Source organism: Colossoma macropomum, unplaced genomic scaffold, assembly GCF_904425465.1.
Source record: "Colossoma macropomum unplaced genomic scaffold, Colossoma_macropomum, whole genome shotgun sequence".
Taxonomy (NCBI): Eukaryota; Metazoa; Chordata; class Actinopteri; order Characiformes; family Serrasalmidae; genus Colossoma; species Colossoma macropomum.
In genome coordinates, this window is record NW_023494807.1 from 28,017,302 (window position 1) to 28,139,197 (window position 121,896).

The 121,896-nt window shown below is 39.3% G+C and overlaps 3 protein-coding genes across 5 annotated transcripts; 2 read left to right on the plus strand and 1 right to left on the minus strand.

Annotated features, from left to right (window-relative positions):
* The first annotated feature begins 9,057 nt into the window (after nucleotides 1-9,057).
* On the plus strand, nucleotides 9,058-54,613 carry pex5lb (peroxisomal biogenesis factor 5-like b). Its single transcript, XM_036556198.1, has 13 exons — nucleotides 9,058-9,144; nucleotides 14,984-15,095; nucleotides 17,925-18,137; nucleotides 21,387-21,516; nucleotides 25,271-25,358; nucleotides 27,470-27,556; nucleotides 37,928-38,047; nucleotides 39,487-39,630; nucleotides 39,911-39,981; nucleotides 42,963-43,181; nucleotides 48,627-48,792; nucleotides 49,965-50,122; nucleotides 53,580-54,613. Exons 1-13 carry the CDS (start codon nucleotides 9,076-9,078, stop codon nucleotides 53,767-53,769), a joined length of 1,767 nt encoding a protein of 588 aa, XP_036412091.1. The 5' UTR covers nucleotides 9,058-9,075; the 3' UTR covers nucleotides 53,770-54,613.
* A 9,395-nt stretch (nucleotides 54,614-64,008) lies between these two features.
* On the plus strand, nucleotides 64,009-83,704 carry gnb4a (guanine nucleotide binding protein (G protein), beta polypeptide 4a). 3 transcript variants are annotated; one of them, XM_036555785.1, is made up of 10 exons: nucleotides 64,009-64,219; nucleotides 67,603-67,712; nucleotides 72,361-72,399; nucleotides 73,365-73,471; nucleotides 73,944-74,007; nucleotides 76,225-76,387; nucleotides 76,525-76,591; nucleotides 78,166-78,367; nucleotides 79,715-79,931; nucleotides 80,778-83,704. In XM_036555785.1, exons 2-10 carry the CDS (start codon nucleotides 67,656-67,658, stop codon nucleotides 80,882-80,884), a joined length of 1,023 nt encoding a protein of 340 aa, XP_036411678.1. In that variant the 5' UTR covers nucleotides 64,009-64,219; nucleotides 67,603-67,655; the 3' UTR covers nucleotides 80,885-83,704. The 3 variants fall into 3 exon arrangements, with proteins under 3 accessions (XP_036411678.1, XP_036411677.1, XP_036411679.1); XM_036555784.1 differs by having other exon boundaries at nucleotides 64,009-64,214; XM_036555786.1 differs by lacking the exon at nucleotides 64,009-64,219 and adding an exon at nucleotides 65,044-65,159.
* A 6,278-nt stretch (nucleotides 83,705-89,982) lies between these two features.
* mfn1a (mitofusin 1a) lies at nucleotides 89,983-121,268 on the minus strand. Its single transcript, XM_036556310.1, has 17 exons — nucleotides 121,154-121,268; nucleotides 118,071-118,206; nucleotides 116,620-116,782; nucleotides 115,259-115,383; nucleotides 113,126-113,234; nucleotides 112,834-112,941; nucleotides 111,001-111,154; nucleotides 109,168-109,235; nucleotides 106,454-106,575; nucleotides 100,798-100,924; nucleotides 100,552-100,656; nucleotides 98,292-98,394; nucleotides 97,740-97,966; nucleotides 96,478-96,600; nucleotides 93,811-94,007; nucleotides 90,452-90,586; nucleotides 89,983-90,052 (listed from the first exon to the last, which is right to left on the minus strand). Exons 1-17 carry the CDS (start codon nucleotides 121,266-121,268, stop codon nucleotides 89,983-89,985), a joined length of 2,187 nt encoding a protein of 728 aa, XP_036412203.1.
* Nucleotides 121,269-121,896: the final 628 nt, after the last annotated feature.

Sequence of the window (121,896 nt, forward strand, 5' to 3'; positions counted from 1 at the left end):
TCCTGCTCTAAAATGCAGGGGTGTGGCCAAAACAAGGCTCCGCCTACAGACTAAACTCTGTGTTTCGGTAGTGACATGAAAACGTAGGACAGCATTTTTTGATAATTTAATTTTTTTGTTAGTTTAAAAATTAAATTCATGATAAATCTAAAATTTTCAACTTTAAGAGAAAACACAAAGATCTTAAAAAAACATTGAAAAAATATTTAGAAATGTAAGTATTTTATTCACAAGTGTAAATTTAGGGGTTATGGTTTGGGACAGACAACTCCCAATAGAAAGTGCCCTATAAATGATGATTTTGTGCATATTTAGCTTATTACTATCTCAGTAAATGCCTTGGGTTTAAATACCATAGTAACATAATTCTTGTAGGTATCTAATGTCTGAATACTTACATTTTTTAAAATAGGTTTTTTTCTGAGGGACTGCAGTTTGACCTAATTCAAAGGGCCCATATAAGAACAGCCCATATTAGAATATAGCTCTCTTATATCTCTCTTACCTGCTGTAATTGTAGGCCTGATTGATTTTATAACAAAACAGACAGTATCTCATTTAAAAAAAACTGAGGAAACTGCTGGTACAGCAAAGCGTTCACCGTCTTCTCCACATCCGTCCACTTTATTTTTAGTGTCCGATGCGATGGCATCTCCGTGACCGCGACACTGCGGAGCAAGGCTTTCTGGGTGTACACGAAAGGTCAAACACGAAGTGTGCTCAGCGGAGGAGCCTCAAGGATTCGAAATGTCCCTCATGGCGGTGTTTGTGTGGAGTGCACGCAATTACACGGATGAATCGGTCAAATATATGAGGGACGACAGACTCCGAGTCCAAACAAACAGTGCGGAACATGAAAAACCATCATTTTCTCCCTTTTATTTAAAGTTCGGGATGTTTGCACTTGGCCTGGTTGCTTGTCCTTTGATGTCCGGTTCACTTTTAAACTAAACTGAACAGCTCTGAAGCTCTCGGGTGGTAAAACATCTGACCTCGCTGGTGTCATGCTCTTGAGGAGAATTAATGATTCAAGTCAAGGACAGTGTAGCTTCAAAATGTGCCGTAACGCCCTCTCACATTTGGGATCGCGCCTCAGACTGAAGCTCCTTTATGCAACTTGCGAGGTCCCTGATGTAAAAGGAACAGATATGAGGATCATAAAGTGCAACGGGCAGCGCAAAAACAGCTGCTGACGGACTTCGTTAAATATGCATGGACCGGTGCTATAAATGGGAGCTTGAAGCAAAACACCATTGCTGAAAAGTCCTGCTACTGACTCAACACTTCCCCGGCATTGTTGCGTAACCTCCAAAAAATCTCTTGTGTGTCAAAAAGTGCAGCTGGGTTTACTGCCATGAGTGCTAATTTTTTGACAAAGCATCATGGAAAAGAAAAAAGGATTCAGGAGGCTTCACTGATAACAAACGTTTTATTTTGCACTTCTCAGAGGCAGCAAATCCTTACGAGGGAACTTCCTAATTCTATTACTAATGTTCTAATTGGCCATACAGTGTATTCAGAGGGGAACCATTAGAGCTTTGTAGGCCGTCAGAAAAGGCCTAATGATTTCTAGGAACTAAAAAAATGCATGTCTATAGTTTTTAACTCATTTTTGTTCATAGAATCGTGCTTGTATTTCAAGTATTACAGTACTACTCTTGTTTCATTGTTAACTTTTGGATGGAAACAAAAGGGTTAAATTCTTGAAATATCCAATGGAAAATTAGCCAATCAGGAATTGTTTTTTCTCTGTGGTGTCTAGGTACATATAACTAAGTGAGCTCTCCCATTGGTTAGGACTTCAAGAGAATAAGGGACCAATTTTGGGACCAATTTTGTTATAACCCCATTTCCAAAAAAGTTGGGACGCTGTGCAAAATGTAAATAAAAACAAAATGCAATGATGTGCAAATCATTTAAACCGTATATTTAATTGAAAATAGTACAAAGACAACAAAGCAAATGTTGAAACTGAGAAATGTTATTGTTTTTGAAAAATATATGCCCATTTAGGATTTGATGCCCACAACATGTTTCAGCAAGACAATGTCAAACCAAATTCTGCATGTATTACAGCAGCATTGCTCCGTATTGAAAGAGTCTGGGTGCTAAATTGACCTGCCTGCAGTCCAGACCAGTCACCACTGAGAACATTTGCCACATTATGAAATGAAACATACGACAAAGAAGATCCAGAACTGTTGAGCAGCTGAAATCCTATGTTAAGCAAGAATGGGAAAATATATCACTTTCAAAACTACAGCAGTTTCCTCAGTTCCCAAATGCTTACAGAGTGTTGTTAAAGAAGAAGTGATGAAACACAGTGGTAAACATGACCCTGTCCTGACTTTTTTGAAACGTGTTGTTGGCATCAAATTCATAAATGGGCTAATATTTTCCTAAAAATGATAAAATTTCTCAATTTCGGCATTTGATATGTTGTCTGTACTATTTTCAATGAATTATATGGTTTAAATGATTTGCACATCATTTAATTTTGTTTTTATTTACATTTTGCACAGCATCTGGAAATGGTTGTAGAAAAAATATGAGCCGCAGCTTAATCAATGAGTTGTTAGAAATGAAAACAGTGCTAGCTGCTTCATTCCCGGAATTCTCTACTAAAAGAGTTACTGTGAAACTGCTACAAGGTAAACGATATGCTAATATGTCTGTCACCAAAGACATATATATATATATATATATATATATATATATATGTGTATATATATATATATATGTGGACATGGACACCGCGTTAGCCATTTTGGCCTGTTGCTGAGATGTGTCAATAACGCATCCTCCATACTGGTCCAGGCAAGACTGGCCTGTAACTGAATATAAGTAAACAAACAGAGAAGCTGTGTTTTTTATGGATAACGTTTACATTTTTCAGCTAGTTTCAGTTAGTTCTTTTTTATTTAAGTGTTTATGATCTAAAAAAAAGTGTTAGTGTTGGAAAGTAATTTACTGTCGTATTGTAAAAACATGGATTTGGCTTATTTTCCTTGGCTAACACTTGGGAAGACATCCCTATATAATATTATATACATGAAGTCTGTCGCTCAGCCTATACAAGTAGCTTGTTATAAAAATCTGTTATAGATAAACTTCAGTAAAAAAGAAAATCTTGATTACAGATAATTTAGTTTATATGACTTCTTATAGTCTCAGCTTTGATAGCCAGCTAGCATTATCGCTAATGATACACTGACTCTGATGGCCAAACTAGCTTTCAATGTAATGTTATACACAACCAAATGCAACCAGATACAACAGTCATGGTTCGCCACTTTGTGTATTTATATAAAAAGTCAGGAGACATGAATTGCAAATAAAAACAAAAAGCAGTGATTAGTAAATCTGCTTTGACTTATATTTAAACAAAACCGTGACAAAGACAAGCTATTTAATGTTTTACCTTATCAGCTTCAGTGTTTTTTGTAAATATATGCTCATTCTGAACTTGTTGCCTGCAAAATATTCCAAAAAAGTTGGAACAGCAATTTATTACTAGGAACACTGAAATGTTCAAAGAACATCTGAAACAGGTGATACAATCATACATGGTTATAAAGGGAGCCTCCAGGAAAGTCTTTGTGTTTTATGAACATGGATACAAAACATGTATCAGCAAATAATCCAACAGTTTAAAAATAATGATCCTCAATGAGTGGATTTGAAGTATTTCACCCTTTACAGTGCGTAATGCCGTCAAAAAATTCAGGGAATCTGGAGAAATTATTGTGCATAAAGGGCAAGACTGAAAACCACAACTGAGAGGCCGTGACCTACGACCTGCTCCAGTTTATTGGGCACATCTACACTCACTGTCCATTTTATTATTTTACCTAACTTACTGTAGTTTTGAGCTCTCTTGTCCAGGTGGTACTCAGGTTAAAGGGGAGTTCCACTGATTTATCAAAATTGAAATAAAAAAAACAGTGGTTGAGAAGTGACCAAAGTCATTCATGCTGGTTTCAGGTGAAATGGTTCATTGTAGAGAAACTTACTGACTCAGATTTCTTTACAGTGGTGGTGATAGGAACCAGGGGTCACAATTACTACAACACAAATATAGCCATTTTATTTACTATACAAAACCACCAGTGAACCTACACATGTCTTCTGAGTTTTTATATGTAGTAATTATGGCAAAAAAGAATATTAAATCTGAAAAAAATATGTTTTCTTCAGGGACTATTTTGCCTTAAAACAAGCTGCATGTACCACTCTGCCATAAACGGAGGCCCAGATCTTCTCAAAACCATCATAAAAACCAGTGTTTCAGGCAGTGTACTATGTTGCGTAATAACTTTCTGTCAGAAGCTTTTAGAAGCATTGAACTCTTCAGACGTCTGGTTCCTATCACCACCACTGTCAATTGTTCTGACCCAGTAAGTGTCTCTTAACCATTAAATTATGCAGAAATTATATATATATATATATATATATATATATATATATATATATATATATATATATATTCATTTTCTCATTTTTGCTGAATCCTGCACATTTTGTTCAGGAATTTCCTCCAAAGCTAAAGGAGATTGTTTCATATTAAGGTGGACTGCAGCGGTGAGGTCACCTCTCCGTACTGCAGCTAGCAGCTACAGTGGGGCTTAAATGGTACTCAGCAGTGTCAAACATGGCCGTCGAACGGCTTCCCTGCCCGCTCTCAGTGTCCCAGCGGTCCCTCTTAAGTGCTAAGCTCTGTCTGAGAGGGCCGGCGCTTTTAAAAGCTTCACTGTTCTGAAGCGCTGCAGTGATGGACAGTGTCTAGTTGGCGTGACACTGAATGGAACGGTGCCAGGCTGAAATCATTTAATGCTCGAATTGATGTTTCTACATCCTACACCAGCCATGATATGCTAGTGGCTTTACTGCTCCATTGGCGTACTGAGTCGGAAGTGTTTCATGCATGGTGATACACCAGAGATCATCAGTGGTTTGTGAAATTTGTTGTTTTTTTACAAGAACATTCCGGTATTTTTCCATCTGATATCTATCTGCCACATCTGTAGCGTGCAGTCGAGTACATGGGACAATAATAATGAGACTTTTACCTCAAAACAACAGACATTGCGCTTGAACAATACAGAATCTCATACCAAAGCGGTTCTTGTGAATTCTTACCAAATTTTTCGAACACTGAAGCAAAAGAATAAGAAAACTGTTCAGACTGCTTTTGCTTTCATTGTTTTTGCGATATCCATATCCACAAATTCTTCTGGAAAACTAGTCCCATCTCTGAATTAACAAATGATTGTATTCAGTAATTCATAGTTTAATCATTGTGATGTGAACAAAGTTATTCAGAGTGGTTTGGTGTGAAACGGTTCATTGTAGAGAAACTTACAGCCTCAGATTTCTTTACAGTGGCGGTGATGGGAACCAGGAATCACAATGACTACAACACAAATATAGCCATTTTATTAACTATCGAGAACCACCAGTGAACCTTCAGGTGTGTCCAGAGGTTTTACATGTAATGTAATGATGGTAAAATAGTGATAAATCTGAGAAAATAAGTTTTCTTTGGGGACTATTTTGCCTTATAACACCCAGCATTACTTAAAATGAATTTGCGTTTGGCCAAAACCTTCTCAAAACTATTTTAAAACAACGACTCAGGCATCATACAATGTATTTGTAACCATTTCACGTAATAACTTTCTGTGAGGGAGATTTTAGAAGCCAGATATCTGGTTCCTATCACCACTGTTGTGAATTATTCTGACTCAGTAAGCTTTATAAGAACGGTGCATTTCACATCAGAATGAATGACACTGAATGACTGAATGACCAAATGACTGACTTCACACTGAATGACTTTGTTTGTGCAGAAAACTTGAAAAGTCAGTGGAATTTCCCCTTAAGTTCTCAAAGAATTCATGAAAGCGTCCCATAAGTGTTTACTTATCCCAGCAAACATGCCCCCATTGGTCCACTGAGAGTTGACTGTGGGTGGTGTGGGCATTGACAAACCCACACAAAACCCACACCAGCCTTGCATAGGCTAGCACACACTGGACCTGCACCACCATAGGCCCTTTTCACAAGAGACAGAAGTGCATAAACTCTGGGTAAAACATTATAGCATTTGCCACCACAGAAGGTGTGTCACTTTAACTTTGTCATAGTTGCCAAGATTTGAACTCGAGGGTGTGTCCAGAATTGTTGGAGAAGGAAACACACAACAATGTGGGAGTTCAAACTAAATAAAAGACTTAAATTCTTCATGGAAAAATTTCTTCACAGCTATCAAGGTACAGTAACGTCAGCTACAGTAACATCTACAGAGTGATGAGTGATTTTACAGAGTGATTTTACAGGTGAAAATAGCTAATTAACCGTAACTAAAATGCTAGATGAGCCATGTTAGCTGGAGATGTTGAAGCAGCTTACTAACAATAAACTAGTTAGCGAAAAGCTAAAGACGCACATATTCCAGCAGGGGGACTGTGGAGTTGTGGTCCATAGTGCCACTGTAAATGTTTCACACAACCTTCGACTCCAGTGAATGAACATTTACTCCCCACTGAGGACTCGCTCTCTCAGATACCGACCGTTTTTGAGAGAAAATGAAAACTGTTCCTCTGAAAGCGGCTGTAGCAGCAACTTTAAAGCACGAACTGCACATTAACGTTAACATTATTTAGTAGCAGTGAAATGTTCTTTTCATCTGTATGTTTGTTCCTATGTTTATTGCACAAACCTATTTTACTCTTCTCATTGTCAGCTGACAAATCTGAAACTTTTGCTTCGAAATCGTCAGTAAGCCAAAGCTCTACTCGTCATTGTTGTTGCTTTAGCAGAAGCAGTGCTACCCCGTAACGACTACTTCCAGCAGAAAAAATGAAATGTGAAAAGAGCCTATTCCGGAATGTCTCCTACTGCAGGCTGATTGTGGGTAATGCAGTCCTGCAAAAACAGACACAAGCCCTGCGTGGAGTAGCTTATGGCCCACACCACCACCGAATGTGGCCCACTGAGCTGTGAACGTGGACAAACCCACATGAAACACTTGCTTAGTTGATCACTCTGGAGACCTAATGGTGATCCTCCTAAAATTCATTAGGAGAAATTGCATTAGACAAAAATTAGAGATGAGAGATTAGTTGCTGATGAAGATGAGTGTTAGTGTCTTGGCAAATCTGAGCACAATGTGTGACTTTTGAGATTAAGATTTATTTGATCTTTGGAGCTCCCTGTTAAAACTTAAGAGGAGACACGTGAGACTGGGCTCTTTTCCCAGGAGAAACATCTGAGCAGCAGGAAACTTAACTCTGTGTTTCCATCTGATCTCAACCATCATTAAGACGAAATTTCTTCTTAAAACTCATTTATGCAGTTTTTCATGAAGATTCTGACATTGACCAGTGTTTTCTTATTTAGGATTTGTTCTTAGGCAGGAACAGAATCTACTCACAATCAGGAGCACAAAGGTGTGAACAATTCTGCAGTTTAAGGACACGTCATGAATCTGACGTAGACTTTGTCTTAGAACCTTTCTCAAAAACAAATTTAAGAAAAACTTAGGAAGATATTGGTGAATGAGGCCCAGTGTTGTCTAGCAGAAACTACAGAGATATAAGAGAGATCTCTGTTTTGATTTCTCTTTCCTTTAGGCGATGCAGGCTTGCTTACTGGGATGGAATTCAGCAATTTCCCACTGGCTTCAGTGGGTTTTGAGTTATTTTCTAAGAGCAGGGAAATACGTCATGATTGTCCTTGGTAATCGACCGTGCTCTACAGATGGCAGATTAGGCTGAAAAACACTGTAGTATTTTTTTTCAATCTTCCTTGTCTTATTTGTATCCTAACTGGTCCAGTTGCTCAGAGGAGGATGGGTTCCTCTTTAGAGTCTTGGTTCCTCTCAGTGTTTTTGCTTCGTCTTAGGGAGTTTTTCCTTTTGAGAGTTGGTTCCTCAGTGGTTCTTCCTCATGCTCTTAGGGAGTTTTTTTGGTTCCTCAGTGGTTCTTCCTCATACTCTTAGGGAGTTTTTTTGGTTCCTCAGTGGTTCTTCCTCATGTTCTTAGGGAGTTTTTTGGTTCCTCAGTGGTTCTTCCTCATGCTCTTAGGGAGTTTTTTGGTTCCTCAGTGGTTCTTCCTCATGCTCTTAGGGAGTTTTTTTGGTTCCTCAGTGGTTCTTCCTCATGTTCTTAGGGAGTTTTTTTGGTTCCTCAGTGGTTCTTCCTCATGCTCTTAGGGAGTTTTTTGGTTCCTCAGTGGTTCTTCCTCATGCTCTTAGGGAGTTTTTTTGGTTCCTCAGTGGTTCTTCCTCATGCTCTTAGGGAGTTTTTTGGTTCCTCAGTGGTTCTTCCTCATGCTCTTAGGGAGTTTTTTTTGGTTCCTCAGTGGTTCTTCCTCATGCTCTTAGGGAGTTTTTTTGGTTCCTCAGTGGTTCTTCCTCATGCTCTTTGGAGTTTTTTGGTTCCTCAGTGGTTCTTCCTCATGCTCTTTGGAGTTTTTTGGTTCCTCAGTGGTTCTTCCTCATGCTCTTTGGAGTTTTTAGGTTCCTCAGTGGTTCTTCCTCATGTTCTTAGGGAGTTTTTTTGGCTCCTCAGTGGTTCTTCCTCATGTTCTTAGGGAGTTTTTTCATTTAGCATCTTGGTTCCTCTCAGTTGTCCTTCTTCATGCTCTTAGACAGTTTTCCCTTTTGAGTCTTGGTTCCTCTCAGCGGTTCTCTTGCTCTCATGGGTGTTTTTTCCTGATACTGTCTCCCTCTATGGTGCTCACCCTCTAGGGTCTGCACCTATATTTCTGCACAATTTGCAAAATTGTCTGTTAGAAAAAGCGCTATCCCAACAAAACTGGATTTAATTGAGCTGAATTGAATTGCATGCTGATGATACAAACTCTGTGTTGTGTCAGTTGGGTTCATGTGAACTGTGTTATTTATAATTTCTTTTGGCAAAATCTGGCCAAAAATGACCAACACGCAATGGTTTGATTGCGTATTTACAGAAGACCCGGTGGTTGCAACCTATTCAGAGAGAGTTTACCACAAACTGACACAATCCAATATTGATTTCGTTGTTGTAGGGGAAAGACTCGAGGGTGGTTGCCATGGTGCTGAAGGAGCTACCAAGTAAAGCATCCTCAGATGGAAACCCCCTCCGCAGCGTTACAACCAAGGTGGGCTGAACACATACACCCACCAACAGGAAGCACCTAGCACTTCCTTTAATGATTAAAGATGACCTAGTTCTCAAGGGCTAGGTGCTGCCTGCTTTGAATATAGATTAGTGTTTCCCTTCACACATAAACATGTGTGAAAGACACGCTAACGTCTTCATTGGCTTTTGTCATTGGCTAATATGAGCTGCTGTATGGGGTTCGGACAAATTTGGCGATGTTTTTAGTTATGTCCATTTTTATATCCCGCATCCGTGAAGATGGGATGGTCCAGGAAATTTGCCTTATCAGTCAATACTTTGAGGCACCAAACCTATAAGCTCATACTCTTCCAGTGAATGAAGGGAGATAATGTGAGCATCACTCCCCATAAGCAGCAATTTTCATGGTACATTTTTGTTCCTTGTTTGCATGCCAGTGTTTTTCTGTATGTTAGCCAAAGCTGAATGTTGATGTTGTTTGCTTTTGTGTATGTGGCATTTGTCTGGGATTCATGTAAGAAAACAAGTGTTGTTTTCTACACAGGATGTTGACTCAGTTGCGGATTTTCCTGCTCAAAGACCTAAATTTTTGGCCAAAACCTGAACGAACGGACAGACTGGGCCAAAAACTGCAACATGACAGCAAATGAAAACTATTTATGTAAAAGAGAGCGGTTGGTCATCCATGCCAGTGAATTCCTTTAGTTTACCTATACTTATTTTTTAAGTTCTTTTCCATTGGCCCACATTTCCACTGTTGCTCTACTGCTGCTCAAACGGTTTAAAAGTGTCTGTGCTGATTAAACAAACAGTGCTTTTAATCACTATTCCTAATTTTCATTACCATTAGAATTATTTTTAAAATCTTCGGCTGTCTTTACACAGTGAAACTTTCATTCAACTTTCATTGCTTGAAACCTACATGAAACTAAATTGCACTAGTGTTGCATAATATAAAGTGTTATGCAACTCACTTGAAACTGAGCCACAAGAGTTGCAAACATCTCAATTTCATGTTTCACTAAACAGCCAGTCAAAACAAAGGTAACACATCATGTGATCACATTTACCGACATACTTTAAACCAAATCAATGGACGAGAAAATAAGGCCCAATCCCATTTCACCCCTCACCCCTACCACTTAGCCCTCTGTTTTGCGTGTTCACATCTAGGGTTAGGGTGTCCCAATTTTTGCTGAGATAGAGGGGTAGGGCGAAATGTCAGGGCTACATGGCCCTCCAAACGGAGGTTTTTCAGAGACACATTCCAAACAGAGAGAAAAAAAAGAAAAGCCGGCAAGATGGCTGCGCGAGTGACCAAAGAAACCCACAAATGTGAGATTTTTCTCCTTTAAAAAATTACGATAACCACTGTATTATCTTAGTTTAATATTATTTCAATGTATTATGGTCGTTTTCTTCATATCAAGCATAAAAATCGCTAATAGCATGCTAATGTCTCGGTAGCTAGCTAGCTAAATTTCCTGTTCCATCTTAAATAGTCAGCAGTTCTGACACCTGAAGCACCAGAATGTAACTGCTGCACCATTTAAGGTGGAACGGGAAAATTCAAACAAGAAGCTGGTGAATATCTGACTTCAGTTTCGTATCACCAAAGAATTAAAGGTGGACGATGATAAATAATAGTCTTATAGCCCTTCTTTGAAGGCATATGATGCCCTAAATGTAACTGAAACCCAGCAGTGAGTTGGCAGAGCTTTTCCTTTCTCTTCTATCACTGAAGAGGGGCCAGGTTGTCTACAGAGCAGCGCTAGTAGCCTGTTAATGAAGTGATATTCTTTATTATTTGAGGGTCCCATTTCAACAAGATTTCAACCACTACCCCTTGTAACTCAGTTCCAAGGGGTTAGGATGACACTCAAAAACAAGGGGTAGGGGTAAAAATAAGAAATGGGATTGGGCCTAAAACATTATTGGGTGATTGAAAAGGAGCTCCGCCCAGTTGACTCAAAGTCGGTAATTTTTCATTTTGTCAGTTTTCTGAGCCGTGAAAACAGACTTGAACTTCTCAAAGCTCAACACAGCTGTGTTAACTAGCTGTATTAACTTGCTAGCTAACGCTCATAGCTGTTTGTTTTTAAACGCTTGTGCCAGCATTTATTGTTAGTGTGATCTACACAGCTAGATTCATTTTCTCTTCTTTTTATGTCCTCTAATTTTACACAGAGCTTAGATTCATTTCAAATGATGAAAATTACTACAGAAGATTAGACTGAGATGCTCTCCACAATGAACTTCTTGTGCTTTCAGGATGAGTCAGATATCAAGTAAACTATAACCATAATGGCTATTTAAACATTAATTTTCAAATACTTAACAAGCACACATCAGATAAATATGAAACTTACACACATAAAATAAATATGCAAATTACAGATAACTTTATAGCAAGAATGATATGGTGGATCGAAGAAAATGTGCTGCTAATTTGGCTAGCTAATGAAATAATTGAATGTGCAGTGCAATTTTGCTTTGCATATTTTATTTTGTTAAATTGCACAAAAATTGCATTGAAGGCAACTCACAACATGTAATTAGCTGAATGAAAATTTACCATGTAAAGCCAAGTAAAAAATTTGACAATTCATTGTAGGTCCTTTTAACTCTATATGGATTTTTTACTTTGAAACTGACATCATCAATTTTTTTTATTTTGAAATGATCACACTCTTATATTTGTGGACAAGAAGCAACACATGCACAGCCAAGATCGGCCATATGAATTATTGTATTGTAATTATTTCTTTTTTAACTGTTAATCTTCTTCACGTTTCATTTAATTTCAATTTTGGCAATATCAATTATTTGGATTTACAACATTGGTCAATTTTCAGACATGAAGCAACACATGCACAGCCAACATCAGACACATGAATTGTTTTTGTTTTACTTATTTATTTTTACCTTTAAAAGCTGAAGATGTCTGAATGTTTTATTTTGAAATTAACAATTGTTTGGATTTACAACATCAGTTAATTTTTGGACATCAAGCAGCACATGTAAAACCGACATCAGCCTCATGAACGATTTTTAGTTTATTCATTTATTTTTCAGTTTTGAAACTTCATAATAACTTTGTAAGAGAGTTTGCTTGAGTTCATATACAAGTCTTGTATTCTGTTACTATTTTTTTTCATAAAACAAAACCTGCATAATGTGATCAGGCGTTTCTCCCGAGCTAAAGGAGATTATTTTGTAGTGTGGAAAGTATGGAAATCATTTTTGATTAAGTGGAAAAGACTTAGCAGACTATTCTTAGTGGTAACCCAGAGACAGAAAGGGCTTTGAGATTTCTCGGTTTTGCTCCATTTGGGTCATGGCAGAGGGCCACGGCTTTCTCAATACATAATAATGAGCTCTACAGTGAAGAATTTGTGGGCCCTTTGTATGCTGTGAATTGGAAGTAGCACATACAAAAGGGAAAATGTGAAACGTTCAGGGTGTCTTTTAGCTACGCAAAGCCTGAGAAGGTGACATCTGAGCAGAAAGGGGCAAGAACCCTTTGGGAACATGTATCCTCCATGTGTTGGTATAAATCTCTCATTGAAAACCTTCTAAAACCTGCAGAAATGACTGATCTGTCAGAGTCTCTACGTTTATTGCCGATTTCTGTGTTGAATTATATTGAGGGGTCAGTGTCAACCCGTGTGAAGGGCATTTTTGTCCTGTTGTTTTATGCTTCTGGATGGTCAACATAAATATTACTGGCAGGTATCCAAAGGTGAAATGGATGGTATGGATTTACACAGTGTAGAGTTACGCAGCTTACGATTTACAGTGACGTATATGCAGCCCAGCACTTTTGAGCAAAAATATTGTCTGTTTTCAAAAACCCACCTAATATTATGTGTCATATTAACATTATATAAATGCTTACATTACCATTTTCAGTAATAGTGTAGAAAACCAGTATAGTGATAGATAAATGTATAAAATGATTATAATATACTAGTCCCATGTAACTTCACAAGTTTATGTAATTAATAATTAGTATGCTATAAATAATTAGTGAAAAATGAAAAGTTGGATATTTTATCTTATAAAGTGTTCATATATATTTTTATATATATAAACCATGTATCTGATTTTCAGTTTTTGACATAATTTAAAAATGCCTTTTGGCCTTTACATTTTGTGGAAATTTTATGATGAGTGGACCAAAAGAAATTGCTTAAAATGGCTCTGGTTCCACTGACTTACATTAAAAGTAAAGTATGTTTTTTACTTCTCCTGTACAGTTATCATTTTGGAGGTACATGGTTTTGTTCCGAGAGCATAGATAGATAGGTAGGTAGGTAGATAGATAGATAGATAGATAGATAGATAGATGTTGAGGCAGATAACTTGATTTAAAAAATCCTATAAATATATAATTACACTATATTATTTATCTTTGTAAAATTGTTGTCAAAATGCTTTAAATATTGAATAAAACATTTAAAAGCACCTTTGTTTGTCTAAGTTAGAGTATTTCAATTAGCATAAGTTCTTACTGCCTACAGTACTGTGCAGAAGTCTGAAACAACAGCCATTAAGTATAAGTTGTTCATTTTTCAGGAGATATTTCTGAGGAAATTAGATATAAGATAATCCACTTGCATAAGGAAGGAGAAATTCAGAGGAGAATACGTAAAAAAAAGGAGTTTTTAAAAGTTCAAAAATTGGTTAAATGGTACCAAGAAAATGGGTCTCCTAACAACTACCTGGAAGACACCAAAATTGCCCCCATCAGATAAACAGCACTGAAAGCTTTCATCTTTGAGAGAGAGGAGAAAATCAAGCTGCTTCAGATCTGAAAACATCCACAGGTGTTTCTGTCCATCCTTCCACTGTGAGAAGACGACTCAGCGCTATGGGTCTGAAAGGATGTGTAGCTGTCAAGAAGAACCTCACTGAGAAAAGGAGACAAACACAAAGGAAGATCATTTGCACTAGAACACCAAAACTGAAGATCTAAGATGTGGATGAAGGCCTCACAGACTGATAAGTCTAAATTTGTAAATTTGTAATTGGTATTATTTGGATTGTAAGAAGCAGAAAGTTCAAACAACTTCTAAGACTGAACTTCGGAGGTGTGTCTGCAGATTTCTTTGAAAAACTGAAAATGAGTCTCCTGAAAGAATGGAAGCTGTAATAAAGGTAAAGAGTGAAATACTAAACACTGAAAAATCTGATATTATGTTTAGTTGTTGAGGCTTCTGTGATTTTCTGTTAATTTTTTTTTTGCTTTTTTCTTGACACTGAAAAATGAATAACTTGTGCTTAATGGCCATTCTGGCTGGAAATTAAACAAATGAAGGGTCATCTCTGACGTTTGCACAGCACTGTATGAAACAACCAAAATTATTAAAATGAAATTGATTCCTGACTTTTGAATGTCAGTGTATAGCTTGAAAATACTGTAGTGATAGGTATGCAGAAATGTTTTGCATGACAGGTTAAATGTGTAGTTTGCATTATCACATGGTGAGATTCAGAAACGTCAACAACAGCGACGCTGGCAGAAATAGCCATGTGTTAAAGCTAGTCTTAGCTCAAGATCTAAAAATAACTGCAGTTTACCATCTCATATTAAACAGCACATGCTGAAGGCGCTGTTGGGCTTGAAAGTCAATAAACATCCTCAGGACAGTAAGAAATATCCACTCTACAAAGTCACATTGGAAAAAGGGGCCTGTTTATACTGTGTCTCAAAGGCTTTGGCTTATTTACTACAGGCCAAAATAATCCCATTTGGTCCAATAATGTTAAAATAAAAAGAGCCTTATGAGAACGAGTGTAAATATGATAAGAAAAGGCAGTCTGACAGTATTCTATCATTTTATTGTGTTTTGCAGCTGGGCAGTGAGCACCAAGAGAGCCGTCCGTTACTGAGCCCCTCCATCGATGACTTCCAGAGCGAGAGCAGGAGTGATGGAGCCACACGGCCGGTCACCTCCAACACAGCAGGTTCCTCCACTGTCATCTGTTCATCCTGCTATTCTCCATCATCTGTTTCTCCTCTCCTTTACTCCCCTCTGCTAATTAGGGCTCCACAATATATCGTTTTTTTAGTGCATCATTTTGATAAAATGTAATTTTGTGATTACATATTTAATTGTGTATTTAGTCAAAGAAATTAATTCCATTTACATTCTGTTTACATTCCATACTGATAGATTGAAAAACACATTTTTGTTGGAAAATGATAAAAACGTGGAAAAAATGAAAAACAGCACAAAACAAGACTCGACAATAACTTTCATCAAATTTAGATCATAATAAAATATCTTCTCTTCTGCTTACAGCACTAAAAAATTCCAGTGAGAAATAATTCAAGAACACTTTAGTATAGTGAACGTTATACTGGCCTTGTAATATGCTTATTAAGCCTTAACAAGCCAGTAGTTAGAAATGAACTGGCTGTTCATTACTACGTTATTGAGCAGTGACTTATCTCTTAATAAATACTCTTATTAAGCTTTATAAAGCCAGTAGTTGGTGATTACTAGTAAGCCACAGCCCTTTTATTTGTGTATTAGCTTGTTGTGTGATTACTGGGCTTAGCATATATAACAGCACAAATCAGACTGACGCTGGCTTGTTTTATACTCCGGTCCTGAGACCCTGTCTTAATACAACCAAGGCTTAAAGATTAATAAGCTCGTTACAAGGCCATTGTAGTGCCACCTATACTGAAGTGCTGTCCACGATTTTGTTATCGCCAGTGATAACTGTGACTTCTAAGGGCTAATTGTTATCGCGTTATTGGCCTTTGCAATACTGATACTGCAGCAGGCTATGATATGCAAATGAGCCCTTTAATAAATCACAACGTTTTGCTGTGTGCTGTGAGCATCTTGACCAATCACACTTCCAGTTTCCATCCTTTACAGGTCATATCACTCTGGTCAAGTCAACATATCTTTATGTAGAACTTTTTATGATGAGTTTGTCAAAAGCAGCTTTACAGAAAATCAGTTGTCCGAACCCTAAATGATGAAATGAAATGAAAAAAAAAAACAGTCAGTGGACAGACGTATTTTTAACCAATCATAACTGCTGACTACTGTTAGAGGCCAATCAGAGTAACAATGAGAAATAGATCTATCAAAACTAGTCACTGTTACTGACTAGTAACAGCGTTACAGTGTCACTGTTACAGTCACTGACTGCTGTTAGAGGCCTATCAAAAGAGAAATACACACACACACATTTTCTAAGTCGCTTATCCATTTGGGTCATCGGGGGGAGCTGGAGTCTATCCCAGCGGTCAATGGGCAGAAGGTAGGAAACACCCTGGACAGATCGCCAGTCAAATAAGAAATAGACCTATGAAAAATATAGACTTCTGTGAGAAGCTCATCATGATGATCTGTTAGTATGAATATGTGAAGAGCTCAGTGAAAAAGTGTCCATGGTTAAATTGTTTTAGTCTAAGCCCACCTTGTTCTTTGGGTTGCCCTTATACGAAGTTCAAATTGTGGTGTCCATGTCCATTAAAAGTTTGGGGGAAATTTTCTCTTTGATTTTCAGTTCACTTAAGCATGAAACAAGGACACACAGTGTGTGAAGTGGTTGCTCTTATGAAGCATCAGAAACATTTTGACTGCTAATAGCGCCCCCTTGTGGAAGGTTTTCAGTCTACTAAACATTAATGAGTGATCGTGCGAGTAAGTGAGTGAGTGATTGGGTGAGACAGTTAGTTAGGTTGATAGTCAATTTAATAGTTAGTTACAAGGTGCTTCACATCTAAAAAGGTTTATGTACCTATAGCTTTGTGTTAATCCTTTGAGTATATTTATCTTCAGCAGTCAACTTCATCCTCCATTGATATGAAGAGCAGGTTTTGCCTAAATAATGATGTTTTCTTTAAACTATTATGAAAAGAATATATCAAAATTTTTTGACCCAAAGGTGATTTAAACACCTGAAAGGTTTGAGCGCTGACATCAAAGCATGGGGATAAAATGTTTGGCTTCTGCTTTATTTCCAAAGCAGGGTTTTTATCAGATGATCCTTCGGGTTTACAAAGAAAAAAATTACATTACATTTAAAATATTAAGTTATTGCAAGCTAACAAAACAAAAAACATTTGACCGGCAGTGTATATAACGCTGTGCATGTGTGCTTATAAGCCAATGCGAAATCTTTCTGCACAGCAGTCTGAGAAACAAGTCTGAGAAAGGTGCTCTTTAGAGTCTCGATGAAACACCTCCAATAAAAGAGAAGTGAGGCTGCAGCTCCCTCAGAGACTCACTGGAGGGTTACATTCATCATCTCTGTCCTTTTTTGTCACATATATGCACTTTCGATCAGTGAAAAAAGGGCACGGTCAACTTAAGAAGTCTGTTCAAGTCTTTGAGGATCTTATCTTAAAGCTGGAGTTTCCTAAACTCTTAAAAGCTTCTTTAGAAAGCCTTAAGTACTCAGCTTTTCATTGAACTTTTACTGGTTCGGTTATGGAGCATAATGTCCCCTTTAACCTCTTGAGCTGTGGGCGTATTATTCAGTTATTAATCTTAAGACTTAGTATTCAGTGAGTATTATAAATCTAATGTGGACTGAGGAACTGAAGTGTGGATTCGCCTACAGGCCCATTCAGTTTAAAGAAATAGTTCAGTGAAAAAAGCTAATGTTGCTAACAATGACTGAAAGTGAATGGCCACCACTTAGCATTATCCAAACAGTGTCATGCTAATTAGTGGCTGATAGCTTGTCCATGTTAGCATGTTTGATAGGGCTATTCTTTAAGGCTTCACATGTGCATCTCACTTTACCAGTGCTTTTGTCTCCCAGTCATATCTACAGCGCTGGACCTGGTGGACCTGAGTGAGCCCAGTGAGCGGAGGTGGAGCTGGGACCGGAGGAGCCCCCGCGGCCCCCGAAGAGCCGGGTCTGCCAAGGGCAGCTTCTGCAGGAAGAAAACAGAGGAGACAGAGCTCATCCAGGTGGACACAGAGGAGTTCTCAACCGGCTCTTTCAATGCTGAGAGAGCTTCTCTAGATTCAGGTATAGACCTTCTGTGATGACATCATACTAGGATTGAGATGATAAGGTTCTTAATTGGTTATTGGCTTGGAGGTATGGTCCTCTGTAATTGGTACCTTAGTTGGTACCTTTTCATATCTAAGGTGTGAATACCTTTCCTTAAATAGCCGGGGTCTTCTGGTGGGCACAAAGTTTTATTACACACTTCTATAATATAAGAATAGCTAAGCCAGTTTGCACTGAAGTCCCTGTAGTTACTGAATAATATGCCTTAGAATGTAATGAGCCTGAGATTTTAAGGGGTTAAATAGCTTTACTGTGGGACCGCAGTTTGAGCTACATTGTTAAAAATGAGGGGTCAGCTCAACTCAAAATGATATAGTAACAGATTACATGCCTTTTCTTGAGTTGACTCAAGGACTCTTTCCATCACACAATCCTGCTAGACATTTTTCCTCTTAGGTATGAACCTATGGACGGCTACGGCATTGCTAGGGTTCAAGCTCACAACCTCTTGTTGGGGTGACGGCTTAGTCCACCGCGCCCCTCAGGAACACGTGAAGAAACTAGGATTTTTTTAATTCACTGGAGAAAATATTTGTTGTTTTATCTTTAAAAGATGGCATCACCTCATGTGGTGCAACTGTCTAATAATTCATCCCAACATCAGGAGACTATGAGTTTGAATCCCAGCAATACCACAGCTGTCTATATCCAGAAGCCCAAGAGGAAAATATGACAGATGGGACTGTGTGATGGAAAGAGCACCAGCTAGTGGGAAATTGAGTAAAAAAAGGTAAATTCAGTTTTGTTTATCTGAGATGCAGACCGAGAAACATTAGCTGGGAGAATTTGTGACTCAGTCAAGAAGTTTGAGTTGGTTGAAATCTGGAGTCAGCACAAGAAAAGCCATGTAATCTGTTGCTGTATCATTTTAAGTTCAGCAGACTTCTCATTTTTTACAGTGTAATTCAGTAGAGCACTCCATATACACCGATCAGGCATAACATCATGACCACCTCCTTGTTTCTACGCTCGTTGTCCATTTTATCAGCTCCACTTACTATATAGGTGCACTTTGTAGTTCTACAGTTACAGACTGTAGTCCATCTGTTTCTCTGCATACTTTGTTAGCCCCCTTTTACCCTGTTCTTCAGTGGTCAGGACCCCCACGGACCCTCACAGAGCAGGTACTATTTGGGTGGTGGATCATTCTCAGCACTGCAGTAACACTGACGTGGTGGTGGTGTGTTAGTGTTTGTTGTGCTGGTTTGAGTGGATCAGACACAGCAGTGCTGCTGGAGTTTTTAAACACCTCAGTGTCACTGCTGGACTGAGAATAGTCCACCAAGCAAATCATCCAGCCAACAGCGTCCTGTGGGCAGCGTCCTGTGACCACTGATGAAGGCGGGTGACCAACACAAACTGTGCAGCAGCAGATGAGCTATCGTCTCTGTACATCTACAAGGTGGACTGACAAGGTAGGAGTGTCTAATAGAGTGGACAGTGAGTGGACACGGTGTTTAAAAACTCCAGCAGCACTGCTGTGTCTGATCCACTCATACCAGCACAACACACACTAACACACCACCATGTCAGTGTTACTGCAGTGCTGAGAATGATCCACCACCCAAATAGTACCTGCTCTGTGAGGGTCCATGGGGGTCCTGACCACTGAAGAACAGGGTAAAAGGGGGCTAACAAAGTATGCAGAGAAACAGATGGACTACAGTCTGTAACTGTAGAACTACAAAGTGCACCTATATAGTAAGTGGAGCTGATAAAATGAGCGTAGAAACAAGGAGGTGGTCATAATGTTATGCCTGATCAGTGTAAGTAAACGTGTTAGTTCTCGTGATGTCACAAAGACAGTGAAATCCATCAGGAGATCGCGAGTTTAATCTCTGTTGAAGCTACAACCATCCACAGGCGTCTGTTGGCTGACATAACAGAACTGGTGGTTAGTGTTCTCCAAGCACGTTCGGCTGTCCAGTCACAATGCGTGAGCGGCAGTTTGAAAAGATGCGGTGGCACTTCACAGGTCTCGGAGGAAGCCTGTACTAGCTTTGGCCCACTTAGCTCTGGTGGTACCATGTGATTGGGGGAGTCCTAACAAGTGGGTGGAATTGAATATGTCTGAAAAAAATTGGGAAATAATTGGGAAAAAAAACAAAAACAAACAAAAAAAAACCATTCAGAACAGGATGTTTTTGCAGTTTACTTTCCATGTATGGACTGCATGGACTGAGGAGTGAACTTTGGAACTTTGGAACTTTATCCGTGTTTACATACTACATCAAACTCTTCTAATTAGAAAAAAGTGAGGGAAATTTGACTTTCCACAATATGGGCCCTTTAAGGGTTAAACAACTAGGACCACTGTACATTTTCCATTTGCCACCTGTGTTAAGACCACTAGAAAAGCAGACATATCTTATGTAGCAGCGAAGAGTCAATAACCTATGATTAAACCCCCAGAGCTTCATTTGCAAAGGTGTTTCCTTTAATCTGTGTAAAGCACCCCATTCCCTAAATTGATTTTTCTAAGCAAGCATTTCTGGCCACTTTAAATCATTTACAGAGGTCCATTAGGGGCTGATTTTAATCCATGATTTTAATCCATTAAATTTTTGTCCTTCAATCGTCTCCTTTCTCATCAGAAAGCATGTTCGTACGTACTGAGAATGACCCTGTAGTTAATCTAATTAGATTTGATGTAATAGAAATGAAACTGAAGTAGTGAGTGGTATGTAAGGCCTGGACGTTACTGTACACGAGTGTTCCAGTTTTTTACACACTGGACCAAAATAGTAGTCCAGTATAATGTGTTTATTCCAGTTTAAGCATATTTTCTGTATATGCTCTGTGGGTAGTCTTAAGCAAAATGCCACATTGGTTTATCATAATCCTCTGGAAAGCATTAAGCAACATGCATTGTTAAACCCTTTTTCAGGAGATAGCCTTGAGCTACACTAAGCTAAATGCTGCTTTGCTTTCTCATCCCCCTCTATTGAATTTAGCATTCAGCCAGCAGCCACTGTGTCCTTATCTTTTGAGAGCCTCAGGCTAAATATTGCATTGTAAAGGTTTTTTTATAGCAGACTAGCCTTAAGCTAACAGCTCCATCCTCATTTCCTTATCAGCTGGATGGCCTTAGGCTAAATATTGTGCTGCTATGTCATTTTCATTGAATAGCATGAGCTAATGGCCACACGGTGTATGCCTTATCTCACTAACTGTAAGCTAACACTGCCCCACCACTGTTTTTAGTGAGCAGCTCACCTCTGGAGAAATGGGAGGACCTGAGCCTCCATCCAGATCGTGCCTTTAATGGAGGGAGGACATGGAGATATGAAAAGAAGAAGTGCACCTCACATCACTCTTCCAGTGAGCTGCTCTGGTACGACTATTTTGAACCTTTTTCTTGAAAGATGCTCCTAATATACACAGAGTTGCCAGTTTATTAGGTACATCTACCCTAGGGTAGACTGCCAGAAGTCCAGTTTTGAGCTCCATTGTCTAGTTCAGTCATGACAAACTGCGGAACCTTCCAGAGGGGTTGGGATATCAGTGTTTACCTTCATCTATTGGCCTGAATTCAGTTCATGAAGACCTTACTAATTAGCTGATTAGCTGAATCAGGTGTGTTTGAATGAGGCAGTGTGTTGAAGTCTGCAGTGTTTTGGCCTGTGAGGACTGGAGCCTGATACATGTGGTTTGTTTGGGGCTCTTGACCACACATTAAAGGACCATTCCACCAATCTTTCAAAATTTGAATCAAACATTAATGGCTAACATGTGACCAAAGTCACTCAGAGTGGTTTGATGTGAAATGGTTCATTGTAGAGATTCAGATTTCTTCACAGTGGTGGTAGGAACCAGGGGTCGCCGTGTCTACAACACAAATATAGCTGTTTTACTTACTATCCAAAACCACCAGTGAACCTACACGTGTATTTTAAGTTTGTTTAGTTTATATATGATTGGATTTTAAGAAAAGGTTTTAGGCAAAAATGTTCTGAAACTCTTGTAAAACAATGTCTTAATTTCTTTATTTATTTATAAAGTGCTTTTCATACCGTGGCAGCTCAAAGTGCTGTATAGGCAGGATATAAGGTGACAGGTGATGATGTCTCAGGCATCAGCGTATTCATAACCATTTCATGTAGTAACTTCCTGTAAGGGGAACTTTTAGAGGCATTAAACTCCTCAGACGTCTGGTTCCTATCACCACCACTGTGAACAATTCTGACTCTGTCTGAAGTTTCTCTAGAATGGAGTATTTGCACTCCGAAACCATTGTGAGTGACTTTGTTTATATCTTAGTGGTTGTTAAGCAGAAGGTTTGAAAAATTGGTGGAATTACCGTTTAAGATGTACAACCGAGTCTCACTCTAAATGCATTCCATTTGTTGAAGGAGACAAAGTGCTGTTCTAGTCTTGTCACTGCACACATCTCTCTCTCTCTCTCTCTCACGCTCTCTCTCTGGCTACCGTATTAAATAGCACATTAAATTAGCACACCTTCAATGGTGCCATTACTGTTCTGAACATAGTTTGTTAGTATGTGGTTTGAGACGCAGCCTGTGTGTAGGCACACAGGCAAGAATAGACTGTGTTGGAATAAAAAGGAAAGCAAACCTGTTATTTCTCAATTACGGCTACTTTCAAAAAGCAGTGAAATATGCCTCTTCATCTTTTTATACATCAGTTGGCCTAAAGAAGACACAGTGAATAAACAATGGGGTGTTTTCTGATGATTTTAGTAACAGAGTTTAACATATAATGTTCTTAATAAAACAGATAGTTCTGGTCCTAAAATCTAAATGGCGCTGGAGTCACATTCGAAGCTGTTGTAAAACCCATGATATATGCACACCTATGACCACCTCACAACAACTGAACTCTGTATCACTGCACCACAGCACAAAAAAAACCCTTGTGCTGTTAATGCAATAATCTTTGACTCTCATGCTGCTCGCGTGGACCACCAAGGATATTGATGAAGTAAGAACCCGTTTTTTGTTTAAACTGAGGGGCAACTTATCTTCTTAAACAGAACTAGACTGGTCAGCTAGCTAACGGGCTAAAAGATAGCAAACAGCCTAAACAACCACCATCATTAATATCACAGGCTTGAATTAAAGTACTTACGGTATGATTAACTGTGAAATGGCGGTATAAAAGTCTAAAAATGTCACTTGAATGTTTTACACACTTCAAATGTTTGTGTTTCAGTCAGAAGTCGCGTCAAACCCAGGCTGAATCCCAAACGGCTTCGTACTCCCTACATAGTGTTCTAGCTATGAAAGTTTAGAAATTCTACCCTCTACAGCCAAACGGTGCATCATTTATTGAGGGTGGATGTGTCTGAGTCCCAAATGACTATTTTTTAGCTGTATTTTGCACTGTTGGGCTGCAGGATCCAGTATTTAAATCCCAGTATTTAAATGTAGGGAGCAGGGAGACGTTTGAAATTCAGCCCCAGCCCAAAAAGTGGGGCGCTGCAGGATTGGGGCTAAACAAGACTCGTGATGGAAATTTGGTGACCAAAAAGTACTTATAAAGCAAAAGTTTTTTGCATTAAACAGTGCTGTGTTATCATTATGTTCATTGTTATATGACAAAAAGTTAAAAAGTTCATGAAATGACTGCAACATACAGCGATGGGCAACCGAACATTCTTCTCCTCTTTCAGTAGTCCATGGTTGCTTGGCAACGATACTGTACTCTAAAGGAACTATTTCGCTTCGCATTGTGCCTAATAAAACCCTTCCCCGTGATACAATTCCAGTAATGCATGGCTTTTCATGCTTTATTGCTTTAATGTAGAAAATATGAAGAAAAATCTGAAATAAAATGAAAAATGAAACAAAAGAGAATTATTAAATTCTAAACACAAACAAACAAACAAACAAAAAAAAACATGGAGGATGTGATAAAGAATCATTGGTGGACACCCCCCCCCCACCTCCAAATGCCACGCCATCAAAAAAAACCTGTATCTGGCCTGTCCTGTTTGGCCAAGGCCGGCTATCTGGCAATCCAAACCATAGGAGCACGGCATAGGAGTACAGACTGTAGCCCATCTGTTGTTGCACGGTTTATTGGGCCCCCTCTACCCCATCCATCATTAGAAAGTGACCACCATCTGACCACGGCTGACCATCTTGGAGCTCCATCTTGCTGGTGTACAGTTAGAGACTGTTGCCCATCTGTTGATCCACAGTTTGTGTTAGCCAGTTTCTGACCACAGAGATGTTCTTGTCTGGATATTTTTAGGTGGTGACCACTCACAACCCAGCAGTGACACTGACATGTGTAAAAGCCTGGGCAACACAGCAGGGGACGTGCATAATGTATGGCCATCCTTCTGGTCACCCCAGTGAGAAAGTCAGCCATCATCAGTGAAGCCTTCACTAGAGAAAATTCTCCTATCCTGTGTGAACCGTTACACTTTATGGTCAAAATCTGCTATCAAGACAGGTTATCTCACCAAGATAGGCTACATTGCTGAGCAAACAGTCAGTGGACACTGGTCAAAGCTTTAGTGTTAGTGTAAGTTTAATAAGGTAGGTTAGTCTGTCACCTAAAGATTATTGTCTCAATATTACATAAGCTTACATAAAGCCTAGATTGGTAACTTCTAAATGTTTTGCTTAAACACTGTGCACTAAAAAAGTGATGCGCTGAATTTACTTGATTTAATTGTACATTATTTCCACATAAATCAAATATCAGCTTTTCACTGAAGGACAGAGTTGAGGGGGGTAGTACATTGTGCAGCAGCAGATGGGCTACAACTGTGGACCTACAAAATGCAGCCATATGATAGGTGTTTCTGATAAACTGGCCAGCAGGTGTAGGTAATAAACAATGACGGTTCAGCAGCAGTGCACTCCTTCTTTGAAGTGTCTTGCACAAGGTCACGCCAGAGTCATTAATATTATGCTGTACTTACCCTCAGGCTAAAGCTACTGTTAGTCCACTTTAAGTATAAGTCTGAAAGACAGATCTGAACAGAATGAACAATTTCACTGGCAGTAGTCGGAACAAGTGCAGATGCTGGAGCCCATATATTCCAGCAGTTTAATGCAAATAAATGTTTGTTACTGAACATTTGTCCCAACATCTCTTTTTTTTCCTCTTTCCAGGTCGGCAGACTTTAAAAGCAGCCTCTCTAACAAACACGCCCTGGAGCTGAGCATCAGCACAGAGTCTGACCCCGGGCCCACATCTCAGGTTTCAGCAATTAATCTTTTAGTGCTTTCAGTGAAGACAATACTCCAAAATAAACCAACAGTTAGTTCTAAATAGGTGAAAACTACTACTAGTGTTGCTATAGAACAGCTTTTTTCACCATGTATCGTTCTACGTAACAATGTAGGTGGGTAGTGTTGTAGTCAAGATCGAGACAACCTAATTCTAACCCTCACCCTGGCCCTAATCCTAACCCTAACCTCCTTAACCTCAACCCAAAACCTAATCCTAACCCTCACCCTGGCCCTAATCCTAACCCTAACCTTAACCTCAACCCAAAACCTAATCCTAACCCTCACCCTGGCCCTAATCCTAACCCTAACCTCCTTAACCTCAACCCAAAACCTAATCCTAACCCTCTTATGTTTTTGACATGTTACTTAGAGTCTGTTGAGTTTTTGTTTCTAAAAGGACCACTCAAAATAAAATGTCACTACATATTAATTTACAGCCTAAAAATGTTAGTTTATTTATACACTGTAAAAAAATGGCTTGTCAGATCAAAAAATCATATCATGTGGTAACAAGTAAGTTAACTAGTTTTATTCAACCTAAATAAATACTTTGTAATTTTTGGAGTTATAAAACTAGTTCAATTGCTTGTTGTTAGGTTGATCTGACGAACTATTTTTTACAGTGTATATTGATCTCTTCTGTCCCTTCTTTTCCAAAACGTATTCAGAATTTTACAATAAGTAAAATTAAGAAGAAAAAGAAGAAGATTCTGCACTGTTTCTTAGTCCCTGCTCAAATTTTAGCAAATTTGTGGCCATGTTTAGGCCTTTGTAGAAAAATGTATTATTCCTTCTTTTCACATGACTGGTGGTTGGAGGTGATATGAGGGGCCGTATTACAGAAACTTCCTATCTTTTTGTCTTAACTTAAGATTAGATTTTTACAAATTCGTATTACAGAAGCAAATCTTATCTTAATTTAAGAATCTTATTTTATCTTACAGTATCTTTTCTTATCTCAAGTTAGTAAATCTTAACTTTCTTGATTGTAGTTGACCAACTGTCGTGTCTGTTACCTAGTAACTGACCACCCGCACGCAGCTGAAACGTAAACGCATAATCATGCTAGTTAGCCAGACAGCTACATTAGCTACCGTTACTGATGTAAAAAAGGTAAAAAAAACTAAAGTGCAATAAACTGAGAGTTAAGAATATTGTGGCGGAGCTTTGAGCTGTTTTATCCACAGCGTCGCTCTCCAGTTTCAGTCTCCATTTCCCAAACGCTTTAGCCGAATGCGCTAACGTTATTCCTCCTAATAAACAGACACACGTTCAGCTCTGTCTCCTCATTATTCACCACCATCACTGTAATATTTTATCTGACGAGTTTTAATCAAACATTAACACCCGAAAGTAATAAGAGGGGACGGTGGAGATCGAGTCTGCAGCGACTGAGTTCTTAAAACCACCGTGTTCAGTGTAGATAAATGTAGCGTCATTATGCTGGTTATAGTGAATTGTGCTGCCCATCACTGCATAAAACAATAGAAACAGACGATTAAAACAGAAGTTAGGACGCTCTGGGGTTTATCTTAAAGTTATGAAAATATTTAGGATATTTTGGCAACTTAGGATGTTTCTGTAAAACCGTTTTCTTATCTGGAAATAAGATTATAGACTTAAGAACTGTTGTTCTGTAATGGCTTCTGTCCTAACTTCAGTCTTAACTGAAGTTACTATGGCAACAAAGCAGATAAGATATGATCTCAGACTTAAGAATTTTCTGTAATACGGCCCCAGCTCATCATATGCTGTCATGAGTTGTCATGAGGATATTGTACAGTAAGATAATGTTACCACTACCATTTGTTTACTGTATTGACAGACATTGTTATGTTTGATGGCAAACAGTGTACAAAAAACTGTCATAACACCAGAAACATCTTTTCTTAATTAAAAAGCTGAAGTCTTCACCTGCAGCAGTTTCCTTTAAGAAAGCTCAGTGCCAGAAACTCCTCAGCTGCCCTCAAACTTTTATACTGCCCACTCAGCAAAAGTGACCTGAGGACAAAGATAGTGTTACAGGTCGAGACTGCTGACTGACCTTCTGTGTGTGTGTCTGACCATCTGTGTGCGCAGCAGCCAAGGCTGAGACTGGGCAGCTCTCTGTTAGGCAGACAGCACTCTCTGGAGGAGGAGTTTGTGAGAGCCAAGGCCGCTGTGGAGGTGAGAGCCACGCACTCACACGTTCATATGCTCGTATACGTCACACACACGTTCCACAGTGCTGTGCAAAAGTCATTATCAGTCAGTTTATTTAAATTCCAGTCAAAACAGCCACTAAGTACTTTATTAATTAATTCAATTAATTAATTCTGATTAGATATAAGATGATCCACTTACATAAGGAGAAAGTAAAAAAAACATTTAAAAATGATTGATAGTTACAGAGAAAATGGGACTCCCCAGCGCTATGGGTCTGAAAGGATGTGTAGCTATCAAGAAGCCCTTACTAGGAAAAGGAGGTAGAAAAAGAAGAAAAAGGAGCACTTGAACACCAAAACTGGACACCTGAGATGTGGAGTAAGTTTTTAAGGACTTATGAGCCTAAATTTGTAATTGGGAGAAGCAGACAATGCAACCAACTTCTAAAACTGAACTTTGGAGGAGTTCTTCAGTGGTCAGGACCCCCATGGACCCTCACAGAGCAGGTACTATTTGGGTGGTGGATCATTCTCAGCACTGCAGTAGCACTGACGTGGTGGTGGTGTGTTAGTGTGTGTTGTGCTGGTCTGAGTGGATCAGACACAGCGGTGCTGCTGGAGTTTTTAAACACCTCAGTGTCACTGAGAATAGTCCACCAACCAAAAATATCCAGCCAACAGCGTCCTGTGGACAGCGTCCTGTGACCACTGATGAAGGACTAGAGGATGACCAACACAACCTGTGCAGCAGCAGATAAGCTATCGTCTCTGACTTTACATCTACAAGGTGGACTGACAAGGTAGGAGTGTCTAATAGAGTGGACAGTGAGTGGACACAGTGTTTAAAAACTCCAGCAGCACTGCTGTGTCTGATCCACTCATACCAGCACAACACACACTAACATACCACCACCACATCAGTGTTACTGCAGTGCTGAGAATGATCCACCACCCAAATAGTACCTGCTCTGTGAGGGTCCATGGGGGTCCTGACCACTGGAGAACTACATAATATATAATAATATGTCCCATATGTATTATATATGTAATTACCTATATGTAATTAGAATTTTCTAAGGCTAACCTTAGCATTTAGAAAGGGTCTGCTGTATTTTCTTATTATTATAATGAGATGATTGGTGAAACTCTTAATTTATTACTTTTCATTTGCCTTTTAAATTGACCCATGTGTTAGTCTCTCTTAAGGTCAGCCACATCCAATAAGTGAGGGCTGCATAATTACTATATTTTTAGCTGCAGGGTGCTGCATCAACAAAAACAGTGGGTACCTGAAAGATGCTGCTTTGTGATGATGTCAGCTCCTCTCCACTCCACTTACAAGCAAAAGCAGACTTTTGTTTTCCGTCTGCATTGAAGAGATCCTCCCTGTAAGGAGGAGGTATATGTAGCAGAGCGAGCCGTTAGACTTGACTTATAGAGAAGCTATATTTATAACAAGGATGCTGAGATATGGTCGATATCCTGAGCACACATTTTCTCTGATTTAGTTTTCTCACCCTGAAGCTATTTCTTGCAAACTGAATCATTCAGACAGCTCCAACTTTCTACTTCACTTTAGATTTAATAGAACAATATGCTGAAGGTGCGATATGTAGCAGTGCAGAGTGACTTCCTACAGTTTCAGGTTTAAGTTCCAGCCGTGACACACAACACCCTGTAAACGCTTGTATCCGCTTACATTCCCGCATACATCGGAAAGTTTAAGTCCGTTCTGATCATGTGCGTCGTGTCATAGTGAAAGTTTATAACGTTCAGCATGGCGGAGCAGAAACTGGTCTGCAGAGGAGACGAAGTTTATGCTCTGATCTTTAAAAGACGGCGGTGGGACGGACGTCCAGCTTATGTGTCTCAGAACACGACGTCTTCCTCTCGGCCTTCTTTAATAAGGACGTGTGAAGGACGTTTTCCTGAGTCTGACATTATTTTAAAGTCATTAAAAACACAAGCGCTGCTCACTGCTGCTCATCTCACTCTGACTGGACTCGTGATGCTTGTTGTCATGGTAACATCTACACTAAGTGGTTCTGTACACATTTGCATAATTTTGCATCTGATTACCTGTAGTGAGCATGTAAATGGAGATTTTCATCAGATTGTTGAGTAGAGTGAGATATAAACACCTCAGTATTCAATCGGATTGGAGAAAATCTTTGCATGTAAACACAGCCAGTGTGTTTATGCCCACCAATTACTCTGTTTTTGCTTAGACAGTGTGATGATGACAGTGAAGAATGAAGCAGGAGATGCTGCAAAGAACCCAAACAGAGCTCTTAATTTTGAAAAATAGGTGGCGCGCAGGCTTTACTGACCTTGACCTCACAGATCGGCTAAACTGAGTGCTGTGGTGGGACCCCCAATGATGGCTTTATGTATTTGCGTATTTGCACACTGGCTTTTATAGTGAGTGAACATTGATGGATGAGAGTGCAAAAAAGGATAAAAATCATGAATTTTGTCAAACCGATGGAGCTGGTGGATTCAATGCTGTGCTACAAGTTATTACATAACACAACAAATAATGTATGAAATGCTAATTTGAGGTTGGAATGCCTCCTTAAATGTTTTATAATTTTTCAAATTCAAATCTTTGCACTCATTTCAAAGCCTTTTTTAATTTCTAATGTATTTCTGCTGTTTTGCTACTGAATTTTCTCTGTTCCAGCTTGTTTACAAACCTCCCAAAAGAGTGTATCGTGAAAATGTCTTCAAGTATTGTGATGCTGTATTTTTGCCTTATCGCTCAGCCCTTGTTTAGAGTGTAGGTGAATGACTCTGAGGAAGTCCTGGTGCTTTTGGCTCTGCAGGAGAGCTCTTAGTTAAAGAGAAGGAAAATCTCACAAAAACAAGGGTGATCATCCATATTCTATTGAGTGGATAACGGAGCCATTTATTTAGATTTGATTCATTCCAGCACATTACTTATTCTAAATGCAAATGTGGGGAGAGGAATAGAGTGTCGGTGGGGTGGGGGGTGGGTAGAGAGAGAGGAAAGGGGGAGAAAGAGAGAAATAAAGAGAGAAGGGGAAAGAGGGCGAGAGAGAAAAAGAGAGGGGAGAGAGAGAGATGGACAGAGAGAGAGAGAGGTAAAGAGAAAAGGGGGGAGAGAGAGATGGACAGAGAAAGAGAGGTAGAAAGAGAGGGAGAGAGAAAAGGGAGAGAAAGAGAAATAAAGAGAGGGGGACAAGAAAGCAAGAGAGAAAAAGAGCGGGGATAGACAGATGAACAAAGAGAGAGAAGGGGAAAGAGAGAGAGGGAGAGAGAATAAGGGGGAGAAGAGAGAAATTAAGAGAGGGGGCAAGAGATCGAGAGAGAAAGAGAGGGGAGAGAGAGATGGACAGAGTGAAAGAGGTGCAGAGAGAGGGAGAGAAAAAGGGGAGAAAGAGAAATAAAGAGAGAAGGGGAAAGAGAGTGAGAGAGAAAAAGAGGGGAGAGACAGAGGTGGACAGAGTGAGACAGAGAAAGAGGTGGAGAGAGAGGGAGAGAGAGAAAAAGGGGGAGAAAGAGAAATAAAGAGAGGGGAAAGAGCGAGAGAAAAAGGGGGAGAGATACAGAGTCGGACAGAGAGAGAGAGAGAAAGAGGAGGAGAAAGAAAGAAAGAGATAAAGGAACCTGTACACACACACTTATATAAATATATATATATATGAGAGAGAGTGAGAAGGAGAAAAAGAAAGAGCGAGAAAAAAGAGGGGTGGAAAAAGAGGTAGACAGAGAAGGAAAAAGTGAGAAATAAAGAGAAAAAGAGAGACAGAGAGCGAGAGGGGGAGAGAAGGAGAGACAGAAAAGAGAGAGAGCTTCATTCTACCTTAATGTGACTCTGACACAGAGCAGCGCTGATAAATCTGAAACCAGTGCATTTGTGTGATTTAAGAGCAATTTGAGCTCCAGAAATACCCAGAATACAGTTCAGCCTTCTGAGGGGAATTTAAAGAGCTCCGTTAACGCTCTGCTCAGAGTAGTCGGCCTGTTCTGAGAGCAGACGAAGAGTAATGATGAATAACTGTAAGGTTTGTGTGAGTTTATGCAGAAGAGGCACACACACACAAACACACACACACACTGCGTGCTGAATGAAGGCTCTCATTACGCGGGGTGTGTGAGGGAATGGGTGTCGCAGGGTTAGCTGCTGCGCTAGTCTGATAGTGTCAGGAGCAGGTGACAGATTAGCAGATCTGAGAGAGGAGAGAAGATTACGCTCAACTTCTGGAGGAAATGCTGATTTCTGCATTTGTTTAGAAAGAGAGGATTAAAAAAAGTATGTGGACGCCCATCCTATGTAGCCATGCACTCTCCATAGACCAGTGGTCGGCAACCCAAACGTTAGGAAGAGCCCTTGTCCTTTCTATAAAATTCAGACCACCTTAGGAGCCACAACATTTTATGTCCATTTTACCATCTTGGCTGGTAATATGTTTCAGTATGTGCTGATGTACTAGTATAGGCTAAAAAATATAATATAAACAAAAATGCAGACTTACTTTGCTCTGCTTTAAGCTTTAGCTCAGCTATTGCTGCATTTCTCGCATCTCAGGCAGGAAAAGTGGAATAATTTCTTGTAAAATTACTCTCAATGTTCAACTTTTTTCGAGGCTGAAATCACGAGCTTCTCATTCGCCAGCTTCTTGTTTGAATTTTCTCATTCCACCTTAAATGGTGCCTGAGGTGGCAGAATGTAACTGTTGCACCATTTAAGGTGGAACGGGAAAATTCGAATGAGAAGCTGGTGAATGAGAAGCTTCAGCTTCGCGACTTTTTAGTGTTTGACAGTTTCTCATTGCAGATTAAATGTATCAGGAAACCAGCTGGAGTGATTATAAATGCAGATGAGTCCATTTGTCTCTAAATTATCGATGTTCTTCTTAAATTTCTCTTGTAACAAGCACCCCGGGTTATTACCTCTTTTAATAAATGGAACCGTGATACAGTTAGCTTACCTTATAGGGGTTCCACTGAGAATGCTTTTACGAACATCTTTTAAGGTTGGGGCGGTGTGATATATCACTCTCTATTAAGCTCACCATGCATACGACCCTTTACCACGGCAACTGCAGCATTTATTGTTCTATATACAGGTGCGTTTCCTCCCCCAAACACCCAAAAAGTCTGTGCAAAGCTAGTACGGTATATACACACATATAAACACATAGAATATATACAGTTCGCTCGTTGGCAACAACGTCGATATTGGGATTCAGCAATCCCGTATTTTAGTGTATACAGTTCCCCAAGCACAAAAGTATGTAAGGGAGAGAGTATGGCAAGCAATAAGCGCCATGGAGGTCTCAAGTTCCAAGCCAGGTTGCTCACCACCTCGTCGGCTTTAATAGCGGTGCGAGTCCGTGGTTTCTCCTTGGTCCAACTCTTTTTAGTGTCCGTTTCATGAAAAAAGTCACCAAGTTTTTGTCTCTGTCCTCTGATTGGCCGATTGTCCCATGACGTAGTGAATGTAACGGGATACTTAAAGTTCATAGAAAAAAGCTCAGAATTGCCCTCTTTTCCACAGGCAATTCATTATTAACGCTCTTATCCTTATAACATATAAAAAAAACAATTTTAAATGTGCTCTTGTCACTCTCTCTTTGTCGTTTCATTAGCTACTAGCTAGGCAAGATTGTTGTCTGTGTTGCTATGGTGACCAGCAGTCTAAGCGCCAACAGGGTTAAAGGGTGAATTAGCAGTTCTACATTAACTCCAGTGTTTTAGACCATTTAGTGTTAAACTGTGTTGAATGATCAGCAGAGCTTTATTTTACTGCAAAGGAGGATTATTTTATTTTTACCTAAATATCTAATTCTGATGTTTAGCCACAACGGGGCAGTAAAGAGCCGCAAATGGTTCTGGAGCCGCATGTCTGCTGTAGACAAACACTGGCAGTAGAATGGCTCGTAATAATGAGCTCAGTGATTTTAAACAGCACTGTCATAGGATGCCACCTTCACCACAAGACAGCTCATGAAATTTCTGCCCTGCTAGATCTGCCCTGGTCCACTGTAAGTGCCATTATTGTGAAATAGAAGCACCTAGGAACAACAACCGCTCAGCAACGAAGCAGTAGACCATGCAAGCTCACTGAGCGGGGCTGCTAAGTGCAGAAGCATGTAGGATGTAAAAGCTCCTATCCTCTGTTGCATCTCTCACTACAAAGTTTCAAACTGCCTCTGGAAGCAACATCAGCACAAGAACTGTGCATCGGGACCTTTATGCAATGAGTTTCCATGGCAGAGCAGCTGCACACAAGCCTGTCACTATGTGCAAAGCCAAGTGTTAGCTGGAGTGGTGTAAAGCCACTGGACTCTGAAGCAGTGGAAACGTATTCTCTGGAGTGATGAATCACACTTCATAACCTGGCAGGCTGATGGATGAATCTGGCTTTGGCAGAATGCTTAACGTCAACAGTAAAGTTTGGTGGAGGGGGGATAATGGACTGGGGCTGTTTTTTCAGGGTTTGAGCCCCTTTTGTTCCAGTGAAGGGTGATAATAATGCTACAGCACACAAAGACATTTTAGACAATTATTTGCTTTCAACTTTGTAGCAGCAGTTTGGGGAAGACCCTTTCCTGCTCCAGCATGACTGAGTCCCTGTGCACAAAGCAAGCTTCATAAAGACATGGCTTGACAAGTTTGGTGTGGAGGAACTCCATTGGCCTGCACAGAACCCTGACCTCAACCCCACTGGGGATGAGCTGGAACAGTGATTGCAAGCCAGACCTTCTCATCCAACATCAGTGTCTGACCTCACAAATGCTCTTTTGACTGAATGGGCACAAATTCCCACAGACACACTAGAAAATCTTGTGAAAAGCTTCCCAGAAGTGTAGGGGCTGTTATATCTGCAAAGGGGGTCGCTTCCGTATTAATGCTCATGGTTTTGGAATGTTGATCAAGCTCATATAGGTGTGATAATCAGGTGTCCAAATACTTTTGGCCATATATTTTATAGTCACTTTCATCACAAAACCTTTGTTCACTGAAAAACACCTTTATTGAAGAGGAAAAAAGAGCTTTATTTTTTATCTATGTACCACTGGAAGCTGAAAAAATATATTTTTATTATTTAATTAGGCAAATCCATTTTGTTGTTTCTCTTGTAGGCACCAGACACAGCTACATACATACAGGCAGTGACGTGTACAGTCCAGCAGGGTCAACTGTAATGATAATACCCCTTTCTCTGAGCCAGAGTGCTATCTATAGCCCCTGAATGACTGTAAGTGGAATCAGCTGAGACTGAGAGTAGAATGATATATCAGCACTGTCTGAAAAAAACACACACATCCCTGTTTTTTCTGTATCATTGAAAATGTCATGATAAATGGACTGATAGAAGGGATTACTTGGAATACAATCTCTGTACATTAACTTACCTTGAAAGTTAAAGACCGTTTTTGCCTTCCCCTGTATATTTTACTATATTTGGAGATACATGTTTTTGTTTGGACAGTGTTATATATGTACCTGTATGCACCTATCAATAATCATTCCATAATTGTTGGTTGTTGTTTTTTATTTTTATTTTTTAACTGGAAAGTGCTAGCGGCATTTGTGTTACCATTTCATGATACATATATATATATGTATATGTGTGTGTGTGTGTGTGTATGTATATATATATATATATATATATATATATATATATGTACATATATATATATATATATATATATATATATATATAATGTGGCGAGTGGTGTACTTGGCAGTCTGATGGACGAGTCTGGGTTTGGTGAGGCCAGGAGAACGTTACCTGCCTGACTGCATTGTGCCAACTGTAAAGTTTGGTGAAGGAGGGATGATGATATGGGGTTGTTTTTCAGGAGTTGGCTTAGGCCTCTTAGTTCCAGTGAAGGGAAATCTTAATGCTTCAGCACCAAGACATTTTGGACACTTGCATGCTTCCAACTTTGTGGGAACAGTTTGGGGAAGAACCTTTTCTGTTTCAGCATGACTGAACCCCAGTGCACAAAGCAAGGTCCATAAAGGCCTGGCTGGGTGAGTTTGGTGTGGAAGAACTTGACTGGCCCTCACAGAGCCCTGACCTCAACCCCATCCAACACCTTTAGGAGTAACAAAAATGGAGATTGAGAACCAGACCCTCTCGTCCAACATCAGTGTCTGACCTGAATGGGCAAACACTACCACAGACACACTTCCAAAGCTTGTAGAAAGCTTCCCAGAAAAGTGGAAGCTGTTATAGCTGCAAAGGGCGGGCCAACTCCATTTTAATGCCTATGGATTTAGAATGGGATGTCATAAAAGCTCCTGGGGGTGTAATGTGTAGGTGTCCCAATACTTTGTCCATATAGTGTGTGTGTGTTTGTGTGTGTGTGTGTGTGTGTGTGTATATATATATACACACACACACACACAAAACGTCAGGACACTTTTGTCCTCTTCGCTCTGATGTACAGCAGCCGGAGTATGAAATCTGAGAGTATTAGTTCTGCTGTCCAATCATAAATGTGGTTTTTGCAGATGATATTCTATCCGTTCCGCTGGATCACAATACCGTCTCTGTGACATTTTGACTTTGCAGTTTAAAAACAGTGTTGATGAATGAAGCGCAGTGTTTCTTAATTCTTCTTCTTTCTTCATTCTTCTTCAGCATGAATGTGTGTGTGATAATTAATGTTCAGCAGGAGGCTGAAAGATGGATTATTCTGGACAAGAACGATACACTTCAGTGCACACCTGGATAGATTTATCTAAGACTTAATGTCTGTTGAAATGTCTGATATGTGGTCAACCACTGGATAGTTTTATGTACTTTAGGATTTTTTTTAGCCCAGTTTGTCTACAGGCCTATACTGTAAAAAGCTCTTTAACAGAGCTCTGAGTTCTTTATGATTTCTTTTGTGAAAATGAGTCTTTTTAGATTTGAAGCACCTCACCTCACCTCACTCACTCACTCACTCACTTACCCACTCACTCGCTCACTCACTTACCCACTCACTCGCTCATGTTTAGCAGCCTAAAACTGTTAGCACTCAGATAACTGTGGGTGCAGAGCTTCGCATCAGTGTCCCTGTTAAAATATGGGATTATAGATTATACTGAGCTGCAGAAAAGTTTAAATAGATGTTCAATAACAGCAAATTGTAACTGTGATTTTCTGTAATTAATCATAATTAATCACATTTCAACTGAGCAACTACGATACCTGTATATGTGTATGAAAAATTATAAAAGTTTTTATACACATATGCAGGTATCATAGTTGCTCAGTTGAAATGTGACTAATTACAGAAAATCACAGTTACAATTTGCTGTTATATTTGCATATCATCATTGTTGGGACAAAACCTTGTATCTCTGTTTTTGTTTTTTGTTTTTATTTTTTACAGAATTTATATTTATATATATGAAATTTCATAACAAATGAACCAGTAATGGTCTCTCGTTCCATTATCTTCCATTTAAAATTAAGAACCTTTGTCCTTCTCCTGTTAAAGTTATCATTATGAAGATTGTTCCGACAGATATATTTGTGCATATAAAGCATGGTGCAAAGGGAGAGATTACTCTTTATTTAATTTAAAGTCAAAACAGCCATTAAGTACAGTTTATTCATTTTCAGGAGATATTTCTGAGGAGATTAGACATAAGATCATTCCCTTGCAGAACGAAGAAAAAAGTCAAAACAAAATAAGTGGAGTTTCCAAAACCGGAGTTCAAAAAATTATTAAAAGCTACAGAGAAAATGGGACTCCTAACAACCACCCGGAAGACCTGGTAGACACCAAAGCTTACATCTTTGAGAGAGAGGTGAAAATAAAGCTGCTTCAGATCTGAAAACATCCACAGGTGTTTCTGTCCATCCTTCCACTGTGAGAAGACGACTCAGCGCTATGGGTCTGAAAGGATGTGTAGCTGTCAAGAAGAACCTCACTGAGAAAAGGAGACGGACACATCAAACAAAGAAGCTGAACAATGGACTGACCACCCCAGAGTCCAGACCTCAACACCACTGAATTTGATTATTTGGATTGTGAGAAGCAGAAAATGCTAAACTAACTTCTAAGACTGAACTTTGGAGGCGTGTCTGCAGTTTTCTTTGAGAAACTGAAAGTGAGTCTCCTGAAAAGAATGAAAGCTGTAATAAAAGCAAAAGTGGACACACTAAATACTGAAAAATCTGATATTATGTTTAGTTGTTGCAGTTCTTCTCTGACTTTTGTACAGTACAGTGAATTATATCCCAATGGTCAGTAGGAAAGGTCTGTTAAGGCCTTTTATACTGTTATTTATATGCCGTCTTTGGGCGATTTGAACTGTTTGTTTGTTGTTTGTTTGTTTGTTCTTTATAGATGTACGTTGAGATTGTGCCTCATTTCTGTTTCTAATGTCTTTGCTTCTTTTGCTCCTGTCTCTCCAGTCAGACACTGAATTCTGGGATAAGATGCAGGCGGAGTGGGAGGAGCTCGCTCGGCGGAACTGGCTGGAGGATGGAGAGAGTGAAGGCCTGATTCCGCTCAGCGTTTCGCCCAATGAAATGGTACAGCATCATCCAAACAACCCTCAGCTAACGGAGAAGAAGTGGTTTACATCAATGTCCCATCAGAGGGAGCTGTAGGCCAGCAGGCCTTTCATTACCACCTAATGAGAAGGGCTTAGAATCGTCCAATAGGGAAGCAGCATATGAGTATGAGCCTCTTCATTTGCATATTTTCTAACTGATTATTTTGGGCATTCACAACTGATACAGCAGTAGATTATCACTTCAAAGGTTATAGACTCCAGATGCCAGATAATGCTTCCTTTCATCTAAAATTCTCTCTCATCTGCCCGCATTGTGTGAGTCGGAGCAGATGGCAGGAAAAGCATTGAAGAAGACAAAGCAGACGCTGACGCAATTAAGCATAAAACATTACTTTTCAGCATATGTATATATATATATATATATATATATATATATACACACACATGTATAATGTATACATGTGTATACATGTGTGTGTGTATATATATATATATATATATATATATATATATAAAATGCATCTGTATAATTGTGTGTGTGTGCGATTACACCGATATTCTTCCAAAGCTTTCCGAAATACATTTTAGGTTGTTTTTTAGCTTCTTTATCCAAAATCTGAAGGCTGAGTGATGTTTTGTTGTTGGCTGTGTTGTAAATAAAGCATACGGCTTTGCTGAGAGGTGTTGGTTCCCGTGCCCTTCTCTTCTCCACATGCTCTCTCTGAGCATGATTCCACTTCCCCTGCAATATTAAAGAGCCCAGCATGATCCAATTATCAACATACTGCCATCCACCTCTCCAGATCTATTAAAAGATTAAAAACAGGCCTGTGCTTAAGCTTAAGTAATGCGGAACAATATTAATCACCAGCTCTCTTTTGGAGACTTGACTTGAAGTGATAGTTCGGCAAAAAATCAAATTGAGATGATTTTTCCCGTTAACAGAAATGTAGCCCGAAGTAATATTTGTTGCTCAAAGTTTGATGTCAGTTGGCAACGTGCAAACTGCACAGCTAAATCATTACGTACATGTCCTGGCTGAATGAAGTTTGTCCTTTTTTGCTGCAGTAACAGCCTCTACTCTTCTGGGAAGGCTTTACACTAGATGTTGGAACATCACTGTGAGGGTTTGATTGCATTCACCCATTAGTGAGGTCAGGTACTGATGTTGGATGATCAGTTCCGGATCTCCAACTCATCCCAAAGGTATTGAATGGAGCTCCATCACTCCAGAGAAAACAGTTCCACTGCTCCACAGCCCAGTGCTCGGGGGCTTTATACCCCTCTAGCTGACATTTGGCATTAGTGACCTTAGACTCACTACTACATCCCATTCTACTGATCAGTGCTTTTCTGGGGACATTATATGTTTATGCACAACTGAAGAGAAAAATGGTGTAAATTTGATATTTGGACAAATTGTTGCTTTAACTGGGTTCACTTTGTTGGTTGTAGGGTTACTACTTCCACATGGACAACCCATATAAAGAGTGGCCCAATGCGTTTGAGGAGGGAGTTCAGAAAGGCCGTGAAGGAGACCTGAACAGCGCTGTTCTGCTGCTAGAGGCGGCCATCCTGCAGGACCCGCAGGATTCAGAGGTGCGTGCTCGCTGTAGCTGGTGTCATTTCAGGATGTAATGATATGACGCTTGTCCAAAACCTGAAATCCTATCAATCAGTTTTATCTTTCTGCCTCAGTTTCCCTGCCAGCACTATAAATCAGTACATCTGCTGCTGTTTTAATCGCTAAGCTGCTCCCTCACCACCCCCCCCCCAACTGCCCACCATACCCACATCCTCCTGCTATTCCATATTTTATTCCCCTTAATGTGCTGACATGCTTGCATATCATAATAGATTTGTCGCTGTCTCTCTCAAGGCTTGGCAGGTGCTGGGGACCACACATGCTGAGAACGAGAACGAGCAGGCAGCCATCGCCTGCCTACAGAGGTAAAAAGACAATTCAGCTCAATTCAGTTAGACGGACCATATCACCAAAAAAAAAAACAAATCCCCTTGCTTTTTTGAAATAAAAGAGTTTGATGAAGTATGTAAACAATAAAGTTTCAAACTGTACAGTCCATACTATCCATATAGGGAAACTAGGCTGCAATAACAACTTGTTTTGTTTTTGTGATGTCATAAAAAAAACATTTGCATATATTTGACTATACCACCAACAGCAGTTTAGCCCCACCCATTCACTCTGAAGTTACAAGGAGTGTTTCAACTCTGAGTGCTTTTTGAGCAAGGCACTATACAGAGCAGCCAATCAAAACAGAGCTCATTTACATATCGCTGTTGTCGGAAGAAAACCTCATATCTCCAAAATAGTAACTTTACAGGAGAAGGAAAAAACATACTTTACTTTTAATGTAAGTCAATGGAAACAGACTTTTTTCCAAGTAATTTTGGGCCGTTTCTTTTGGTCCATTCATCATGAAATTTACACACAATGTAAAGAGCAACAGGCCTTTTCAGATTAGGTCAAAAACTGAAAACGACAAAAATGGAGAAACAAGGTTTTTTTTATGACAGCAGCGATATGTCTGTATATAAAGGTACAGCAACAAAAACAGTTACATTTTTTCTTATTAGGGATAAACAGAGGTTGGAAAATTGTCATGTAAAGTGAATTATGACTCTTTTTGCTGCATAAAACCACAAATGCTATGAGGGTAAAAATACAATACAAGACAAAATGTAGGATATGGTCCCTTTAAATTCTGTTTATATAGCAACATACAAGTCCCAGAAGAAGCTTTCCAGAAATGTGGGTCCAGAACCCTAATGAGCAAGTCATTCTTCATCTTGGACACATCTAAAAGTTCGTAGCCTCTTAAGCTCCTTGGAGCCACCGGTGGTTCCAAAACGCACTTTGTCATATTCTTCATAACTTCATAACAAATAGATGGACAAACCAAAATATACTCATAAGCGGTTAATATGCGTCCCTCAAATTACTTGAAATGTATTAAAATTCCACCAATTTTTGTGGAATTTTAATATATATATATATATATAAATATATAAATCTATTTGAAGCTTCAAATAAAATGTGTGGAATGTCTTTTATAAGATTCAGATGTGTTTAATTAACAGTGGCCAAAAGTGGTTAGTGCAAACATATTATTGGAAACACCATCGGAGCACCAGTGGAAATTAGCTTTACTATGAAGGGTTTTTTTTCCCCTTTTTTGTCCACGTTTTCATATTTATGCCCTGAAATGAAGGCCTAGCTCTGATAGTCATGGTTCACCACTTAATACTACAATAATATCAGAATCATTTTATACATGTATCTACAACCAAATTGGTTTTCTATCATTAAAATAGTTATTTCCTGTCTTTTAAGCAGTTATGCATTTGGCTGAGGGCTGCAGGACAGCAGGGTCCTGTTATTGACGCATGTGACTCCACATGTTCATGACACAGATTTAGCTTTTTAATTTCCCATAATCCGGGAGGATTATATGCTTTTCAGTTATTCGACAAATCGCGTGGCCTACCTTAACATGTTTCCCAGCTAGACTTTATCTTTCTTAAATCCTTTAAGCCTTCAAACAGAAGTAGTCAAAGCAGCATTGACACTGAATGTATTGATGTACTGTATGCTGTATGTTCAAGTAAATGGACTATAAAAGAATGCATTAACTTTGCTATAAATAGACCAAAGATTCTGCACTAGTTATGGGTTGCTATTTAAATTGAAGCACATTTGTGACACTGACCATATTAAAGAGCTCATATCATTTTTGATGTGTGTTATTTTTGTGATGTGTTGTTTTATGTACTAAAAACAGTCATAATTCACTTCTACATGACCATTTTCCAACCTCTCTTTATCCCTTAGAATTAAACAGGCTGTTTTTGTTTCTGTGCTTTGAGACTGACATATATGTAAATGAGCTTTGTTGTAATTGGCTGCCCTGTATTGCGCTTCATTTAAAAAAGCAGTCTGAGCTTAGGCACTCCCTAAAACTTCGGTGTGAACGGGCGGAGCTAAACTGCTGTAGGCAGTGAATCACACTTTCTGGAAAATTGGGTTTTCCATGCTATGGGCCCTTCAAGGTCTTTTCTTGAGTCTTATCCCCTGTTGAAGCTCATGTTCAGATGATTCTTAGGTGGACTTGGATCTACTCTTTCAGAGGCTTTTCCACAAGATTGTGGAGTCCATGACATCTCGTGCATGCTGTCATTAAAGCACAAGGGAGACATACAGTTGTATGCAAAAGTTTGGGCACCCTGATCAATATTTTGTTTATTTTCTAAGTGAAGATAAGTGAACACATCCTCTGCAGAGAACACACTCCTGCACATTTTAAGCACTATTAGTGTTTATTTGATGAATTTAACATATTGGAAAAAAAATAAAACATAAAATGTAGGCTGTGCAAAAGTTAAGCAATTTTATGTTTTATTTTTTCCAGGTTCTCAGCCAAAAAATAGAAACTGTGCAGTACAGTTAGCTGAAAAATGCCATATTTAAGTGTGTTTTCTGTAGAAGATGTGAACTTATTTTCACTAGAAAATCAACAAAACATGGAATCTGACCAGCGGTGCCAAAAGCTGATAAATTCTGAAATGAATGTAAATAATAAGGTTCTACTTTTCACTCAAATTGTTATGCTGAAAATTTTGGACCCCCACTGGACTTTTGGACCCACTGTAATTACAGACTGTAGCCCATCTGTTGCTGGACAGTTTATCAGGCCCCATCTTTGGTCAGTTTCTGCTGTTGACCAGATAATCTTTGGGTGGTGGATCATTCTCAGCACAGCACTGACCACCCACAAATGTCCAGCCAAGAGGGGCTCTGTGGTCAGATGAAGGGCTTAAGGATATCTGAGTATATCTGAGTATATCTGAGTATATCTGACTAATGTGTTGTTGTTCTTGCTATACTGTTTTCTTTCCTTGCACTTTTCCAGGTGTGTGGAGCTGCACCCTAATAACCTGAGTGCACTGATGGCTCTGGCTGTCAGTCTGACAAACGCAGGGCAGCAGCAGGAGGCGTGTGAGGCGCTGCACCGATGGATCAGACACAACCCCGCCTACAGGCACCTCCTACAGGACCGCAGCCCACTGGACGGCTCTCCGCTGCCCAAACGCAGGGGCTCCTCCGTCTCCCCCATCTCCAGCCTCGGATGGTATGCTCCACTTCTTACAAAGCAATGCCCATCTGACTAGGCTGGATACAGACTGCAACTCAGTCGGTCTGTACAGTCGTATGCAAAATTTGAACACCCCTGGTCAAATGACGTTTTGTTGATTGTAGTGAAAATAAGTTAACACACACTCTACAGAGAACACATTTAATGTGGCATTTTTTTTGCAAATTTTAGTGCACACTTTCTATTGATTTGATGGGTTTTATATATTGGAAAATATTTAACATGTGCCGTACCTTTTGCACAGGCCACATTTTATGTTTTACTTTTTTTTCAGTATGTTAAATTAAAGAAATAAAATAAAACTATTTGTTCATTAACCCTTAGAACCCTAAAATTTTGGGGATTTTGTTGGTAGATTAGGTCCATTACACTTACAATTGTAATTATAAAATATTTACATGAGACAGTCACACATGCCATATGTTGTTATTTTCAGGAGACTCTGGGCTACTCAGACATGCCATTGTTTGACATGTAAATGCTAACAGAAATTTGATATCTTTATGAATTTGGTTAATTTTTGATCAAAAATTGCTAAATTTTGTAATTTTTTGCTTATAGAGATCTTGAAAATAAGTGACACCTCAGAAACCTTTTCAGAAATTATTAGTCTGGATTGTCTGTGAGCTGAAAGTGCAAGAATTCTGATGGTGATTCATTCTATTGGTTATTATTGAGCAAAAAAAACAGTTAGCAAGGTGGCCATGTTTTGTATTGATATTCTGTCCTCTTGGATTCATGCTGAGTGCTAAAACTCTGATACACAGCCTTTATTTTTAATTACAATTTGAGTTGCATATTTATCATATAATATATATATATATATATATATATCATATATATCATAATACATCAGATATTTTTAATACTCAAAATCAATGTAAACTGAAAGACAGGGCTGAATATTATTAATTTTATAAAAATATTTGTCATATTTATTGCTATTTATCTGTTAAAATGTGTTTTAGGGCCTGTTTTTGTGATTTTGAGGGAAAGAGGGAAAGTGCACTCAGTGTAGTGGATTGGGACAAGGCCATTTTGTCGCCTTTTTTGCATTTTTGTGTTCTTACGTGTATTTAGCTGTAAATTTCTGATTATCAGCACTAAACTCAGAGTCTGAGTCAAGCAGAAGACTGTTTGAGACACGAGGAGAGGTTTTAGGTCATACATGTGGAGTTTACACATTAAATGGGCCTTTAAATGGAGGTAAATGCAGAATCTGAACGGTGGTTTTCTGAACTGGATTATTGACCGAATCATCAATCAGATCTTTACAGAGTCACTCTGGACACACAGGGTAAGTCCTGATGGTCAACGTGATGTGTGAATTGCGTCGCTGTTTTAAAATGTGCGGAAGTGTGTTCTCTGTAGAGGATATGTTCACTTACACCAATCAGGCATAACATTATGACCACCTCCTTGTTTCTACACTCATTGTCCATTTTATCAGCTCCACTTACTATATAGGTGCACTTTGTAGTTCTACAGTTACAGACTGTAGTCCATCTGTTTCTCTGCATACTTTGTTAGCCCCCTTTTACCCTGTTCTTCAGTGGTCAGGACCCCCATGGACCCTCACAGAGCAGGTGCTATTTGGGTGGTGGATCATTCTCAGCACTGCAGTAACACTGACATGGTGGTGGTGTGTTGCGCTGGTTGAGTGGATCAGACACAGCAGTGCTGCTGGATTTTTTAAACACTGTGTCCACTCTATTAGACGCTCCTACCTTGTCAGTCCACCTTGTAGATGTAAAGTCAGAGACGATAGCTCATCTGCTGCTGCACAGTTTGTGTTGGTCATCCTCTAGTCCTTCATCAGTGGTCATAGGATGCTGCCCACAGGACGCTGTTGGCTGGATATTTTTGGTTGGTGGACTATTCTCAATCCAGCAGTGACACTGAGGTGTTTAAAAACTCCAGCAGAACTGCTGTCTGATCCACTCAGACCAGCGCAACACACGCTAACACACCACCACCACGTCAGTATTACTGCAGTGCAGAGAATGATCCACCACCCATATAGTACCTGCTCTGTGAGGGTCCATGGGGGTTCTACAAAGTGCACCTATATAGTAAGTGGAGCTGATAAAATGGACAATGAGCGTAGAAACAGGTCATAATGTTATGCCTGATCGGTGTATTTTCACTTAGAAAATCAAAAACAAAAATGTAATTTCTCTAGGGTGCTTAAACTGTACACAAATGTAAGATGATTTTATTGCAGGAAGGCCAGGTCATCGTGAAATGTTCGCACAGTGTAAAGGAGAGCTCATGTTTTCAAGTGGTGTCTAAAAATAAAAAACAAACTGAGTTTTGATCTGACAGTGGAGATATATTTAGTGCATTCACCCAGCTTAGCAGTCGGGTTCAGCTGTGGGTTCACTGCTCTGTGCAGCTGAACGGACAGATAGACTAGTGTGTCGTTTTAAAGCCTTCTGCAGTTCCTTTATTTCCAGAGTCTCTGCAGACGGCTGTCAGGCTTCATGCCTGAAATAACTGTTTGACAGAATCATGTGATAGACACGCTGTCAGTGCTGAAGATGAACAAGCCAGAGCTTCTGTAAGATCTCTCAAACAGCATCCACACTGTCAGCTTCTGTCAACCAATCCACATCAACCAACAGCACAGATTCTGAAATGTGTGATTGTGTCAGTACATTTTCAGGACAAAAATGTCCTGACTTTGTAGGAAAAACAGCACCAACCTGCAGAACCAACAAGATGATCATGACTTTTTACACAAGTGCTTTTTACAGAAGTTCCATTTCTGTTAGGTTTCTGAGGCTAAGATCAGTGTTAGGCATATACATGTGGGGCATATTATTATTACTTATAGACACGTACATATCTATAATTCACATGGGACATATTATTATGACACATAGATACATATATATGAGATATACATATTGTACATATTACATATAAGAACTTCTATATACTACAAATGGGACACATTATTGTTACATATAAGTACTTCCATGTTGACACAATCAGCCAAGACTTCACAGAAGATGGAAAAAAGCATTCTTAACTTTTAATGGAAGTTAATGCAGCATTAATTTTTCCACTCATCATGATTGATATATTTATACACATACATACATACATCATCTAAACCACTTATCCTTCTGGGTCGCGGTGGGGTGCTGGAGCCTATCCCACCTGTCATTGGGCGGAAGGCAGGATACACCCTGGACAGGTCGCCAGTCCATCGCAGGGCAGACAGACATACACATTCATTCACATCTAGGGGCAATTTTAGCATGTCCAATCAGCCTGATTGCATGTCTTTGGACTGTAGGAGGAAACCGGAGTACCCAGAGGAAACCCACACAGACACGGGGAGAACATGCAAACTCCACACAGAATTGACCCTGGTCGCTCGGCCAGGAATTGAACCCAGGCCATTCTTGCTGTGAGGCGACAGCGCTACCCACTGCGCCACCGTGCCACCCATAAATATATATATATATATATATATATATAAGAAGAGAAAAACATATTAGGTGGATAGGTTAATGTAAAGAGATTATATTCCAAGCTGTTTTGGAGCCTTTCAGTTTCTTTCTGTGATACTCTTCATGGCATTTTCACACAATGTAAAGGGCAGCTGATTTTCTCTTTCTTGAACTACATCAAAAATTGAAAAATAACAAAAATGGATAAACTTTGTTTTTGGACAGAGTTGATATTTATCATTGCTGTCCAAAGAAAAATGAGCATCTCCAAAATGGTTGGTTTACAGTAGAGGTCAAAAATGTTCTTTACTTTCAATGTAAGTCAATGTAAAGTGATTTTATTCCAAGCAACTTTGGAGCGTTTCAGTTGGTCCAATCATCATGAAATTGTCATACTATGTAAAGAGCAGCTGCCGTGCAAAGAATATGTAGAAGAGTAAAAATAAAAAAAATGGAAATGCATGTTTTTCTTTGGACAGTGATGATATTTTACACATTAATTTTACACACACATATATACATACACACATATATATCACTGTTGTCGGAAGAAAACTCTACATCTCCAAAATAGTAACTTTACAGGAGAAGGAAAACCTACTTTACTTTTAATGTAAGTCAAATAAACCAGACTTTTTTCCAAGTAATCTTAGGTCATTTTGTTTTAGTCCATTCATCATGAAATTGTCATACTATGTAAAGGGTAACAGGTATTTTCAATTGTGTCAAAAAAAGTTGGAGATATGAGGTTTTCTCCCGAATTATATATATATATATATATATATATATGGGACGTTATTATTACATATTATTTCGTACATCCTCTGAAACTACCGTCTCAGACCAGTGCTTATTCTGGCATCTTACTTACCTGCCATATTACCCCACTTATCTGACTGTAACCTCATTGATTCCTTTCATTGCCACTACACACCCTTTAACAGCTGCTGCACTCAGCACTTTAACTTTAGACCCATACTTCGCACAATGTAAAGGTTACAGTTATGACTGTGTGTGTGTGTGTACGAGTGAGTGATGGTAGGAATGTTTTATTTTATTTTTTTTTGTATTGTATTTTATTTTTGGATGGCACGGTGGCGCAGTGGGTAGCGCTGTCGCCTCACAGCGAGAACGGCCTGGGTTCGATTCCCGGCCGGGTGACCAGGGTCGTTTCTGTGTGGATTTTGCCTGTTCTCCCCGTGTCTGCGTGGGTTTCCTCCGGGTACTCTGGTTTCCTCCCTCAGTCCAAAAACATGCAGTCAGGCTGAGTGGACGTGCTAAATTGACCCTAGGTGTGAATGTGTATGTCTGTCTGTCTGCCCTGCAATGGACTGGCGACCTGTCCAGGGTGTATCCTGCCTTCCGCCCAATGACAGCTGGGATAGGCTCCAGCACCCCACCGCGACCCAGAAGGATAAGCAGTTTAGATGATGGATGGATGTATTTTATTTTATCTTATTGTATTTTATTCACTAAATGTCTGTCTGATACTGTGCACCGTGAGCTCCTGTAACCAAAACCAAATTCCTTGTATGTGTAAGCATACCTGGCCAAAAAAGCTTGATTCTGATTCTGACATATAGATACTTACATATACAATACTGTGCAAAAGTTTAAGGCATCTAAGCACATTGTTTAAAACCATTTCTCTTAACAATAATTGTTTGTGTTTGTAAAAACAACATATATCACTGTAATAAATACAGATAAACATATATACAGTAAAAATAACAAGAATTTTTTTTTTTTTATTCAAAGAAGTAGTTAATATCTTGTGAGCTAGTAGGAAGAACAAAGTTTGTGTCCAGATTTCTCCTGGACACCTCCTGACGTCACATGGATTTGTTTAATTCCATCAGTAGCACACCTGATTTAATTTAATGGGGAAATGGGACATTATGTATGAACCTACATTCAGATATTGTATAAAACAAACGTGTGTTGTGTGTTGTTTGTGTAGCTCCCAGCTGGTGGAGGTGTTGGAACTTTATCAGGAAGCTGTCCAGCAGAACCCGGACAGTGTGGACCCTGACCTGCAGACCGGACTGGGCGTTCTCTTCAACCTCAGCTCTGAGTTTGATAAGGCTGTGGATGCCTTCAACGCTGCGCTGTCTGTACGGCCTGAGGTGAGCAGAACCTGAGCTTATGTACCTGTTCTACTCACCTTGGCAGCAGGGCAGAATAGACAGCCCATCAAAAGTTTGGGGACACATTGTCTTCTTTCAAGGAATGTTTACTTTTATTCAGCTGTATTTTCCAACTAAGTAAGGGAAAAAAATCCCTGTTTTGGTTTTGTTTAGCATAAGCAGCTCTTTGCCAGTCCTTTGTGTATATTTGTATTCAACACTCAGCTTCATGTTCATCACTGTGTGTTCTTTGGTATGAAGAGCAGGTTTTACCTGAATAATGATTTGACACTTTTCTTTTGCAAACTATTGTTAAAAGCAGTACAAGCATTGGCTGACATCACAACTAGGGGATCAGATAAAGATGCAAAGAAAAATTGCAGTACCTAAAGAGCTTTATGTTCAATATATTGAGAGGGAATTCCACCTTTATTTAGAATTTCTATATAATTTAATGGTTGAGATGTAAATAAAGTCATTCAAGGTTGTGTTGATGTGAAATGGTTCATTGTAGAGAAACTTACTAACTCAGGTTTCTTTACAGTGGTGGTGATCGGAACCAGGGGTCACCATGACTACAGCACAAGTATAGCCATTTTATTCACTGTCCAAAATCACCAGTGAACCCACACGTCTTTTGAGTTTTCATATGGGATGTTGATGATCATAAAATAGTGATAAATCTGAAAAAAAAAATCTATGCATACTATTTTGCCTTATAATGTTGCATGTACCTCTATGAATATTTTGCAAAAGTACATTTTAGGCCAAAGCTATCATAAAGACAGTGTATTCATAACCACTTCTTGCAATAATTTTCTGTGAGGGAGCTTTTAGAGGTGGATTTCTGGCTCCTATCACCACCACTGTGACCAGTTCTGACTTGGTAAGTTTCTCTAGAACAGAGCATTTCACACCAAACCACTCTGAATGACTTTATTAGTGTCTTAACCACTTAATTATGCAGAAAATCTGTAGTGTTGGTCTTTAATATACTGCAAAGCGATAAAGAAAACTCTTTGATTTCAAATCATTTTAAGCTTGGTGTCCCCATACCTCTGGCAGGCTGTGTAGTATTTGGAAATCAACAGCTTAAGTACCAATCCATTAGTTATACTTTAGTGTTATTTAATTCCCCTGGCTTGTCTTAATCCAGCTGTTATGTCTATCAGGATTACCTGCTGTGGAACCGGCTGGGTGCTACTCTGGCTAACGGTGACCGCAGTGAGGAGGCTGTGGAGGCCTACACCAGAGCTCTGGAGCTACAGCCTGGCTTCATCCGCTCCAGATACAACCTGGGGATCAGCTGCATCAACCTGGGTGCACACAGGTAACACACTGACTCAGACAGTGGTTGGACTGTAGGGACCAATATGGGCCTCCATCTGTGGAGCTATCACCCTGCAGGTGTGTTCCAAAAATTAGCTAATACTCCTGACCTGGCTTGACCCTTGTGTGGTGTTGATATGTTTGTTACTCAGTGGTCTGGTGACCCACCACATTATTGTTTTTTAAATCAATACAGTCACAACAATTTATGTAAAAATACCAGATGTTTAAAATATCACAAGTGGCCAGCGTAGGGTTCTCCTTTAGCAGCTGTAGCCAGTCAGCAGCCTGTCCATGTTGTCCACCCTCAAACACACACAAACATATACAAACACATACACACACAGACACACACACACTAACAGCAGGCCATGTAGGAGAAGAACAGAGTGAAGGACACAGCACCTCCACACTGTTACTCCCCGTGGGTTCACCCAACACCACATGTGTAAAATAAATGTGTGGGGGGTGAACAAAGTGAAGACACTGAAAATGTGTTATTTTATATGTTCTACACAGAAAATGAGCAAAGGACAAGAATCTGAGTTTGATTATAATATATTACATCATTTGTTCTTTTCGTAAACATTGAAAATAGTTCCCACAGATCCCGACACCACTCAAGGGATTAATAGCTCAACAGGAGCTCCACGTAGACGGGAATATAAGAAATAGTATCATATTGTTAGATTAGGTTTTCATCAAGCATTATTTTTTTCAAACAAGCAAAACAATCACTTTCAGGACAAAACCTTTAAAGTAATTTTACAGGAGAGGGAAAAAAATCATTCTTAACTGTAATCTAGCTTAATTAGAGCTGGCCTAGGATTTGAATACTCATTGGCATTATTTGAGTATTCAAATAACAAATAATTTTAAGTATGTTGGTTACTGTCGTTCAAAATATGACCAGAGGGTGACAACAGTGTTCTAACAGTCAGACTGAAGCTCATTCGCTCGCATGCTGTATGTTGAAGCCACAATTGTAGATCTAATTCAAATACTTTGAGTATAATTAAAATAAATCATTTTATTTATTAACATCACGGTTCACTTTAGTCATTTGCCTTTATTTATTTTATCAAATTATTTTATTTGGCTAGTTCACCTTTTTATCATGGAAAGCAGCAGTGAGGGCAACACGTAGGCTAAGATGAGCTCAGTCATAGCTGAGCTACAGAGCAGGCAGTGGATGATTGAGGAGCTTTTGGAGGAACAGGCCCGGCTGAGCATGAGCAGGACCTCCCTGGAAGCGGCTCAGCAGGAAGCCCGCTCAGCTGGTGCAGCCCGGACCCGGTACTGAGTTCAGAGGACGTCTGAACCTGCAATCACGTCCACCCTGCTGAATGTAGCTCTCGTCTGTGGCCCAAAGAGACACTGGTTAGAGTAAACTTTACCTCCCGCGCCAATTTTGGTCTGCCTCGGAGTGCCCAGTGTGCCTCTCCTCATCCACTGCCAGAACTCACCGCAGTAAACAGGATTGATCCTCTGCTCTGGGCTCCTCCATTTTAGCTTTGCCTTCACCAGAGGCTGGTGCTACTCGGAGAAGTATCACTGTACGTACAGATTTGAGAGGATTCATCAAACTTATCATGCCTCTGTTGATGAAATGTGTTGTGGTTTAGGCTGCAATTTATGTGGCTTGAAAAAAAGTCTAAACATAGAAGCAAATGCCAATATAATGAATGAATGCTCAAATATAAGATCCTAATGTTAATGTAGCAAGTTGGATTCAAAGATTTAATAATTTAACCACCCCTATTGATCATCACTGAATGTTCACATGAGGTAAAGGGCAGCTGGTGTCCTCAAAAAGTGTAAAAAATGTTAAAAAATAACAAAAACTGAGATACAAGGCTTTGTTCTGACAGCAACAATATATGTACATAAGCTCACTGGACAAAAAATGAGTCACCTGTGACTGAAACGTACCTACAAATAACAAAGGCCTCTTGCATGCCACTCTGCTCCATATGTTCATGGTATGCAGTTCCCTGCAGAGAGTTCTTTCAGAAATTGGTTGTGAAGGACCTGTGTTGACTTCTAGAAGCAGTTCTTCCCTGGAAGTGAAATGATTTTTATTTACAAGCCGTGAAACACGCCAGCGATCCCTGTCTGTCAGTTTCATGTTTCAGCCACAATTCTGATGAGAATTTCCTGTAGACTGGGATTTTTGCCACTGGTAGGCCCGTATGACCATACGCTTCAATACATCTCCAAATTCAGCTACTTCCTTCACGCTATGGCCTTTGGCGCCCAAATGCAATCATTTCTTTCATAAACATCTGCTTTGCGACCCGTTTTCCACACATCAAATACACATTCACTGCTCTGTACCACCTCTTCTCAATCTATGAAGGAGAGCTTATAAATACTGTAAAAACTCATATCAGCTGTACACCGATCAGGCATAACATTATGACCACCTCCTTGTTTCTACGCTCATTGTCCATTTTATCAGCTCCACTTACTATATAGGTGCACTTTGTAGTTCTACAGTTACAGACTGTAGTCCATCTGTTTCTCTGCATACTTTGTTAGACGCCTTTTACCCTGTTCTTCAGTGGTCAGGACCCCATGGACCCTCACAGAGCAGGTACTATTTGGGTGGTGGATCATTCTCAGCACTGCAGTAACACTGATGCGGTGGTAGTGTGTTAGTGTGTGTTGTGCTGGTACGAGTAGATTAGACATAGCAGTGCTGCTGGAGTTTTTAAACACCTCAGCATCACTGCTGGACTGAGAATAGTCCACCAACCAAAAATATCCAGCCAACAGCATCCTGTGACCACTGATGAAGGACTAGAGGATGACCAACACAAACTGTGCAGCAGCAGATGAGCTATCGTCTCTGACTTTACATCTACAAGGTGGACTGACAAGGTAGGAGTGTCTATTAGAGTGGACAGTGAGTGGACACAGTGTTTACAAACTCCAGCAGCACTGCTGTGTCTGATCCACTCAGACCAGCACAACACACACTAACACACCACCACCACCACGTCAGCGTTACTGCACTGCTGAGAATGATCCACCACCCAAATAGTACCTGCTATGTGAGGGTCCATGGGGGTCCTGACCACTGAAGAACAGGGTAAAAGGGGGCTAACAAAGTATGCAGAGAAACAGATGGACTACAGTCTGTAACTGTAGAACTACAAAGTGCACCTATATAGTAAGTGGAGCTGATAAAATGGACAATGAGCGTAGAAACAAGGAGGTGGTCATAATGTTATGCCTATGTTTTGCTCAGAAATATGTCACAGTGGGAAAGTTATGATTTCCAATTCAAGTTAACTTTAATAGTGACTCACCAATGACATTGGTATTTAGTCCAAGACTAGGCCTAATCCATGTCTATGAACCCAGCCCATGTACTGGTCTATAGTACCTGACTTGAATTGTAGCACATAGAAATTATCAGACATACTTCTTTTGTTCCCATCTTCTCTTTCCAGGGAGGCGGTCAGCAACTTCCTAACAGCTCTGAACCAGCAGAGGAAGAACAGGAGCCACCAGGTGATGTCCAGCAGCATCTGGGCAGCCCTGCGCATCGCCCTGTCGCTCATGGACCTGCCTGAGCTTTTCCAGGCCGCCAGCATCGGGGACCTGGACCTGCTCATGAGGGCCTTCAACATGGACATGTAACCTGATTGCCCCCCAAAAAAGCCCACCAAATCGCAAAACAATGCTGAATTAGTGATGGCCATGCTATACACCAGGTGCTTTGGTGTGATGAATAGCGCAGATAAGGTTACTTCTATTGTAATTATGGTATAATAGAGAGACTTTGTTATTTGTTATGGATTTGCAGTTTGCACACAGGAGGGCATGTACTCTATATATGCAGAGCGAAAGGCAGTGAACGTGTGGAGAGAAATGGAGAGAGAACAGAAGCACATTTCAGATAAGATTATATTCTGTAATTTTGATTCTAGTGTTTCTTATTGCATCATGATTTGTAAATCGAATGCTCTTTGTATACTTGAATATGAACCAAATTGATGCAGCATGGAGGAAATACAGAGATCAGCACTTACTGACCTCACATTCGTCCACTACACTCTTTGTTTTTGTAACGAGATTGCACATCCATTTAAGGACAACTCATTTTGTGTCATATTCAACGTGATCAGTATGTTATTTAAAGGGATATTCTAGTTTTTTTAACCTGATCTCTATTTGCTGCGTCTGTAGCATACGGTCGATTACCGCACACAATAATTACTTTAAGAATAAACGAACAAAAATATATAAAATATATATAATATTTTAAAAATTCAGTAAAATTCGGTTTAGTCAATTCATTCAATTTCTTATCAAATTACAAAAGTCTAACATTAACAGAAAGTGAAGTGTATTATTAATTGAAGGGGAATTCCACCAATTTTGCAAAATTTCATAATTAAACGGTAAAGATGTAACCAAAGTCATTCAGAGAGGTTTGATGCGAAACGCTCCATTCTGGAGAAACTCACCGATTTGTTCACAGTGGTGGTGATAGGAACCAGACATCCACCTCTAAAAGGGTCATTCTCCATTTGGAGTGGGAAACCATGTCATAAGGGTTGCAGGACTTAAAAAGATGCTTAAAATATTAGGCACAGCTCCAAAAGTCAGAATGTACATTTACACAGTTGAGCTAAAATTAAATATTACTTTCCCTCATGATTCTCTGATTTTTCTTTTTCATCCTGTTTCATAGTCGCTCTGCATCTGTAAAAAAGCTTGTCACATAAACAATTTTAAACATTTGAGAAACATTTTTAATATAAAACAATATTTTTAGGATGTTTAACTTAGGAATTTAACTTTTATATCATTAACATTATATCACATTAAAAATATGTATTTTATCTAAAAAATTCATGAGTCACAGAGATTTTGGTCACTGCTGTTATCAGGACCTTGTATTACATTTGAACACAGTATTTTCAGCTCTATTACACTGCTTATTTGGGCCGAGGCTCATCAGGGAGGAAGCATCCAAAGGCCTGAGAAGGCGAGTCACACCTGCTCACTATATTTCATAAATTTATTAATAATTTTGTTTATCAGGCAGCTCATAACTTCTATGTGTCACTGGTGTTATGTGCTTTAATGGCTGGGTAATTAAATTTTGTCAAAATAATGCCAAATATAATTTTTATTACTTATTTTAAATAGTTGTACGAGGTCACCTGACCAACAACGAGTCAGCCTATTTACAAAAAATCCTCAATTTTAACCAGAATGTCACTGGAGTCACCGTCACTGGTTACACCATATTCATGTAACACACACACACACACACACACACACACATCATCTAAACTGCTTATCTTTCTTGGTCGCGGTGGGGTGCTGGAGCCTATCATACAACACCAGTGACTGTAAAATATGTTTGGAATTAAGCTCTTCTTTTTGCATATATGATAATAGGAGATGTTAATGGACATATTAAGATTATTTACTTTTGGGATGAAAGAAATAGATTTTTTTAAAAGTATATCCACCTGAATTCCCACTCCAAATGGAGAATGACCCAGAAGCGATATCACAGAGAGTTTCTTACGCAAAATGGTCATAAATATGATGCCTGGAATGCCTGTAGCTCTGAGACAATGTTTTGGCCTAAAATACATGCAGTGTGTTGTAAAGCAAAATAGTCCCCCAAAGGAAACATATTTTTTCTGATGTACCACTATTCTACATATCGTCAACATTATAAAAATTCAGAAGACACGTGTGGGTTGCCCTGGGCAGTAAATAAAATGCCTATATTTGTGTTGTAGTCATGGCGCCCCCTGGTTCCTATCACCGCCACTGTAAAGAAAGCCAGGTCTTTCTCTACAATGCACCATTTCACATCAAACCTCTCTGAATGACTAGTGGACATTGAAAAATCTGTGAAATTCCCTTTTAGCATGCCAATTTTTGAGAGTGCAGCAGTTCCCATGTCGGTCACACGATGGCACTGTTGCCACACCAAGAACAAACTCTACCACCGCAGTCAATGAATCTCTCAGCTAACCTGGTGACACTGCGCGTGGTGTGATGAATGACATTAACCGTGCTTCACTCGGGGACGCGGCACCCTCTCAGAGGTGATATGTGCCCAGGTGTGCCAGCAGGATGTGTTCCCCCGAGCCATCTGTGTTCCAGTGCACCCCTTTAACTGCAGCGTGCTCCGGGGCATTCTGGATCAGGCCTCGGCGGGTGGCCACTTCAAAGGGCCTCGCATGAAAGGTCACGGGAAAAAAAAAAACACCTCATGTTGAAAGTGGGTGAATGTGGGGAAGAGCAGTGGCACAAAAACAGAAGCAGATACTAAACACCGACACAGACACGCGAATACATATGGGCTACCATATTGGGGATGAAGGCTGGACTTAAGAAGGCCAAAGGTCAATTCGTGGGGTATTTTAGGGCTGCTTTAAGGCTGTTTTTGTTTGGAGCATGTTTGAGACTGGATATTAATATTTAAAGAAGGTGTTGATTTGATAAAGTAATGCGGGTGCGAACAGTTAAGGCCTTTACCAGCATGTATTAGACTAGATAGCTCATTTAAGAGAAGACTATGCAAGCCATAACTTGTTTTTTTTTAATATTACACCTAGAACCTTCTCTCTTTCCTTATATATTATATCATGTCTTTTCATGCACCAGTTGCTAAAGGCAATAGACGGGGTTGAAACGTGAAGCACTGTGCTGGAGAACAAAAATGTCAATCTTTTTAACAAAAAAATAGCTTTTTTCTTTGATTGTTTGTTTATTTTTTAAAATCTAAATGAATGTAGAGAATCTGAGAGAAGATTTGATATGATGAACATGATGAACTCGAACCCTGCATGCACAATAGCCCTTTACTTCCATATGCATGTAATGTATGTAAATGCTAAATATGCACTTTTTCTCTATTTAATCCAAACCATAGTCATAGAGATGAATATCTAAATGCACAGTATGCTTTCCACTGACTATTAGCCTATAAAAAAATCAAATTTCATGCCATTTTGCCACTGTATGCGGGCATTAATGACACGTCGTAATGCACACCACACACTGTAACTTCTATAAACCACGTAACTATGACTATATTTAATAAAAATTGGCCTGCTAGGTTTGGAATATGGTAGGATCCATACAATGAACCATTATGCTACATGTTCCCTGTACTGTACGCATGTTTATTCCACTGAATGTCTCAAATAACCTCTGGGACTTTGCTTTGTAAATAAGTTATCCAATTTTACTGATGTGAAGAGGTATCATAATGCATTTATAACCAATATTAAAATGTTATTTTAGAAGGAGTTATTACACAAATGGCTCTTCTGTGTGTTTTCTTGCTTTGTATTATGTGCACAGAAGAATTCTACTGTTGCACCACCCTGCAAGCAACTACGGTACGCCGCAAAAGTCAGAGACCCTTCTTTTACTTAATGTCCAGTCAAAATGGTCATTAAGTAAAAGCAGAAAGCACATATTTAACAGGAAATTACACAAACGTCTTAACAACTAAATATAACATCAAATGTTTATGTATTTAGTCTGTCCATTCTTTGCCTTTATTACAGCTTCTGCTCTTTTCAGGAGACTCACTTTCAGATTCTCAAAGAAATCTGCGGACACACCTCCAAAGTTCAGTCTTAGAAGTTGGTTTAGCAGTTTCTTAGCTCATAAAGCCTTTCTCTACTCCATCTCAGATGGTGTTCTAGTGCAAATGTTCTTCTGTGTCTCCTGTTTCCTTTTCTCAGTGAGGCTTCTTGACAGCTACACATCCTTTCAGACCCATAGTGCTGAGTTGTAGAGAAACTTGCTGAGTCAGAATTGTTCACAGTGGTGGTGATAGGAACCAGACGTCCACCTCTAAAAGAACCCTCACAGAAAATTATTACATGAAACATTCACGCTGCCTGATGCCTGAGACTCTGTTTTATGATATTATTGAGAAGTTTTTCGCCTAAAATGTATTTTTTAATAACCCATTCATGGTGGACAGGTTCCTGCAGGGTGTTGTGATGCAAAATATTCCCCCCAAAAACATATGTTTTCAGATTTATCACTATTTTACTGTCATCAACATTACATATAAAAACTCAGAAGACATGTGTAGGTCCACTGGTGATTTTGGATAGTAAATAAAATGGCTATATATTTTTTTCCCAAGTTTTCTTCCCAATTTAGCTGTGTTCAGTTCCACCCACTAGCTAGGTCTCCACCTACCACACAATCCCACCAAGCTGGGAGGGTGAGAGAGAGGACAGTTAAACTCTTTAAGACTCCCAGTTACGTATGGCTGTGGCACCACCAGGGGCAGAACCTGCTAACACAACATTGACACCACATCTTTTTAAACTGCTGCCAACACAACATTGCTGAACAGTAGTGCTGTAGTCCATTGAACCACTTGAGGAGAGTCCGAGTCAAGACAAAGACCAGAATAATATTTTTTAGAATATAAAAATAAAAAGAAGAAAGGAGGGAAACATTTAATTAATTGTACCTTCATTATCATTAATTTTGATGACATATATTAATTGTTATTTATTAAATAATACTATAGTCTTAGTCCAAATTTGCATTGTAACTTTTGGAAGCAGATGATGGTGAGGTTCTCAATTATTCTTAAAACTTATTCAGAATCACCACCTAAAGTCAAATGTATATAAATCACACAACATATATCCATTTTATTATTAAGTAAAACACTTATAATAACATATTCAATAATGATAGAAATAAGTTCAGTTTATAGTGGTCTCAGACAGAGGCATCACACTCGGCTGGTCTCAGGAACACCCTACCCCGCTAAAGAGACAAGACCAAGTCTAAACGATCTCGAGACTGGACTCCCGGTTATGTAAGGCTGTGGCATCACCAGGGACAGAACCTGTAATCATCTGATAACAGGGCCCATGCTGAGACAGTTTCATCACTCAAGATATAAAGTAAAACACATAAAATAGAGAAAATCAATTCTGTACCCCAGAAACAAAAATTGTATCAGACGTGAAAATGTATTATGTCTATATTAGCTCCATTAATCTCCAGTGCAAAACTACAAAAGAAAACTTCAGACACCAAACATGTCTTGGCTGATCAGCCACATTTCAAGTAAGAGGGGGAGAACTGTGTAAATCTGATTATTGTCAAACACACACACATTAGCCATGTCCCAATTCAGGGGCTGCATCCTTCAGAGGCTGCATTTGAAGGCTGATTGCGTCACAGCGGCCTGATTAGGTCTCATTTCAAAGGCTCCTTCATATGCGGCCAAGAAATGCGTCCATGGAGCAGACAGAGAGAAGCACCTCCAGCTCTAACAAATGAAAAAGTAAAAAAAAAATCAAAGTTTCCGGCTCCGTCTTTAAAGAACATTAAAAGAACTTGACAGGAGCGGCGTTTCGTGATGCACAGGTAAGGGAGGGAACAGCGGTGCTGTGACGCAAACAGGAAATCCGCCGCAGAGCAGACCGTCTCATTTCGGTTCAGCCTTCGTGGGTCTAAGCAGCCTTCGAAGGACACGCCTTCATAGACCGCGTCCTTCGAAGGATGCAGCCCCTGAATTGGGACACAGCTATTATCTAAGCCACTTATCCTCCTGGGATGGACAGGTCGCCAGTCCATCACAGGGCAGACACATAGACATATACATACACACACACACTCACACAGTCGTGGGCTGGAGGTTAGGGAACCAGCCTTGTGACCAGAAGGTCGCCGGCTCGATCCCCTGAGCCGACAGTATGTGACTGAAGTGCCCTTGAGCAAGGCACCTAACCCCCGACTGCTCCCTGGGTGCTGTGGATAGGGCTGCCTACCGCTCCGGGCAAATGTGCTCACTGCCCCCTAGTGTGTGTGTTCACTAGTGTGTATGTGGTGTTTCACTGCACGGATGGGTTACAATGTGGAGGTGAAATTTCACCGTTGTGGGACTAATAAGGGTCATTTAATTTAGTATCTCCAATTGGCCTGAGAACATGCAAACTCCACACAGAGAGGATCCTGGTCACCCGACCAAGGAATCAAACCTCTTTGTCCTTTTTCTATCACCTTAACTAAATAGATGTACTTCTTTGTGTAATATGTTGAAGGAAACCAAAGCTTGTTTGAAAAGAACATGAAATCCCAACATTTAACCTTATGTGTCCCTTTTCTGGACATCAGTGCTGGGTTTTAAGCCTGGGTTATCCAAGTGCATGCGCTCCTTTCTTCCTCTCTTTGACCTCAGATGAAACAGTAGATGGTTGCACCTCTGAAATAAAAGCCGTATGATTGAAGAGGAGAAGGGCTTAAATTAGCGTATGGATTTTTGGACGGTTTTAGGGAACAGGGAGGATGTGAGTTAGGTGTCTTGGTGGGTCGTGTTTCATGATTTATCATTACCAGCCTCAGATACACAGGAACTCAGGATACTTCTTATGTAACTGGATTCTCTTCAGTCCTTACTGTGCCTTCTGTGGACACTAGATTTTGCCACCCAGTGTTGGCTTTAGGCCCAATATAGTGACATATATATAGTGTAAGATGGTATTTCAATTACTTATCCATAACTTTATTTATTAAAGGGGAATTCCAGTGATTTTCAACATTTCTGTATAATTAATTGGTTCAGATGTAAACAGAGTCATTCAGAGTGGTTTGGTGTGAAATGCTCCGTTCCAGAGAAACGTATTACAGAGTCAGAACTGTTCACAGTGGTGGTGATAGGAACCAGACGTCCACCTCTGAAAGCTCCCTCACAGAAAGTTACTACATGAGATGGTTATTAATATGCCTGAGACATTGTGTTGCCATAGTATTAAGAAGGTTTTGGTGAGGAACATTAAATTTATCACTATTTTATCATCATAATTCCATATAAAAACTCAAAACACCTGTAGGTTTGCTGGTGGTTTGGATAGTAAATAAAACGGCTATGTTGGTGTTGTAGACATCGTGACGCTTGGTTCCCATCACCACCACTGCTACTTCTTTAGGTTCAGTAAGTTTCTCTACAATGAACCATTTCATATCAAGCCACCCTGAATGTCTGTTTATATTACAGTGACTGAACTGTGCAGAAATAAAACAAATTCTCTTTAAGATGAAATACATTTTTAAATGCTGCTTTCAGACAGAAAGGCCAATCTTATACATAATCAAAGAGGTTATCTGTAGCTCCCATCAGGATGTTTACTGTATTTACTGTATTCTTTCTTCTCTGTTCAAGTTAGTACTGGTGGGTTGTGTTTTATATATCAGAACTTTTTCATACACAAAAAATGAACAATTGCATGAACTTATTATAACTATTCCACACATTTCCATTCAATGAAAGAGAGTAGAGTTTTCATTAACGTAATTAATTATCCCACTATTACCATTTATCTTGACAAATGTCAGGTCATAATTGAAACAATCATTTCATTATGATTATTATTCACTATTGTGTTGATTTCAATGTAAATTGGTTTTGGTTACACATACAGTACTGTGCAAATGTCAGAGACCACCTTTCATTCACTTATTACAAGAGAGAGGAGAAAATCAAGCTGCTTCAGATCTGAAAACATCCACAGGTGTTTCTGTCCATCCTTCCACTGTGAAAAGACGACTCAGCGCTGTGGGTCTGAAAGGATGTGTAGCTGTCAAGAAGAACCTCACTGAGAAAAGGAGACGGACACATCAAACAAAGAAGCTGAACGATGGACTGACCACCCCAGAGTCCAGACCTCAACACCACTGAATGTGTTTGATTACTTCAGAAAACGATCAACCAGCTTCTAAGACTGAACTTTGGAGGTGTGTCTGCAGATTTCTTTGAGAAACTGGAAGTGAGTCTCCTGAAAAGAACAGAAGCTGTATTAAAGGTAAAGAGTGACACAATAAATACTGAAAAATGTGACATTAAGTTTAGTTGTTGAGGCTTCTGTGTAAATTTTTTCCAACACTGAAAAATGAATAACTTGTACTTGACTGGAAATTAAATAAATGACGGATGGACTCTGACTTTGGTACAGCACTGCACTAATCACGCAGACCTTTATATTGATACTGGCCCTTAAAAGATTTTGTAGTGGGAGAATTTGAACTAATGGAAATCGATTAATTCTGGAGGCCTAACTGAAAGTTTAGATCTCAGCATTATTAAAACACTGAGAAATGTATGTTATAAAACATATACTTGTATTCATTTAACACCAACCTCCATCCACAGCTGACAATTAAAACAAGTCCATCGATGTGGAGTGACGAAACAGGTCTTTACGCATTCATTTCACAATATTTGCTTCACTGTAGGGGGAGAATGTGACAAAACACATTGACACACTGTCCTATTACTGTGACTCTGTCCCTTTAAGCCCTGGCAGCCCTCCACCCCTCCACCTAGGCTAACAGTAGCCTGCCGTAGACGTGCTGACAGCTAACTAAGTCCTCCACAGTGACAGTACTCTGATCCACTCTGGAAAACATACTCCGGTGGGAGGGACACTGTGCTACTACAGCTTCATCACCCGCTAACTTTGGGGACCAAGACGAAGAGGAGCATCTTTAGGTAAGATTGACAGGTGTCATTTTGTGTCTTTGTTTTTTTTTAATGATGGATTTTTTTTGTGTTAATATACTTTAATGAGAATATGCTTTGATGTATGAGGGATTTAGGGCTTTAGGAACTGTGTGCTGGTGGATTACTTTAACCCCTGGCATGCTTAATCTGCCTTTAGTACCTCTGATTCTTAGAAAGCACATCATATTTTACCACTGATTCATCTTTTTTTTTGATTATTATGGCTTTTATTTTTGTTACGTTTGTTTAATTTTGCTTTTATGTATAACGTTGACTACATGTAAACCGTAAAATCTGTATTCACTGCAAGAGAAACCGAAAGCATGTCACAATAGTGGCAATAAGGCACCCACCCAGGGGATGTGGCTTTGGGAACCGGCTCAGGGGTCCACTTAAAACCCACACAAACCCCACAAAACACTACTGTAACTGTCATATGGTTCTGCGGCTCTGCCCTGGCACCTCACAAGTTAGAAGAAAGAAAATGGAAGGTGGTATTTTTTCCCTGCTTTTTCAGACATTGACTAAATTACAACGAAGATTCTCTGCTCGAGCACTACACACTTGAAAAAAGATGGTTCAGGTGTTCTTTGGTAAAGGGAATGGTCCTGTTTAGAACCACAAACACTCAAAGAACCATTTGCATGCTTAAAAGGTTCTTCAGATTGATGGTTTTATATGGTTCTATATAGTACCTTTTTGAAAAGGGCTCTATACAGCACCCAAAAAGGTTCTGCTATTGTTACGATGCCAAGCTTAAGAACCCTTTTTGGTGCCACGTAGAGCCAACACACTCTCCATCAACCTGAATAACCTTTTCAGCATGCAAAGAACCATTTAAGCATGAAGTTTTTTAAAGTTTTAAATCGAACAATCACCTTTACTAAAGAACCATCATTTTTAAGAATGTAGGCATCAATGTCTGCTCAAATACAGGCCTCTTGTAGTGTAAAGTTTAAGGATTTTTTTTACTTTTCCTGTTCTGGGTAGCCACTGTGCGCCCTGTCAAATTTATTAACTAACATTTTTACATCTGTGTTATCTTTCTTCTGTGTTATTCTTCTTCTTTTTTGTGCCACACTTCTGCTGTGTGACTCCAAACGCATCAGTTCAGTCATTTTGATAATTGAGGAAGCTGACGATACCATTCCTCGGAGTGGGTAGCGCTGTGTGGGTTTTAGTCACAAAACAGCCTTTAATGAAGGAAAAACGTGAGCTGAACTGTATACAATATGACATATGTTAAATAACTACACGTATACTAACATTTTAAACTCAAATATATGAAGAAACCACAGGGGAAAACAGTGAATTGTTTTCGAAACCCCCCCTCCGCCCAATTGTTGCCATGCTCTCAATATCGGTATGGGTGTGGTAATCGCAGTGTGTGAATTTGGTTAGAAATCTCGTCAGTTTTGGCGCCTGTAAAGTCTGTTTTTCAGGATTATAAGACCGGGAAAAAAATGACAGAGCTCACCTTTTTAAATTTAGCATGATAACTAGAAACTAAACGGAGTTGTTTTTGGGGGTCTCTGGATCTTCGGCGCTGCCACACACAGTAAGGTATCCCTCTGAGCCTTTAGCGGTTAGCTTAGCCGCAGCAAAGCTAGTTTGGGAGCGAGTTGTTGATAAAATTACACGTTTAACGTTCAGCTTTTCTCGCCTTCTGGTTCGTTTAATAACAGTTGTGTCTCCTTGAAAGGATTCCTCTGCCTGAATTTGGACAAATTGTCCATTTTTATATTAAGCAACATGTGGTTTAAACACGTAACTACTTACGCTAGCTGGCTATTAGCTAGCTTAACGTACCTTTCTGCCATCGCAGGCAAAACAAAACATCTGTTTGAAATCTTTTAGGCGGGTTTAAAAGCTGCTGGCGAGTTAACCGCACCAGTTAAACCACCTAAAAAGCTTTAAAAGGCTGCCTGTGTGTGTAAGTAATGTGTTTGCGAGTGTCCTTCGTCGTTTTCATCCTCCTCTCACGGTTTACTATTTACTATTAGCTGCTTCTGAGTCGCCACTGTTGGTCAAATGTAGGATTATCACACTGGGATTTGCAGACAGGTCAGATTAAGAGAGGCTGTGTTTACTTTACTGCTGGATTAAAGGCAATTTAGCTTCAATCCTTTCGCCTGGGCCGGTCCGTTTGGCTTCTTTATCCGGATTGGGGGAGATTTTCATGCTTTTTGGAGTCAAATATTGGTAGTTTGTTCACATGTTCCGTGTTATATTTTAGCGACGTGTATGTAAAGTCAGAATGTACAGTTTAAGGTTGTGAGTAAATGTGTTTAATCTCGCTGTGAACTTTATTTCCACCCCCCCCCCTCTCATAAAATGGTTTGCGAGGGTTGGGAGCAGCTCTCTTCCTGTTTTTGAGACATTGCAGCATTGTGGTTCCTTAGAAACTTGTGCTGAAGTGAACAGAACGGCTGCCACACTGTGCAGTTACTGATATTGGTTCCTAATGGCTGAAATGCAGGGACTTTGGTGGGGGAATCCCACGGTGAGTAAAATATTAGGTAGGTTACAGGTGACCAGAGCCCAGCAGTGAAAGTCGGCCTTGCTTTTAGTGCTTAGCTTAGGGCTGAGAGATGAATCATTTTTATATCGAAAGTGCAATTTTTAAATGCAGTTATACATTTTTTTTTGTCTATATTATCAACAATATTGACTGAAGTTTTAAGAGGGAAAATTTAACCTAATAACACAGCTTGTGCACCGCCTGTAGACGAGTTAGGCCAGTCAGAGACAATCAAATCTCCTTGTGTTGTGACATCACAACCACAGCTTACTGGCAGTCTAGCACATTACATTCAGGGTTCAAGCCTCAAGCCACAAAAGTCAATATTGCGGTGGTCTTGTCCAAAAAAACATGACTTAAATTATAGAAAATATTCACAGTTTAAATCGCAGTAGTGATATTGGTCAGAAAAATCACAATTAGATATCTTCCCCGAATTGTTCAGGCCTAGCTGGGCGATATATCGTCTGTCCTGTGCTGTTAACATACAGTGGCAGTGCTTTTCAGCTGGCCTATTTGGCCTAATTGACATTTTTTCCAGTTTTATGCGCTTTATTAAAGGTCTTCACAGTCTGAGAGTTGACGTATTGTGTGTCATTTGCTGGGTGATTCAGATTGTTTTGAAAGAACAGTACAAAATGCATGAATACTGAAAGGGGATTTCCACCAACTTTTCAGAATCTGTGTAGTTCAGTGGTTGAGATGTAAAAAAGGCCAGTGCTTTGATGTGAAATGGTTTATTGTAGACTCTTTACAGTAGATTTACTGTAGATTTCTTTACAGTGGTGTTCATATTGTGATATGGTGATTTTATACAAATATACACAAATATACAAATAGTGATTTTTATTTACTATCCAAAACCACCAGTGGACCTTCACATGTCCTCTGAGTTTTTATATGTAATGTTGATAATGGTAAAATAGTGGGAAATCTGAAACAGGAAACACATTTTCTTTTATGGAAATGTGGTTTCTGTCTGTTTTAAATACAGTGTAGTTCAGTGTAAGATTCCCTTTTGTTGTAAAAAAAAAAAACAGAAGACGTGTCTATATACACAGATATGTAAATAAAAACATAATGCAGTGCTTGAAATGATGAATTTTGAAACATGTTGTTGGCATCAAATTCAAAATGCATATTTTTAAAAAACAATAATTTCTCACTTGTCTTTGTACTACTTACAATGAAATATAGGGTTTAAATGATTTGCACATCACTGCATTTTGTTTTTCTTTACATTTGGGTCGTGTGTGTGTGCGTGTGTGTGTGTGTATGTGTGTGTATATATATTATATATATTATATTATATATTATATTATATATTATATATATTATATTACCACACACACACACACATTATAATGCACCACTATAGCAATAGTAGTTCACATTAAACTGCGGTGAAAACTATGAAACTTGCCGTTGGTACTGATGATATCAGTGATTGTGATTGATCTTGGTGTAATTTGTCATGGTAACAGTTGTAACTGTCATATTGCCAGTGTAGTGTAGTAGTTGTACTGTCATTGGGCAAAAATGTATCTGGGTTGTTGCTCCTGGAAAAGTCACTCTGGTGTGTGTTTTGGGAGTTTTGAAATGCTTCTGTGAGGCGGTGCCAAGCAGTGCTGCCCCACGCTTAAACAAAAGAGCACAGAGGCTGGGCTGGCTTGGCGCTGCTCTAGTTCTTCAGTGTGGGTGAACTGTCTGACACAGTTTTGGTTGGTGTTGTCTTTTAGCCTGGTCAAAATGGTTAGTTGTTGTTTTTTTCGTAAGGCATTTTCGCGAAATGAATATTAAAGAAAGACCTTAGTCTTTTTTGAACTTATCCCTACCTGTCTACCTCATCTGTTGCATCCTATAATACAAACCAGTGGGCAGCTGTTTCAGCACCTTCCCACTGACGTCTATGGTAAAAGGGTTAAGAGTCGACAAATGTTCTGTTTTAAGTACGAGGAAGTTGAAATTAATATCTCTGGATAAGTCCTTTTACCTTGGGATTGCATGATAATACCTGAATCATATTGTTGGTAGATAATTGCTTTAAAAATGTAACATTATTGGACAGATGTTTAGATTTGGGCAGTATTTCAAACAGATATTTGTTGATGTATTTCTTGTATTCTGTAAGAGCGTAATGCTTCTGCAACACTGGGTTTCTGCACTAAAATATCTGCATTTTATTCACTTTACTGTATTTGTAACCCTACAGAAATAAATGTAATATTTCTCTGTAATACTAATGCACATGCATTTACTCCCAGTTTCTACATTATATAAATGTTTATGTATTGGTCTTGGTAGATATGTACTTGAAAAATATTGGATATTTAATGTTGGCATCAGCTCACAATTCCCACATTGCTGCATCCCTACTTTAACATGTTTGAATGATGTTTTAAGTTTGCTGTTTGTGCTCTTGCAGGCCTCTGTGTTTCTTCAGAGTGAGAAGAGGAGTGAAGCCCTCAGCGGAGGACCATGAGTGAGCTGGAGCAGTTGCGGCAGGAGGCCGAGCAGCTCCGCAATCAGATCAGAGTGAGACCACTTTCATACGTCTCTTACCCCTTAGTTTGGACTGCCCCCTTCCCCTTCCAAAACCAACCCTCCCATGTGAATGTGAACATACACATTCAACACACGTAGCAGATTACACCTAGTAGAGGTTTCACAATGGAAATGAATATAGAACTGTGGTTTACCTTTTTAGGTGAGCGCACTGGTGTTGCACAAATTGTAGCATCACACAGGAATACGTTTCAAAACATACACCGATCAGGCATAACATTATGACCACCTCCTTGTTTTTACGCTCATTGTCCATTTTATCAGCTCCACTTACTATATAGGTGCACTTTGTAGTTCTACAGTTACAGACTGTAGTCCATCTGTTTCTCTGCATACTTTGTTAGCCCCCTTTTACCCTGTTCTTCAGTGGTCAGGACCCCCATGGACCCTCACAGAGCAGGTACTATTTGGGTGGTGGATCATTCTCAGCACTGCAGTAACATTGACGTGGTGGTGGTGTGTTAGTGTGTGTTGTGCTGGTCTGAGTGGATCAGGCATAGCAGTGCTGCTGGAGTTTTTAAACACCTCAGTGTCACTGCTGGACTGAGAATAGTCCACCAAGCAAAAATATCCAGCCAACAGTGTTGAGTGGGCAGCGTCCTGTGACCACTGATGAAGGACTAGAGGATGACCAACACAAAATATGCTGACACACATGAGCTGCTGTCTCTGACTTTACATCTACAAGGTGGACCGACAAGGTAGGAGTGTCTAATAGAGTGGACAGTGAGTGGACACAGTGTTTAAAATGTCCAGCGGCACTGCTGTGTCTGATCCACTCGTACCAGCACAACACACACTAACACACCACCACCACATTGGTGTTACTGCAGTGCTGAGAATGATCCACCACCCAAATAGAGCCTGCTCTGTGAGGGTCCATGAGGGTCCTGACCACTGAAGAACAGGGTAAAAGGGGGCTAACAAAGTATGCAGAGAAACAGATGGACTACAGTCTGTAACTGTAGAACTACAAAGTGCACCTATATAGTAAGTGGAGCTGATAAAATGGACACTGAGTGTAGAAACAAGGAGGTGGTCATAATGTTATGCCTGATCGGTGTATTCTATTATTCAAAAGAAGCAGAGTGGAAAGTAGTAGATTTTCATGTAGGATGAGTAACAGAGACGCAGATGAGCTAAAACAGCTAACCGGTAACACTGGATACCGATGGTGACTCATCATCTTCTTCAGGTGATTTTCCCTCTTAAGTAGACGATGTGCCAGCATGTTAGTATTTTAACTGTTTCTGTACCCAACAGTAGCCAAGAGCCAAGCTTATTTAGTAATAAAAGCTGGGCTATATGTAGTTATTGCTGCTGTAGGAACAAAACCTTTTTTCAGTTTTTGCCATAATTTGAAAATATCTGTTGTCTTTTACATTGTGTGTAAATTTCATGAAGAACTGTCAAACAGAAATAGTCCAGAGTTACTTGGAGAAAAGTCTGGTTCCATTGACTTACATTAAAAGTGAAGTATGTTTTTTCCTTCTCCTGTAAAGTTACCATTTTGGAGATACTCGCAAGTACAAGCAAAACATTCACATTTTATAGTTCTGTTAAAACATGTTGTTCATTGAATTGTTCGCCTGTATATTTTCTCTGTGTACCTGTGATTAAAACACAACAAATACCTGAATAGGGAGTTCAGTATTTGAATACTGGCTCCTCAGACAGTTAACCGAGTACTCGCATACCTGTGCACATACCTACTCATTGCTATAGACAATAATTTTGACAGTACTTGGTGAAAGAACAGCAAAGCTGTTGCCTTGAAACTCACCTAGAAGCTGATGCACAGGTGCTAAAGAAAACTGCCCATTGACTTTTATTAGAAGGCAATTTAAAGTTTTATAGCTTCAGTTAGAGTGTGTTTTGAGTTTTCTCTCATTTTAGTAAGTGCTGGGAAACATGTTGAAATTATTATCCTTAGTAATTTACCGTATGCTACAGATGTAGCCTGAAAAGTGCTGGAATATTCCTTTAAACTAAAAGATATGTCAAGTATAAAGAAAAGTAAGGGGTTTTCCTGTTGAACAGTCGTCACTTTTAGCTTACTTTTTCCAGCTTATTGAGAAATCCTGCTTTGTGAAATGCCTCATAACTTCTTGCCGCTCAACCAGAAGCTCTCAGTGGGGACTCCTTTGCCATGACAGTCTAGGTCCTGGCCTAGTTTGTCCATGTCTTGGTGTTGCTGAAAGTAACACAGCTCCACCAATTAGGTCAGAGTGGAAGACTGGACAGTCTTACTAATAATACCAGTCAGGTCAGAGCAATGTTGGGTGCTATATATATATATGTGTGTATATGTGTGTACGGATATGGAAAAAAAAGAAAAACCGGCAAGATGGCTGAGCAAGTGACCAAAGAAACCCAAACAATTTAAAGTATTTTCTACGTTAAACAATTGCGATAACCACTGTATTATCTTAGTTTAATGTCATTTCCTTGTAACTCAGTTCCAAGGGGTTAGGGTGACACTCGAAAACAAGGGGTAGGGGTAAAAACAAGAAATGGGACTGGGTCTAATTCTTAAAATACAGTAGCACATGTTCCATATGCAACTGGAAACAGAAATAGACAAAAGCAGATTATGCTTACATAGTATATACACAAACATCAAACGCTGCTTCTTGTGTTTTGTTTTTCATTGTTTGATTGTTCTGAAATCTTCCATTTATAGTTTCTTTCAGAACGAATAAAGTATCTGTCTACTTATCTATGTGTCTGGTAGGGATACAGTACAGCATATCGAAGTGCATTGGAGCATATAGCCCAGTATCATATCGTTGTATCGTGACTTGCATGTTAGCTTGTGGCTTGTGTGTTAGATGAAGATACAAAAAAGCACAACTTTTGTTGTAAGTATCGTACTTTTATAATGCTGACTGTGCTGAAATCTGATAATTAAAACACTAACATATTAATATAAGGCACATTTTCAGCCACCCCTTATTTTTACTGTATCGATAAATGTATAAAGACACCACCATATCGTATTGAATAATACAAATTGTGCATTGTTGCACCCCTACTGTCAAGCTACACTGAATAAAAACACTGAATTGCATTTACTTGATCCATTTACTGATTCCAGAACAGACCTTCTATCTCCAAAATGGTTACTGTTGGTCCATTCATCAGGATATTTTACCAAGCTGCAAAGGAGACCCAGCATTTTCAAATTCTGTAGAATATTCAAAATGACAAAAATGGAGCAAGGTTTTGTTTCCACAGCAGCGATTATATTACAACAACGCAATTATTGCCCAAAAGAAGTAATCTGAGAGACAAAATTGTGTTTATTTTTGTGTGAAAATATACACATTTGAGTTGGGATGTGCGTTTTGACTAATTTTGATATTTTGACCTCTGGTGGGGGTGGGGGAGTGAGGGGGTGTCAACGGACAAGGAAAAAACTAATTTCGGCTGACAACGTAGAGTTGTAGGCTTGTATTCTTAGGTAACAGCATTGGTGTAGCAGCATACAGAGGAACACATTTCAAAACATGCCTTATTTGAAAAAATAAACGAGTGAAACGTTTTCGTGTTGGATGAGTAACGGAAGCTGCCTCTTCAGATGAGTTAATGAGCTTACAGAGCTAACCAGTGCAACACTGGAAGATGAACAGTGAGCCGACATGTTAGTTTGCCAGAAATATAGAGTGATTCAAAAAGATTCATCCGATTTCAAAATGATTTATTTCACTGGTAAATCATTACAGATCAATGCAGTAAACTGTAAATGGTTTAAATGAGCATAAAGTTTATTATGTAATTTTACAAGTGCTCAGTATGAACCTCCTCCAGCTGTACGGACAACATCAACACCATAGTCAAATTCATCCCATACTCGATTGAGCATGTCGGGTGTTGCTGCACTCACGGCTCTTTCAGTGTGATTTCGGAGATCATCCAGTGTTGTGGAACCAACGACGCGCGCTCTGAGTTGTTGGAGGTTCACTGCCCACGAAAATCACGTTGCACAGTTATGACGGATTCACTCTTATTGAAGTGGAGAACGCAGAACGCTTTCTGCTCAGGGGTCTCATCTCCTCTCAGACTGAAGGGAGCCATCATCCACGGACAACTCTTTTTGAATCACCCTGTATTTTTACTGTTTCTGGACCTGGCTAACATCAGCTAGAATAGCTAACCAAAAAGCTGTGCCACACCTACTTAGCTCCTTTTGCTTTGTCAACCACATCCTTAACCACAGGATCACATTGAGGCACTTATTTCATAGTAGGAAAGTATGCTTGCTCGCAAATATGAGTGTATTTGAAACATTTTATAGTTCTTTTAAAACATAACATCAGCATTTCACTGAGTTGAATTTGTCTCTGTATATATTTTGTTGTTTGTAAATGGAACAAATACCAAAGTAGTGATTGCAGTATTTAAATATTGTCATCTTAATGGCTAACTGAGTACATGTGCATATCCCTAATTTGAATCAAGTGAATTCCTAAAGTGCATTGTTTTTTTCAGTATGTTTATAGCTAATAATAATAATAATAATAATAGTAGTATTTATAATGACAATAAAATTGCATCAGTTTACATCTCTCTATATCTGTCTGTCTGATCTGTATATCTGGCTTGCTGTTTATTTCAGGATGCCAGAAAAGCCTGCAGCGACTCCAGTTTGTCCCAGGTAAGCAAAGCGGCTCTTCTGTAGGTTCTTCTCCATGCTGACCCTGCCCCATCTTGTCGTGCGTTCAGATGATGGAGATTCCCACTCGTCTGCACCGCGAGCCCAGCACAGACATGCAACACTGCAGCTAACCCACATGCCCAACATGCTCTTAAGTGCACTGAAATATTAAACACCCTCCTGCATGCCGTGGTCTCCATCAAAGTTTAAACATCATCTCATGCCCCGCTGCTTTGGTGAATTTTATAATTTGATAATGATTTTTTTCCCCCTCCACCTCTTTTGACCACATTTGTGGGTTGACGTTTTGAATAGGTGTGTCTGATTTTGTAATTAGTCACACTTTTGCTGCATATCCAAACCATGGAAACAGTAATAATAATAAGTAGAGGCACATGAAGATTTTCACAATGTATGTTGTTGGGAGCAGATTTTACACATTAAAGATATCATCATTGCTATATTGTGATTAATACCACCTTTATTAGAAAGTGTGTTTTCCTTATACATCAGCTGTAATTCTATTCAAATGCTGGTTATTTTCAAAATTGGCAAATGAGTATACAGCATTTTGGAATAAAATTCTTCATATCATACCTATACCATTAATTAAATGTGTTAAAATATGGTTGTGGTAATTTATAATAATGGATTAGGTACGTCTCCGAGCTTAAGTTTTCCATCATGACTCTAATTAATAGTAGTGCTGTACTGCTGGTGGTAGCATTCTCTTAATTCCAAGGCTTATTGAAAAGAATATGAACCTTATCATAATATTACATCTCCAGACTCTGCATCGACCCAAGCAGTACACTTTCAGTACTTGCAGAAATTTCAACATCACAGCTCCACCCATGTTATTCAGCTGTTTCCTTGCATACCACGCATGACGGGTGGTTATTTATGATGACTCCTTTTATTTATTTGACTTTTTCTTTCCTGCCCTTTGCTTCTCGTCTGGGTAGATCACAGCTGGGCTGGATTCGGTGGGGAGGATCCAGATGCGGACGAGGCGAACCCTCCGAGGCCATTTAGCCAAAATCTACGCCATGCACTGGGCTACAGATTCCAGGTCAGTGGAGAAGGAGAGAGATGGAGGGATGAACAGAAGGTTTGGAGGAGAGTGGGTGGGAGGATGGGTGGGTTCCCTCAGAGAAACCCTGCAGGTCTGTCAGTGTACACTCAATGAATAATACAGCAGCCCGCTCACAACTCAATGGTGTCCTGAGATTATGCCGGCTGCCTCCTGCTCCCTGTCTCTCTCAAACCTCTCTTTCTCTCTCGCTCCCTCTCCACCATCACCCTTTCTCTCCGTTTCCCTTCCTGCATCCCTTCCTCATGCTTGAAGGGTGGGGGACAACCAATTGTTTGATTGAATGAGTCTCTGTTCATAGTTGACTTGTGTCTGTGGGGGGAACTGTTTTTAAATGTCAGCTAAACATACGTTCTGCTCAGTGGATGCAGTCATTAAATCAGCGTCTGTCTGCCTTACTTGTTCAGCGTTTACTTCCAAATTTACAGTGCTTTGTTTTTCATACTTGTAGGCTACTGGTTAGTGCCTCACAAGACGGCAAACTCATCATCTGGGACAGCTACACAACAAACAAGGTGAGCTTAGAGAAAGATTGTTCACTGCACACAACAAAGAGATCCTGGTGAATACCAGCGTCCATCATAGTGCCCATCCATCTAATCTTATCAGGCAGATGGTTGAGATTAAGATCCACATGTCTGTGGATCCATAGCTTGTGCGTTAACCATGCAGCTGTGGATGTGGTAGGGATGCGCAAAGATACTGGTATCAGCAAATATTTCAAAAACACCCTTTACAATCAATTTAAGTTACTGTGAAGAGATTTTATTCAAAGCAGTTTTGGTGAATGTCTGTTGATCCATTCATCTTGAAAATTTCACACAATTTAAAGGGCGCCGGCCGTACTCGAATGATGTAAAAATCTAATAAATGGAAATGCATGTTTTTCTTTGGATGGTGAAATACTGGACAAATGTTTAGATTTGAGCAGTATTTCAAAGCGATATTTGCTGATGTTGTTATTGTACTCCGGAAGAGCGCAACATTTAGGCGACACTGGGTTACTGTGCTAAAATGTGTACATATGTATGGAACGATATCAGAATCCTGTCGGTATCATCAGATATTTGCTTAAGAACAAGATATCTGTGTCGGACAGGTGTTTAGATTTGACTGAGGTTTCAAACTAATATTTGATGTATTTATTGTACTCTGGAAAAGCAGAATGTTTGGGTGTTGCTAGTTTAGTGTGATAGAATACCTGCATTTTATTATTCATCTACCAAAATGTTATTTCTTTGTAATATTAATCCAGGAACCAATTTCTGCAGTGTTTCAATTTTTGTGTATAAAAATATTAGATATCTGCATCAGCCCACAATTCCCATATCGGTGCATCTGTAGTATGTAAGTAAAGAAGGTAGCTGTTTAGCCTGTTTTTGCTATTTAAATATTCACATTTCTCAAGAAATTGTTTTCAGATACCACAGTGAGGAAATTTGTGTTGTTTTTAATATAACAATGAAATCGCTGAAGGCTTAGTTTGTTGCACACAACTAGCGTAAGAGCTCATCCGACTGATAATTTTTTTTAGCGAATTATTATACACTGTTTTTGAACATGATTTAATGTACCTTTAAAATGCCTGCACAAGAGTGACACTACAGTTGCACAACTAAACTTTGTTAGGAATATTTCCATGTTTAGCTGTATACAGCATGCATCTTACAGTAAGCAAAATGTAGTATAAGCTCCATGTGTCCCCGAATCACTGTGGTTCTGTGTTGAAAAGCCACAGATCTATTGGGCATCGGTTGATATACATGGAAAATGCTGATCGAATATCAGAAGAAAGGAAGAACATATCCGATCCGATTGTCACACAAATCTAGTCTGAAATAACAAATTCTCAAAGTGCTGCAAAATGTGACGTGAAGTAAAATCTGTCTTGTTATACAATCAGTAACCACATTATAATGTCATGTGTTAACCTAAGGGTGGAGTAGAGTGCTGGAGTACTTTGAGCTAGGGATGTGCATTCTGACTAATGTTGATATTCGCTGTTGTTGGAAGAAAACCTCCCATCTCCAAATATAACTTTACAGGAGAAGGAAAAAACCTACTTTACTCTTAATGTAAGTCAATGGAACCAGACTTTTTTGCAAGTCATTTTGGGTCATTTCTTTTGGTCCATTCATCATGAAATTTACACACAATGTAAAGGACAAGTATTTTCAAATTATGTCAAAAACTGAAAAACGTCAAAAATGGAGATACAAGGTTTTCTTCCGAGAGCAGCGTATTGAAGCATCGAAACAACAGCACAAAAAAGTAGTTAATTATCGAAGGGCTGGTGATGGAGGCTTAATCTTTTAGGTGATGGCTCTGATGTCAAGAGGTTTGAAAAATCAGTTGAATAAAAATGTAGTAACAAGCAGAAGAATACATGTACATAATACATTTTATTATTCAAAAACAGCATCTTTAAAGAAAATAATTGGTTTTGAACTGGTATCAGTACTGACTGATACTCAAGGTATCGATATTGGAAAAGAAATGGTATTGTGTCATCTCTAGTTCTGTTCTAGTTCGGTCATTTTTGAAAATTGCTTTATTAGAAGATGATAAAACATTTTTTCCCCCATTAATGTTAGTAGTAGTTAGTTATTAGTAAATTTCTGATAAAGTAAAAAAAAGATGAGTTTGGGTTTCTGTGTATTTGAATAGCCACACCCATCTGTAGTATGTATGGCAGACTTTTTTATTTATTTATTTTTAAATCATATTTTCAGATCCATGCCATTCCTTTGCGCTCGTCCTGGGTGATGACCTGTGCCTATGCTCCTTCTGGAAACTACGTGGCTTGTGGAGGCCTGGACAACATCTGCTCCATCTACAGCCTTAAAACCCGCGAGGGCAACGTCAGGGTCACCAGAGAACTGCCCGGACACACAGGTAAAGACAAATAGCACTGGCCAAGACTCTGGCCTTCGCTGGCTTATGCACAACTCACTTTTTTGTTGTTAGAAAAGATAACGCTGCCCTGCAGTGGGTCTAATACATCATCTTGACGTCTTTTTCCTTCCACTAAGGTTATTTGTCATGCTGTCGTTTCTTGGATGATAGCCAGATAGTCACCAGCTCTGGAGACACCACCTGGTGAGTGAAGAATGCGGCATGGTATAACTGACTGACCACCCTACTGTAAACCTTCAGACCCATTTAAATGATCTCATACTGTGGGATGTTTGCAAGGCTGGCCTGAGTAATTCAAATACTCGAGTATTCGTTTATTATGTTGGATATTCAGTTCTTAATTTAGTCTTTGTGTTTTGTTTTTTTTTTAAGTCGCAAGAAATTGTAGCCTAAAATAAATTTCATTAACAAACACTTTTTAGATAACAGCTAATAGAACAGATAGAACAGAAAATGTTAAAGTGCCAGATTAAAGCTGGTTTAGTTGAACGCATCATAATTCATGACAGGCATCCACTCATGTAACTGAACCACTGAAACTAAAGAGCAAAGATGCCTCACAATAAAATCACGTGAGTGCGAGCACTTTAAATTTAAGATCAGAAGATAAGAAAAATCCTCAGTGAAAAAGGCTGGTAAACCTTGGAGACAACAAGTTTGCTAATTCGTCTGAGTACCCCCACGCGTCCATTCCAGACTGCCTCTGATCATGAAACTGCTTCAGGCTGTGGATGGTCTCCAGTTCTTTTCTAATTAAGAGTTTTCCAGTAGGTTTAGAACTTGATGGCACAAACTATCTGTTTATAGCAAATCACAATCAAGTTTTTATGGCTGTAAGGAGAAGAGTCTCCTACGCAGTGTTAGTACAGCTCAGGGGCTGCTCTGAGACCGCCACACCAAAATCTTCACATTTTACTAAACTGTTATTTTAAACGTAGTTCTGGACGCTGTAGAAATGGGAGTTTGTGATTAGACTGGAATAACAACTCAACAGGAAGAGTTTGTGTGCGCATTGATTAAAATGGAAGCATATTTGCTCCATCAGGCTGATGATTTAAACACACTTAATGTTATCATTTTAAAGGTAATTTTGAAAAAATATCAAATATTAACAAGTATTTAAAGCCTGTAAAATGCCAACCAGTCAGCGTTCAGTGGTGGTAATGCCAACGTCCTGACTGCCCAAAACAGTTTTACTGCAAAAACAAAAGTACATAATTTTTTTTTTGTGTGTTTTCTGAAATTTACTGAAGTTGCTGCATAAATGACTAAAAACTGTTGCGTTTTTAGCCAAAAAAATTTGAATGCTCCCGTTCGTTGAGGGCTTGCTTGCATTCTGCAGTCCTGTATATATTTTAATGGGAGAAATAGGTAATTTCTTCTTTTGTGGTTTGATAAAACCATAGAAGCCATTTCACCCCCTATGCTTCCTGTAGTGTATTGCAGTCTGTACATCATATGAACTTTTCAGAGCTCCTATTTTCTTCTTTTTTCTTTAATTAAGCAGTGAATTACCAACATAATTCACTGCCATATTCCATAATCATTGTTGTCAATTTTGTTGACTAAACATTGCAGTCTTGCTTGTTTCCAAAGTGGAGTTCATGAATTCAGGAAAGTGATCAGCGTTTGTATCATGAGCTGTAATGACTGTAGAGCTTTACCTGAAAATTTAGAAAGCCATACTAGCAAATACTACAGCAGCTGATCATTAGGGCTGTAGCTGAGTCTCTCTCTCTCTTTTAACTGTTCCTCAGCGCCCTGTGGGACATAGAGACGGGCCAGCAGGCCACCACCTTCACGGGCCACAGCGGGGACGTGATGAGCCTGTCTCTCAGCCCAGACTCCAGAACCTTTGTGTCCGGGGCCTGTGACGCCACCTCCAAACTGTGGGACATCCGAGACGGCATGTGCAGACAGTCCTTCACTGGCCACGTCTCTGACATCAACGCTGTCTGTGTGAGTGTATGATGCAGAGGTGCTGTCGATGGCATGATACTGCAGCTGTGTAAAAACTCAGACATTTGCCTAAAAGTGTAAAAATGGTGAAATGTAGATTAAACTGGGAAAGATCATACGTTTCAGGATTTTGTAGGCCTGTCACGGTTTTACCTGATCAGTGATTAGAATTGAGTGCAGTTATTTAAGCTGCCCAAAATTATTTTCCATGCTTGTTTGTTTTAACAATTATATGTGTACATCATAACAAACAATGTGAGTTGGGTGCATTATCATCTGTTAGGCTCAGGCATTTATTGTGACATTTTACTGGTCTTAAAAGAACAAAACTTAACTTCTGACTTGGTGCTACATAAAACTTTATAGATGTCATGTTTGTTTATTTGATGTTAATTTGGCCTTTAGAGGGCAGTGGTGAGTCATGTTTGTTTATTTGATGTTTAAAGCTGCTGTTGAGTAATAGTAGTTTAGTTGATATTTGTTAATAACACCTTAAAAGGCTGCCGGTGAATAACATTTGTTAATTACACTTTTAGAAGACAGTGAGGAGGAATGTTTGTTTATTTGATGTTCGTTAACAATTCCTTTAGAGGGCAGTAGTGTGTGATATCCATTGAGGTTAATAACTCATTGGCATATTAACCCCTTTAGGGGGCAGCAATGAGTAATGTTTGTTTATTTGAGCTCGAGCATTGTCTGTCATTACACTACGTGTCCCCTTGCGCTTTTTATCACTGCATCCCGTCGTGCTTAATCTCTCTGCTCGCCGTGGCCGTTTCTATGTTGTTATGGAAATGAAGGGGCTGTATTGAACATAGGTGGGGCAGTAAACCATCTGATATAGCACAGTTACCTTAGCAAGTGACCTATATGAGCTCTGTATATATATGTTTTTTTTTTATTTTGTCTTCCCCCTCGAACCGTGTAAAGTCTATCCAGTGTTGTCTTCCCTCCAGATCCTCCACATCGACAGTTAGGAATCAAGATAGCTAATGGACAGGAAACACAGTCACGTTGTTAATTGCAGTTATTTACATGCCAATTATTTGCTAGCTAGCATTTCAACAGGCCTAGAGGGCTGTACCAGTGGGGTAAGGGCCGCTACTGGCCTGACACTGTCCTTAAACATCTTACACTTTTAAAGATCTTTTCAACTTTCCCTTACAATACTTATTCACTGTTAGTCTCCATATTTAGCCGAGTGGGAGGTAGCTGTGTTTCGCTTTATTCGGAAATGTAACCGCTAAAGGAGTTTCCATTACACCGTGACTGTGAGGGCTGATGATGTCGTCACTCGCTTGTAACAGATCTTCATTTAGTGTGTTCTCCATCTGGCTCCCCCTCCAGTTCTTCCCCAACGGGAACGCCTTCGCGACCGGATCAGATGATGCCACATGTCGCTTGTTTGACCTGCGTGCCGACCAGGAGCTGATGATGTACTCCCACGACAACATCATCTGTGGAATCACCTCCGTGGCCTTCTCCAAGAGCGGACGCCTGCTGCTGGCCGGCTACGACGACTTCAACTGCAATGTGTGGGACACGCTGAAGGGAGAGCGAGCAGGTCTGTGATGGTATCACACACACTAGGGATGTCCAAGTGAAGGTTTTTTTTAAACTCCCACTTTCACTCTTTTGTTTTTCACTTTCATAACTACAGAACTTGCACAGTAGTTTTGTAATAGATACTCAATAATAAGCTTTAAAGGGGAATTCTAGCCTAAAACTAAAGTTTAATGTCGTTTGTCGTGTTATGCTGTATTCTGTAGGTCAGTGTTGTATCTCTCAGCCTCAACAGTTTAACAGAATTAATCTATTTCATGTTTTCATTTATGTTCTCTCACTACAATGGTCTACTACAACAATTTGTGGTGTCAGCCAGTCCTGACTGCTAGCGTAGTCACTGATCTAGAAGCTAATGAATGCAGCCAAGCCAGCATCAACTCTGTCGGTGAACAAAATCCTGGAGAAAATCTTTATTCAGCGCAAAATGGCCAGAGCCAAGTTTGCTACTCTTTTAGTCAGAGAAAAGGAGCCAGACTGAGGTAACATAGCTGGATATCGAGCTGCTTTGCTACCTTTAACTTTTAGCTTGTTTTCGTTTTCATCTGAAGAGTCATTTTGGTTATTCTCTCCACTGTAATGATGATTTGAAGACTACCGCAATTATACAGAGGTCAGCCAGCAACCAGAAGGTTGTGGGTTCAAATGTCAGGACTGCCTGGTTACCTGGTTTTGCTCTTGGGCAAGGCACTGCACCAGATACCACTGCTCATGCGGTGCTGCTCATAGACTGGGCATATTTAGGCCACAGAATTACAAATTTTCCTTGTAGGCTCAATAATGTACATAATGTAGACATTGTCTAATTCAGAGTATTTATGTAAGAAATACTATGTTTTCCTTCCAGGCGTTTTGGCTGGGCACGATAACCGGGTCAGCTGTTTAGGCGTGACCAACGACGGCATGGCCGTGGCCACGGGCTCGTGGGACAGCTTCCTCAGGATATGGAACTGACATGATTGGATGGGACTCTGGAGAGTGATGGCCCACTCTGTCCAATCATAGTCATTGTAGCGTCCTGCTGCCACAGAGGAACCCTCCTCCTCCTCCTCCTTCCCTCCCTTTTCCAGGTGACCTGGTTTTCTTCATCTTCTCTTACTAGAGCCTGCCCCCTCCACCCACAACCCCCCCTGTCCCCAGCTTCAAGTCAACTGCAGAGGATGACGCCCAACTATGAGGACCCTCTCGTTCTCTCTATTTCTATCTATCTGTCTGTCCATCTGTCTGTCTATACGGCCTCATAACCTAAAGAACATGGGGGGATAGACTGTGTTGTGTATATATGATATTTGCTATTCTATGTGCTTGTATGTGAAATGTATGCACTTCTGACAGTGTTTGGATGTTGACGTGTGGATTCTCGTGGTGGGTGTGTCGGTTGTCCTTATTGTGTTTCCTTTCCTCGATTTATGGTTTTTCCTCTTTTTTTTGTAATCACAGTGTAGTTTTGCTGCACACACCAGGGCACTGCCAATGGTTTGGGCTTCTCCATGAATAAACCGACACGCTGTCCATTGTAGGTGCTGAAATCAACCTGCACTGGTCGTGTGGGTCAGTGTTAGATTCACCACAGCGATGTTTTAACACACCGGGGATATTTTGCAAGGGAGGATAACTTAAAGGAATATGCCAGTGTTTTTCAACCCAGTGTCCATCTGCTGTATCCAAACTTACACGTCTCTACTTGACAAAAGAACAGAAAATCCACTGAGTTGAATCACACTTACATTAGAAGTCAGTGGGCAGGTTCAGAAACATCTTCCCATTGGCTTCTTTCATAAGTCAGATGGTTTTCTGTCCTTTTTTAGGAGAAACTGCCTGTGGTAGTTGATCATGTATTACAGCTACAGCAGGTTGAAAAACGCTGGCCCAAAGACAGTCTGTCCAGTAGACAACTACAGACATTCTGTTTGGACAGTCATCAGTTTTGGTCTGATTTATTTACATGTTGGCGCTGAAGAACGGGCACTGAACTGGTGATGGTACACAGCCGATGGTGGCATACAGCAGCGTAAACGTTGCCATTACCAGCATTCGTTGCCTGCGTTTCCAGTAAAATCAACATCTGGTTTATTCCACTGTCGGCCGATGGCAGTAATTGGGGGAAAATTCTCTTTTTCGAACATGCCAGAATATTCCACCATGGCTCCATTGAAAACAACAGAATATCCAGTTGTCAGCCGTCTACCGCCAACATGTAAAGGCTGCAGAAGTCTAGCTTGCTGAGAAATCCAGCTTTGTGAAATACCCCCAGGTCAGCTGAAGGAGCACTTGAGGGTTGTGTACAGAGCATCAGTGACGCTGTTCCGCTAAAGCAGGCTGGCTGTCTGTTCCAGTGATCCAGGCTTGAGTTCATTTAGGGCATTAATAGTCAGCCATGGTGCCTCCTGCTCTGTCAAAAGCAGCCTCAGCAGCTGCCGTTGTGCCAGTTCGTATTTGCTGTCCTCCAGGCCATCGTGCAGTATTGTTTTGACCAAATTGGCTGGACATCATCCTGTTGGGTGTGCAAGAGGATGTCGTAGAAGCTTCGACTTTGGGCTCTGCCTTTTGTCAGCTTAGTTGAAGGAACAGCGGGATGCCATATGTAGTACTCTGTATTGGTCCTGTTTGATCTATTTTTACTACGGTATATGGTATAGGAGACGCATTTGGCAGACTGACCTCACACATGCTTATCAGGATGTGCTACATAACAAGAGGCCTTGGTCACTGTCACCTTGACTTTGGCTGTGTGTACTGTACCTTATCCACCCCCACCTTAAAGGTATATTCCAGTATTTTTCACACCTGCAAAAATACAGGTTAACGTTTACTGACAGAACTCAGCAGCTGCCCGTTAACCTCTATTACACGTGGTTTGAGTTTGTTTTTCTGTTCCTTTACTAAGTACAGGGAAATGTTAGTTATTGTCCGTAGTAACTGACCATACGCTACAGATGTGGGACATGGAGATTAGGTTGAAAAATGCTGAAATATTCTTTTAAACATCTGCTCTGGTGAGCATTTCCTTAAAAGCAAGCTTTTCCCTGCTTTTCTTCAGAACCTGGCTGGGCATTTGCATCAAATGAGGAATCTCTGAAAGGAATACCTCAGCATTTTTCAACCTAATACCCATCTTCTACATCTGTATCACAGGGTCACAGTTAGTGTGAACAGTCGATTCATCACGTTTCCCTGTACTTAGAAAAGAACAGAAAACACGGTGTCAAAACCTGCTTATAATAGAAGCCAGTGGCCAGTTTCTGAAGCAGCTGCCCATTGGCTTCTATTATAAGCGTCTTTCAAGATTCTCTTCTTGCTATTAAGTACAGTGAGATTACTGCCTGTCCATAGTAATTGACTGTACGCTGTATAAACGGCAGATAGTGATTAGGTTGAAAAAATACTGGCGTATTCCTTTAACACGGCACATAATGGTAGAGGTTTCTGAAGGCGTAGCCACCCATAAACGTACTGCTCCAACTGAAGGGTGAAACAGCCGAGTCTTAAACTATCATGGTTTTTTATGTGACCACAAGCTTCACTGTGTGTAATTTTCCACAAATGTGAGATGTGAGCGTTATAAAGCGGCACTGGGACGACTTCCTGTGTCAAACTCGAGAAGAGAGCAAGCCTTAACTGTCATAGTTCACTTGAAAGTCAGTAATCACCTTCATTTTGTGCCAGTCGGTATGAATGAACTAGAGTAATGAAGGCTGTTGTTATGAGTCTATTAAAACTGTCTTAATGTTTGTGTTCTTTTTCTATGAATGAAATGCTTTACTTCACAATTGAGCTTTAGGCTTTTAGCTAAAGCTTCTGATCAACAGTTCCCAGATCCAAGAGTTCAAAAGTGATTCTTTCTTGTGTTTCATATATTTTACTGAGTTCGAGTACAGTATTGTGAGTGGAGTTCTCTTAAATATTAAATCTTGTTTTTGTTTTCCCCATTTTACTGTACTTTGGCTAGACTCTGTCCTTTTGCCATGTCGTTGCTGTCCAAAAAAACAAGTGTCTCCAAAATGGTAACTTTACAAGAGAAGTCAAGCATTCTTTACTTTTAATATATGGAATTTAATTTTATGGTATTTTGTCAGTTATTTTGGAGCATTTCTGTTGGTCCAGTCATCATAAAGTCAGAAAAATCAGTTTTAAACACTTTTCCTCCATTTGCATGATACCATTTAAGGCATAAAAGCTGCCCGAAATTATCTAGTGATGCTTCTGAATTGCCAAAAGACATTTGAATAGTTTTAGGAAATTACTCCGTTTGACCTGCTGTGTTAAATAATACATCATTTTTCCAGTATAACAACAAAACTGTATATATTTGATGTGAATGTATTCTGTTGCAGGCTAACTGAATTCAACTGAATTTCCCTGTCATTTAAAATCAGTGATGAGTAAGGAGCAAGTTAATGACTATCCTATGGATACTTTGGCTAGCTACCTGGAACTTATCCTATGGATAACAGTGTTCTAGCAGGGCTTCTTCAGCCAGAATGTCAGAAAAATCAGCTTACTCCTTCGAAAAATTGGACAGTGGCCACTTTAACCGTAGCATAAACTGTATAAACCAGTGTAAACAGGGAAGTGCTGAACATGGAGCAGTGTTTAATAAAAGACTATGAAAGATTAGAAATCCCAAGAATTTAAACCTGAACAGTATTGCTTAGGCCTAATTTGAATTCAGAAAATTCCTCACTTCCTCTAAAGTCTCTGCAGGGGGAAATCCGTGCTGTAGGGGTGAAAATGTCCTCTGTGAATGATGCAACTTCTTGTGCATCCAGATAAACGCCTTGCTTTTGTTGGGCCAATGTACTGGAGTAGTAATGAGTGAAAAGTGGGCTGTCGCTGTTCGTTACATTTGTACTTGAGTGGTCTACAGTTTATTTTGCTGATTTTAATTTAGTTTTGAACAAAGGCTGAACAATAAAAAATGGATAATAGACTACAGAGTCTTTTAACTATTATAAAAAGTTTATTATAAAAACAACATGAACTAAAAGCTTTTAAAAAAGGGGGAAAAAACAAATACATTGTGGCATAAAATGTCAATCAGGCTGTTTCTTACTATAAATTAAAATATGCATTGTTTATGCAATTTTGCCAATAAATCACTGCTAAATCATTCAATAGGTACATTATTAGTGATACATTTTTTTTTGTAATTGAGTAATTGTGACAGCCCTACTTAAGAATAATTCAAGACCGGTTAAATATAGAAATTTAGAACTGTTTTTTATAAACTTCTGCAACATTTCCCCCCTCGAGTATTGTTAGAGGAAGTGAAGGCTTTATTCTGGATCCAAATTGATAAATGGTGCCAAACATCGATGAGAGCACTGTGTTCGTAGCCTGACTACAGTTTCATCATCACAGAAATTTAGATCAAACCCACAACGACAGTGACAAGAAACACCCGCCTTGAGCTAAAACTGAAAGTGCATGTGAGGTAACACTTCACAGCTTTGTCGCGGTGGCATCGAACCGCTCCATCGCCGGAACCGCGTTACAGGGCTCTAGCACAGCTACAGTTTCGCTTAGTCGCTTTGTCGTTTTATTTATGTGCATCAGCAAATGCCAGGGGTGTGATCTAATCTGATCTCTAAGGTTTACTTAGCTATGATTCTTTAGGAACATCATGAAATTTCACAATTCAATCTGGTTATTTTATAATTCAGAATTATAAAACTCTGATTAAACTAATGTGGCTGGAGGATGCCCAAATTTTCTGTCTTGGGGGCCTAAGTCCACCATTTCTGGTGGACCGAAGGCCAAAAAGACAAAATAATATAGAGTTAAGGAATGTAAGCAGGTTTCCATTCAAAGGTTTAAGGTCTGAATTCAAAGGTTTTAAAAATGTATGTAATGTATTTAGTAACATTGCACTGTCTTTTGTTACCTAAATACTGAAAAATAATTATGTTTGTTTATATATACATATGAAACAGTTTGGGTGCCTCTGGTCAAATTCTGATTTGTTAGAGTGAAAAATAAGTTAACACATCCTCTAAATTTTGTATTTTTACAATATGTTAAAACAGCAAAAAAATAAAAAATAAAAAGCACTAAAATTTGCAGAAAAAAATCCATGTTTAAGTCCCTGTAGAAGAAACTATTTTCACCTAGAAAGGCAACAAAACACGTACTTTGACTCGGGTGTTCAAACTTTTTCATGCAACTGTATATATACCCCCTTTGGGCCACCCTGCAATTTATTATTATTATTTATATTAATAATTAATAGTAGTATTTTTACATTTGAAAATAAACCTGCGATTGTTATTTTGACCAAAAAATGACATACTTTACTGAATATTATTCTAATTGATCATAACTGATTCTTACATTCCAAACTCAATTCAAATCAATGCATTTTTGCACCCCAAGTATTTGCGCTTTAATTTGGAAGACTTTATGGACAGAATTTTGTGTTTGGATGTCATAGACGTGGTTTGTAGGACCGGGCTTCTTCCGTCTGACAAAACCAGTCCTTTGTACGTTCAGTACCTTCATATATGACTAAAAATACCAGTGAACAGCACATAAAAAACCGAAGTGCACTCTTCCAAGCAGGGTAACAAAGCACGTCTTTGTTGCGTTGTTGTTTTTCATCAAAAAGTATATACACACGTAACCGAAGCGGCCTAAAGGTGCCGCAGAAGGCCGATTTACATCAGAAGTAAAGGATACTCTCTTCTACGTGCCTGTACTACACAACCAAACCATTATCATCACTGTATTACGCCGCACACACACACGTCCTTCTGTGCCTGCTATAACTGTATAATTAAAGACGTTCATTTACGGTTTTGCTGCATTTTTATTTCTCCATTTAGAACTGCACCTCTCATTGATGATTTTCCTGTCTACATTAATCAGACTGTCAGAAAAATGTCAGTACAACTTATTGCCTCTTGATACTAGCTTACTCGTGTTGATTACCTTCACTTTTTAATCATCAGAAGCAGATGTGTTATTTTCTCTTGGTCCAGAAAAAAGATGATTATTATTCCCAGTCGATGCTTTCTATGAATTTTTTTTAAACACCAGATTTTTATTTGTATTTGTACAGTGGCTGAGTGACACTTGTTGCTGTTTGTTCTCATAACCAATAAAGGCTTTTCATCAAAGCACAGTGTCAGACTGGTGTGTCTACATTATATCATGTACTATCAAAAGTGAATGTATGACTTCCATAATATTACACGGATGATTTTAAAATACCTGATCAGATCGCCCGGCATAAAATCATATAAGGGCTTCGGTGAACAGAAAAAAGACCCCCCCCGGTAAAGTGAAAGATGACCTTTAAACCTATAAAGAGGGCTTATATTAGAAAGTTTGAGTTCCACCAGCCACCACTAGAGGGCAGCAGAGTCCACTGCATTAGTTAAACTGGTGTTTTGTTATATAATACAGCAACCTAAAAGAAACAGCTATGCATGTACACTGATCAGGCATAACATCATGACCACCTCCTTGTTTCTACGCTCATTGTCCATTTTATCAGCTCCACTTACTATATAGGTGCACTTTGTAGTTCTACAGTTACAGACTGTAGTCCAACATGTTAGTGTGTGTTGTGCTGGTCTGAGTGGATCAGACACAGCAGTGCTGCTGGAGTTTTTAAACACCTCAGTGTCGCTGCTGGACTGAGAATAGTCCACCAACCAAACATATCCAGCCAACAGCGTCCTGTGGGCAGCGTCCTGTGACCACTGATGAAGACACAGTGTTTAAAAACTCCAGCAGCACTGCTGTGTCTGATCCACTCTTACCAGCACAACACACACTAACACACCACCACCACGTCAGTGTTACTGCAGTGCTGAGAATGATCCACCACCCAAATAGTACCTGCTCTGTGAGGGTCCATGGGGGTCCTGACCACTGAAGAACAGGGTAAAAGGGGGCTAACAAAGTATCAGAGAAACAGATGGACTACAGTCTGTAACTGTAGAACTACAAAGTGCACCTATATAGTAAGTGGAGCTGATAAAATGGACAATGAGCGTCGAAACAAGGAGGTGGTCATGATGTTATGCCTGATCGGTGTATGTATGTATTATGTATTGATTGTTGATTTTCTAACACGCCTCTGCACATTTTAGTACACGATTACTGTTTATTTGCTGGAGTTAACAAATTAGGAAAAATGAAAAAATGCACCAAAGTTGGCAGAAAATACCTTATTTAAGTGTTTTAACTTATTTTCACTTAGAAAATCAACAAAACGTCATTTGACCAGGGGTGTTCAAACTTTACCTCATTACACACACTCTTCAATGAAAAAAGATATCATAAGGAACCATATACTGTGTAAACTCATCAAGCATTAACCCATATATCACTCTATTTGCATTTTCTCTGTAGAATATTACAGTGATGTACACAAAGTTTTCTTGACCTGTGATGATCTAATAATAATAACAACAATAATGTTTTATTTATATACTGCTTTTTTTTCCTAAGTCTACGTCGCTGTACAATACAACATATAAAATGTGAGGGAAAAAGAAACGACCACAAAACTAGTCAATAACAACCGTTAATATGAGTGTGACAGCACTGTGTGTAAAGATGTCTTAAAAGGAAATTCCAAGATTTCTGTATCATTAAATAGTTAAGGTGTAAATAAAGTCATTCAGAGTGGTTTGGTGTTAAATGCTCTGTTTTACAGAGTCAGAACTGTTCACAGTGGTGATGGGAACCAGACGTCCACTTCTAAGAACTCCCTCACAGAAAGTTACTACATGAAAGATTTACAGATAAATCTTTTTTTTTGAGGTTTTGGTTCAAAACATTTTTAAAATCCATTCATGGCCGAGAGGTACATGCAGGGTGTTGTGAGACAAAACAATCCCTGGTTCCTATCACCGCCACTGTAAAGACATCTGAGTCTTTACAATCAACCATTTCACATCAAACCACTCTGAATGACTTTGTTTACATCTCAACCACTGAGTTATACAGCAATTCAAAAAATCACTAAGTTTGGATTTAAAGAAGAGTGTTACAAAGCTTTGGAGCTAAACAGCTGTGTGCAAGGAGTCAAAAGTGGACCTATGGCAGGGGAACTAAGGCAGTGTTTCTCAATCTGCTCCTGGAGGCCCACTGCATTGCACACTTCAGTGCTTTGCATGGTTTAACTCAGCCCCTTTAACCCAATAATGGGCTGTTAATAAGCTGATTCGTTGGACCAGGCGTGCTGGGAGCAGGGAAAACACTAAAAAGTGCAGGGCAGTGGGCCTCCAGGACCAGGGCTGAGAAACACTGATAAGGGAACAAGGTTGTAGGTACAGATGGAGAAGTTCCGGTTGTTGGGAATAGCTAAGTCTATTTAGTGCTTTATAAGGAATGAAGAGGAGTTTAAATTAAATGTGAACGGTCATAGGAAGCCAGTGTAACTGAAGTCCTAGGCCCAATCCCATTTCTTATTTTTACCCTACCCCTTGTTTTTCGAGTGTCACCTTGGCCCTTGAAACTGAGTTATAAGGCGAAGTGGTTGAAATCTTCCCCATGAAATGGGACCCTCAAATAAAAAAGAACATCACTTCATTAACAGCTACTGGCGCTGCTCTGTAGGCGACGCTGCCAGTCTGCAGTGACAGCAGAGGAGGGCAAAGTTCAGCTTCTCACTGCTGGGCTTTAGTTACATTTAGGGCATCATGTGCCTTCAAAGAGGGCACAATTATTTATTATCGCCCACCCCTAATTCTTTAGTGATACAAAACTGAAGTCAGCTATTCGCCAGCTTTTTGTTCTAATTTTTCCATTTCACCAACTTTTAAGGTGGAACCGAAAATTTAGCAAGCTAATTACCAAGACATCAACATGCTACTACCGATTTTTATGCTTTTTATGAAAAACCATAATACACTGAAACAACATTAAACTAAGATAATACAATACTTTTCGTAATTTTTAACAGAAAATGTAGCCCTAACACTTCATCCTACCCCTCTATCTCAACTAGAAACAGGACACCCTACGCCTAGACGTGAAAGCACAAAATGGAGGGGTAAGGGCTAAGTGGTAGGGACGAGGGGGTGAAATGGGATTGGGCCTCACTGTTGAGTGTTTAGATATTGTGCTGAGAAAGACTCCAACTGAGACTCCAAATCTGTGGCCTTGTACCTACAAGAAAGAACAGCATTCAAGACAGATTTCAAGATGGAAGCAGGGTTTTTTTTGCTTAATTTGAACAAATTGAAGACATTTTGATGCTCTTCTCCATTTTGCCACTGATACTGTGTTTAGGTAGCTAAAAATTCCAGTAACTGATACTGTCCAATAGAATTGTGTTTGTACAAAAATATTGCATTTAAACAGAAGTAAAATTTCCCCGTTGTGGGATTAATAAAGGATTATCTAAGGGTAGAGTCAGATACGATGTGAACATGTGTTCTGCTCAATTTGCAGCACAAAAATATTGGTGATACTATTGCCTGATATACTGGTGAGGCCGTACTACAGCGTTTGGTATGTGAGGGGTGTTTATCTGTGGTGGGAATTCTATGTCTGTCTCTCGTGTACCTGAGAGTTTTGGAGTGTCTCTGGACGCTTTCCAGCCGCTGGATCTTGGCGTTGAGTTTACGGATCTCCGTCTCCAGCTCCATTTCACTCTTATCCACCTGCTGACACATGCGGGCAAAGACGCCCACCAGCTCCCTACGAAAATCCACAGATTCCAGTCAGTCACACCACCAACCTTCACCCCTCCACCCCTCCTTCAGGCAAGCATGTGAAATTACTTCATCAGGAGACCAAATGACCTTTAAATCAGGGCCTGACCGGTATAATTTCAGGGCCCAATTAATTAGCCTCTGTTTAGGTCATTGCATCTCCCAACTACAGCACAAATCTGACAGCTGTGCCACTAAGGAACATGATATGAGCCAGTCTGTTTAACTATAGCAATACAGGCTAAACTGGTAAAACTGAACACTAAACACCATCATAGTTAAATGTATCCAGACTCAACCTTTAGCACAAGAATAACATAACAAAAGCTGTCTTTTAACAAGGATAACTCCGTTGGGAATCAGTTCAACAGGCCCCTCCAGTATGCACCGCATTAAGTTTTTAGGTTCTTAGGTCAGTTTTTTAAGATTCACCTACACTATATTGCCAAAAGTATTCACTCACCCATCCAAATCATTGAATTCGGGTGTTTCAATCACTTCTATGGCCACAGGTGTATAAAACCAAGCACCTAGGCATGCAGACGGCTTCTACAAACATTGTGAAAGAATGGGTCGCTCTCAGGAGCTCAGTGAATTCCAGCATGGTACCGTGATAGGATGCCACCTGTGCACCAAGTCCAGTCGCCAAATTTCCTCACTACTAAATATTCCACAGTCAACTGTCAGTGGTTTTATAACAAAGTGGAAGTGATTGGGAACGACAGCAACTCAGCCACGAAGTGGTCAGCCACATAAAATGACAGAGCGGGGTCAGCGGACGCTGAGGCGCATAGTGCGCAGAGGTCGCCAACTTTCTGAAGAGTCAATCGCTACAGACCTCCAAACTTCATGTGGCCTTCAGATTAGCTCAAGAACAGCATAGAGAGCTTCACAGAATGGGTTTCCATGGCCGAGCAGCTGCATCCAAGCCTTACATCACCAAGCGCAATGCAGAGCGTCGAATGCAGTGGTGTAAAGCGCCGCCACTGGACTCTAGAGCAGGGCAGACGTGTTCTCTGGAGTGACGAATCACGCTTCTCCGTCTGGCAATCCGATGGACGAGTCTGGGTTTGGCGGTTGCCAGGAGAACGGTACTTGTCTGACTGCATTGTGCCAAGTGTAAAGTTTGGTGGGGGGGATTATGGTGTGGGGTTGTTATTCAGGAGTTGGGCTCGGCCCCTTAGTTCCAGTGAAAGGAACTCTTAATGCTTCAGCACCAAGAGATTTTGGACAATTTCATGCTCCCAACTTTGTGGGAACAGTTTGGGGACGGCCCCTTCCTGTTCCAACATGACTGCGCACCAGTGCACAAAGCAAGGTCCATAAAGACATGGAGGAGCGAGTTTGGTGTGGTCCTGACCTCAACCTGATAGAACACCTTTGGGATGAATTAGAGCAGAGACTGCGAGCCAGGCCTTCTCGTCCAACATCAGCGTCTGACCTCACAAATGCGCTTCTGGAAGAAGGTCAAAAATTCCCATAAACACTCCTAAACCTTGTGGAAAGCCTTTCCAGAAGAGTTGAAGCTGTTATAGCTGCAAAGGGTGGGTCGACATCATATTAAACCCTATGGATTTAGAATGGGATGTCACTCAAGTTCATATGCGAGCCAATACTTTTGGCAATATAGTGTAGTTCTCCTTAGAGATTAGGGTTGTAACAAAACTCTGTAGTTCAGCTAGTCTACCACTGCCATAGACCAGGACTGGGCCAAAAAAACAATATAATATTCCATTTCATATAGTATCAATACAGTTGTATGCAAAACTTTCAACACCAGTAGTCAAATTACATGTTTTTCTAGGTGAACAAGGTTAACAAATCCTTTACAGAGAACACACAAATATGGAATTGTTCTGAAAACAGTAGTGCACAATTTCTGCATTTGCTGAGTTTAACATATTGGAAAAAATAAAATAAATTTAAAAATATTAAATGTGCCATTACTTTTGCACAGGCCACATTTTATGTTTTATTTTTTCCCCCAATATGTTTAAACCAGCAAATAAACAGTAATTGTGTTTTAAAATGTGCAAAAGTGTGTTCTCTGCAGAGGAAGTGTAGTTTGACATGGGGTGCCCAAACCTTTGCATATAACTGTAATTATATTTGTTGCGTGAATTTCCTGATGTTAAATTTTAGGTCTGAACAATATTGTGATTCCTGAAGAAAACAAGTTTCCTGGTATACTACTCAAAACTAATTATTAAGTTCGCAAAATCTGTCTGGACCACTTGTGAGTCATATCCTTGGCTTTGTTCTGGCCTGATAAACGGCTGGGTCCTCAGCCCAGATCTGCCCCTCACACAGTAAACTGAGCAGAACTAGTGAATGTGGCCAAAATCTGGCGCTAATCTGGCCCAATTACTTTTTTGGTCCACAACAGTTACGTCAGTATTGGCCCACAGATAAAAACGCCACGCAAAACTGTATGCAGCTGTACGGCATCTGCACCGTGTGCCCAACATCTGCCCTGCAGTCAACCAAAACTCACTAATGAAAGCCAGAATCGGCCCAGAACTGTCTGCTATACAGTACCATTCAAAAACTTGGAATCATTGTTTACTAAAATATATAATCTATTTTGTTACAGATAAATGTATAAAATTATTCCAGTGTTATAGTCTGATACAACGTCACATTTTCCAAAGAATTAGAAAGAAGCTAGAGGACAAAAAAGGACATTTTAGAAAAAATAAGTATATTATTAAGTATATTATTCATCATTTGATAATTTATTTTATTGCCTGTAAAAAGTTTTGAATAAAACATCTAAAAACACATTTTTGTATGTGTGTAATTTGCAATGTTTAAATCTACACTGTGCAAATTATGATCATATAAAACAATGAGAAAAATTATTAATATGATTCCTTTTTATGTGCCTTTTTTTTGTAACAATCTATGTTGTTCTAGGATGTTTACCTCAAACATGCTGCCTTTCTTACTCTCCGTTATTTAAACACTAAAAATAGCTAACTCTGCTAACTCTGTCACTAGGCTTCTTCTCCCTTCTCATCTAGAGAGTAATACATTAACACAGTAGCCACTGTTCAAAGTTTAAGCACTGCTGCTAATTCTGACTGAGAAACAGAGCTGCATAATAATTACATCTAAAACAACCCAAACTTTTATTTTTACTATTAAAAAATGTCTGATTTTAAACATTATTGTTACGGATTCATCGCCAGGTCTACTGCAGACACCCACTGTTGGACCTGCAGGCCGCAGTTGCTGCTGGTGATGTGGGAGATGGCCTGCAGCCTCTGGGTGGCGAACTCCACAAACTGCTGCTTCAGGGCCTTCTCTCTGGAGCTGTTGGTCCAGGTCAGCTTCTCATAGACGTAGATCAGGGCGTAAAGACTTACAGAAAAGATAATGATCCTCCATCCCACAGAACGCCATACCTGCCAAAATACAAACATTTTGCACTCTCTGACACTTTAGTCCTGGAGCCCCTGTACTGCTTAGTTTTGTGTTTCTCCTGCTTTAAAACATATAATTAATCAATGATCGAGTCCTGCTGGAGCTAAATTGTGTTTTGAAGCAGGAAAACCTTAAAACGGCAGCACAGGTGGTGGAAATGCTGCTCCAATTAACAGTAGCAAGATCTGTATTTTCAATGAACACAACCTAAAATAAGAATTGTGTCAATTGTTGCGTTAGAACATTCATAACGTTACACACTGTAGCAACATCTGTGCTCCTTTATCTAGTGCAGCTGAGTTAACTACATCCTTTAGTTGGAATCTCTGATGAACATAAAGGTGCAGGTGTTTCTGAACATGTTTCCAGACCTGACGAATGTTAAGGCTATACCTGGGGTAGGAGAGAGCAGGGGCAAAAACTAACATGGGGTAAAATTAAACAAGGACTTTTGTAGCTGAACAGGTTCAAGTAGGAAAAGCTTTTGCTCACCTTCTCATATTCCCATAGCAACGTCATGTGTGAATTTTGACAACAATCTGACAACAATTTCTCCTGATTCACCCTGGGCTTAAAGACAGCCTCCATGTGGTGGGGTTCACATGGTGTTACAAGACCTCTAAAGTAAACACTGATAGAAGTGGGAGATAATAATAGTTGTTTTTTTTTGCACAGTGTCATCAAAAACATACCACAGATTAATAAGATATATTTTATTTTTTTATTCTGTTATTAGCTCTTCCACTTTCTGGTCAAAAATAAAACTGCCATGTTTGACATTCTTTTCACTAATCATATTTTCATGTATTATACTATTTTGTATATTTATATATCATTCTAGCAGTTATGTATTATTCTAATAACGTTTTCAGAAAAGTTTGAACACCCCATGATGAATTAGGTACAAGTTATGCTTTGTTGATGTTCTAAGTGAAAATAAGTTAGAGAACAAACTTACATAGCATTTTTCTACACAACTTTTATTTACTTGCTGCGTTTAACACATTGAAAACAAGTAAAATGTAAAATATAGCATAACGTTTCCACAAGCCACATTTTGTGTTTTAATTTTTTCCCCAATATGTTAAATCTATTAAATAAACAGTAACTGTGCCTTAATATATGCAGCAGTGTGTTCTCTGTAGAGGACGTGTTAAACTAGTTTCACTTAGAAGATCAACAAAACATATCATTTGACAAGGGGTGCCCAAATTTGCATGCGAATAGACGCTGGTAAGCTTGTCTGGTTTAAAGAACATAGAATTGTACTGAATTAATTGTGTGCATCGATTTACCAGACTGTTAAAACCAGCCTGCTGCAATTGACCCTGCCTTTGGGGTTAGTTGTAACATTTACACCTTTTTTTAGCTGAATTAGGTGCTAGAAATAATGTTTAAATTTTAATTTTTTGTAACAGATGTGTACATCGTGGTTTATCAAAAAACAAACTGTGCTAGGCAGTGCCTCGCTCTCTCATACCCAGTTCCAGCCCTGAACCGCAGAAAAGTTTGGTGATTTCTCTGCTCTAATACCCCTCACAGGTAAAGACAGTTAAGGCAGAACGAACAGCAAAGGGCACCTCAGCTCCTGATATCAGAGACATCTTTTGGGAGGACTTATATTGTCAGCAGGCAGACTGTAAAATCCCATATCATCGCTGGTTTTATGTTTGTCATTACAGCCTCAAACCAAACAATTTCTAGGTAGTTTGTCTATCGCGAGGCTTTGTTTGGGTTTGTTCTGCAGTGTTCGTATTCCCTGATTACCTGACTACAATCACCATAAACACTAGAACTAAACCTGCTTGGCAGCTACGCTTGAGCGGATGACCTGGGTGGGCGGGAAATGTTTGATGTTGCACACATCACATAGTTAAAACAGCTAGCTAGTACATGACTATGAGCACTTTAGACTCAACAAAATATTACTGTATGAAGATGTACACACGTGCATATGAAGGTCTATCACACTCGCATGATTCTGATCTTTTTTGTATTCGCACTGATGTGAAGTACACTATAAACTGTAAGATAGTAAGTTTCCTTAAATAAAAGAGTTGTGAAACCAGTTGCCTAACATTAATTTCAAATTAACTGTACAAAACTCTTTTGGTAAAATATCAATTTGTTCTAACATACATTTATATATAATGAAGTAATATATACTATTACCATTAACAGTGTCCTTGTGAAAAACAATCATCTTATAAAACAGTTTAACTGAGCTATTAACAATACAAAAACCTGACATGTCATATTTTCCACAGTGTGGTCATTGAGATCTCCAGAAGAGAGTGTGGGATGTACTGGCTTTACAGTGTTTCCATACATTCACTGTTTTCTGATTTCAGTAATGTACTGAACTTGCTACACCCTCATTAAGTTGTTTTTTTTAGAGGAGGGGTAATCACCATACTGTGCTGGACATTCCCCGAGTTACACATTACTTACCACTCCACCAATGACCAGCATGCTCATGGAGGCCCGAGATGTGAGCGAGGCCAGTCCGGTTGCCACGGAGACCGCAAGCTCCTCCTGGGCCTCGGTTCTCATGGGAGCGGAGTGAAAGGAGGCCTACAGTGACAAACCACATGGCTCAGATTTAGACATAATTCTGCAAAAATAATCTACTAATATTTACAAACTATATATTATAAATAAGCAAGGACTATTTTGAGGGGAATTACACATTTTTTTTTAATTCTGCATAATTAAATGGTCAAAGTGTACACAAAGTCACTCAGAGTGGTCTGGTGTGAAATTCTCCGTTCTAGAGAAACTTACCAAGTCAGAATTGTTCACAGTGGTGGTGATAGTTTAATGCCTCTAAAAGCTACATCACTAAAAGTGGTTATATAAAATGGTTAGGAATACGCTGCCTGTCAACGAAGACATTGTTTTACGATGGTTTTGAGAAGGTTTTGGCCTATTTTTTTTTTTAATTCATGCTGTACATGCAGGGTGTTGTAAGCCAAAATACATACATACATCATCTAAACAGCTTCTCCTTCTGGGTCGCGGTGGGGTGCTGGAGGCTATCCCAGCTGTCATTGGTCGGAAGGCAGGATACACCCTGGACAGGTCGCCAGTCCATCGCAGGGCAGACAGACAGACATACATATACAATCACACACACATTCACACCTAGGGGCAATTTAGCATTTCCAGTTGGCCTGACTGCATGTCTTTGGACCGTGGGAGGAAACCGGAGTACCCGGAGGAAACCCACGCAGACACGGGGAGAACATGCAAACTCCACACAGAAAGGACCCCGGTCGCCCGGCCAGGAACCGAACCCAGGCCCTTCTTGCTGTGAGGTGACAGCGCTACCTACTGCGCCACCGTGCCGCCTAAGCCAAAATAGCCCTTAAAAAATATTTTTTTCAGATTTTCCACCATTTTACCATTTTAGAACATTACATGTAAAAACACAAGACACATATAGGTTCACTGGAGGTTTTGGATAGTAAATAAAATGTCTATATTTGTGTTGTAGACATTGTGACCCCTGGTTCCTATCACCACCACTGTAAAGAAATCTGAGTCTCTACAATAAGCCATTTCACATCAAACCACTCTGAATGACTCTGTTTACATCTCAACCACTGAACTATGCAGAAGCTTTGACAAATCAGTGGAATTCCCTACAGATCTGTTTGAACATTATTTCTAGTACTGAGATATTTATCTCAGTTATTACATAAATCCTTTACCTTCAAGTTCTTGTCCAGGATGTTGAGGGCTTGCCTCGCTTTAGCTGGTCCCAGGAAACGGTTGACCAGGGCCGTCCACCCCAGGGAGAACTGAAACTCAATGTCCTCCTGGAAGTCGGCACAGAGAGCCCTGAAGTTCAGCTCATAGGCCATCTCAAACTTCCTGCTCGGAACATGCATGTGCAGGTGGCTTCGGGCAGCAGGGGGCAGCAGAGGACTGATGGTGTCTGAAAGTGAGGACAGAAAATGGTCCACGTAAAACAGTTATATTTAAGGACTCTGGTTTTATATAATCTTGTACGCAAAGATTTGAACACCCCTGCTAATGTTAGTGCCAAAATTTAAAATTAAAAATTATTTCCTGAGTTTATTTTGAGAAAAATTAACCATAAAACAAAGTGTGCCAAATTTAAAAACAGGCCAAATTTGTGTTGTTTTTTTTTCTGAACATGTTAAATTCAGCAAATAAACAGTAGCTGTCCATTAACAGAAGTGTGTTTTGCATGTATGTGTATGCTGGGGCAAATAAAGTTCATTTATTTGCATTTATACCTATAAAGTCCCTCTGTGATGAAAGTACACAGCCACCGATACTGCTGGAGCAGCGAACAGCCAAGTTCCTTACCATCCTCTCCTCCACATACGCCATCAGTTTCTGTAACACACAGACACATTCAAGCATACATTAGAATGATTCTTAATCTGTTTATTCTACACAGACTACATGACTTGCTCTGTCAATTAACTTATTAATAAACTGAAAACTGTCTCAACCGTCTAAAAGACAGAACAGAACATAGTGTGTCAGATGTGGTAATCAAGGCATGTAAATGCTGCTCTGAGTCAGTTTTTTTCTGTGCTCTCTACACGGTGACCACTGAGACATTAAGAGGCTTTCTACTAAATCCTGTTAAAGTGGTGACACAGAAAGATCTCACTGAGCATGTAGCTTTCAAAAGGTAAGTCAGTGACAAATTAAACTCTAATACTAACTCTGATACTAATTCCCTGCTTGGTCACAATAAATTTAACACACCTCACCAATCTGATAAAATCTGAACTCTGATATTTTCCTCATTTAAGCCCCTTTATAGCTTTTTCAAAATTTCTGCAAAATTAAATGGTTAGGGCCGGGCAATATGACAACAGTTCTCATTATGATGATAAATTACACCAATCAGGCATAACATTATGACCACCTCCTTGTTTCTACGCTCATTGTCCATTTTATCAGCTCCACTTACTATATAGGTGCACTTTGTAGTTCTACAGTTACAGACTGTAGTCCATCTGTTTCTCTGCATACTTTGTTAGCCCCCTTTTACCCTGTTCTTCAGTGGTCAGGACCCCCATGGACCCTCACAGAGCAGGTACTATTTGGGTGGTGGATCATTTTCAGCACTGCAGTAACACTGACATGGTGGTGGTGTGTTATTATGTGTTGTGCTGGTCTGAGTGGATCAGACACAGCAGTGCTGCTGGAGTTTTTAAACACCTCAGTGTCACTGCTGGACTGATAGTCCACCAACCAAAAATATCCAGCCAACAGCGTCCTGTGGGCAGCATCCTGTGACCACTGATGAAGGACTAGACGATGACCAACATAAACTGTGCAGCAGCAGATGAGCTATCGTCTCTGACTTTACATCTACAAGGTGGACTGACAAGGTAGGAGTGTCTAATAGAGTGGACAGTGAGTGGACACTGTTTAAAAACTCCAGCAGCAGTGCTGTGTCTGATCCACTCGTACCAGCACAACACACGCTAACACACCACCACCACGTCAGTGTTACTGCAGTGCTGAAAATGATCCACCACCCAAATAGTACCTGCTCTGTGAGGGTCCATGGGGGTCCTGACCACTGAAGAACAGGGTAAAAGGGGGCTAACAAAGTATGCAGAGAAACAGATGGACTACAGTCTGTAACTGTAGAACTACAAAGTGCACCTATATAGTAAGTGGAGCTGATAAAATGGACGATGAGCATAGAAACAAGGAGGTGGTCATAATGTTATGCCTGATCGGTGTACATAACAATATGTCACAGTTTGCTTTTCTGAGCAAGGATATCGTCAGTACTTAAACATTTCCCAACTGCATGTTTCGTTACAAAGATAGCATAATTAGTTTTACTGGATCTAGTGAAGCATGTATCGTGAAACTTCTTGAAGTATTGTGATGTTACGCTTCTGTGGTATTGCTCACCTCTATTACACAGTATTCATGGTGAAGAGGTATATGAAGGGAGTTGTAAAGCAAAAACAATGTATTGGCTCTAATTCTTGAGTAATTAAACTCAAAATTTTGATGGTAAAAACTGTTTGTGATCTCTCAACCATCAAATTGATCAAGAGGTTGCGCCGGCTGTAAACAGCCATTTAGGGGTCATAATCTTCACGGTTACAAAATGACACTTTCACAGAGATCAGATAGACTGAAAACTCAAATTTCACTTTTACTTTTTAGTAAAGAACTTTTAGTTCTTTAAAAGTTGTGTTTTTGGTGATACTGTACACCCGTTATGTTCCACACAGATCCAATTGATTAGCCTTTCATTACAGTAAAACCTTCACTCTTCACACAAGTGCTACATACAGTAAATGCAATGTTTAAAGGAAAGAGGCAAAAGTCTGTTTTGTGGCGTCTACCTCACGATGGGGATGCTACACACACCTGCTTTAACCTCATGAAGGTTTTGCAAATTAACAAATATGATGAGTTTCTTTGGGAGCTGAGAGTGCAGCGGTATCCAGGGATCAGTTTTAGTAACCACTGCCCAGCTGACAGGAGAAAACTGTTTGGGGGACTTACAGTTTTGTACAGAGCCAAGGCGTTAGCTGCAGGGCTAAAATCTGAGCAGAATTCATCCACTATCACAGACAAGAGATGTATCTCCTCCGCCATGGCACTGGCTACCTAAAAAACAACAGTAGGAACATTAAAACCCTCACAGTTCTGCACAGAAGGAGCCATCAATATTAGCCATATTATGAAAGTGAAGCAGTCTCTGTTGTGATAAGACATTCAAGTAGCTCTATAACTCATGTGGCGTGCTACCTTGGAGGAGACGTCATCTGCAATGACCTTTATCCTGTCTTTGGTTTCCTCAGTCAGAAAGTTAAGCTGATTGCGCACAAACTCCAGGCGGTCCATGAGAGCCTCTCGCTCCTCCAGAGACAGAACCCTGCAGGATTACAGCAGATAACAGGACGAAGAGTTCAGCCTTAGGACTGCAAGGTGAAGCACCTTCCACTAGATATGCAATGATCAGTTGTTGACATCAGTTATGGAAATGGTCAACATGGTGTTTACTTAAAAAGAAATGCACATGACGTTCATATGACAAGGGTGGAGTACACTTGAGTGATTGTACTTTGTTACTGTACTTATATATTATTTTGGAAGACTCATACTTTACTCAAGTTTTATTGAAAATTAAAGCTTTTACTCAATTACATTTCTAATAGAAAAAAACATACTAGTACTAAGTCAACTTCTAATCAGTCGAGTCCTTGTGCATTTGACTTTATTACCTTTATTAAAACATCCAACCAAATTCATAAGTGTAAAATGAAACTGCCCACAGCTGAGCTAATTTGTCTTTGTTTGAGGACCAGCACCACTGATTTGTCACCACCAAAGGTCGCAAACTACTAAACAAACAAAACATTTAATTTATTTGTTAAAAAATTACATTTTATGTTTATAGTCTTGAGTACAGTGCACAGACTTTGGTGGGGTCAGGAGTTGAAGTGTTCCAAAAGAGCAATTTGTTCCTATCAGGACTTTTTTGTTTATGACAATACTATTATAGACAAAAGTTATTGTAATATTGTGGTATTCTGTACGCAGATGTAATATTGATTATACAAATAAGTATATTCAAGACCTTTTTGCTTGTTGCAAGAACTAAGCACAGACCTAATCCTAATAAATGTCCATTTAAATCATTACACTGACAATGTAATATTATCCAAACTCTTTATTCAATATATGATCATACTTAGCACCTCAGTAAAATACATTATTATTATTATTATTATTGTTATTATTATTATATCCAGAAACAGAAAACTATGTACTCTACCTTCATTTATCAGCTTGTTAAAGGTGCTTTAAATTCAACTGTAAATATTCAAGCTATCTCAATAATCCTAAAGATTTCTCTGCCTAATCAGGACTGTGTGTGCCATTCAGGCCGCATGGTGATTGTAACCATGGCAAAGTAAACAACCCCATGACAGCAGATTTTTTTCTTTTAAGCTTTTATTTTCTGGCAGTAGTCAGACTTTGAATAGATGCCATTTGACCTGCAGTTATCCCACCAGATTGCAGCTCACAACAAGAAGCGCAGGGGGCGATATGGCTTCTGTTATTTTGTTGCCTCATAAAAGAAGAAATTAGAACTCTAAATGATTGCAGCGCTAAACCGAGAGCCTCCAGCTTTTGCCTTCCATCAAGCGTCACCGCAAGTAAGCTGCTTAGGTACGAGAGAAGTGCTCTTTTCACTTCCACTCATTTCGGGTTGATTTCAGTCCAAAAACAAAGGCACATCTGAGCCATTTTAGATTACAGTATGGCCCTGTCGTCTTCTTCAGCGCAAAGACTGCTCTGTAACTTGATCCACAGACTCGACGATCACTTTATAGCTTTGAAAAGAAACTTTTCTGTGACAGTACAGAAAATAATGTTATAAAGCTGCAACTCGCTACACCGCACTGTAATGCTTAAAGTAGAAGCTCCTCAATCACATAAATCATGAAGCAGGTTCAGTTCGCAATAATAATAATAATAATAATAACTCTTGATTTCATGAAAATTTTATGTTTGATTATTTGACAAAAATATTACCAACAGAGACAGGAATCACACTAAATAATTTCATAAAGTGGCTAAAGAAATGTATTTATTTGTTTTTTTAATTTATAACATTTTTAATTGTTTTTTCATTGTTCATGTATTTTTATAACTAATCATGTAATTATTTATTCATTAATCTATGCCTTTAATTTGATTAAGGCTTTATTTTGATTGTAAAATGATAACAATAATAAATTCAATATAAAATACATTATTTACATTATTATCATTTTTGCCGTAATTATGCTTTTTTCTGTTATGATCATTAATAAAAGTTTAGTTGGCGCTGCATGTTTTCAACATGTCTTTCTCTTACTATGTTGTTCTGTTCTAAAGTCTAAAATACATTTTACACAGACAACTAATGATGGAAGTAGTAACTAAAATTCATTTTGTGGTGAAAGTGTCCTGTCGTGCTGAACGGTTACGATGGTTTATGTTCCTTCAATGCGTTTACAAATTTTTGCTGGGCAGCTTCTACAAACAGTGCAGTAATTTGCACCTCACACTGGAGATCTGCGTCACTAAGGCACCTGCGAAGTCTCACGCGTTCCCAGTGCAAAAGAAGCCAATCAGGAAGTGACGTGATTGACCTCATTTGGTCCCCACTGAAAACGGGGATAACTGGGTCCCGTTTAAATATACTATCAACAAAGGAAATGGCTGTAAACATAATGCTTTGATTAGTTAATTAATCCAATAATAATGGACAGATTGATCATTAAAACTAATCTTTAGTTGCATCCATTGAGTTCCGAGGCAAACGTCTGGATCTGAGTGGTTAAGATGCTTCCATTCACGGTCAGCCATCACATCATCCATAAAGACGAGTGATCAGGTCCACATGCCCATGTACCACATTTGAGAAGGTGTTTGTTTGGATCATGAGCAGTTCCTTTGTTTCTCTACATTTTCCTCATTCCATCACTCTGCTGCTGGTTACTCGTCACATCATCTGTCCACGACACATCGTCCCAGAACTCCACAGGCTTTTGTACATTTCTCTTTTAAAGTAAACTCTAACTGGCCTGGAGGTTCATAAAACTCACCCCTGCTTACCATCTGAGGTTCTTCTGAGGTCATGCTGGTGTTCTCTTTATGATAGAGTCTGGCTGCAGACATGCACTCTCAGCCAGATGCACTCTCAGCCCCAGTGACGTCACGTGTAACATGCAGTCTCTGCCACAAGGGCAAAAGTGGCCCAACGGCACATTAACGTTTGGCTGCTTCTGCTTAGTGATACTGTCACTTAATCAATTTTTCATCCATAACACAGCTAGAAAATTCCATTTAATGTATCTCCCTGTTGATAAAGTCACAGAACCCATTAAAAGTGTCTGTTGGTTCCTGGTGGTGTCCAGTAGCCGCTAATGGTATTCTGTGTTTTCCTGATGGGTTTCGTATCACAGTGTAAAGGATTCTGATCAATTAACCTTTTTAACTCCGTGGAGCCACCGGTGGTTCCAAAACGTACTTAGATGTATTCTTTACTTCATAACTTTCATATTTCATAAGCTTCATTCAAAAGGTGGGGGTCGTATGAGAGCTGTAACTGTCTTCTTTCCAGTCAAATAGATGGGTGATGTCATTTTAAACCCTTATAATAAAAGAAGCTGAACTCACAATTTTTTTTCCACTGTAAGTCGACCCATTTTTCCACAAATCTGGGCTATAAACTATAAACAGATGGCGTCTCTTCAGTGATCTGCTCTGTAAAAATTATTTTTATATAAAAAAAAAAACAAAACACAAAGAGCGTCTAAAATCTTTGGCTTTCATCAGTAAATTGTAAGCATACAGCAATATGTTTATGATCATAAAACACATTTTCTGTTAATTTGAGGTGAGCTTTTACAAAAAAACAAACAAAACTTTACATTTATTTCATGCAGTTACTGAATAATTTGCCTTGTGATTTGGTCATGTAAATTCACATGGAACAACCAAAATATACCCACAAGCATAAGAGGTTAATCAGGTGTTAATCAGGTGTTCCAGTTACAGATTCCAGTTACATTTGTTCGTTTCCTAAATGGTCTCTAACAGCAACTTCCAGCCAATTCCCCTTAGGAAGCAAAAGGTTTTATTCCTAACAGTTCTAATCGTCTTCAGCACAGCTTTCATGAGTTTCAGCAGTAGCTTGTTTGTTTTTTTCTGCTAAAATAATAAATATTTTGAAAGTTTCCATATTCAATTACCTTATTATCAGTATGACAACGTTAACTCTTGCTGCCCAGTAGAACGTGTTTCGCTGTTTTTCCTCATAAAACCGACAAAAACACTGTCGTGGCAGAGCGGCACTGACGTCATCGATAGGCTGGCGGTGCATGTCAAGCTGAGAGTGCGTGTCTGCAGACAGACCCTTCTCGGTGTAACAGACTAAAAATCTGTTTGTATCACCCCAATTCTATTTCAGTTACACTTCACATCCAGTTTAAACTCCTCCTGCTAACAAACAAATCTCTACATGGTCCAGCACCAGCCTATTTAGCAGAGCTCCTGCACCCACACTTAGGTCCTCTGATACAGGTCGTTTATACGTTCTAAAACTTAGACTGGTCACAGCTGGGGACAGATCTTTCAGCTTCATGACCCCCAAACTATGGAACACATTAACGCAAACTCTTTGTGACTGTCCCTCACTTTCCTCTATCAAAGCTTAGCTTAAAACCTACCTTTTTCTCCATACTTTCTTCCTTCTGTTCACTAAAGGTTTTGTGTTTTTTCCTTTTTCTCCCCTCCGGCCTCTGCAAAGCGACTTTCGGTATAAGAAAAGTGCTGTATAAACTGAACTACTACTTATTTTTATTATTATTATTATTATTGCCTGTGACATTTACCAGATCTATGCTACATCCTGCCTGGATGGTGCACTGACTCGACCAATGGTCAAAACTCGAACTGTACCTTGAACCCTTTGCGCTTCAAGTACAGCTTGACCCGCCATGCTTCAAGACGCGTGGAAGACAAGCATAAGACTTTTCTCTGTTCTGGAGCCCAGGTGGTGGAATGATCTCCCACTGGCTGTCCGAACAGCAGAGTCTCCCGCGGCCTCATGATGGCCTGCTTTACTGGTACTGACACTTCTTCAGTCTTCAAAATGTTGAGAAACAACACCAGTCTCCAAGCTCTAACCTTTTGTTAGTTCTCTTGTGCATGAACTAATGTTGCAATGACACATGGCCGGGCCAGAAACAACTGAACAACCAACTGCCCAATTACTTATGGTCCCCTGAAATAGAAGCTCTGTGCAAAAGGGCTGTGATTTCTACACTATTCATCCAATACAGATTCAAATTAAAGCTGACAAGTTCCGCATTTTAACATCAACATCATCGCTTCATTTCAAAATCTAAAACAATAGAAACAGCGCCTCTGCCCATGAATACAGACTGCACTTTGTCCAACACATACAATGTTTGCCCTTTTTCGATTACAGCTGGACTGCTTTCATGCACTCTGGTAGATGTTCACATGCCAGTAATGTGACTGAGGCCATATATCAGCTGAAGTAAAACAATGAACTTTACCCCATCAACTAAAGAAGAAAAACAAATCAGGTTTCAGAGATAAATGTTGTAGAAATGTATTCTTGGCTATGTGCAGAGGTGGGTGGATTAGCCTAATCCCATTTTAAAGTAGACGTATGGGAGCATTTCACCTAAAACCACTCTGAATAATTTTATTTACATCTTAATGATTAAATTATACTTGTACAGAATTGTTTCTAAAAAGCGGTGGAATTCCCCTTTAAAGGCATTTATTACTCATTTAAAATAATTTCACTTCATTTCCTCAAATTAAACGTTGCAAAACAGAGCTGAGAACAGATTAGTTTATGTTAGTAACTCACTTCTTTTCTGCTGAGGCGATATTAATGGCGTCCATGACGGCCTTGACTGACTCTGTGATTTGCCAGGCTCGGATTGTGTGCTGCTCAAACTTGGTCTTCACGGATGAGTGGGAGATAAACTCCTGCAGAGACCACCAAACATGTTCTGATAACAGCAGACTCACTACAATAACATTACACATACACGAGTATAAATGACAAGATGGAGATAATTTGACTTCGACTATGCAGAAAAATTCTAAAATAATGACTTATTTTAGTTAAATTTACTATATTTAATAACTCAAAATTTGACAAAATGAGTGATTATTTTGACTTAAACAATCTAGGTTTTGATGAAATAAGTCATGATTTTGTCAGAAGTAAATTTTTTGAGAAAAGTAAATAGTTTTATAGTTAATGAAGCAAAATTTTGTGAAAATAAATTATTTTGACCTTATAAAATTAAAATTTGAGAAAATAAGTAATTGTTCCCATATACAGAGTAAAAATTTTGTGAAAATAAGGTGAAAAAAAACAGCCGATCCTCTACCTGGCATCAACTGGCTTCTACAGGGAGATTCACTTGAAAGAGGCCCTGAATTTTCTGTTGTAACTCCCGTTAGGATGAAGCAACCTGACGTATGTGTAATCGATTGCGTTACAAGCGATGCTGGAAGTGATCTGTTTTCTGCCAGACACATGTTGACGCGGCGCTCCATGTTCCTGAACGTATCGGCAAACATATCAGGGGGAATAGCATCAAATTTCACATTGGATGTTCTCCTTTAAATCTTCCACAGTGCGAGGGTTCTTCCGAAAGACTTTTCCTTTGAGCGTACCCCAAAGGAAGAAGTGTGGTGGTGTCAGATCCGGCGACCGTGGTGGCCAAAGCCCCTTTGAAATGAACCTGTTGCCGAAGAAGGACTCAATTTCTGCCATGCTCCTTGCATACTGTATACTGTACACCACCATCCTGATGAGAAGTCGAGTGACTGAGTGAAGGGGTACGGGGGTATGCACCCAGAAGTTGCAAACGAAGGTTAAACGTCGCGGCAGCTGTCCGGTGCCTACCTCATCGCTCCGACGCAGGGGCATCCCGGCTTGTTCAAAGCTCCATATACTGAGGAGCACACATTGCATGTTGTTTAGTTCAGACTGCTTCGTCCAGCGAGAGCTATTACAGAAAATTCGGGGCCTCTTTCGAGTGAATCTCCCTGTATAACTAAGCATCCAAAGTTATGTTAGTTTTATTAAACAACAACAACAAAAAAAACCCTAAAAACATATTCTGGTACTTTATCATGTGTTCTTTGGATGGTTTATGACTACAGGCAAGAGTAACGTCTTTGCAGCAGCTTTTCTGAAAGAAATGTTTTGAGGTGGTGCTAGATTTAAGTCACGGCAATGAATTAAGTGCATGGCTTAGAACTGCTGATCATGTACTATACTATACTACACTAGCTTGCTGATGCTAGGAGCCAGTTATATCCCTCTGCAGCTAGCTTAGCTATTATTTCTACTATGCTGTTCATAAGCCAACATTAGTGCTAGCATAGCTAATGTTTCAGTTGTCTTTGATTGGCCTGCCCATGATTATATCATATATAACTCAGGACTGTCTAGGGACAAAGGGCAAAGGTGCGGGCATGGGAGTGTCAAAAAGTTGCAGGGGTTGCTATTTAACCGTTGTGTGGTGTTGGGGTCTGTGGGACCCATTCTCAATGTTTACCAAAAGAAAAAATTGTGATTTATTATTATGTCAACCTCAGATTTCTTGGCCTTTGCTCATTTTCTGTGAAGTGCCTTCACTCTGTTCACCCCCTACACATTTATATCACATGTGGTGTTGGGCTGAACCTGCGGGAAATAAAAGTGTGGAGGTGCTGTGTCCTTCACTCTGTTCTCCTCCTACACGGCCTACTGTTAGTGTGTGTGTCTCTGTGTTTGTATATATGTGTGCATGTGTGTGTGAGAGGGGGGGACAACATGGACAGGCTGCTGACTGGCTACGGCTGCTAAAGGAGAACCCTACGCTGGACACTTGTGATATTTTAAACATCTGGTATTTTTACATAAATTGTTATGGCTGTATTGATTACAATAATGTGGTGGGTTCACCAGACCACTGAGTAACAACATCATCAATACCACACAAGGGTTAAGCAACAAGCGCTGCTTTTTTTTGGCCTGAGGCTAAATTCTTCTAGGCTGCACAGGTGAGGATTACATTTTGCAGGGAATGTTTGTTTAATAAAACAACCTGCATCTGAATCAGATCCACGAATGTGGAGAAACTGCAACTGTGGCATAAAAAGCATGCATAGCCCATAGCAAAGACAAGGAAAGGAGGTTGAGGAGCTCACCTACACAGGTCTACTTGTTAGCCCAGGGCTAGCTGAAGGTAGACACTAATTTAGCTGAGGGATGTGGCACTACAGGAATGCCAGAGTGGAATCTGTGAGGAAGGCCAAGCATCTCACACTTCAGAGAGGCAGCCACGGCAGGTCGGAGCCAACGCTACGCAGCTTTAGCAGGGAAGGGACAGTCATCACATCACAGCTCCACTTCTAGGAAAAAAATCTTTCACACATTTCTCGCCTAGACTAAATAACAAAGAGACGAGGGCTAGGAGTCATTTTTCCAAATGACGATTTTCCAAGCTCCCCTTAATCTTAATTGTTTTCAGCCGCTTTTCGTCCAGACAATGATTATTCTGGAGCCGGTGGCCTCACCTCAAATGTTCTCTCGAAGCTTTGGAACTCTTGCAGTCTCTCCTGGAATCCTTCAGCCAAAGCACCACCTATAAATATATTTAAAAAAAGCAAAAAGAACATGCACGATTTCACCTCCACAATACAGCCAACCAGTATACGAAACAAGAAATGAAGCATGTGGCAATGAGGTGTCATTTCTGTTTGTTTTTCCCCTCAAAGGTAACACATTAAGGATCATACTTCAAACCACTGACCTCGATGAGCTCACATATTATTTATTAGTATCTGTCCCACAATGTTTTATGACTTATCTTCAGTTCATCTTTTCTTTTTTTCCCAGCCCTCTTCCAGAAGAGCGTCAAGAAAGAAGAAAGAAGCGCTTTAACCTCTTAACCTGCAGGCTTATTATTCTGTAATTCATCTTAAGACTCATTATTCAGTCCAACTACTATAAATTATCCAGTAACTAGTGTGAAACTATTGTATAAAGGTTAGAAGTTAACAGTTAACAAAGGTTAGAGTTAACAGGGTTTTAACGGCACATGAACCATCATTCAGTGTTAATTTGATAGGAGAACTGCCTATCCTGAAGTTACAGTCAGTAAAACTACAAAGGCAACACATCTGGGTAGTTTGTTTGTTGTTCATGACACACGTAGTTCATTCACAGGCCGTTACTGATTAGGATGTGTGTATGCGGATCGTTTAGCCTCTTCAAATCCTTGAAACCACCGGTGGTTCCAAAACGCACTTCGTCATATTCTTCATAACTTTCATATTTCATAAGCTACATTCAAAAGTGGGGGTCGTATGAGAGCTGTAACTGTCTTCTTTCCAGTCACATAGATGAGTAATGTGATTTTAAACCCTTATAATAAAAGAAGCTGAACTCTTTTTTTTGTTCTACTGAAAGTCGACCCATTTTTCCACAAATCTGGGCTATAAACTATAAACAGATGGCGTCTCTTCAGTGATCTGCTCTGTAAAAATTATTTTTATAAAATAATACAAAGAGCGTCTAAGATTTTTGGCTTTCAGCAGTAAATTGTAAGCATATAGCAACATGTGTATGATCATAAAACACATGTTCTGTTAATTTGAGGGGAGCTTTTATCAAAAATAAATAAATAAATAAATAAAATAAAATTTATTTCTTGCAGTTACTGAATAATTTGCCTTATGATTTGGTCATGTAAATTCAGATGGACAAACCAAAATATACCCTGGAGAATAAGAGGTTAGGACACATTAAAGACAGTTTTGAGTCACTTACCTACACAAATATGAACCATCAAGTTAGAAAGATTGAATCTAAGCAAAAAAAATGGGAATATAACGATGAGGCTTAATGTGAACGCAGCCTCTGACAGTTTGGCTAACAAAAAAGGATGCATTTTCTTTTTTCAAAAAAAGACAGTATACTCAATAATAACTTTATCACATGGGTTGAAAGTTTAGAATCTGCAGTTGTCTCAACTTGTTTCAAAGAACTATGTGTGGAAAATAATTCATATCACATTCATAAACACAGCATGCTTTCATTATAGCTAGTGACTTCTGAAGGTTAAAGAACCTCGACAGAACCTAAAGGTTCTATACCAGGGGTGTCCAATCTTATCCGCAGAGGGTTTTCACTCCAACAAAGCAGGAGATCACCTGATGAAATGTTTGAAAACTAAGACCAACTGATTAAACAAGTAGAAACAGGTGTGCTCCAGCTTGGAGTGAAAACCTGCAGCCAAACAGGCCCTTTGCGGATAAGATTGGACACCCCTGTTCTATACCAATTGAAGTTCTTTCCTAGAAGTGTTTAGAACTATTATTTTTATAGAGTGAAGATGCTGGACCCACCAGTCTCTGGCATGCCCTGGGCCCGGTGGATCCTGGCACTCAGAGCCTCCTTGGCAGATACAAAGTAAACGCGGTTAGACGCCTGGTCCGGAGCCACCACCTTCAGCTCGTCCACCAAGAAACTGACACAGCGGTCCATGTGCTGCTTTCGCACCTGAGAGCCGTGGATAGAGGACGGAGACACGATGGACTCACAACAGAAGAGCGTGCAATCGGTGCATCTGCAGCTTGCAGTGAAAATCTCTGACCACACAGTGATTCTGTTAGGAGCGCGATTTATTAGGAAACGATTCAATGTGTCATAAAATGTTATTATATTTCATCATGATTTGATCTGATTTATCAATAATTCAATTCAATTACAGCTCCTTTAGAAATGATTAATTCCACCATGAAATCTCAAACTTCGCCGTGATTCAATTAAATTACAGTTCTTTTGGAAATGATTCACTGCATCATGAAATCTTAAATTTCACTATGATTTATTTAGATTCAGTTAAGATTCAGCTAAATGACGGTTCCTTCAGAAACAACCTGAGATTTCACCAAATCTCGATTCTTAAAAAAAAACAAACAAAAAAAAACAATTCAATGTATCAAATTTCACCATGTTTTGATTCTTTCAGTTAGAAAGCGATTAGTAAGAAATACTTCACTAAAATAAAATAGAAATAATTAACTGCATCATGAAGTCTCAGATTTACCCGCAGTTCAGTTCAATTCAATTAAATTACAAATCCTTTGGAAATGATTCACTGCATTGTAAATCTAATATTTCACCACGATTCGATGAGATTTGATTCAATCATGCTTCTTCAAAAAACTAATACTAAAATTTAACCAAAAAAAAATACAAAAAAACAATTAATTACAACATAAAATTAAAAGTTTTTACTTTTAAAAATACACTGAAAACACAATATACAGTAGTTGAATATAAACAATAAAAATAATACATCAAGCCATTTCTTCAAGCCTGGGAATTTTGTTTTGGGCAAAAATGAGCACAGAGATTCTCAACCTTTTGCACCTTAAGGCCCACCTGTTTATCTTTAGAAAGCATGAAGGCCCACAAAACAAAACAAAACTCAAGATTTTGCTTAAAAATGTAATTTTTGGGAAATCCACACAGTGATATGTGGGGGCTTCTCTTGCAATATGTGACGTGTATCGGTGAACATGAAATATCAGCAGAATATTGGTGCAAGTGGACAACAGAAAGGTCAGGTGTTTCTACAGCCAAAGAGCAAAAAAACTGCCAAAGCTGCCTTTGTGCACTGTTATTGTGGGGCTTGTATTAATGCTGTTAACTGTCAAACATTTTATCTTTTTTATTGTTAAGTCAGTTTCACTGATTTTTATGACGAAGTGCCATCACAGGCCCACTATAGACCACTGGCCCCCCTCAGTATAGATCCAAGGACCACCAAGGGGTGCGTCACGGCTCACCTGTGGTCCTCAGCCTAGTGGTTGAGAAACCCTGCTTTATGGAATATTACTAAAGTCGATTATAATGAATTTTAACATTCCACAGTCATTGCAGTTAAATTGCCAATTTCAGACTGACGCATCCTCAAAATTTAAAAATGATGTTTTGAATTTACATGATTCGAATCTATCCGCAGGCTGCACATGAATAAAATTACATAAACACAGCTCTTGCCAAAAGAATATCTGAGAGCAATTGTGCTGATTCATGTGTGATCGACTGATACATCTGAATTAAATTAAAAGCACCTGTTTTTAGGGTATCTGCAACATTTATTTTCACTCCTTCAAGGACTACCAGTACAAAATCAGCCTGCAATCAATCAAGTCAAGCTTTTTACTCACATCGTCCAGATACTCGGGCTCGGTTTCGGACGCATCCCAGCGGTTGTTCAGGATGAAAATGTTGGGCTTTGAAATGCGCTCGCTCACTTTGTGGAAAAAATGCTTTTCCTTAAAAGTAGAATGAAAGATAGCTGTGAATTCATGAGGATTACAGTCATAAATCTCTCTATCAGTGTGGAATTTTACATCAAAGGCGAAGATGCAGGACTAATACTGCAAGATCTTCAGTGTGGAGCAATAATAAAGCTCGTGATCGAGTTTTTCTGAGAATGCTTTAGGTGAGTCCACTCACTGTGTTCATGAGCGTGGACTCCGAGTTGGCCACCAGAACAAAAACATCAGCGTCCAGGCAGAACTTATCGATCCAGCTGTCCAGCTCAGAGGTGACATCAGTACCTGGACTAAAGGAACAGTGATACAACTTACAGCTTTGCACATACAGTACCATTAAAATGTGTGGAATCACTGTTTATTAAAAGTTACAAATATGTGTATAAAAATATTCTATTCTGATTCTACAACTTCACAGGTTTCAAAGGAGAACGGTGTAAAAAAACTAAGAAATATTAGACTGACGAACAGAGTGGTAGAGAAAGCTGTAGATCATCCAGAATGAAGATCTTATAAAACTAATATCCAGAATGAAATTCTACTAAAATTAATAGCCAAAAGAAGTTCAAATAAAATTAATATTGAGAATGAAGTTCTAGTACAATTAATATCCAGAATAAAGTTAAAATAAAATTAATATCCAGAATAAAGGTTCTACTAAAATTAATATGCAGAATGAAATTCTAATTGAATTATTATACAGGATGAAGTTTTAATGGAATTAAAATCTAGAATGAAGTTCTACTAAAATTAATATCCAGAAAGAAGTTCTAATAAAATTATTATCCAGAATAAAGTTCTAACAAAATTAATATTGAGAATGAAATTCTATTTAATATCCAGAATGAAGTTCTACTAAAATTAATATCCAGAATAAAGTTCTATGAAAATTAGTATCCAGAATAAAGTTCTACTAAAATTAATATCCAGAATGAAGTTCTAATAAAATTAATATCCAGAATAATGTTCTACTAAAATTAATATCCAGAATGAAGTTCTACTTAAATTAATATCCAGAATAAAATGAAGTTCTTATAAAGTTTAAATTTAAAATTAAGTTCTAATAAAATCTAACAAAACATCCTGTAGGCCTTATATTTCATTGGTGATCAAATCTCAAGACAGATACTTTATCAAGAAATTGCTATAAGTAAATAATAACAATCTTACTTCTCATTTAATAACTTTCCACAGAAAACAGGAAATTTAAATTTAAAAGCATCTAAAACACTTTTTGGTATCTAGCTTACAAAGTTCAGTCTACACTATATTATGTTTGAATAAAATGACAAAAAATACTAATTGTGACCACATTAATCGAGTAATTATAAACTTCTGAGCTCTTAAAAAGGTTCTTTGGATTGATGCCACTGAAGAACCACTTTTGATTCTCTAAAGAACTTTAATGAGTGGTTCTTTAAAGAACCATTTGTGTGAGAAGAACCTTGTTAACACTCAGAAGTCTACAGTACACAATTACATGATTAATTTCATAATTACGTACATAATGAATTACATTCACATACAATTTACATTCTGCATGCACAGGTGCAAGAAAGGGCACCTTTGGAGCAATGCCACAGAAGAACCACTTTTGGTTCTCTAAAGAACCTATAAATGGATGATTCTATAAAGAACCATTGTAAATTGCCACATAATACAAAGGTCCTGCACAAACTGAAGATTTTTGTTGAAGCCAAGAACCATTTAGGAACCGTTTTTTGTAAGGTTGCAAGTCTGTGTGTCTAAGACGACACACTGTTCTGTTTGGGCTGCATACTATAATGAAGATGGTGATGATTTAAGGGATATTAAATTGCAAAACATCAGAGTGAGCTTTCTGTGGTGAGCAAAAATTCAGGAATATTTTCAATAAAGTACACGATGAATCCTTTAAAATCTCAGACAGTACAACCTAACACCCCCTATTATCTCCTAAGGCATAATATTCAGTAACTACAAGGGCTACAGTGCAAACTAGCTGAGTTATTCTTAGGTTATACAAGTGTGTAACAGAAGTCTGGACCCGCTGGCAGGTCCTGGCCATTTTAAGAGTTAATAAACAAGAGAGAATTCCCTCAGTGGAGTGTAGAAGCAGCTCTGACAAACAGAGTCAGTTCATTAGTTACACCAGCACATCAGTTTAATCTCTTGTACAACATATTAAGCCTTGTAGACGTCTGTGTGTCTGCCAAGGGCTGCCAGAGTATGCCAGGCCTTATCCTGAGAGCCAGGCCTGCTGACCGAGGGCCAAAAACTCACTGGAGGACATTTCTTTACCTCAGTATGGACAGTCTGTCTGTAGTGTCTGTACCTGTCCATCAACACCAGGTCGTCCCTCAGCAGGGCACATTTGGTCTTGGGCCAGAAAACTCGCACTAAACAGCCAGAGTCCAGATTTCTGTCCATGTGCAGAGCGTGAGCCAGCTGATTAACCGTCTGCAGGAAAAAGAGACGGAGAATGAGACTGAGAGGAGACTCCCATACAGAGAAAAGGAGTCAAATTCATTTACACAGTACATTTAAAAGCAGCAAATGTCGACTAAATTTCAAACAATTAATTAATTAATTACACAAATTTACTTAAAGCTGCATAAATAGTTTTTTATAAAAACTGAAAGAAGTACTGAGTAGGGGAATAAAAACAGGGTCAAATATGGTGAGCGTTCACTGCTGAAAGTCACCTGTAAAACCTGAAATAATCATTTAAAAGTCAGAGGCTTCAGATCGGGAGGTTTTCATGCACGTCATGCATCTTTGCGCATGAACGTCACATGGGCAGGCTTCAAAAAGGAGGTCTGGCTTGATGCCTCAAATGCAAAATCAACATTATACTGACGAAGATATGATGACAAAAGTAGTCAATTCACTCACATCCTCAGAAAACACGCCCTTCACCAAGTTTTGACTGAGTTCTCTTTGAATCCTCTTTTGATATGCTCGCAATCATCTGATCCATGCGCTCGGGGAAGGGGTCCATCCCCCCTCAATTTTTTTTTCATTTTTTTTTCAAAATTTCTGTATAATTTTCTAGATTTTCCCTTTAAATTCAAGACAAACTGACTTGATTCCGAGCTCCTCGAGTCTTATTAGACTAATCTAGATTTTTACTGGTAAATCAATGCTGGCATTGCAATTTATTTCAATACTAGACTTAAGTGAGCACTCTGGAGTACTTCACCCTAAAGTACAGCACCTGCCCATTGACTCCTATTATAAGAGTGTTTTGAGTCAACCGGTTTTCGGTCCTTTTGGTGAGTACAAGGAAACACATCAAAGTTACTGTGTGGTAATCAGTTGTATACTTAATGAAAATCGACAGAGTAATCCTTTAAGCCACGGTCAGGGTCAGCTGTCCCAGTAAGAAAAATTATTTCCTTGTCTTTTAGTGTAAGTTGTGTTTAATTTCTTATTATTTCAGTGAACAGATCTTTCTTCTATTTTCTTAATAAAATTTTATTCTGTTGTACAACACTTTGGCATACACTATTTAATTTGTCATTGTCGTGGTAAGTGATAATTTGTTATTTAATTTTTAAAACATGCTTTACAAATAAATTTGACTTGACCTGGAGTGAAAAATAATATAAAAAACCTAACATCATCCTATATCGACAACTAGGACAAGGACACCATGGTTCGGAAAGCAGTTTGTGTTATAAGGCTGTATTTTACCTTTATACTTTTCCTCTCCTCGGAGTCCTCAGTTGTGAGGTAGGCGTGTTCTCCGTCTGTTCCCTCCACGCTGATGAAGCAGTTGGTGGTGTGGCCAATCCCACTGGGCAGCACGCGTTCCCTTAGCATGGCATTAATTACTGTACTCTTCCCATTACTCGTCCTGAGGAACAACATATAATCATCAGAAACGGCCTGAATGTTTAAAATCCTGCAAAATTAACCTCATTATATTTCTTATATTTTGGTTCCAAAGTTGTATTCCACTGCGTAACTTGCATATACTTACATAAAAGTTTCAGAATAAGTCCCTCTCTCTCTCTCTACACATATATATATATATATATATATATAAATATATATATATATATATATGTATACACACACACACACACACACACATACGTACGTACACGTACCACATATACAGTCAATGGTTTAGTTCCTCTGTGATTGTAGCACCTTGCTCTCATTTGTACAGCTTGTGGATTCCTGTTACTCTCTTAGAAAGAACTGGAGCTCCACTTTCCACTTTGCTGTTGCCTTTGTTAGTTTGCTGCTCATTGATCTATTCACAGGTCTCCTGCGAACACAGTCCAGTGCAATCGGCCAAATGTTTTGCTTTAAAAGCCATTTAAAAGCTTTGTTTGACCAAGAGAGCTACAATAACGGATTCTATTAGAGGAGCTGAACCAGCTGGGCTTCAGTCTGCGCCACTATGGTTTAAGGGTCAAACAAGGAAAACGCGTTAATGGCATTTAAAAAATTAGCGATTTTAATAAGCTAACACTAACACATCTGGCAGCCCTAAACAGAATAATAAAAATGTAAATACAAGTTCGATTCAACAGTTTGCACACTTCAAATTACATGTTTTGTGAGTTGAAAATAAGAACACATCCTCTAGAAAGAAACTGCTAACTTTACTGCACAATTTCTGTTTAATATTAAAACATAAAACATAAAATGTTTTATTTTTCCCCATTTTGTTCAATTAAGCAAATAAACAGTAATTGTGCATTACAATGTGCAGCAGTGCATTCTATGTAGAGGATGTATTAACTTATTTTCACTTAGAAAATCAACAAAACATCTAATTTGACCAGAAATTAGGTAGTATTCCTTTAATATTAGAAGCTGAATAGTAAGCCTGCGTGTTAAATTAACTTCAGTGCCCTGAGAAGCCTGTCACGCTGAAGTGTAGGAAAGAATAATGGCATTAAAGTTTTCCTTCATTAACTCAGACTTGCTTGCTCACTCAAGGACGTCTATGTGTCCACCTCTCTAAACAAAATAAACCCTTTCTCGCTGTGTGTCCCGTTGCTTTTGGCAGCACACTCATGGTGCAAACAGGTTAATGACCTATCCAGCTCTTGCTGGCCTGTTTACAAACCAAAAAGCCCTCAGCCTAAACAGATCCATCACCGCCAGGCTTCTTTTTTTCGCAGTACCTGCCGAAGAAGGCCACCTTCATGTGTCTGCGGGCCAGGACCTCTTTAATAGCTGCCAGTTTCCTGGAGCAGGCCTGGATCTGCGTGCACTGCTCCTCCTCCGCCACATGCTCCAGATCCACACTCCTCCATGCCTCTGAACACATATACACACAGACATGTAAAAACTCCTACAGGGGTCAAATGAACTCAACTTGGACAGACTTTAACCAAATGAATGTACTGAGCTCAGTTAACAGTGCTGAGTTTCCTGGATCATTGTGAGCAGTGGGTGGTAGGCAGTCTCGTCAGTGTCGGGGTAGTTACTCAAAAAAGTAGTGCATTACAAGTGACTAATTACTTCTCTCAATCGGTAATGAGACTACTTTACTCATTACCTGCAGGAAAAGGTACGGAGCCCCTAAGGGGCTGTGTTTAAAAACAAAAAAAGGTAGCTTAATGGCATTAAGTTCCCTCGCAACAATTTTGCATTCCTTTGCAATAATTTTGTGTTCCCTCGCAATGATTTTGCATTCCATCGCAACAACTTTCCGTTCCCTTACAACGATTTTGCGACCCCTCGCAATGATTTTGTGTTCCCCTGCAAAAATTTTGCGTTCCCTCGCAATAATTTTCTTTTCCATCACAATGATTTTGCTATCTTTTGAAATGATTTTGCATTCCCTCCTGATAATTTTGCGTTCCCTCGCAATAATTTTCTTTTCCCTCACGATTTTGCTTTCCTTTGCAATGATTTTGCATTCCCTCCCGATAATTTTGCGTTCCCTCGCAATGATTGTACACTCCCTCGCAACAGCCTTCCATTCCCTTGCAAAGATTTTGCATTCCCTCGCTATAATTGTGCATTCCTTGCGATAATTTTCCGTTCCCTCGCAATGATTTTGCGTTCCTTCACGAGTGTTTTACGTTCCCTCTCAATAATTTTGCATGTGAACGCTGATCGTTTGTGAGGGACGTTTTGCAGCACAACTGTTGCAACTTTTTCCGCGCCTTTTTTTTAGGGGCTCAGTAAAATGGTAATCTCGCCAGCTTCTCATTACTTTACAAGTTATTCTCTAAAAACAACACAAATCTGTGTCGACTGGCAGAGGAGAAGGAAAACTGTCCTTTTCACTATTTTATTTAGAAACAGTGAAAACCACATTTAAATATTCTGTCACTGACCCCGCTTTTAAACACACAGCCTGTTAGCCAGCCAGCTAACGACGCCAATTAAGGCTAATGCTAACGTTATTTGAAAACCGAGAAACTCGCCAGTAAAAACAGTTCAAAAACTCCCAAAACAGCTTGAAATAAAACCTTTATCAATAAAATATAATCTTACAGAGCTGTTCCTGAATGTAAACCGAGTCTGTTCTGTTTATGTGAAGTTTATCTTCCCGAGTTCAGAGATTTTTATTCATTAGTTTCATATTAGCCCGATTTTTCAGCGCTTCCCGCGTTCGCGCCGCTCAATTTCAAAATAAAAGTCTAGAAGAAATACATGTTTAATCTGCATCCTATGAAATTAATGTTGCTCCGTTAGAGACATTAGTAACACTAGTAATACAACTCTTATTAAGTTATTAACTGTAATGTGATAACAAGAATTCAAACTGTACACTGAAAAAAATTATGCAACTTTTTAACTAAAAAATAAGTAAACCCGGTTCACTTAAAACGTTGTGTTCGCTGAACTTCAAATAATAAGTTAGCAAATGTAGAATACTAATTATTACTCTGTTAACTTAATGTTAGAAGTTCAATGTACTTAAAAGTCAACCAGGTTTGAAGTTCCATACTTTGTTACAGGAGAAAAGTAACTGAATTGCTGTGAGCACTGGTTCTTGTAATAAATCCTCAAATTCAGAGGAGGCCTTCTGATTTGTGGGAATTTTTTTTAACCTGAACACATTTTGACCTGAATTTTTCAAGACCTGAATGTTCTGGACCTGAATTTTAAAAAAAAGGTAAACTCAGACTCCAGACAGTATATTCAAATATCAAAGATTTGCAGTGAAAATGGTCTAAAACATCAAATTAGGCATGTATTTTTTCAAGCATCATGAATTCAGGTTCAGGTTCTAGTGACACTGATTTCACTCAATATATCACTGTTGTCGGAAGAAAACCTTGTGTATCCATTTTTGATGTTTTTCAGTTTTTGACACATCCACGTTTTAATAGTTTGACCCTTAAACCATAGTGGTGCACACGGAAGCCCAGCTGTTTCAGCTCCTCTAATAGAATCCGTTATTGTAGCTCTCTTGTTCAAACAATGGCTTTTAAAGCAAAACATTTGGCAGACTGCACTGGACTGTGCTCGCAGGAGACCTGTGAATAGATCAATGAGCAGCAAACTAACAAAGGCAACAGCAAAGTGGAAAGTGGAGCTCCAGTTCTTTCTAAGAGAGTAACAGGAATCCACAAGCTGTACAAATGAGAGCAAGATGCTACAATCACGGAGGAACTAAACCATTGACTGTATATGTGATATGTGTACGTACATATGTGTGTGTGTGTATATATATATACACACACATACATACATACATACATACACATATCGCTGTTGCCGGAAGAAAACCTTGCATCTCCATTTTTGACGTTTTTCAGTTTTTGACATAATTGGAAAATACCTGTTACCCTTTACATTGTATGTAAATTTCATGATGAATGGACCAAAAGAAAGGACCCAAAATGACTTGGAAGAAAGTCTGGTTCCATTGACTTACATTAAAAGTAAAGTAGGTTTTTTCCTTCTCCAGTAAAGTTAGCATTTTTGAGGTATGAGGTTTTCTTCCGACAACAGCAAAATATTATGTATAATATATAAATGTGATTAATTTCTGTAAATTAAGCTCAGGATCTTCCTGATTTTTTCTGGCGTGAGGCCTGAACACTGAATGTAGTTTGCAGACTGCCAGTTCACAAGCTTTGTTTTATTAGGTTAAATTTCCCCACTTAAAACAACATTATAATGTAGGATAGAATTAAAATTGCAGCCTTTGTGATTTGGAAAATTACACTCTTCATATTTGTGGTTTTGTTATAAAAACAATTACTTGTTCAGCCCTACTGAACAGTCAGTCATGTTCACTCACCCTCCACAAACTCTGATCCCTCTTTAACAAACTCCAGCAGCTGGTCAAACACGGCGCTGATCGTCCTCTTCGCCACCACGAAATGCTGCAAAGGTGAAGTGTCCTCCTCTGCCATGTTTACTGCTGACAATAAAGGAGTCTTTAATGTGCCGTTTTGTCCTTTAAGACTAAGAAAGCAGTCTGAATAGATGGACATCAAGTCTAAGCATGCGAAACTAGATTATTTACCTTCACCTCCAACAGAGCAAGGCCAGACCTTTGTCTTCAACTTCAAGTGTTTCTCCAGTGAGTTTAAATGGGATCTAACCTGTGGAACATTATTCTGCTGTCTCTATCGTGTTACATGGATGTTGAGTAAGTGATCCTCTGCTGTCCGTTAGACACATATAGTGTGGGAGACACAGTGGAGTGTCTTTAGTCTGATCTGCTGCTCCTGACAAATGTACACAGAGCCTCAGCCAATCCTCTTATCCCGCATTAATGGAGCCTGTGGTTTCCTGCTGCCTGTATTCTCTACCTGCAACCACAACAACATTTACAGCAGCATTTTGGTGACTTATGTCTCTGTTTATATCTTACAGAATCAGAATATTTTTATTTTTGCCAAGCAAAGAATGAACAAAGAATTTCTTTTAGTGCAGGTTAACATAAATAAACATAAACAATGGCAATAAAATATAGATATGCTTAGACAAGGAGTACAAAGGACAAAATGCCATTTATTTCTAAAATTTTTTAAAATA

What these genes read in the sequence shown, in the direction of transcription:
- gnb4a (XM_036555785.1), top strand. Translation starts at nt 67,656, where the DNA reads ATGAGTGAGCTGGAGCAGTTGCGGCAGGAGGCCGAGCAGCTCCGCAAT. An exon ending in AGCTCCGCAATCAGATCAGA is followed by an intron (nt 67,713 to 72,360) that starts GTGAGACCACTT and finishes TGTTTATTTCAG; the next exon opens with GATGCCAGAAAAGCCTGCAG. An exon ending in CTGACATCAACGCTGTCTGT is followed by an intron (nt 78,368 to 79,714) that starts GTGAGTGTATGA and finishes CTCCCCCTCCAG; the next exon opens with TTCTTCCCCAACGGGAACGC.
- pex5lb (XM_036556198.1), top strand. Translation starts at nt 9,076, where the DNA reads ATGGTGCTGAAGGAGCTACCAAGTAAAGCATCCTCAGATGGAAACCCC. An exon ending in GAGAGCTTCTCTAGATTCAG is followed by an intron (nt 18,138 to 21,386) that starts GTATAGACCTTC and finishes CACTGTTTTTAG; the next exon opens with TGAGCAGCTCACCTCTGGAG. An exon ending in GAGCCAAGGCCGCTGTGGAG is followed by an intron (nt 27,557 to 37,927) that starts GTGAGAGCCACG and finishes CTGTCTCTCCAG; the next exon opens with TCAGACACTGAATTCTGGGA.
- mfn1a (XM_036556310.1), bottom strand. Translation starts at nt 121,268, where the DNA reads ATGGCAGAGGAGGACACTTCACCTTTGCAGCATTTCGTGGTGGCGAAG. An exon ending in CCAGGGCATGCCAGAGACTG is followed by an intron (nt 109,236 to 111,000) that starts GTGGGTCCAGCA and finishes ATATATTTATAG; the next exon opens with GTGGTGCTTTGGCTGAAGGA. An exon ending in TCCTGGACAAGAACTTGAAG is followed by an intron (nt 96,601 to 97,739) that starts GTAAAGGATTTA and finishes TTGTCACTGTAG; the next exon opens with GCCTCCTTTCACTCCGCTCC.